Here is a 144,179-nt window from a genome sequence, read left to right as displayed (position 1 = left end):
GGAGATTCTGACTTAATCATACAACAGATGAAAGGTAATTTTGTAACCAATGACAATAGAATGAGAGCCTATAGGACTGCTGCCACTAATATACTCAATGCATTCACTGAATTCAAGCTTGACAAGATTTCCAGAAATCACAATATTCATGCGCACAGCCTAGCCACCTTTGCTAGTACATGCAAGCTTCCTTTTGACCCAGACCATCACTTCACAGCTGAAATAAAACATAGGCACGCTGTCCCAAATAACATCATAGATTGGCAGGTGTTCGAAAATGACGGCCAGATCAATAATTTTCTTACCCTTGAGCATGAGTTTTCAAATATCAACATTGACATGGATGCTATGAAAGACTCCCAACACCAAACATATGAAAATCAGCAAGATGTAACAGCTGCAACAGCCAAACAGATCCTGAAACCAACTATTTTTGACAAAGAAAACATAGAACAGCTGAAACAAATGCATTTGGAAGACATTGCCAAAGCAGAGGCAGAGATCATTGACTTAAAGGATAATTTTCTACCTGTTGGCCTAACCCCACTAGAAGATATGTTTGATGCTAATGACGTTCCTAGAAAGCCAAAATTGCAACCCATTAACACTGATATAGAGGAACACAACATTGAGACGGCAGAAAATCCAAAAATGATCAAACTGTCCAAAAAGCGACCACCTGATCAAAAGCCCAAATACATTGATTTGTTCAAAGAGTTCCAAGATGTATTTGCTTGGAGCTATGAGGATTTGAAATCCTATGACACCTTGGTGATCCAACACACAATCCCCTTAAAACTGAACCAGAAACCCTTCAAGCAGAAACTTAGAAGAATCAACCCTATGCTTCTTCCCCCAATTGAGAAGGAAGTAAAGAGGATGTTTGATGCAGGCATCATAGCACCCATCAGATTTTCTGAATGGGTGTCCAATCTTGTTCCTACAAGAAAAAGACAGGTGAAATCAGACTTTGTGTAGATCTCAGAAATTTAAACCAAGTCTCCCTAAACTACCATTACCCTTTGCCTAAAATGGACCACATCTTCCAGAGAGTAGTGGGGTCATCTAGAATCTCTTTGCTAGATAGTTTTTTAGGTTTCAACCAAATACTTGTTCACCTGGACGACCAAGACAAAACAGCTTTTACCACACCCTGGGGAACATTTAAGTATGTAAAGATGCCATTTGGTCTCAAAAATGCTGGTGCAAGTTTTCAACGAGCAATGGATATTGCATTCACTAAAGAAAGACATGATTTCCTAGTTGTCTACCTTGATGACTTAACCCCATTTTCCAAATCTGATGAAGAACACATCAAGCATCTTAGGCAATTTTTTATGACATGTAGGAAGTATGGCATTTCCTTGAACCCCAAGAAGTCTCTATTTGGCCTCGAAGAAGGCAAGTTACTTGGCCACATTATATCAAAAGATGGGATCAGAATTGACCCTGAAAGAATCCAAGCCATCCTCCAAATTCCATATCCAAGAAACATAAAAGAGCTACAAGCGTTCCTTGGGAAAATCAACTTCCTAAGAAGATTTATCCCAAATCTAGCTGAATTAATAAGACTATTGAGTAACATGTTAAAAAAGGATGCCAAGGTAAGATGGTCCCTGGAAACCAAGCAAGCATTCGAAAGTATCAAATCAACATTGACACAAACCCCTGTACTCACTAGCCCACAGTTTGACAAAGATTTTATCATATTTTCATTTGCATCTAATCACACAATAGCCGTTGTCCTTTTGCAAAAGGATGAACAGGGAGCTGAAAAGCCAATTTCTTTTTTCAGCCGAGCCTTAAGAGATGCCCCTTTGAAGTACCCAATCATGGAAAAATAGGCATATGCACTGGTTAAGGCCATCAAGGATTTCAAAGTGTACATTTTATGTTCACATGTGATTGCCTATGTCCCACACGTTGCTGTAAAAGACATATTGACCCAAGAGGGATTAGAAGGCAAAAGAGGCAAATGGATTGCAAGCATCCTTGAGTATGATATAGAAATAAAACCAACCAAGCTGATAAAGGGACAAGGTTTAGCTAAACTGATGTCCGAAACAAATTTTCAAGCCTTAGACATTAACCAGCTGGACAATGAACCGGAGCTGGCGACTCCACAGATCAGTGAAATATTTCTCCAATGCCCTTGGTACACTGATATTTGCTTTGTATTGTTAAACATATGTTCTCCCCCAAGATTATCCAGAACCAAGAAAATATTTTTGAAAATGAAGGCTTTAAAGTTTTGTGCTATAGATGGTGCATTATTTTGGAGAAATCATGAAGGTATATTGCTTAATTGTTTAACCATGAATGAAACTAACAAGGTCATGAAAGAATTCCATGCAGGTAACTGCAGAGGACATCTATATTGGAAGTCCACTGCTGATAAAATTCTAAGAGATGGTTTCTATTGGCCCTCTCTTTTTCCAGATGTAAAGAAGTTTGCCATGTCATGTCACAAATGCCAAATTTTTGAGGGCAAGAGAAAGTTGTTACCCCTGCCCCTTAAACCCATCTCAACCGAACAACCTTTTCAACAATGGGGTCTTGACTTCATTGGAGAAATCCATCTCTCTTCCTTAGGCCAGCACAAATGGATCCTAACAGCCACTGACTATTTCACTAAGTGGGTTGAAGCCATTCCCTGCAGACAACCCAATGAAACCATCATTATCCAATTCCTTGAGTGCAATATCCTGTCTAGATTTGGCTGCCCTAAGAAAATCATCACTGACAATGCCGCTGCCTTTAAGTCCAAAAAGATGATCAATTTTTGCCACAGATTTCATATTACTTTGGGCCACTCTATAGCCTATTACCCTCAAGGTAATGGCTTGGCCGAATCATCTAACAAAAGCCTCATCAACATCATAAAGAAAGTGCTAGAAGAAAACAAGAAGAACTGGTACAAAAAGCTGGTAAATGCCCTATGGGCAGACAGACTCTCGAGCAAAAATCCATTGGGATGAGCCCTTATGAGCTAGTATATGGCATGGAGGCTAGATTTCCTTCATCCTTGGGCATTCCTACTATCAAATTGTTACAAGAAATTCAGGCTGAACCAAATGACATTCAAAGAAGAATCAATTAGACCATTCATCTTCAGCAAACCAGAGAACAAGTTTATGACAGAGCTCAAATTTTGCAAGAAAAGCTCAAAAAGATGTTTGATAAAAGAGCCAAGGATGAGGATTTCAATATTGGTGACAAAGTTCTAAGATGGGACTCAAGAAGGGAAGACAAGGGCAAACATGCCAAGTTTGATTTTTTATGGAGAGGTCCATTGGTTATTTCTGTTGTTCAGGGAAATAACACATATTTTCTCAGGTCTATAGAGGACAACACTGCTGAAGAAGGCCTTGTCAATGGCCGTATGTTGAAACATTACCATGACCCCTTTTAAGGGACACAATGCAGTTTTGTATATATCTTTGTACAATCTTTTTTGTATATATCAGCACTCTGTTTTTATTTTTTGTATAAGCAGGCCGACTGTTTAAGGAAAAGCAGTAAATTTGTGAAAGACACAGTTTTTAAAGCTCTGTTTCCACACCAATTTTTAGCAAAGTATCAAGAGAAAACATTGTCACATTACAAGCAATTCATGGTAGAAAAGAACTATTTGCAGTCTTTGTGCATAATTATCAAGCACGCAGAAGAAAGCAGGCGATGCTGTACAGTTCACAGTAATTCAGTTGAGGAGGAGGTTGTTCATAGTTCAAAGTTTTACATTTTTTAGCAGCCAGAACAAATATTTCCAGTCTACAGCAACATACAGAAGATCAAGGCAGTCTGACTTGTTGTTCTTGACTTTTCACAAGCAAAAGCCATCCCCAAGTGGAGCCACTGTTAGCCTCCTGTTGCAACAGGGTTTCATTTTTCATGATTGACATTTTTACATGCCAAATATGTCATACTCTGCAGGCTGCAGTGTTCCATATTTCCACAGGATGCCATGAAGTGTGCTAGTTTAAAGGCACTGATGTATTCCAATTTTGATGAGTTGTTCCAATTTTGAAGAATTTTCATTTAAGGGAGGTCCAAACAGTCTAATCATGGTCTCCCTAGGTTTCAATTTCCTGTTTTAGAATATAGAGAATGCATCTGACCAAACAGTTTAATCTTGGCAGATCTGTAGATAGGTAGAGAATCAAAGGGACCCAACTGCTTAATCTGGGCCCTTGGAAGAAATAAGTGTAGATCTAGATAGGAAACATTCAAAAAGAAAAAATTGTAAATCTGGGTCTGCAAGTCTAACTGCACCCAAATCAAAAAGAAGAAAAAATGTTAGGTGAGTAGGCTGGGTAGGTAGTTGTGAGGTTGCAGAATGATGACTTATGATCAATTTTGTGTTACAAAGTGTTTTATCTTTTCAGATCACAGTGCAGACAGTTTTTCATCTGAAGGAGCTCAAGCTGGATATCACTAACTTCCCCTTCTACTAATTCCCCAATTCACTTACTAATTTCCCAAAAGAGGTCAAGATCTGCTTGATCCCTCTTAATTTCATCATTTTCCATGTCATTTGTCTTGGTGAAGATCTGCTTCACTCAAGGATTTCTCATCTATGAGTCACTTTTCCCTCGAAAATTAGCCTAAGGTCCCCCACCTTAGCACCTGCTTATCATTTCCATATTAACTACTAACTCTATTATATAACTCCCCATCAGTTTTTCCCCTTTCCCTACTAAAAAATTGTATAGAAAACTTCCCTATGTAAATATCCCCTCCCTGGCAATATAGCCATATTTCTTCTAAGTCCGGGGAAAAATAGTCCATCTGGGGCTATTTTTAGCCCATCCATGTCCTAACAGGGATTAATCTGACACCTGGTCATACTAATAACCTCTCCCCTAGCCCCAAAAAACCCATATTTCGCCCCTATCCCTAAGTCCCAAGTATAAATACATTAATCCGCGCGCATTAAACCCAAATAACCCACAAACTCCGTCGTTCCCTAAGTTTTCACCCACCGCCGCGCTTTATTAAATTCAGAATATTCCTTGTATATTCCTGCCCCTTATCCCTCTGTCGTATCGTCCTTCCCACCAGCTGTCCGATCATCCTACGCCCAGATCAACGATTGGCAGGCCTTCCTGTCCCCCAACGCGCCCGAAGGTTAGCATCTGGGAGATGGGCGGTATTATTGCCGTACTCCTGCCACGCGTCACCTTCTGGGTTGTGGCGGAGTCCCTTCCCCCAAAACCACCCAGGCGGTAAGGCGGTGCGCCCAAAACCATTTACCACTCCTGCGCAATGACGTCACCTGCCTGTGTCACCCCCCTGCCCAGTCACTATGACGCGTCATCCGCCTGCGTGGCCTCTTGCCACTGTACCGCCGAGTCACCCTGCCACCGTGTCACCTGCCGTACTGTCACATCACCTCCGTACCTGATGACGTCATCATGCTGACGTCATCCCACCATGTCATCTTGTTGACGTCATGCTAATGTCATCATCAATTTTTAGCGCGAAGGGCGAAAATCGCACTCCGGAGCCCCGGAATCAGTTTCTAAGGAAATTTTTGACTCATCGCTGGATAAAATAGGCCGAAATGGGGAATCTTTAGGGAATCTTTTCATCATGCAGCCCCCAGCAAGCCCGAAAGGCGCCAAATAACCCGTTTTTCTTCGCGAAGCATTCAGGAAGGAGCCAAAGACAGTTTTAAGGAAGACAGAGCCGAACAGTGGCCATTAAATGCTGATTTAATGCATAGCACATCAGAACAGCATCCCAATTTATTGTAAAGAGTATCAGAGAAGGAAGAAGAACCAAAGAGTATCAGTCAAGATTTTTTTAGGGGCTCGAAGCACCTGAGCATTGATGAACCCCCTCAGCAAAGTCAAATTAAGAGGCGTAAGCCCATCCTTGCCCTCAAATCACAGTTAAAGCTTTAAATGCAGATAGACAGCAAAGCAGCAGAAACCCATACACATTTATTACAGAAAACACTGTACCAAGCCACCGAGAACAACATAATTTATTCAATTTTGATACGGCCGCCCTCAGTGCAGCCCGAGATATTTTCATGCATTTATTTCTGATAGAATTAGGTCAATTAATCATTTTTTATAACATGTTTAGGTCAACATGTAATAAAATCAGGTGTAGAGAGTTTTTCCCCTATATATACCATCCTCTACACTGTATTAAGGGTTGGTCAATTGAGAATTTTCACTAGAGACTCGCATTGTATACCTGAGTTTTTCTATAATCAAAGATTGTTGAAAGCTTGGAGAGAAAACTGTTTGTTGTAAATGAATGTTTTGAAGACATGAAGATGGAATCCTGGTGCTGCAGCCTGAAACAATAAGTGCTTCTTACCTCTGTTTTGTTGTTTACCACTGTCTAAATAGCAGGAAGAAAGAATAGCTTAGAATTTGTTTAAATACACTCTATGCTCAATTTCTGCTATTTCTGTATGTTTTCCTCTCAATGAATTGGTTATGAATATGAATTCCTCCTGGCTCATATTTACCCCAATTCACCTGTGTTTGCCAATTATCTAGGGATTCTTTACTGCCCCTAGGTAGAGCTCTGTTACCTCCATATGTTAAGCTGATTGAGAGATTCTTAACTGCCTCTCATTACTTAGCATTCTTTCCATCATTAATACCTGAAACATTGTTTCATGCGCAGCTATCTTGCTCCATTTTTCCCTTATTATGACTGAAGAAATGCACCAGCAGTCCTCCTCCTCGACTCCACGCCCAATGATTTGAAACACTCAGACTGTGCTATGCCTCTCTACCTGAAACATCAATTTTCCCACCAAAATAGAACAAAAGCCCTTGAACTCAATAGCTAGCCTAAGATCAATTTCAACAAAGCTAAATCCCAAAGAGAGAACCCTCTCTGATTGCAGGTGGGCTAGAACCTGCAATCCAAAGTTGGTTTGTGGTTACCTCGACCGTATCCCTTACTCCAACCTGGGGACAACCTGAGTGATAACAGCTGGTATGATTATTCAACTAGACATTGCAAAAGCATATGATAAGGTGAATTGGACTTACATTAAAAAGGTCATTTATACTTTTGGATTTGATCATGATTGGATCAGATGGGTTATGGCTTTGGTTACTTCACCCAGTTTTTCAATTCTGGTAAATGGCTTGCCCTCAGAGATCTTCACTCCTACCAGGGGTCTTAGGCAGGGTGACCTACTTTCTCCCTTCCTCTTCATTCTCATGATGGAAGGATTGGGCCAAACCATCAAAAAGGATAAAGGTTTAGGGAAGATCATAGGTCTCCATTTAACGGAGAACGGCCAAGCCTTGACTCATCAGCAATTTGTGGATGACACCATGTTGTAGGGCATCCCCATAGTCAAGGAAGCTACTGCATACAAGAAAATCTTAAATGACTTTTCCTTGGCTTCAAGTATGGAAGTCAATCTCCCCAAATCAATTTTTTTTTTTCTTAAACACTAACATTGCTATCCAAAGGAACATATCTAGAATTCTAGGCTTCCAAAGTGAGGTCCTCTCGTCAAAATATTTGGGTTTACCCCTGATGGATAAACCAATGCACAAAAGTGTCTAGGAACCGGTGCTCAACAAGATGCAAGACAAGATCAAACGTTGGTCTTATAGGGCATTGAACCTGGCTGGCAGATTGATTCTAACGAAGACAGTTCTTCAAGCTATCCCTGTTTTCTTCTTATCAACCCTGCCAGCTCCCAAAGGGGTCTTATAGAAATTCAGGAACATTCAGAGAGACTTTCTCTGGGGCAAGGAGGAAACCAGAAAGAAATGGGCCTTTTTGGCATGGGATAAAATCTGCAAGCCCAAAAGTCATGAAGGCCTAGGCTTAGATGATCAGGAGATTCTAAGTAATGTTTTAGGAGCTAAACTTTGGTGGAGATGGGTTAAAGAACCAGGGGCATAATGGGCTAATACCTGGAAAGAGAAATATGCCAGCTCCTGGCAAATGAGTGAGCTCATCAGAATGTCAGGGAACATAAAAGGCTCTCACATCTGGAACAAAGCTTGGGAAAACAGAGGTATGGTTCAAAACAACAACTTCTGGGAAATCAGAGTAGGAGATCAGGCCCTCTTCTAGGAGGATAAATGGCAGCAAGAACCGATGTTGTTAAGAGAGGACTTTCTGGGCATTAAGTAAGAAACCGATCTCCAAGGGCTAACTAGAGTCAGGGATTTCTGGAATCCTCCTCAGGACACTAAGAAATGGAGAAATTGGAGAAAAATAGATTGCAGAGCGGACATCCCCATAAAAGAAAAAATTGATGAACTCATGAAAATATTGGAACAGAGGAAGATTCTGGTAAACAGATGGGTAGGACCAGTTAAGATGAGGCCAAAACAAAGAGCGAATCTTTAAAAGGATTTCTCTTAACCTAGGGCCCTGTGTTTTGGATAGGTCCTGGCAAAAGCTTCGGAATTACCAAGGATGGATGAAGATCAAATTGTTCATGTGGTTGGTTCATCACAAGAAAATACTTACTTGGGATAACATTCAGAAGAGGGGAATGATGGGGCCTTCTATATGCCGCCTATGTGAGGTTCAAAAGGAGATTATGGAGCATATCCTCAATAGTTGTACCTATACCTCCTGGTTATGGGATTCCTTCAAAAGCATTTTCTAGCGGATAGACAGAGATAAAGGTAGCATTATTAACACCCTGAACGAGTGGATAAAAGACTTTTCAAACAACAAGATCCTTAATTTAGCCTGGACCTTTACACCAAGCTTCATTATCTAGAATGCTTGAAAAGAAAGGAACAAGAGAATCTTCAAGGATGAAAAGACTACTCCGCTCTGCCTGATGGATTTAATCTTAAAGTAGATAAAGGAGATTGTGTCCACCACTCTGCATAGTTATCCCTCGAATCCTCCCACAGCACTTGAATTGAGATCTCTCAAGCAACTGGGATTGCATGAGATCATCCTCAATGGTATGAGGAAAAAAGAAAGAACAGCGGAAAGGGAAAAGGAGTTCTGGCATCCTCCACCTAATGGTTACCTAAAATGCAACATTGATGGGGCTTCCAAAAGCAACCCGGGGACTGCAAGTTAAGGAGCTGTCATGAGAGATGAAGAGGGAAAAATAATGTTTGCCTTCCACTATCATTTAGGACATGCTTCCAAAAACATGGCCGAATTGATGGCATTGAAACAATGTCTAGAGCTTCTTAAACTCAAGAACAACTCAAATGTTCTCATCGAAGCAGACTCCGAAATTGCTATAACTACACTCAAGAAAATCAGCCACGGTACATCTCCTGAAAGAGCCTCAAAACAATGGAGACTAATACAAGTGTACCAGAGAATTAAAAACACCTCCAAAGTCTTTGAATGGTTAGCTTCAACCATGTGAGGCGGAAAGCCAACAAACTTGCAGATTTTCTGGCCAACCTAGGAGTGACTAATCCAAATGGTAGAGTTGAAATGAAATTGCAGGAGATGCCTACAAGCAGGCTAAAAGCTCTCTGCGAGGCTCAAGCCAGAGAGGAAAAAGAAATTTTTGATTGTTGGGCACGAGGAGCAAACCAAGATTAATGCTCTTTTGCCTATTTCTTCTTCTCAGTTCGGTGGCAAACTCCATGATTTTGGGCTTTCTCTGCATTGGTGACTTCTTCCTATGGGGAATGGATCTTTTTCTCCTTCGTGCCTTGAGAGGTGACACTGGGTATAATATGCAGATCCAAAAGGTTTCGGCAGCTAGTTTCAATGTTGGGTTAAGCAAGTGGAAGGACGGGTCTGCGGGCTACACCAAGCGGGATTAAAATGTGCACAAAGAAAGGCATGACAGGGAAAGAGGTAAAGTGGAACATGACAAGGCCTTTTCTCAACACGGGGATTCAGAGCTTCCCAAATAGTAGAAAGTAGCCTCGAATTTTTTGCGTCATCTTAATTTATCAGTGATAGAAGGCAAAACCACCTTAGGGTGGTTTCAAAGCGTTCGTACGGCTTTCCTGTCAAAGGTGGTTTTTGAATTCTTGCAGCGATGCCACAGAAATATTGCCATGTGGAGGAGAGCCCGATCCCAAATCCACTTTCCCTCGGCCCTAAAGGTTGATGACCTTGGGCATGCGATTATCTGCTCAGCCGTCCGATGGTGCCTGGCTAATCAACGCTCAGGATCCATTGCGTAGTTTATTGGGGCCCATGGTCTTGGTCGGGTTGGCGGTTGGCGGTTTTGGTGGCGTTGACACCACTTTTAAGTTAAAAGTGGTTTTATTCATAATGGGAGCAACACCTTTATACTTACGACACGTGGCCAGCGCGGGAAGTGGAAACCACCCTCCATCGCGAGGTATGTTTCACACAGGTTTGTTGATGCGATATTTTGGAGCACCATCCGATTTCGTGGGGTGTTGTGAATTGTTGGATCTATTGATTCCTTTTAAGTGGGGCCCCATGTATTGACGGGCTTTTTGCTTGGGCTTCGTGGTTGGTTAATTTTCGTAGCTTAGGCTTTTGGGGGTTTGGTTTTTCATAAAGTTTGTTTTGATGGTTTTTAGTATTTTCTGTTGGCAGCAGAATGAAGCTCTTCTTTGGCTTCACACCCTTGGTTTCTCGGTCTCCTCTTGGAGTTCAGGGTTTATGTAAATTTTGTAATTTTTTCTCGATTTACTGAAATAGAAGGAACTACTCTTGCCTTAGCAAAAAAAATATAGGAGCTAAGCCATCAAATCCTATCGCACTCATCAACATACACAACTTGCTTTCCAGTGACTCTCAGATTGCCCCTAAATATCTATCCAATCAGGCACAAGCCATTGCACACTTTGAAGATATGCTTAGGCTACTTGGGGATGACTGTGTGCATGCATGCATGAGAAGATGGAACACCCTACCCGACATCTTGCAGATCATAGAGAATACCATTCTCCCATGAGGCTGAGGGAGGCATTGAAAAGAGTGCCAATGTAGAAGCACTACATGCAAAGGCTGAAGGTCACCTGGATTGGCCTCAAACTGAGTCCTCCACTCCTATTAGGCATGCTAGAAGGCAGAAGAGAAGAAGAATAGAAGGAGCAGTGGAAGGACATAGATAGAAAGGTGAGGTTTAATGGAGAACATGAGGAGACCACATCAGAAGCCTGGAATGCTAGGGAGGCCACCAGGGCCATAAAAGATGAAGAGATTCACTAGGTTTCTCAGAGGATGAGCAACACCTTCAGTAGGGGGGTGATGATGAGCCTCATAAATGGGTAATTATATGGGCTCATTTTACCTCCTAATCTAGTCAAATCAACCATTCTCTTAACTTATTGTATGATTTTTTGATTATATTTATTCTTATAGGGTGAGTTGAGTTAGTTATTATGCCATGTGGTCTAACATGTATTTAATGCATATTATTGATGGATTTCGAGGTAAAAATCAAGGATCTAGTGGTCAAACTACAGTAATAACTCGAAGTAGACAGAGGAGAGGACTTATAGGATGGAATCTCCCTCATTTATTTCTCCTCACTTTGAATTCCCCTTCGTTCATCTCGAAGTACAAGCAGTTGAATCATGCACTAGAAGGCAGTCAAGCAAGTGGAAGATGATTGATAGTTATCTCGAGTTTTTGGAGCCAAGCCTCCTTGATTTTAAGGAAGCTATTGGTAGCTTTAGATGTATAAGTACAGAGACCTAGGGCCTCACTATGGTCGAATTTTTTCCTATGAAAATTCTGCCCAAATTTCGAGCTTACTATTTTATGACAGTTTTATGTAATCTTGTTATTTTTTGATAATGAATATGGAATCATTTTTGGGCTAGAACTGAGTTACCTCAGAGGGCTAAATCTCTTGGGTTAGGGCCCAATCCAAGCAGCCAAGCTCCTCTTTACTTGTATTTTTATTCTTTACTTCAGTTGGTAGATTAGTTTGTTGTTAGATGTATTTCTCTTATGGTTAAGAATAGGTTGCTTTTGATGATTTATTAGTTTTCTTCCATTTGTGCTTTCTGTAGCAGGTTAAGCAGTGATAAGAGAATATTCAAAAGGCTAGAAATAGTTCCTTGGCCTCTCTTCCTCCTTGTGGGACCATGATTAGAGGCAAAGACTCTCTTGCTGCCCCAGAAACACAGATTTTCCTCATTCCTAGGACTTCTAGTGTTTGCAACTCTCTAGTAGGTTGATAGTCTAATTTTTCTTTGCTTTAGAACTTCTTTATCATGTTCACTTCTTGATTTACAATCCTCTTCTTGCATTTTTTCCTTTCTTACATAATTTCCCATCATTTCCTTCTATGCATCATAAGTTCAGGCCATTTTAATGTAAAACTCTATTTTCCGTAGGATGCACTCATTTCATTGATTTCTTGATTTTCTTGATTGACTGTTAGTTTCTATGTAGTAGATCTCTTCTAGTAGTAGGCCAGCTTACTAGAAATCACACCCTCCATCTAATCCATGCCCTGTAGCTCTCCCAAACCTCACCTCAATTCTACCCTAGTTTCCTTCATTTTTCATAGAACTTCTTCCTCTCTCCTTGAGAAAACCCAATCATATTCCTCTCTCCTGGTGATTCATGGTAGAACTTAAGAACCCTAACACCTCATTCCAACCTTCATCCACCTTTTCCACCCACTCTCACACCCTCAAAACAATGAAAATTTCTCTCAGCCTCCTCCTGTAGGCCTCCTGTAGTTTCCATGTTTTCCTCCTGTAGTTTTCCTATGTCCTCCTGTAGTTTTTCCTGTAGGCTTTCTTTTGAAGGCCAAGTGTGGGAAAAGCCTCCAGAAGTCCACCTAAGACCTCCTAGGACCCGTCCACACCATCCTACATCCTTCCAAGCTCCAAAACCGTCCTCTAACGCAACCTGTTCATTGCCACACTCACACATAATAAATTAGATGCATGTTAAATTCACATAAAAACACATAAAATTCCAAAAATATGTTTTTTTCTTATTTACTTCCAGAAATAGCATGGTTAGATGATTTTTATTTCCTTGAGAAGGTAATGGCATTTCTTTCATGGTTTTCATCGTGCTTTGGCAAAATTAGAATTAACTTATTAATTAGGGTTTCCTAGGTGTTGTTTTACATTCTAGTCTTCTCCTTTCTATAGTTAGAATAACATCTGTAGAGTAATCTTTCTTTCCTTTCATCACACATAGAGCTTCTTCTGAAATCTAAAGAAGTTGGCTTGTTAGCTCCTAGTGATCTCACACCGGATGACCAAGTGACAACTTGCAGTGAGAACTAGTACTTGTTCATATAGCACCGACGCTTCCAAGTTTGTTACGAACTACTGGGTTGATAAACGTAAATTTGGCAGCCTAGGAGTTGCAACATTCTTGCTACAATACGGGCACTCACCATCTGTGAAATTATGGGCTACCTTGGTAGGATCATCCTGCCTCGGCCGAATAGTGGGAAATTTCATACATAGTATATTATCAATTTCAAGCATTCCATGCCAAAAATTATCTAAAGTAAAAACTCCATAGCAGATAGGAAAATATGGCTAGATAGATATTTTGGCTTCCTTAAGGGATTTGGTTAAGCCATTGTGCATAGTTTGATATGAAACTTCTCGGGCTAGGAGCTTTTCAGGTACACAGAGAGGGAGGACATGAGGGGAAACTAGGCTTCCATAAATCCTAACATATGTGAATAATTCCTCTTCATACCATTTTCCTATAGCTATAAGGTCATCTAAAACTTCTCTTGAAAACCTAGGAAGTCTTTCATCAAAAATGACTTGCTACAAGGGCAACATCATTCCATGGAAGATTTTATAAAAATGGGGCTAGTAATTGAAATCCCAGAGGATTTTATTATAAATATGGATCGAGGTAGGGTCTTTAATGGATGGAAAGTCAGATCTGAAACACACTATGTCCAAAATATAAGCACTCATGTAGAATGGGGGCACGATCCTAGTAGTAATATTGTGCTTGCATTGGTAGGCTAGAAACTGGGATACTAGATTGTTGGATAGGATAGTGGCCCAATCCATAATATAGGCTTCATAGGCAAAATCCATTAGGGGAACCCATTCTATTGTGAATTTCTATGTATTAGGTTGCTCAAACAGTTTGCACATTATAGCAGCAATGTCACAATGAAGACCAGCAAGGGAGGCTAGAGAATACATACTCTTATCTTCATGTTTGTACTTTCTCGGCTCGCGCCTCCACTACTTTATCGAGTCTGATTGAACATCATTTTCTATAGCAAGCATCTGAAGAAACTGCGCATTATAAATTTTCAGTGGCTCTGTAAGATGAAACATCTTTCTTAAATCTTCAGCTTTAAGTGACCCAATTAGCATCCATGTCCTCAGGGTTATGAAGGTTCTATCTGCGATGTTCACATCATCAATAATCCATTTGACCAATTCAATGTATGGCATAATGCTTGGCTGAGCCGCAATTCAATGGAGATGGGAATTGGCAATGTATGCCCAAGTGGTTTTTTAAGTTGATGTAGAGTCATCTGGTGCTGTGACTTGTCTCGTAACTATTTTGGGTTCTTCTTCTTCAAATAGTTTATATATTTCATCCCAAGAAGAACACCTGGATTCTGTAGTGCATTTCATATTAGAGAACAATGGAGGCATCTTAGTAACCTCTGCAGTAGGTTGAGCCAGTTGTGGTGGCACTGTTGGTTTCTTGTTCTTCTTAGTGGCTCTCGACATTTCGCTTGAGTTATGTTTATTAAGACAAACATGTAACAAAGAGAACACAGAGAATAAGGAGAAAAACTTAGAATTAGAAACTTAATGTGAGAATGCCAAAATAGCATGAAAATGGGCATTTAACGCAAAATCTTGAAACACTAAATGTGATCAATAAAATCATTTACATTAAGAAGGACCACAAATGTCCTTATAACTAATCATAATTGAAAAAATCATGAGTTCACCTACTCTTGATATAGGTCAGTGCTCTATTGGCTTATGTTATGAAACCAGCTCAAGAAAAGATAGAAAAGATAGATCAACGCCTTAGAATTCAGCCTCTTCGAGGGGGAAACCTCCTTTACATTACATAAATGAACAATTCTTGGATGATTCAAATGAAAAAACCTCCTTTCTATATATAGGAGTCTAGGGAGTCACAATATAATCCATCCGACCTAACAATAATAATATAAAGCCACAAAAATAACAATAGAGGGATTCTATGGGGCACAGAAATAACAATATGGGGGTAATAGGGGCACAACAATATAAATAAGGGGTATAACTACAATAGTAATGGGGTAATCACTAGTATGATAGGGACCCAACATGCCCCTCTCCTTCAAAAAAGTGTTGTCCTCAACGCTTGAGTAGTTCTGGATACTTCTGCATAAAATTCTCATCCTCCCATGTGGAATCTTCAGCGGTTAAGTTCTTCCACTTGATAAGATACTCTGAAATTGATCGATTTCGTAGCTGTCGAGTTCTTGTTTCTGTGACTGCTTCTGGTTCCAATATAATTTTTCCTTCCTCGTCAAGTTCTGGCAATATTGTTTGAATTGGGAGCTTGTCACCTATAACCTTCTTTAAACATGAAACATGGAAAACTGGGTGCAATCGAGAAGCTGTAGGAAGCTCCAATTTGTATGCCATAGTACCAATCTTTTGCAACACCTTGTACGGACCATAATACTTTTGTGATAATTTATTATCCTTCTTAGCTTGCTTTAGGGACATTTGCTTATATGGTTGTAGCCGTAGGAATACCCAATCACCTACATCAAAACTTCTTTCACTGTGATGTTGATCTGCCTGTTGTTTCATTCTATTTTGTGCCAACACGAGGTTATCCTTTAAGAGTTGGAGGACTTGTTGTTGATGTTCGATGTGATGTTCCACTGCCTGAACCTTAGAATTTTCTCTTAAATATGATGTGATGGATGGTGGTTGATACCCATAAAGTGCCATAAATGGGGTCATTTTTGTTGCTGTATGGAAGGAAGTGTTATACCACCATTCAGCCAGAGGCAACCATTTGACCCATTGTGTCTGTTTATCAGATACAAAGCAACGAAGATATCCTTCCAAACATTTGTTTACTATCTCAGTTTGCCCATCAGATTGAGGATGATAAGATGAGCTATGAGCTAACTGAGTACCAAGACAAGAAAATAATTTTGTCCAAAAATTTCCAGTGAAAATGGGATCTCTGTCACTTACAATAATCTTTGGGTTTCCATGTAGCTTTTGAACTGTTTCCATAAATGCAGTAGAAATTGTACTGGCTTTAAGTGGATGTGATAATGCACAAAAGTGTGCATACTTGGTAAGTCTGTCAACTACCACCATGATGACACTCTTTCCCTCAGACTTGGGTAAACCGTTGATAAAATCCATTGAAACCTCCTCCCAACGTTGGCTTGTAATGGATAAAGGTTGTAATAGACCCGATGTCTTAATTGTTTCAACTTTATTTTGCTGGCACACCAAACATTCCGCCACAAACTTTTGAATATCTGATTTAAGGCCATCCCAAAAAAATTCCTTCTTAACCGTGTGGTAAGTTTTTAAAAATCCTGAGTGCCCTCCTAAGGGAGAAGTGTGCAATTCCATAAGAATCTTTTGTTTTAGCTGGGAATTCTTACAGAGGTATAAGCGATCTTTGTACCATAACGAATCATTTTTCCAGCTAAATGTATCAGAAGTACTGGAATCTTGTTGTAGCTTTCGAATAAGTGCCCACACTTCTTCGTCATTCTTCCATTCCTCCCTTGCTTCGTTTATCCAATCTGGTTGGATAATAGAAATGGCACACAACAATGCTTCCACATCCTCATCCTTTCTTGAGAGTGCATCTGCCACCACATTTTGCTTCCCTTTTTTGTAGATGATTTCAAAGTCATAACCCAACATCTTTGTGACCCACTTTTGTTTCTCTTCAGAGGATAATCTTTGTTCTAAAAAGTATTTAAGGCTATCATGATCCGTTTTTACCTTGAAGTGTCTTCCCATTAGGTAGGGTCGCCATTTCTTAAGTGCATGGAGTATTGCCAACATTTCCTTCTCATAAATAGCTTTGCTTAAAAACTTTCCCTTGATTGGACGACTTTCAAAAGCAATGGGTCTTTCATCTTGCATTAGAACAGCACCAATTCCATTTCCTGAAGCATCACATTCCACAATAAAGGTTTTTGTGAAGTCTGGTGTAGCTAAGACTGGTGCTTGGCACATTGCCTCTTTAAGATGTTCAAAGGCCTTTGTTGCTTCCGGAGTCCATGAAAATGAATGTTTCTTCAATAATGTTGTTAGAGGTGCTGCTATTCTCCCATAATTCTTAACAAACTTGCGATAATACCCTGTCAACCCAAGAAATCCTCGCAGATGCTTTATGGATGTGGGGATTTTCCATTCCTTAATGGCTTTAATTTTGCTAGGGTCTACCTTAACTCCTTCATGAGATACAATATGACCCAAATATTCCACCTCCTGGACTCCAAAGAAACATTTGGATCTTTTTGCATATAATTGTTTCTCCTCCAATAGTTGTAGCACCCTGTCAACATGTTCAACATGATCCTTCCAAGACTTGCTGTAGATTAGTATATCATCAAAAAATACTAACACAAATTTTCTAAGGAATGGTTTGAAAATTGAATTCATCAAACCTTGAAATGTTGAAGGTGCATTGGTAAGGCCAAAAGGCATGACCAAAAATTCATAATGACCCTCACGAGTTCTAAATGCCGTTTTCAGAATGTCTTCAACCTTCATTCTGATTTGATGATATCCCGAACGAAGATCCAACTTGGTGAAGTAAATTGATCCATGTAATTCATCGAGTAATTAATCAATAACACGAATGGGGAACTTATCTTTAATAGTGAGCTTGTTGAGCTCCCTATAATCCGGACACATGCGCCATGATCCATCCTTCTTGTGCACCAATACTACTGGAGCTGAGAAAGAACTTTGACTCGGTTGAATTATACCAGCCTCTAGCATTTCTGCAACCATACGTTCAATTTCACTTTTTTGGACATAGGGATATCTGTACGGCCTGATGTTTGGAGGAACACTTCCTGGAATCAGATGAATAGCATGATCATGATCACGCATAGGTGGGAGACCCTTGGGAGTCTCAAATACCTTGGAATGATTGTCCAAGACTTTTTGGAGATCTGGAGAAATAGATGATTCGAATGTGGAAACATCTAGCGAGCATAATTGTGCAATTACACCTCTTTGCTCCTTTTTTAGAAGCTTTGTCATACCATGAGAGCTGATTATCTTTCCTGGTTTCCCTGCAATACCCCTTAATTCAACTTCCTTTCCTTCCGTAGAAAATTTGATGAAAAGTTCTTGAAAATTAAAGGCTATTGTACCCAAGGATTGTAGCCATTGGACTCCTAGTACAACATCTGCACCTCCCATTGGAATGGAAAGCATTGGGCTAGTCAATACATATTCTCCCATGGATAGCTTGATATTATGGCACTTTCCAGAGCAATTTATTGTTCCTCCATTTGCAATCATTACTTGACACTCTGGTGCTGGATATAGGAAGCAATTCAATTTTTTTGCTACCCTACAATGAATAAAATTGTGGGTGCTTCCTGAATCAATCAACACTATTACCCTTTTCTTCTTGATTTGTCCTTCTATCTTGATGGTTTGAGGAGTGGTAATTCCCACCAATGCATTACAAGATATGGTCAGATTTATTTGTTCTTCATCTAGGCTTTGTTCCTGAAGTATATCTTCTTCTTTTGACCTTTCTTGCTCATTTTCTTCTTCCTCTTCACAATCTATGTAGAATAATTTCTTCTCAGCACATTTATGACCTTTAGTGTATTTTCTATCACAACTGTAACAAAGCCCTTTTGCTCTTTTTTCTTCCAATTGTTGTGGTGTCAACCTTATAGGTTGTGGAAGACTAGGGGCAACAAAACTTCCGTCTTTATAGTTGTGAGTGGTATGCTTCCTGGTTGCCATAATTTTGCTTTCCATTTTTCTTGCTAACCTGAATGCCTTCTCTAATGAATAAGGTTCCCAAAGGCAAACATCATGTTGGATATTATCCTTTAAAGACCCTATGAACACATCAATCCTATGCTCCTCTGGAATATCTTTTACCCTTATGTTCAATTTTTGGAACTCCTCAATGTGCTCCATTACTGAACCCTTTTGTTTGAGACTTATCAATTGGCTAAAAAAAGTGTTGCTTTTTGTATCTTCATAATGTGCTATCAATTCTTCCGTAAAAATTGCCCAAGTGATAAATTGTTTACGAGAGCAAAGCCATTGATACCATACAAACTGATTTGGTTCCAAATATACTGTTGCCATACGTACCTTTTGTGTGTTTTGCACATTATTGAGATCGAAGAATTGCTCCATCTGTAATATCCATGTGGCGGGATCCTTGCCATCAAACTTTCTCATATCGATTTTTGGAATATGGTGATTCTTCGATCCAACATTAGCATCTATGGAATCATGATTAACATTTCTTTTGTTCTCATCATGAGTTTCCTTTATTACCTTTTCACCATTAGTGACCCTTTCTTGTAGAAACTTCTTCAATTCTTCCATGTCTGTCTTCATATCTATCTTCAAATCTGCCATGTCTCTCTTCAAATCTGTCTTCAAATCATCCATCTTAGCTTCCATGCCCTTTATCTTAGATTCCACGCCATTTATCTTAGATTCCATGCCACTTATCTTAGCTTCTGTTAGCTTTTGTGAGCGTGACATTTGTTGCACTTGTTCTTGTAATTTTGATATATCATGTAGCATTTCTTCCTCTTCTTCATGGGTCATGCTAGAGCTTTCAGGTTCCTTACTAAGTGTTTGCATTTTCTTTCCTCGGAGCATCAGTTACCGATAATAATGATTTACTATGCCCTTTGAATTCCGTTAAACCAAGCTTACACAAAAATTAAAAATTAAAACTACACACTTTTTTTCACTTTATAGAAGCCTGATATTGAATTTGATGTATCTCTGTAATTTCGGATCACCCAATTCTGAAATTACTACCTGTAGTCGCCTTCTGTGTCCTCTTTCCAATGCCACAAGTCTGAGCCAAATTGGATTCTCCAAGGAAGAGTTATGTGAAATCTCCCACAGTGACCTGTTTTTAGATTGGTTCAGTAGAGCGAACTTGTACGACGTGCCACGAGTCATTGTTTCAACCTTTGAATCTGATACACACACACAAGAAACTTGAATCTGTCATCTTTCTGTACCTTCTTACGAAATTTCAATCTGATCCCCAGAGAGAAAGTTATGATGATTTTCCCCAGGTCACCTGTTTTGAATGTAATTCAGGAGTCTGCAAAAAGACCAACTTCCTCAGATCATATCTTTGCAAATATCGCGCGACAAGCTCTGAAATTCAGATTCAAGGTTCAGCAAGATTTCTTCTCAAATGGGTTTTTTTTGCAACTTTTGAAACATCACAGAAAAAAAGTTATAGCGAAAATTCCACGATGACCTGTTTGGAGCAGCGAAACCCTAGAATCCAAAGCTCTGATACCAAATGTTATGAAACCAGCTCAAGAAAAGATAGAAAAGATAGATCAACGCCTTAGAATTCAGCCTCTTCAAGGGGGAAACCTCCTTTACATTACATAAATGAACAATTCTTGGATGATTCAAATGACAAAACCTCCTTTCTATATATAGGAGTCTAGGGAGTCACAATATAATCCAGTCGACCTAACAATAATAATATAAAGCCACAAAAATAACAATAGAGGGATTCTATGGGGCATAGAAATAATAATATGGGGGTAATAGGGGCACAACAATATAAATAAGGGGTACAACTACAATAGTAATGGGGTAATCGCTAGTATTATAGGGACCCAACAACTTATTTCGCATCCCAATTTTATTTGGCACACACTTTTTCTAATTCGCGAAATCTTTGTTTTCTCGATATGCGATAGACTAACCCTTTAGATATGTGAAAAAAGGCTTCTAGTGGAAATTATTGCATCAAATGCTCCCTTGGAAAGACTTGTCTTGAGTTTTGTGATGCGATATGAGTATTGCGAAGCGAAAACTGCGATGGAGCACTTCTCACGATATCAGAGAAATTTTTATCTGGAGGTCAATTTGTGGTAACAAATGTAAAATGTCAATATAACTTATGCGTTGTTTTGTTTGCAATGATGACATGGCTTGTTGGTGGGGCCAATTTTGACCTTTGCACACATTGAGGTTTTTCTCTTTATTAAAGTTGTATAAGACCTATAATTAATTCATTGAGTCTTTGGAAAATCACATCGCACTTTTACTTAAAGGCTTACTTTTCTCTAACATATGTGATTGCCAATATGCGATATGTGAGAGGTCCTATTAACATCTTTATTTCTTTTTTGAAGATATTTTTAAAAGCCACTATCCTGGTTTGGTAGCTAGATGATGACAATGCCATTCATAGGTTGTAATAAAGTTGAACAAGCTAGCTCGTGATGAGACTCCTTGTCTTATGATTATATAACCATAAGCCATTATCCTGGTTTGGTGGCCAGTAGTGACAATGTCAACCTATTATTTTCCCATGATCATGGTAAGTAGGCTCTTGATGAGACCTCTTATCTTTTAAATTTATTATATTTTTGAATTACACTCTAAAAATATATGACTATTGGATGGGGAGGTTCATTCACTCCTTAAGAGTGTTGGATGACAATTGAAGTTTAAGGTGTTGAAACTCCAAATAGTCTTTACATTTTTTAAAGAAAACTTTTCTTGACTGATAACTAGATCAAATGTTTTATAAGTTCTTTAGGTCGAAAGAGGCTTCAACTTCAATGGAAAAATACTTTAGAGTTTTATAGTAATTAACCAATTCTACAAGTTCATAATTGTTTCCTAAACATTTTATACTTTCAGAAGTCAAAATCATAGAATGATTAGAGATAATGATAAAAAGTCATTTGTATGTTACTTAACATTATTTATACTACAAACATCGTATGCATATGTGAATATTTACATATTTACATTAGAACTGATGTTCCTTCAAGAAAATATTTTTTTGAGAATTAGCCTATTAACAGGAAGAGCATCCATCTTTCCTTATAAATCTTGTAGAATAAAATTTGATAGGCCTAATTGCTCAACAATTTGAAATGGTCCAAGCCACAATTTTTTAAATTTAGTGTGTTTTCCTTTTTCTTCATGTTCCTTGTGCCATTTCAGGACCAAGTCTCCAATTTGAAAAATTTTATTATCAACATAGCTTGTATCAAAGGAATATTTTACTAGTTCTTAATGGTGAGTATGTGTTTGTTTTGCTTTTTCCCCTTCTTCTTCTAATTTGAGTATTTGTTATACCCTTAATTGCAAAGAGGAAGAAGGTTTTTCTTAAATAAATTGTATTAGAGCTAATGAGGGAAGGACTAGCTTAGGAGGGAGAATAGCCTCCTTCCCATACACTAGATTAAAAGGAGAAGTACCAATAGAGGTCCTTTTAGTTATTCAATCAACCCATAGAGAAAAAATCAGAGATTTATGCCAATTATTTTGAATTTGATCAACAATTTGCTTAATAATCCTAATGAGGTTTTTATTAGTTGATTATGCTAAACCATTTCCCTAGGGATAATAATTAGTAGAGTATTTAAGTTTGAATCCTCTTTTTAAAGCAAACTTAGTCATAATGTTTCCTGAAAAGTAAGATGCATTATAAAAAATGAGTGCATTAGGTAGACCAAACTTGGTAATAATGTATTGATCAATGAATTCAATGAAATTGTTAGAATTGGCTACCTTAAGCAGTATCGCTTCAACCCAGTTTGTGAAATAATCTATATCAGTAAGGATAAACCTATGTTGCTTGGAAGAGTGAGGAATAATATGACCAATAATATACAATCCCCATTGCTCAAAGGGTTGTTCAATATTGACCGGTGATGAGGCTCATCAATGGGTAAGTTATATGGACCTTAATGCACCTCCATCTTATTAAAATAAACTTTTCTCATCATTCTTTACATGTTTTAATTATGTTTTCCTTAATGAGGAGAGTAAATATGAGATATCATGTCTAATGGTCTAATGTGCATTGATTGTAGGTTTTGGAGCAAATTTTGGCTAATTAAAGTGTAGAACTTGAATGAGGACAAGAAAGAGGGATTCTAGGAGACATGATCTCCCTCCTTAACTCCTCACTCACTCAAAGATTCCCCAATCAAATCTCATCATCTCGGAGTCATAAGAAGTTGAGTCATGAAGTTCATTGGCAACCAAGCCAATGATAGTTGAAGACCATGTTGGAATTTCTAATTCTAACCCATTATACATTCTTCCTGTACTATCTAGTTTATTTCTTCAAACTTGTTTAATTACTTAACAAGTTATTTACCATGTAAATACTGAAAATAAACACAAGTACAATATCAAAATCTACAAATCATCAACTAAAATAAAACAAGCACATAAGTGACACCATTATTTTTGGACCAATGTCCCCAGAAAAACCTAATGCAGGAAAACCGGTGCAACTATTCAGAGGGTTTTATTATTATGCAGTTTTCAAAATACAACTAGGGTGCCAGAAATGGCTTACCCAACAGAGAATTCCCTCGGAAATAGTACCTCTCCTCGAAGACAAATATTTTGGTTGATTAATCACCGGATGAATGATCCCACAACAACAATTGCAGCTTCCACTGCTCTGCATCACTATGATAGGGATTATGTCACCCTTCTTGGCTCACCAGCACCCAATCTGCCCCACGAAAATATCCCCAGCACTGTCTCTTGGCCTTGCATCAACTTCGATAGCCTTTGCGCCAGCTTCTGGAGCTTTTGTGTCAGCCCTTAGACCCTATGCATCACACACACTTGCCTCTCCTGGCTATACACGGATCTTAGCTACCTCTGTGTCAACCTCTCCTGGCTCTGTGCTATCTCTCTGGTACCAACTCTACCTCTTTGCTATGTATTCACTACCCCTCACTGCTGATCATTGATTCTATCTCTCTTAGAAAACCCCACTCTAGAGAATAGAATGACTGATCACTCTAGTGTATTCTCCAACTGACCCTCAAGCCTCTTCTTATACTTTTCTCATTGGTCCATCAAAGGCCGAGCTTAAATCTCTTATCAATGGCTCAGATTATATTTGGCTTGATCCATGACTTTTGGACCCTTCTAACCTAGTTTTATATTAATACCCATTAATATTTTAATTTTCCTAAGTTTAGAATTAGGAACTCCATTAAAATATTAATTATTTTAATATCTCCCAAACCAATTAGAATCTTTCCTAATCATTTATGGGTCTTTGAGATCTCATGTGCTTTAGCCTCTCCACCAATTTTCAGGGCTAGAGCACATCTGATGCTACCCCAAATCAACACTCCCTCTTACTGATGACTGTGCTCTAGTAATACTCCACACTGAGCATCACCTTGATTATCCAACATCGATCTTTGTGCTGATGCTAGGCCTCCCCGCCCAACATCCTCTGCACTAATGCATCCTATATTGCTGCCCATGGCCCTGCCACTACCACTAGTGCACCCGTATGGCAACTCCCTCTATATCCGTGCTGCTACTAGCCCATACATCAAGTACTGCATCACCTTCTCCTCATGCTGCATCGTGCTACTGCAATACAACCCAATTACTGAAAATTAAACAACTGATCCACCCAACTTTGACATCCCTGTCAGGCTAGAGACACTCCCGATGCTAAATCTCCCTCTTCTGCTAACAAGTTCTCCCTCTACTGACCTTTACATTGCTACAACAACTCCATGCATCTCGCACCATTGCACACCTATCTGTGCCATTCTGCACTAGTGCAACATTCTCGTGCTTCTCGCATTGTTGCATCTTGCTAGCCTTGTACTATCTTAGGACTCCTGCAATGTAGCACTTTCCACCACTTCATCCGCATCCATCTCTACCAACATCTACCAGTCCCACTACTCCTCTTCGGGGCCCCTGTAGCAAGGTATAATCCAAGAGGTTGGGTGCCTCAAGGATCGTGCCCCTCATCGCCTGCAGTCCATCTGACTATAGTTTTATGTCTCCCCACTTCTTCTCAAGTGGAACATGAGCACTCATGGCACAATCATCATCCTCCTCAACTTATTTCTCTACCCTTGTTGGCATTGCCTTGGTCTCAGAAGCCTCTCCCTTGCTCTTCTTCCCCGGACACTGGTTCACAAAATGACCTAGTTCCCCATAATGGAAGCACTTAACCTTGGAGAGGTCCTTCTTCTTCCGCTTCTCTTTCTTTCCTGTAGATGCTAGATCTGCATCCTCCTCTTCCTCCTAGATTTTGACCCCTTTACCACTACTCCCCACCTTGGTCAGCCGTCTGATCTCTTCTTGACAAAGAGCCACCCACAGTTCTTCCCAATTTGGAAGCTTCAACCTACCCAGTATGCTCTAGACAAATACTTCCCAATCCTCAAAAACTGCGTTCGATGCAGTCCTCACCAACATCTCCTCATCTGGTGTGGCCCCTATGGAAGTCAGCTAGTCCCGGATCTCCTTCAATCGACCGAGGAAGATGTCTATCTGCTCTCCCTTCTGCATCTGGTATGACCGTAGCTGATTTTCAAGTAACATCTTCCTTAGCACGAAAGTATGTTGGTGCAATTTCTTTAGGTACTCCCACATCTCATTTTTGGTATCCTTTCTGGCAATATGTGGCACCACATGATCCTTGACCCCATCAAGGATGATGCACTTCGCCCTAGCCATTGCCTCCTCATACTTCTCATTTTCAGCTAGGTCAATTAGGATCGTTATTGTTTTCAAGGCGAAGTCCTTGATGCAATATCTTTCTAGAATGGACAAGATCATGGCCTTCCAGACAACAAATTTGGATGTTCCATCCAGCCTATCCTAATCTCTCAGTCCATTCACGGCCATCTCTTTACTCTTCTTTAGACTCCTCTGAGTCTCTCTACTTCCCTCATAGAAGTCCTCTATTTGATTCCTACTGAGTCTCTCAACTTCTTGATTGGAATTTCTTGGTTCAACTCCCTCTGAGTCTCGATTTCCCTTCTAGAAATCCCTCTACCAATGTTAAGTTGCCCCACTCTGATTGTCTGTGTAGCTGCACCACTGATCTGGATTCCTTGGCTAGAAATCCACCTCGGCAGTAACTCCTTCCTCCTTGGTCTTACCCTGTTAGGTACTATTCTGACCACAGTACACCACCAGCTTTGCTCTACAAATTACCCATAGCCTCCTATGCCCTAGCAACTGAAAGACTGAGCCTCTAGGCTCTGCACAATCCCGGCACCAGAAAAATTTGCACCTCCTAGCCACAACGTCAATCCTTCCTGATTGAGAAAGATGACCAAGCACTGCGTAGGTCAGATATGCTCCTCTCTGCCTCTATGTTGATCCTCTTCCTAGCTCGAGCTAATGACGCAAGCCCTCTGCATTACCCCTTCCTCGCTGCTTTCTACTAGGAACAACTTATGTCACTTGGGACAACCCGTTATGCTGCTACTACTTGGCTAGTTGATGCCTTCAGTTATCCTATGATCTGCAACCACGCTCTGATACCATGTTGGAATTTCTATTTCTAACCAGTTAGAAATTCTTCCTATACTATCTGGTTTATTTCTTCCTACTTGTTTAATTACTTAACAAGTTATTTACCATGTAAATATGGAAAATAAATAAAAGTACAATATCAAAATCTACGGATCATCAACTGAAAGAAAACAAGAACACTAGTGACACCGTTATTTTTGGACCAATGTCCTCAGAAAAACCCAATGCGGGAAAATTGGTGCAGTTATTCAGAGGGTTTTATTATTATGCAGTTTTCATAATACAAATAGAGTGCTAGAAATGGCTCACCCAACAAAGAATGCCCTTGGAAATAGTACCTCTCCTCAGAGACAAATATTCAGGTTGATTAATCACCGGATGAACAATCCCACAGCAACAATTGCATCTTCCACTTCTCTACATCACTCTGATAGGGACTGCGTCACCCTTCCCAGCTCACCAGCACCCAGTTTGCCCCACAAAAATCTTCCCAGTGTTACCTCTTGGCCCTGCGTCAACTCTACTCACCTCTACATCTGCTTCTGGACCTTCTACGTCAGCCCTTAGACCCTCTACTTCACACACGCTGACCTCTCCTGGCTTTGCATGGCTCCTAGTTGCTTTGCGTGTTTCTGGGAAAACTAGTGTCTTTCCGAACAACTAGCCCTCTAGGTTTGGCAGCTACCCTAGAAACAACAGTTTAAAGCAATTCATGATTTCTTCAATGTATAATAGATAAGAGAAAGACAAAGGAACCAACCTGGAACTTCCGTTTAATCCCTTGCTTGATCTCTCTCCCCCTTGACAAAGCTTGCAACTCCTCCTCGTATTTATCCCGCTTGGAGAGTACCTATAGAAACATGATAACAAAGAACCGTCAAAGCATCTTGATCTATTATATCATAAACATTACAGAATCAAATATATAATGAACATACAATAGCATTCACAAATGACAACATTCATGATTGCACAATTATATGGAAGAAAACTCGAAGAACTTTATTAAATAGAATGGAGAATTACAACCCAGTTGTCTGGTCCATCCTCCCAACATCAATCTGTCTTCACCTCATGAAATAGCAAGATCACACCAACAATACAATGCTCTTTCCTCAAATACAAACTATCAACACTTCCTTGCATTTCACAATATTCCAGCCTCTAGATCTCTTAGATGTGTTGTGTTAAGTTCCAAAACATTGTTAGGTTCATTGAAATTTATTTTAGAGTTGATCTTGTTTAAAGTTTGCCTTTCAATGGTTCACTTCGTGATGTTGATTTGACATTCCTAAAATGCAATCTACAATGATAAACAATCATTGTTTATTTTGAGCAATGAAAATCCTAGCTACTAGGGAAAGAAGATTACAATTCTTTCAAACAAAGAGCAAAGAGCACACACTAGTGCATTTTCCTAAATCATTTTTCGCACACAAACTAAATGCAAATGCAAGTGCATGTATTTGTTTTCTGTTCTCCTTAATGTGAAAATGTCAAAAAGGAAAACTAAGTGCAGCAAAGATCTGAAATATTTTACTCAAAGCGACATTTTCGACAATTTCTTTTTCAAAATAGAAAGGAAGACTAAACGACACTTTTCAATTTTGAATAAAAAAAATGTTTTCGACACTTCGAATATCAACAAATCAAACCAAATACATGATGAAAATTTCAATCGACTATCCAGGGAAGGAACAATCCATGACACTTCTCTTTTTGACACAAAATGATAGTTACGACACTTTTTGTACCAAAGCGACAGATCGATTTAAGCAACTTTTCGATAAAGGATTATACATTATGAACAAATACATAAAACATTTACTAGGGGAGGCTGATCTATGTGATGTAAGGCGGTTTCATTATTGAGGCGTTGTTCATAAGCAGCAAAAACAACTAAACAAAACTGAAAACAAGGACAAAAGCCCCCAATTTTCTAGAATGGAAATAGGTTCAGTTAGTCATCGCACCTGGGCTTCATAGAAACAGGGATGCATCACACTTTACACACTCAGGAGGTGCGATGCATATTGATTTACAGTGACAGACAGTGCAATGGGCTAGAGAGTGCAACTGAAATGGGTTTTGGCTCAGATGTGTAATTGCTTTCAGAGAGTTAAGCTAAGCTATTCTAGACAATAAAGAGAAAAGTACAGAGGAATGTCTTGAGAGGTTACTGAGCTACCAAGAGGGAATCTAGAATGCTTGTAAGTCAAATGTTTAATTCATAAACTAAACCAGAGATTGACTGAAGCAACATTCATCTACCATGCAATTGCAAAGCAAGAGAAGTTCGAAGGCTACCTAGCTGACTTCAGGCTCTGTCTATAGTTTATAAAATAAACAAATAACAAAAAAACATCCATTCGCTCCCCAGTGGAGTCGCCAATTTGTTTATGGGAAAACTAGTGACTTTTCGAACGACTAGCCCTCTAGGTTTGGCAGCTACCCTAGAAACAACAATTTAAAGCAATTCACGATCTCTTCTATGTATAATAGATAAGAGAAAGACAAAGGAACCAACCTGGAACTTCTATTTAATCCCTTGCTTGATCTCTCTCCCCCTTGATAGAGCTTGCAACTCCTCCTCGTACTTATCCCACTTGGAGAGTACCTGTAGAAACATAGTAACAAAGAACCATCAAAGCATCTTGATCTATTATATCATAGACATTACAGAATCAGATATATAATGAACAAACAATAGCATTCAAAAATGACAACATTCACGATTGCATAATTATATGGAAGAAAACTCGAAGAACTTTATTAAATAGAAGGGATAATTATAACCCAGTTGTCTGATCCAGCATCATCCTCCCAGCATCAATCCCTCCTCACCTCATGAAATAGCAAGATCACAACAACAATACAATGTTCTTTCCTCAAATACAAACTATCAGCACTTCCTTGCAATTCACAATATTCCAGCCTTCCCAATCTCTTAGATGAGGGATCCATTTATAGATGTGTGCAAGGGTGTGAGTCATCTCTGGGTTTTTGATTAGTTTCATTCCACTTGTTGCAACTGGTTCCACTTGGAGATTTCTTGGATCTCTTACTCATCCCTGTGCAAATTCAGAGAGGAAAGTGTCATAGGAGAAGTTTCGAAAAGATTCCATGAGCATCCACTTAGCAAACTGTCTCGGAAATTTGTCCATCCTGGCCCATCGCATCCTATAGAAGGCCTAATCAGTATGCATCACACTTGAGTAGTGTATCACTCAATATGCATCGCACCTAGTCAGCATGGTTCAGTTTAGGCCATTTCTGGATGGTTTCGCATGTGGAACTTTTGGGGAATGATGTAAATAGATGACCATGTTCTTTTAGGGTATGAAACAACTCTTTTAGGGGTTGATGAGCCCTAGTTTATCGACATATACGTTTGGGGTTGAAGGGCCCAAATATGTCTATAACACTGTGTAGCACCCAGTTGCCTCTACGTCAACCTCTCCCAACACTATACTGTCTCTCTAGTACCAACTCTGCCTCTCTGCTATGTATTCATTGCCCCTCGCTGATGATCACTGATTCTATCTCTCTTAGCAAACCTCGCTCTAGACTATATTTGGCTTGATCATAACTTTTGGAAACTTCTAACCTAGTTTTATATTAATACCCATTAATATTTTATTTTTCCTAAGTCTGGACTTAGGAACTCCATTAAAAATATTAATTATTTTAATACCTCCCAAACAGGTTAAAATGTCCCCAAACCGATTTTGGGTCTTGGAGATCTAATGTGGTTTAGCCTCTCCACCAATTTTCATGGCTAGAGCACATCTGATGCTACCCCAAATAAACAAACCAGTTGATCCCGAGATTTGATCCAAGCCTCCCTAAATTTAAGGAAGTTGTTCGTAACTTCAGTTGTATAAATCAAGAGGCCTAGAGCCTCATTAGGATTCAGATTTTTTGTTCAAAATAGCTAAGCAATTTTCGAGTTGAATCATTGTAACCAAGCACTCTTATGTATTTCTGATTTTTTAATGAAAATGAGTAGCATTCCCTTGATCCAGCACTGAGTTGACTCAGAGGGCTGAAGCTCTTGGGTTAGGGCCCAACCCTAGCAACAAAGGTTCCTCTTGTTGTATATGTATGCTTAGGTTATACTCATAGTTAGTTTCTAAACTGATTTTGGTGTTGTTAATTTGCAAGTATTGGTAGATTTAATTAGTTTTCTTCCATTTGTGGATAGTTCTAACAATAGCATTATAGAGATAAGAATATATTCCAAAAGGGCTGACAACAAGTGGTTTTCACCTCATTTCTCCCTTTCAAGGATCATGGTTTGAGGAACACTTCCCACATAGCCCAAAAAGACAGAATTCTTACTTTTTGTGTAATCTAGGGATTTCCTGCTAATTAGGTCATTATATTTAATTTTCATAGGATAAGTTGCAATTGGTATTTATGATATCTTAGGTTTTTCATTGATTTCATCTCACTTTCATATTGGTTTCAAGCACTTCCATGCATTAAATTAGAAAGTAAATGCTGACAACTCTGTTTTCTTCTATTTGAATAAACCCCTCTTGTTTTTTTATGAATTTATGTATAAATGCAAAGAATGATGTGTGTTGTTGCAGGAGTTTCTAAATTGTAGGGAGACCTCATCTCATCAGCCCCAGCCAAGCCATATCCACCCATGATTGCCAAAAGTCACTAAGGTCTCCATTCGAATTCTTGTCTGATGAAGACAACATGTCATTTTTGTTGAGAAAATCCAACCATCTTAAAGCTTTGGCTTGAGTTTTGAGTAAGTTCCTACCACTCCCATGCCTTATTCCCTCCTTATTCACCTTTTCCAAGCTTCATCCCACCTTCTAGACCACTCTCTAAGATTTCGGCCTGTTCCTGTAGTAAAATAGGGGATCCTGTAAGTGAACTAGTACATCCTGTAGGAAAACTTGTAGGAGCCTTTTTTGAGCCCGAAATGAGAAAAATCATCACTAAAAGCAAGGATTAGGCCCCTAATTTCCCTCCAAGCCATCTGAACCATTGTACTCCTCTTCCTCCACACCTGCCTCCCTTGCCAAGGAACAAAGAAGGATTAACATTTACATTTCTCAAGAAAAAGGATAAAGAAAAAGAGTCCTTTTTTTATTTTATTCATGCACACAACAGTTATTACTTTCTAGATCAAATTTCATGCTTAGATTATTTAAAATCTCACATGTGTTAAAGTAGGTTTATTTTGAAAGCAAGGTATGTTGGCAAGTAGATAGAAGATTTTATGTTGTTTTGCAAGAATTTCTTTCAGTCTTTCATTCTTGCAATGGGAAGCATTTCTTTTCTCCCAATTAGGGTAAATCTCCCCTCTCCAAGTTGGTAATCAAACTTCTTTTAGTCAATATTAGACTGGTTTGAGAAACCCTAGTGGTCTATCACCCTAGCTCAGCAATGACAAAGAGTAGACAAATTACATCTATTTGTGTATACAACACTGTCACCTCCAAGTTTGTACGAACCCTGGGTTGATGAAGTAAAGTTGGTAACCCTAGGAGTTGTAGAATCCTTGATGCAACACTGGTGCTCATCACTTTTTGGTGTTGTTTCCAGGGAGGTTTCTAAGTATATGTGATTTCTACTTTATTTCTTCCTTTTCTTATCCCTTTCATTCTGCAATTAGTTCCATTCAGCAAATAGTTGCAATTTAGTTATGTTTTCTTTCAATTCTGCAAGTGGTTTAAAACTAAAAAAAAACAAAACACTCTTGTCATGCCCTGTAGGAATAGGGATAACTTAGGAAAAAGATTTCCAAATACCCCCACCACTTCAAATAGCCAATCTTCCCTCTTCTTTGGTGGCTATGAGCTAGAAGACCCCTTAGGCGAACAAACAGATATTTTTGAAGAGCCTATAGGGGAAGAAGAAAAAATCATTCCACCAATGACACAATGGCTGAAAATAGAAATGAAAGGGGAGACAGGGAAAGAGTTGAGGTTGCTTTTCCCATCAGAGAAACTAATGGCGATGCCAAGATGAAAAACATAAGCCCCTCTACTCTTCCTCACTTCCATGGCATGACCTCAGAAGATAAAGATACTTTTTTGCTTGAATTTGTTGTCATATGTAGAACTTATGATTACACCTATAATGATAAGAAGTTGAAATTATTCCCATCCACTCTCAAGGATGCAGCCCTATGTTGGTTCATGGGTTTACCTGGGGATAGTATCACCACTTGGGCTTAGATGCAACAAGCTTTCAACAAAAAGTAGAGGGACTACTACAGGTCCAAAGATACCAAAGAGGAAAATTTTAGAATTACTTTGGGACATGATGAGTCCTTAGAGGATTATGAGGAAATATTCCAACTCAACTACAAAAGGGCCAGGTGCATACCTGATCCTGAGTCACTTAAGTTAGTTCTTCTCAAGGGGATGAGGGAAGACCTTCTAGAAACCCTAAACCTATTATTAGGAGGGGACATGTACTAGTTACCCTATGATGATATCAAGACAATTTTCAAGAATCATTCTAGGGCAGCTAGAAAGAAGGGTAGGGCTAGTCAAGCGGGGGCTAGTTCATCCTTTTCCAATACATCCATAAAAAGTGAAATTGGTAACATGTTGGAATACTTTAAGATTGAAATGATGAAAACCCTTTCTTTACAAATAGACACTATGTAAATAAAAAATAAACAATAGGAACCAAAGAGAGAATTAGCCATCTTCTACCCTAGATGCACAAGGAGGCACCCTAGGAATGAATGTCCATTGAACCTTATAGAAATATTCTCGGTTTGTGAGGAAAACCACTCCACAAACAAGTGCCCTTCTCTGCCTGGATTAAAATTTGTGTATCAGGGAACCAAAGGGGTGATTGAACAACTCTGCTACATAAATCAAAGGAGGCCTCATGGACCTCGACCATACCAACAGGGCATGCAAGGGTCATCCTATTCATATTACAACCCTAATCAAAACACATCCATTCCCCCTTGGTGCCCCCCTTCTCATCCTTCCTGGTCTACACCTTCTCCTTGGTCTTTTTCACCTCAATACCATTCCCAATTGGCCAACCAACCATTTCAGCCATATACTCCTCCACAACCTTAGTGGAATGCACCATCCCAGGAGTGGATGCCCCCATACAACCAAGCTCTAGCTTTATTACCTTTACCTCCATCTCAACCACAACTCCTACACCCCACTCCACCAAAACAACCTTAGATTCTTGCCCAACCAAACCTAAACCTGAACAACAGACAAACATAGTAGGTCTACAGTGGAGAAACATCCTACCCTTCCTATGCTATGGAAATTCATGAAATTAACCTTAGGTCTAGGAGAGTGCTCCTGGATAACCAACCTCCATCTCCACCTAGGGAGAGTGAGGAGGAAAGAGAGGAAAGTGTGCCTAGAGTGAATCCACCCCCGTTTACTGAAAGGTTAATCCATCCAGTCCAGCACACCCCAAAAGAGACTAAAATTCTAGGTGAGTTGAAAAATTTGTGTGTCAAAATCCTGCTTCTCCAAGCTATCAAAGATGTCCCCATTTACAACAAGATGATCAAAGAGAATTGTTTCAATCATCCAGGGAGGCGAAAGAAAGACATCCTTACCATTAATGTCACTAGACAATTATCTAACTTAATGCTGGGAAAGGTAATTTTCCCAAAGTATTTAGATCCTAGGAGTCCTGTAGTAGATGTACACATCAATGTCACCATTTTTCCCCATATCTTGATTGATCTTGGGGCTGCCATCAATGTGATGACTAAGGACACTATGCTCAAGTTGAATCTCCAGAATCATTAAGGAAGACCATGATAGTTTTGTAGCTTGCATACCGATCCATAGTATCTCCTTAGGGGATTATTGAGGTTGTGATGGTCTCCATTGATTCCTGGGAATACCTTTCTGACTTCTTAGTTCCCCAGCCTAAGACCAAATTCAATGGTTATCCTCTCATCCTTGGGAGGCCTTTGTTAGCCATTGTTGATGCCTACATAAGCCGCAGGGCTAGAAATATGACCATAAAAAATGGGCATCTGTCCAAACAATTGGTCCTGTACCCTCCTTCTCAACCATCCCGAGAGAATGACTTACCTTTATGGCTAGAAGAGGGGGAACAAGATAAAGTCTACTCCTCCCAAATATATACCCTAGAAACTGCCATAGGAGGAGGACAGTCTGATGAAGATGATTTGATTGAACACATCCTCCAAAATCAAACTCCCAACACCATATCTCTATAGGAAGTAGTGAAGGAAGCAAAGGAAAACCATCGGATTGATATATTCTCATCCGACTCAAACCATACTCATGTCAAGACAATATAATTAGGCCCTGAAAGAGCATTGAAAATCAACCCCTCTCTCTGTACACCAAGAAGAGGAGTTATGTAACATGCTAAGAGAGAATTTGGATGCCTTTGCTTGGAATTACAAAGAAATGAAGGGATTTCACCCTTTAGTGTGTCCTCACCACATTTACATCAAGGAAGGTTGCAAGCCAGTCCACCAACCCCAAAGTAGAATGAATCCAACCCTCAATGATATAGTCAAAGAAGAACCATAGAAGTCATTGGATGCAGGATTCATTTACCCCATATCGGACAGTGAGTGGGTGTCTCCTCTGGTGGTTTTTCCAAATAATAATGGAAAGTGGAGGATCTTTGTGTATCACTGAGAGCTAAACAAAGCCCTAAAGAAATACCATTTTCCTCTACCTTTCATTGACCAAGTATTAGATGGTCTGGTAGGAAATAAGTTCTTCTCTTTCCTAGATGGATTCAACGGGTACAATCAAATCCAGATCATCCAATAGGACTAGGATAAAACCACCTTCACCTGTCCTTGGGGTACTTATAGGGTCCTTCCTTTTGGTTTATGCAATGCACCTGCCACTTTCCAGAGAGCAGTCCTAAGTATCTTAGTAGAGCTAGTCCATGATGTAGTAGAAATTTATATGGATGATTTCACACCCTATGGGTGTGATTTACAGGAGGCTCTCTCTAACCTCGGAAAGGTGTTAAACAAATGCATTGAGATGAACTTACCCCTTAGTCCCAAAAAATGTGAATTCTTGATGACTGTAGGGATTGTTCTGGGTCACTCAATATCCCAAGAAAGACTGCAAGTAGACCCAAATAAGATAGCCATCATCAAAAGGGTCCCTACTCCACAGAAGTAGAGGGATGTCAGAAGTTTCTTAGGGTTAGCTGGATACTATAGGAGATTTATAAAATATTTCAACAAGTTAGCTTCTCCCTCATTTGTATTGTTAGCCAAAGACTCCGAATTTTTATGGTCAGAAAGCTTCCAAGAGGCCCTGGAAACCCTAAAGGACAAGTTGACTACTGCACCTATTCTTTGAGGCCCAAATTGGGCTCTTCCTTTTCACATTCATGTCGATGCCTCTCACAAATCTATAGGAGCATCTCTAGGGTAGATAGATGACAAGCTACCTTATGTAATTTACTTCATCAGCAAGAATCTATCGAAAGCCGAGTTAAACTCCACAGTAACTAAAAAAGAGCTCCTAGTTGTTGTCCATTCAATGAAAAAATTTAGGCATTACATTACTGGTTACCAAACATTTTTACATACTGACCATGCTGCAACTATATTTGATGAACAAACTTGATGTAAATGCTCGGATTATTAGATGGTTACTTTTATTGCAACAATTTGATCTACCTATTATTAATAATCCTAGAAAAGACAATGTAGTTGCACATTTTTATCTAGATTGAATTTGCCTACAGGGGAGGAAGGAATGGTTGATGATCAGCTACTAGATGAACACTTATTCGCCATTTTAGTTCTCTCTCCATGGTGTTCTGACATAGAAAAATACTTGGTATCTGCACCGTTCCCTCCAAATTTGTCCACCAAGGAAAAGAGCAAAATCATAAGAAAAAGTGCCCCATTCACTTGGGTTGGGGGCAATCTCTTCAAGCTAGGTCTAGATCAAATTCTGAGAAGATGTGCCAAGGAGGAGAAAGTTTTTGACATCCTTCTGGCCTATCAGGATAGGCCTTGTGGAGGTCACTTTGTAGCCAAAAGAACAAGATTCAAGGTAATACAAGTTGGCTATTACTGGCCCACTCTCCACCAAGATGTAAAAAGGTATACTAGCCAGTGTGATTGGTGCCAAAGGATGGGGAAGCCTACCCCTAGGGATGAAATTCCTCTGCAACCTCAAGTGACTTTCAAGCCATTTGACAAGTGGGGCATGGATTTCATCGGGCCCATTGACCCTCCATCCAGATAGAAGAAGTAAATAATTGTGTGCACCAACTACTTAACAAAATGGGTTGAAGTCAAAGCTATCAAGGTAGCAACAGAAGAAAAGGTGGCTGAATTCTTGAGGGAGAATGTGTTTTATAAGTTTGGATACCCTAGAGAGTTGGTCACTGATCAAGGCAGTCAATTTACATCCCACATGATTGAATATCTATTAAGCCAGCATAATATCAAACACAAAAAATCCACTCCTTACCACCCACAGGCTAATGGGCAAGTGGAAGTCACCAACTAAGCCTTGGAAAGCATTATTACCAAGGTGATTAGTAGCAATAGAAAGGATTGGGTAGACAGATTGGTGGAGGCCACCTAAGCCTACAATACTACTTGGAAGACCACCACTGGGTTCAGTCCTTATGAGCTAGCCTATGGGAAGAAAGCCCTATTTTCCAATGAATTTGAATACAACACCTTAAGGATGGAAACACAAATGGATCTAGATGTCACAAGGGCACAACACGAAATATTGCTCCAACTGAATGGGTTAGATGAATTTAGGATGTAGGCCCTCCTATACACAGAAGTGACTCAAGTGCAAAGGAAAATTTGGCATGACAGAAATATCAAGGACAAATTGTTTCAAGAAGGGGACTGGGCCTTGTTGTATGACTCTCGGTACAAAGATTTCAAAGGCAAGTTAATGACCAGGTGCTTGGGACCATATGTGATAGAAAATTGCCATGATAATGGCACTGTTCAAATAAGAACCATTGATGCAGAGGGTATCCCTTTACTTTTCAATGGGTACAGGTTAAAGGTCTACATGAAGCCCTTATCAAAGTAGGAATTCATCAGTAGCATCAACAAAGAAGTGATGGTGATTGAAGAAGTCTCAGCTTCCACTTCACGAAGTTCTTAGAGGATAAAAAAAAGGGACCTAAGTGAAAACCTCCATAAGGCACCCGAGTCCAACTTTGGGTGGAAAACCTCTTGAGGCAGCCCAAGAGTATTAAAAAAAATAATAAAATACAATATATCTAAGTGAAACCTCTTTTGAGACACCTAGGGCAGGAAACAAGGATGAAAACCTCCTTTGAGGTAGCCTAGTTGTCTTTTCAAAAAAAAAATGAAAAAGAAAAGAAAAAGGAGAAAAAATACAAAAAATAACAATTCTATTTTTGCAGGTTTGTAAGAAGATGATGAGCATAGGGTACAGAGGACAGCAATCCCTACCACAAACTATTTTTTCCTTCATCCATCTCATCTCCTCCATAATCCCCATGTTCTTCCATCCATACTCAACTCCAGATTCCAATTCCAAGCAATTATGTGTTTTCTACAGGATTCCCTGTAATACTACAAGAGTTTCTTGTAAGTATTATAGGAGGCCTTGAAAAAGTACAAGAAGGGAAATCTAGTGGAAAAATGGTGACACAAGCCTGTTTTGGGATATGAAAAGAGCCATTGACCTCACCACACCTCAGCCAACACCCTCCATGACCATGTCACCCCTGTATCCATCATAAAAAAATCAAGTGACAAAATATAAAAAAAAAAAGAAAAAAAAACATCGAAAAGGGGCATGCCAATAGCAACATACCTCATCTGCCACTCCATAACCACATTGTCCACTCATTCCAGTACCCATTCAACTTCAGAGCAGAAAAGAGATGTGCAAGTTCAAGAAAAAGGCAGCGATAGGACATCCTGTAGCATCCTATTCCACAAAAAAGGCCACAACAACTCCAACCCACCTTCTACACAAGGATTACAGGAATTAGGAAGCTCCTTTAGAGCTTAGCAGCAGCAAAATCCAGCACCTGTACATCATTAAAGGAACAACTCATCAAAAAAAGAAGAAGAAAAAAACACAATTGAAGAATATGTAGCTAGGTCAAAGAACAATGAAGTGACACCACTTTCCATCATGCATCAGCAAAGAAAAGGTCCAATAGGTATGTCATCTCACCAATACTCCCTCATAGGTGTGAATATGATTAAATTGTAGGAATAATGCAGGAAGTTGATTTTATAAGCAAATGTGCCCAGTTAACTTGGACACCCTTATTCAGATAACAAGAAGAAAAATGGATAGTTAACTCCACACGTGGCAAGGTCACATTAAAAAAAAATGGGGAATTAATAAAAAAAGTGGTTAAGTTACGGAGAATAAAAGTGGGAGATGATTACGAGGAAAGGTGATATGATGAACTTGTAGTGGGACCAACGGTCCAAAAGGAGGTATTCGTACTTGGCCAACCAACACATCACCCAATGAAATCATCCACAAATAGAAATAATCACTGAATCCCATGTGAATTATTGGTTATTTCAAAAATCTAAAGGCAGAGGCAACTTCGAGGAGTCATTGAAGGAAAAAGTTACTCTCGACATCCCTGCAGTGACAACCTATAGGAAATAGTCACAACCTACAACAAACAAGAGCGCCTACAGGAAACTACACAAAAGCTATAGGATACAGGGAGAATTATCACACAGAGTTGTAAATGGACACTGAAGGTAATCAATTCAAGATTTCTCATCGCTAGATCATAGGAAAGGGAGGTAGGTGTGATACCTTCTGTGTTTCTCATTTAAAAATAAACAATCCTCATTTCTTTTGAGTATTTGCAGTATGCATAAAGGTAGAAAGAATTATGTGAAGGTCAATGAAGTATAAACTCTGAAACCTCATCACCTACCAAAGTTCTTAAATTATAGCCACCCAAACCTCACTCATACAAGAATTTCCAAAAAATATGATAGGAGGTTTCAACAAAAGGGAGCCCACCAACACATCGAGAATACACCAACATCCTCCTATGGCAGAAATCTTTACAAGGCCTCATTTGAGCTAAGGAGGGGATACAATGATGATGTGGCTAGAGAATTTGCAATGTCACTCATACCTCTCACTAGAGGCATTGCCACTACTGTAGTGAAGGGTTTGTCAGTAGCAATGACTCCTGAGAGTATTAGTAGGATAACTACACTCCCCCCCAGGGTTGAAATGGATAAAAGATGACAAGACTAACAACACTCTTGCAAGAATGGTTTTTTCTTGGAAGGAGAAGAACCAATCGAAGACAAAATAAGGGTTAGAAGGGAAAGAATTCCATATCCTTGGAATGAAGTAAGTTACCACATCATCAAGTATATTTCTTGTGTAGATACAATACAGTGTATGGGTACCACTTTAGACTCCTCCATGAACTAATATTTGGAGAGGAGACACCTCCCTATAACAGGCTTAGTGTACCTTGTTTTCTGTTACAATCAATAATAGACATGAGCATCAAGGTACAAGATGTAAAACATCAGTAGCTAGCACATCATGGGTTGATCAAACTCATATTGGAATATGCTCTAAACAATTTAAGAATCCCTATTGCATGGTCAACATTTGCATACATGCAAGAAGAAGGAGCAACTCGAGCCACTGAGTATGATAGAACCCTACTTCTAGTGAGGGAGAAGAAGAAATGGAGGATGAAAAAGAGGAAGAAAAAGAGGATGAAAAAGAAGAAGAAAAGGAGGATAAAGAAGAAGATGAAAGAGAGGATGAAAAAGAATATGAAGCATAGAAGGATGAAAAAAATTATGAAAAATAGAGCAGGTAAGAAGAAGAATCACCAAGGGTGTCTCTATAGCCCACAAAGAAGGAGGCAGTAGCTTCTCTAACAACCCTAATTATACTTGTCAAATTAAAGGGAAAGATACAGAGGAAAACTCCACTTTACTTCAGGATAAGGAAGATCACCCAGATTAAACAAGGGAGACCTCAAACCCCTACCAAGACTCCAATTATCATAGAGGACTCACCAAAACAACAAGAGAAAGTAGTCCCTCTAGGGAAGAAGGAAGAAGAAGGAACATCAAAACAAGCTTCTCCTAAGTCACCAATCACCTATGTTAGGAGACCTGTCACCAAGTCGGCCTCAAAAAAAGGGAAAGGTCTCCTATAGGAAACACAGTCATAACTATAGGAAGTAGAAATGGTCCTACAGGAAACCCTATCAAAACTACAGGAAACATAGAAAAAATATCAGGAAAGGCTGCAAGGGCAAAGGGAAGGAAAAGAGGCAGGAATTACTCAAGAAAAAATAGAGGAAGAAACCCAGGAGCTGAAGGAGCCTAGCCCACATCCAAAACTCAGTTCCTACTACAGATTCATTGAAGGAGGTAGGGTGATACCACAAAAATTTGGAATTCCCCTATTCTTTGAACTTGAAAAAGAGAGAGCAAGGACACATCAGTGAATGCAAATTTGTAAATCAAAAGGGTTGGAAGATGTAGGCCACATGGAAGAGAAGCTGCAAGAAATGGGAAAAGAATTAAGTAGTATAAGAGACAGGGAAAAAATGATGAAATATCAATTAGAGGCTAAGAACACGTGGCTAAGAAAGCAGCTACAGGAAATGGAAGGCCAATTGGAAACTATGGAAAGTTTATCCATGGAGACAATTCAATGCAGGATGCCAGGAAAGTCATAATATGCCTTATATCTAAAAGAACAATGGCTACAGTTTTAGATAAAAACCCTAGCACAAAGAGGAATTATGCCTTTCCAAGACCACAAGTAATTCAATGAACTCGGTGATCAAAGCACCCTAGAGGATAAGCAAAGATATCTGAGTTTTACCTACACAATTTAGCTCTGACAAATTTAAATGTGTGGGACCCCAATCCAAAGCTAGGGGACTTACAACTAATGTCCTTGGCATCTTGGATGAGTCATGATGAAGCCAAAGCAATAGAAATGAAAGGATTTTGGTAATATAAGAAGCAAAACCCCTTTTCATCATAGAAGAATAGTCTAACTCTAACTCAATAGCTACCATCAGCACTCACAACCTCATTGGAAATGATCCCAAGCTTGCACCATGATACCTTGCTGTACAATTACAAGAAGTCACTCATTTTGAAGACATGCTGATATTTCTAGGAGATGAGAGCCAACAAGCATGCTAAAGGAGATGGAACACCTTACCCTATAGCCTAAATATCAAAGAATATCATTCTCCTAATAGAATGAGGGATGCACTAGAAAGAGTCCCAATGTATAAGAAAACATTCCAGAGACTCAAAATCAACTAGATTGGATTGAAACACATCCCACCATTACTTTTAGGTATGTTAGAGGGGAGAAATGAAGAAGAAGAAAGAAAGAAGTGGGAGGATATAGAGAGGAATGTAGTGTTTTATCCATAAGAGGAGGAGACTACAACAGAAGCCTCGAATGTCAGGGAGGCCACCAAAGCAATGAAAGACATTTACATAGATTAAGTTGCTGAGAGGATGAGCAACATTTTCAGTAGGGGTTTATGATGAGGGTCATCAATGGGTAAATTATATGGACCTTAATGCACCTCCATCTTACTAAAATCAAATTTTCTTGTCATTCTTTACATGTTTTAATTATGTTTTGCTTAATGAGGAGACTAAAGATGAGATGTCATGTCTAGTGGTCTAATGTGCATTGATTGCAATTTTTGGAGAAAAATTTGGCTAATTAAAGTGCAGGACCTCGAATGGAGACAAGAAAGAGGGATTCTAGGAGACAGGATCTCCCTCCTTAACTCCTCACTCACTCGAATATTCCTTAATCAAATCTGATCAGCTCAGAGTTGCAAGTAGCCGAGTCATGAAGTTCATTAGATGCCAAGCCAGTGAAAGTTCAAGACCAGTTGATCTCGAGATTAGAGCCAAGCCTCCCTAAATTTAAAGAATTTGTTGGTAACTTCAATTGTATAAATCAAGAGGCCTAGAGCCTCATTAGGATTCATATTTTTTGTTTAAGATAGTTAAGAAGTTTTCAAGTTGAAGAATTTTAACTAGGCACTCATATGTATTTCTGATTTTTCAATGAAAATGAACAACATTCCCTTGATCCAGCGCTGAGTTGAATCAGAGGGCTGAAGATCTTGGGTTAGGGACCAAACCTAGTAGTAGAGGTTCCTCTTGTTGTATATGTATGCTTAGGTTATACTCATAGTTAGTTGCTACATTGATTTTGGTGTTGTTAATTTGCAAGTATTGGTAGATTTAATTAGTTTGCTTCCATTTGTGGATAGTTCCAATAGTAGAATTATAGTGATAAGAACATATTCCAACAAGGCTGATAGCAAGTGGTTTTCACCTCATTTCTCCTTTTTAGGGATCATGGCTTGAGGAACACTTCCTTACAGCCCACAAAGACAGAATTCTTACTTTTTGCGTAATCTAGGGTTTTCCTGTTAATTAGGTCATTATCTTTCAGTTTCATAGCATAAGTTGCAATTTGTATTTCTGATCTCTTAGGTTTTTCACTGATTTCAACTCGCTTTAATATTGGTTTCAATCACTTCCATGCATGAGATTAGCAAGTAAATGGTGACAACTCTGTCTTCTTCTATTTGAATAAACCCCTCTTGTTTTTTATGAATTTATGTATAAATTCCAAGAGTGATGTGTGTTGCTGAAGGAGTTTCTACATTGCACGAAGACCTCATCTCATCAGCCCCAGCCAAGCCATATCCACCCATGATTGGAAAAAGTCACTAAGGTCTCAATTCAAATTCTTTTCTTATGAGGAAAACTTACCATTTCCATTGAGAAAATCCAACCATATTAAAGCTTTGGCTTGAGTTCTGAATAAGTGCCTACCAATCCCATGCATTATTTGTTAGAAAATTATATATTATGGAGCAATGGAGCACATAAAATATTGCAGAAATATAAACACAGAAAGCGCATAAAACAAGAGAGACACGATATACGTGGTTCACCTAGTTTGGGCTATGTCCACCCCGAACAGCCAGTCCTTCCTTTCTATTATCCAGCAAAATGAAGAGAGACAACCTACAGCAGATCCACTGTAATATCTTCTGTTTTCTCTCACAGTCTCACCTCTCTATTTCCCGCTCACAGAATACACATCTATCACACAGCCTCAAATACAATGCCCTCATACAAAGAGAGGGATTGCCTTCTAGGGCAAAAAACCCTAAACTAAACATAAGTTCTACCGTCAGATCATCTGCCTAATGAACGGCCCAGATTGACTAGAAATTACTATACTTTTACAAGGCAATTTTACAGCTGTTTTTAGCTTCGGGCCCCCCCTGGACCCCCCTTGTAGCCAATATTTTACGGGCGGCGTTGTTGCCCCCATTTCAAACTGGGGTCCAATGTGGCGATACCTTTGAATATAGAAGATAATCAGGCTCCACACCCAACAATCTCCCACTTGGAGACTGATTGTAGCAACTCCACCGCTGCTCCATTTTCTGGACAATGACTCCTCTTTGGACCTGGTTGTTTCTCATCTTCATCGTCATCCTTGAAGACCAATTGAAACTGAGCATATTCTCAGTTTTTCCCTTGTTACAACTTTTGTTAGCATATCTGTAGGATTCTGGCTAGTGTGTATCTTTTCCAACTTCAACTCTCCATCTTCCAACACTGATCGTATGAAATGGTACTTGAGTTGTATGTGTTTAGTCTTGGAATGAAATGTTGAGTTCTTTGCAAGATGAATGGCACTTTGTCTATCACTGTATAACGTGCCCATATCATGCTCCTTACCCAATTCACCCATAAACCTTTGTAACCAAATCATTTCTTTACTAGCCTCTGTAGCAGCAACATACTCTGCTTCTGTTGTTGAAAGTGCGACAACACTTTGGATTTTTGAAACCCAACTGACAGTTGTTCCTCCAACAGTAAATACATATCCTATAGTGCTCCTCCTATTATCTCTGTCACCTGCCATATCTGCATCAACATATCCTTGTAGGGAGATGTTTGAACCACCAAAGCATAATGCTTGATTTGTGGTACCTTTCAAATATCTGAGAATCCATTTCACTGCCATCCAATGTTCCTTTCCTGGATTGTTCATGTACCTGCTTACAACTCCCACTGCATGTGCAATATCGAGCCTTGTGCAGATGATTGCATACATTAAGCTTCCAACTGCTGATGCATATGGAACTTTAGACATATAATCCATGTCTTCTTGGGTCTTTGGGTACATTTCCTTGCTAAGTTTGAAATGGCTAGCAAAAGGTGTACTAACTAGTTTTGCATTGTGCATGTTAAATCTTTTCAACACCTTTCGTATGTACTCATTCTGAGACAATGTTAATTTACGATTTTTCCTATATCTAGTTATTCTCATACCAAGGATTTGTTTTGCAGCTCCCAAATCCTTCATTGCAAATGAATTTGCCAATTTTCTTTTGAGCACATTTATTTCCTGCATGTTAGATCCTGCAACAAGCATGTCATCTACATACAATAACAATATAATATAGCTGCCATCATTTTGCTTTTTCAAATAAACACAATGATCAGAGTGACATCTAGTATAACCTTGTTCAGACATAAACTTGTCAAATTTTAGATACCACTGCCTTGGAGCCTGTTTTAAGCCATACAAGCTCTTCTTCAACCTGCACACTAGTTTCTCCTTCCCTTTCACCTCATATCCTTGTGGCTGCTGCATATATATCTCTTCCTCCAAATCCCCATGGAGAAAGGTTGTCTTTACATCTAACTGCTCAAGATGCAAATCTTCGGCTGCTACAAGACTTAAAATAGTTCTGATTGAAGTCATTTTAACAACAGGAGAAAATATTTCATCAAAATCAATACCTTTCTTCTATGCAAACCCCTTCACCACAAGTCTAGCTTTATACCTCTGTTTTCCTCCATATTCTTCCTTCAGCCTGTAAACCCATTTATTCTTCAATGTAGTTTTTCCTACAGGCAACCTGACTAAATCCCAAGTCTGGTTATGCATTAAGGAGTCCATCTCTTCTTCCATGGCTACCTCCCACTTCTTCTTGCTTTCAACCTGCATTACTTCTTCATAACATTCGAGTTCACCGGAATCAGTCAACAATAAATAATATAATGAAGGAGAGTATCGTTTAGGGGGTCTACTTATCCTGGTAGATCTTCTAACACCACTTTCAGGTGTTTGGGGTGCCTGTTGTTGTTGTGGTTGTTGATTATTATTATTTTCAGGCACCTTTACTTTTTCAGTGATTTCATCAAGAACTACATATTCCTTGTTTTCCTTTTCTTGTTTCTTTTCTCACAACTGATTCTTATACAAGACCTTTTCATTGAATATTATATCTCTGCTCCTAATGATTTTGTGATTTTCGTAATCATATAAGCGATAACCAAAATCATTAACACCATATCCAATAAAGGTACATTTCTTTGACTTTGCCTCAAGCTTTGTTCTATTTTCTTTATCAATATGGACAAAGGCCTCACAACCAAAAGGCTTTAAAATAAAGTAGTTTACCTTTTTACCTATCCATGATTCCTCTGGAACACCACCATCCAAGGAACATGAAGGCCCTCTGTTTATTAGATAAACAACAGTATCTACAGCATCTGCCCAAAACTGTAAAGGAAATCCTGCATGCAATCTCATGCACCTTGCACGCTCCATGATTGTTCTGTTCATCCTTTCTGACACACCATTTTCTTGTGGTGTTCTTGGAACTGTCTTCTCTCTGCGAATTCCATGCTCTGAACAATACCTATCAAACTCTTTGCTGCAATATTCACCTCCATTGTCTGATCTAAGACACTTCAATTTCTTTCCTGTCTCAATCTCAACCAAAGCTTTCCATTTCTTTAAAGTATCAAATACATCAGATTTATTCTTAATACAATAAATCCAAGTTTTTCTAGTTTCATCATCAATAAAAGTAACATAATAACGAGAGCCACCAAGAGATGATACCTGAGCAGGTCCCCATACATCTGTATGCACAAGCTCTAATTTTTCATTCTTCTTTTCTTTCCCAACTCTGAGAAATCTGACTCTCTTCTGTTTTACATAAATGCAATTCTCACAGAAGTCCAAATCAACATTCTTCAAACCCGGCAACAAATTCCTTGAGTGAAGAATCTTCATCCCCTTTTCACTCATGTGTCCGACCCTATGATGCCATAATGTTGCATCTGCTCCTTTGGAAGTTAAAGCATTAACAGAGTTAGAAATACCATTACATAAATACAATGTACCAACCTTTTCGCCTTTTGTTATTACTAAGGCTCCTTTGGTGACCTTCCAAGATTTATCTGTGAAAGTTGTCACACAACCTTCACCGCCTAACTTCCCTATTGAAATCAAAATTTTCTTTAGATCTAGAACATGCCTTACCTCCTTTAATAGACACTGGTTTCCATTTTGCTGTTTTACAAGAACCTTACCCATTCCAACGATTTTACAGGGTTTATCATCACCCAGATGAACTTGTCCAAAATCTCCTTGAACATAGTCATGAAAATATTTCTTATCAGGTGTGGCATGGAATGAAGCCCCTGAATCTACCACCCTGGAATCAGTAATATTTTCGAAAGAAAGAATCAAAGCATCTTGTAACACCTCACCTGTCACATTTGCTTCATGATTGTTTTCTTGCTATGCATATCCTTCTTTTCCCTTCCGAGATCTACAATATTTCTTTGGTGTCCTTTCTTTCCACATTTCCAGCACTCTATCCCCAATCTGGACTTGGATTTTCCTTTCCTTGATTTACTGCGATATCCTGAGCTCTTTCCTCTTTCCATTTTTCTTCCTCTAGAGTCTGCACTCAAAGCACTTCCCGATGTCTCACCGGAGCTTTTCCGCCACATTTCCTCGCTAAGGATAGCACCGACAACATCATCAAACTTTAAAGTACTAGATCCAAAAACGGAGTTACTAATGGCCATTACCAAACCATTCCAACTTTTTGGTAATGAGCACAAGAATAGAAGAGCTCTAACTTCATCATCAAAGTTTACCCCTACAGAACTTAACTGACTTGTAACTGTATTAAAATCATTTAAATGGTCTGCAACAGATCCACCTTCCGACATATTCATATTAAATAACCGTTTCATAAGAAATACCTTGTTTGAGGGCGAGGGTTTTTCATATAGTTTCGACAACGTCTGAATCAAACCCTCTGTCGTGGTTTCCTTCAAAATGTTGAAGGTGACTGACGCAGCAAGGCACAATCGTATTGTTTCGAGTGCCTTTCTATTGAGAAGGTTCCATTCTTCGTCTGTCATACCCGTCGGCATCTTTGATTTTTCGCCCAATGGTAGGTATAGATCTTTCTGATACAGATAATCTTCCATCTGCATCTTCCACAGCGAGAAGTTTTGGCCATTAAATTTCTCGACCCTAAACTTACCATCTTCCGCCATTGCTCCCACTCGAACCAGGAACCCTTCTTTCCTGCGAGTTTATCAGCCAAATAGACCTCCGGCTCTGATACCAGTTGTTAGAAAATTATATATTATGGAGCAATGGAACACATAAAATATTGTAGAAATATAAACACAGAAAGCGCATAAAACAAGAGAGACACAGATATACGTGGTTCACCTAGTTTGGGCTATGTCCACCCCGAACAGCTAGTCCTTCCTTTCTATTATCCAGCAAAATGAAGAGACACAACCTACAGCAGATCCACTGTAATATCCTCTGTTTTCTCTCACAGTCTCACCTCTCTATTTCCCGCTCATAGAATACACATCTATCACACAGCCTCAAATACAATGCCCTCATACAAAGAGAGGGATTGCCTTCTAGGGAAAAAAACCCTAAACTAAACATAAGTTCTACCGTCAGATCATCCGCCTAATGAACGACCCAGATTGACTAGAAATTACTATACTTTTACAAGGCAATTTTACAGCTGTTTTTAGCTTTGGGCCCCCCTGGACCCCCCTTGTAGCAAATATTTTACGGGCGGCGTTGCTGCCCCCATTTCGAGCTGGGGTCCAATGTGGCGATACCTTTGAATATAGAAGATAATCAGGCTCCACACCCAACATTATTCCCTCCTTATTCACCTTTTCCAAGCTTCATACCACCTTCTAGACCACTCCCTAAGATTTTGGCTTGTTCATGTAGTAAAATAGGAGATCCTAGAGGTGAACTAGTACATCCTATATGAAAACCTATAGCAACCTGTTTTGAGCCCGAATTGAGAAAAATCATCACTAAAAGCTAGGATTAGGGCCCTACTTTCCCTCTAATCCATCTGAACCATTGTACTCCTCTTCCTCCACACCTGTCTTCCATGCCAAAGAACAAAGAAGGATTACCATTTACATTTCTCAAGAAAAAAGATAAAGAAAAAGAGTCCTTTTTTATTTTATTCATGCACACAACATTTAGTACTCTCTAGATCAAATTCCATGCTTAGATTAGTTAAAACCTCACATGTGTTAAAGTAGGGTTATTTTGCAAGAAAGTTATGTTAGAAAATAGATAGAGGATTTCATGTTGTTTTGCAAGCATTTATTTCAGTCTGTCATTCTTGCAATGGGAAACATTTCTTTTCTCCCAATTAGGTTAAATCTCCCCTCTCCAAGTTGGTAATCAGACCTCTTCTAGTCAATAGAAGGTTGGTTTGAGAAACCCTAGTGGTCTATCACCCTAGCTCAGCAGTGACAAAAAGTAGACCAATTACATCTATTTTTGTATACAATATTGTCACCTCCAAGTTTTTACGAACCCCAAGTTGATGAAGTAAAGTTAGTATCCCCAAGATTTGCAGCATTTTTGATGTAATATTGGTGCTTATTAACTAGTTGAAGGGCTAAGGTTGGTTTTCTCTTTCTTCTTGCAGCAGTTTGGCAAATTTTACACTTTGTGACATAGGCATGTGTATCCTTGAAAAGGGTTATCCAATAATATCCAGCATGTAGGATTTTGTGAGTGGTGGTATCTCCAAATTTTCAACCAGTTGATCCACCACGCAATTCCTGCAAAATCCTTTGTGCTTCAGATTTTTCTAAGCACCTTAACAAAATCAAATCATAATATTTTCTAAATAACACATCATCAATGAGTTCATATTGATTGCTTTCAGCCTTAAAGCCCTTTTACTTTTGTAATTGAGTTTAGTTGGAGCATAACCATGTTGATATTGCAACAAGATGAAGGAGCTTAGTGAAAAGAGTTGCCTTCACTAAGTGGGCCCGCAGGCAAATTATGGCGCAAGTTATATTTTTGGATCACAGTAGGGATGATCATAGCAGGGATGATCATAGCAGGAGTGACCACAGCAGGGATGATCACAGTAGGAATGATCACAGCAGGAGTGATCAAAGTCTATTTTTAGACTGGCTTTCAAAAATGGAAACAGTCAAATATTATTATCCCTTAGTAATATTTGGACTCTAAACATTATCTTATTCTCTTGGAGCACTTCAGTTCGAGCTACAGATGTGGAACATGCAACTGAAAAAATGAATCACGTGGTTTCTTATGTGTTAGTTGAGCTATTGCATGGAGGAATTCAGTTAGAACTCATGCATGTGAGTTCTGTGGAGTTGATTGTGGAGTTGTGTTCAGTTTGACTTAGTTGAACTAGTTGTATTTAGTATAACTAAAGAATACACTAGTGATGAGTTGTGTGAATTGATTGTTAATTAATTCAATAATTATTAACTCATAAAGAAACTAAAGAATAAATCAATTAACTCAGTGCATGGACAGTTCAACAGAGACAGGTGTTAGAGGTAAGTGAAAGGGTGAGTTGTGACTATCAGTTGTGCATGAGATTTGAGTAATGCCAATGAGGACTGCGTAGTATGGGCAAATACCAAGGCAATTGTAGCTTGTGCTCACGTGATTTTCACTTTGGATTGTGGAGTGGAGGCAGGCAAAGCAGCGGAGAATATTTGAACCTGTGACTTGTTCGGATCTAAGCTAGTTTTGTGTATAACAGGTGGAGATAGTGTTGGATACTTGAGATAAGCATTTTACTTTGTAATGTTACATGTTCTCATTCATTAATATATAGATAGTGTGGGGTTTTCAGCTATAAGCTTTCCCCGGGTTACATACTGTGTTAATGTGTGCATGCTCTTGATGTTTTATTGTTATTGATGTTGCTAAATTGATGATCAATGTAGAGGAGCCTATGTATTGTGTATGTATTCCGCAATAGTACATGATCAGGATAATCTCCATTGAATATGTGTTAAATTATTCAAAATTTCTACATGGTATCAGAGCTGTTGATCATCAGATCTACTATTCAGGAAGTGTTTACATTCTATTTCTTCAGGCAGAGTTTATAATCGGGCCAGGTAGCCTCTGGATTCATCCTTCCTTTGGAAGGTGAGATATCCAGTGAATGCCCATACAGTCAATCTCTGTATGAGAAATATTGTGTTCTCACGAATCTTAGATCCGAGGCGGTTGAGTTTGGAGCTGGTGGAATTCGAATTTGCAGTAGTGTTTTCTTGGTGGCAACGCAACAATGTCTTTCAACGGATTGCGATTGGAGTATGCTCTTGAGGGTAGCTCAAACTATATTGCATGGAAGGATAGGATGGAGGCAGTATTGGATGAGAACGGGCTGAAGGAGTTCATAGAGATGGATGTCCCAAAGCCTACTGATGCTACTCAAGCTGATGCTTGGCAAAAGAAGACTGCAAAATGTCGAAGGATTCTGTTGGAGGGCGTGAAGGATCACATTGTGTCCATCCTGCATGGAAAGACTTCTCCATATCTGATGTGGAAGGCTTTAACATATCTATTCCAAAGAAAGAGTGATCAGAGGAAGCTGGCGCTCAAAGATAAACTCAGAAACATCAAAGACGGGAAGGGTGATAGTATGCCCAAGTATCTCATGAAGTTCACTCAGTGTCGAGATGAGCTGGGAAGTGTGGGGGTTACTGTTGATGATGAGGACTTGGTGAGCTTGTCTCTCCTTGGTCTTCTGAAGAGTTGGCATTCCTATCAGGACTTTGTCAATGGTCGGGAGAAATTGCCAGGATGGGAAAGACTGTGGTCAGATCTTGTGCAGGAGGAGATCAGGCGGAGTACCAGGGACGGATCTTCGTCAAAGGGAGCTGATGAAGAAAATTGTGCTTTGGCTGCCAAAGCAAAGAAAGGGAAGAGCAAGAAATCTTCTCAGTCTGGTGCTAAAGGCAAGAAGTAGGACATGTCCAAGGCGAAGTGTTTTCACTGTCACCAGCACGGACACTATGCCACTAATTGTCCGCAGAAGAACAAGAACAAGTAGGCTACTAGATCTACAGTAGGAGAGGCTTTAGCCTCATAGTTTGAGCTTGATTTTTCATTGATCGCATGCTTGGTTTCAAGTGTGATGGGATCGGTGTGGTTCTTGGACAGTGGTTCATCTTTTCACATGACAGGAGATAGAGATTTGTTTTCTGATCTGGAGGACAAAGATCTTGGAGTGCACATCGAGATGGGCGATGATGGTAGATACAGTGCGACCAGTATCGGTACCATTTCCTTTGAGAGGGAGTCTGGTAAACCCTTTGTATTGAAGGAAGTCATGCATGTTCCAGGATTGAAGAAGAATCTTATCTCTGTGGCGATGTTAGAAGACAAGGGGTATGATGTTGTTTTCAGCAAGGGAAAAGCTTTCCTGCACAGCAAGACAACTGGTGAGACCCGGAAGATAGGGGTTCAAGTGAGGAACCTTTATCAGTTGCATGTAGACGGATGCACAGCAATGGCAGGAAAGGCAAAAGGATTGGTGAGCCGGGATGATGGCGAGTTGTGGCATAGGAGATTGGGTCACCTTCACCATGGAGCCTTGAAGATACTGCAACAGATCACTACAGGGCTTCCTAAAGGCACTCTTGCGCAATCAGATCAGTGAAAGGGGTGTACTTTGGGGAAGTTCGTGAAAGCCACCTTTCACGAGAAGGATAGTCACACCACGACGATCCTTGAGAGAATTCACATAGATGTGTGTGGACCTTTCTCAGTTGCTTCGATAGAAAAACACAGGTATTATGTGATTTTTGTTGATGATTTCTCTCGTAAGTGTTGGATCTTCTTCATGTAGAAGAAGAGAGAGACATATTCAAAGTTCTATGAATTCAAAGAACTGGTCGAGAAGGAGTCGGGGAAGAAGGTGAAGGCTCTTAGGAGCGATAATGGTGGTGAATACATCTTGGATGAGTTCAAGGATTTCTGCAAGGCAGAAGGGATTCGAAGAGAGCTCATAGCTCCCCATAACCCACAATAGAACGGGGTAGTTGAGCGGAAGAACAGAACGATTGTGGGTGTTGCACGGGCAATGTTGCATGATCAAGGCCTACCCCTTTACTTGTGGGCGGAAGCATGCAATACAGCAGTTTATGTGCAGAATCGTTGTCCTCATAGGATACTTGGCATGAGTACACCCAAGGAGACTTATTCTGGTAAGAAGCCTGATCTTTCTCATTTGAGGATTTTTGGTGCTAACGTTTACATGCATGTGATGAAGGATGCCAGGAAGAAGTTGGAGCCGACCGCAGAGGTTGGGATATTTTTGGGGTACACTGATGCGCCCCACAACTATCATGTGTATTTGCCAGACAGTGGTAAAATTGTTGTACGATGGGATATAAAATTTCAGGAGGAAAAAGACATGAAGTTTTTGCTTGAGAGGGAGATACACTTGCATGTAGATGAGGAGCTATTAGTTCCTAAGGATGAGCTTCAGAACGTGGATCAGTCACAGGGCGAGGTTCATGGAGTGGAAGAGACCACTCATGCATCGCCAACCATCAGAGGGTGAAAGCGCTTGACAGAAGCTGAGCGACTAGCTCAATATGCAGAGAAAGTTGTAGGACCACCTACATCCCAACACAGGCAGAGACAGTCACCTGATCGATACACTAGATACATGGCTCTTATGAGCAAGTGTGTTGTGATTGAGCCATCCTCTTTCGAGGAAGCTGTGGAGGATCCTGCATGGGTAGACGCCATGGTGGAAGAGTATGATTCTATTGTCAGAAACAGTGCATGGGAGATTGTTCCTAGACCGGAAGGGAAATCAGTGGTCGGTTTGAGATGGATCTACAAAGTTAAGCAGGCAACTGACGGGAGTATGGAGAAGTACAAGGAAAGATTTGTTGCCCGAGGCTTTTCACAGATAGAGGGGATCGATTATGAGGAGACCTTTGCATCTGTCGCAAGTTATTCTTCCATACGGACGATTCTTGCTCTCTCAGCGCAGATGGGATGGCACATTCATTAGATGGATGTGAAGACTGCGTTCCTCAACAGAGTCATTGAGGAGGAGGTGTACATTGAGCAGCTCAAAGGCTTTGAGGTCTTCAGTAGCAAGTCGCATGTGTGAATGCTCAAGAGAGCGCTATATGGGTTGAAGCAAGCACCACGTGCTTGGTACACACGGATTGACGGCTATTTCACAGGACTTGGATTCTCCAAGAACGAAGTGGATCCTAACCTATACCAGATTGTGGTGGAGGGTAAGTTGCTTATCATTGTACTGTATGTTGATGATTTGATTCTAACTGGTGATGAGTTGTTGATACTTTCATGCAAGGATGATCTTGCTAAGGACTTTGAGATGAAGGACTTGGGCCTCCTTCACTATTTCCTAGGATTGGAAATATGACAGCACAGTGGTGGATTGTTTGTTTCTCAAGGCAAGTATGCTCGGGAGATACTGGAGAAGTTCAACATGCATGGCTGCAAGCCTGTTGATACTCCTCTTCCTGGAGGCTGGAGGAAGGAGGATTCCACTTCGGTAGAAGAAGTGGATGCCACTGTTTATCGACAGTTTGTGGGGTCGCTGATGTATTTGGTCAATACACGACCTGATATATGCTATGTAGTTAACTAGCTTTCACAAGCTATGGTTAAGCCTAGCAAGCTCTTCTGGAAGGCAGGCAAGCATGTATTGCGTTATTTGAGAGGCACATCAGGATATGGATTGTGGTACAGATAGGAGGATGAGGTGAAGCTATGTGGCTTCACGGATGCAGATTGGGCAGGGAGCCCAATGGACAGAAAGAGCACATCAGGAGGGGTCTTCAGTATTAGATCGAAAACAGTTTCTTGGTACAACAGGAAGCAGAGATTCGTGGCACTTAGTTCAGCAGAGGCCGAGTATATGGCAGCAAGTTTGGCTGCATGCGAGACTATATGGATGAGGAAGATCCTGGTTGGTTTGTTCAGTTCTCATTTGGATCCTACTGTGATTTACTGTGATAACCAGAGTTGCATTGAACTCTCATCTAATCCTATATTTCATGATAGATCTAAGCATATTGACATCAGGTACCATCATGTCAGAGATTGTGTGCAGCAGAGGATCATGTTGCTTTCATACTTTCCAATGGAGGATCAGGATGCTGATATTCTGACGAAGGCTTTCACCAGGAGCAAATTCGAATACCACCGAGGTAGGATAGGGGTTGCTGATAATCCATATCTTGTCGAGAGGGAGTGTTGAGATTGCAACAAGATGATGGAGCTTAGTGAAAAGAGTCGCCTTCACTAAGTGGGCCCGCAGGCAAATTATGGTGCAAGTTCTATTTTTGGATCACAACAGGGATGATCACAGCAGGAGTGACCACAGCAGGGATGATCATAGCAGGAGTGATCACAGTAGGAGTGATCATAGCAGGAGTGATCAAAGTCTATTTTTAGACTGGCTGTCAAAAATAGAAACAGTCAAATATTATTAGCCCTTAGTAATATTTGGACTCTAAACATTATCTTATTCTCTTGGAGCACTTCAGTTCGAGATACGGATGTGGCACATGCGGCTGAAAAAAGGAATCACGTGGTTTCTTATGTGTTAGTTGAGCTATTGCATGGAGGACTTCAGTTAGAACTCATGCATGTGAGTTCTGTGGAGTTGATGGAGTTGTGTTCAGTTTGACTTAGTTGAACTAGTTGTATTTAGTCTAACTAAAGAATACACTAGTGATGAGTTGTGTGAATTGATTGTTAATAAATTTACTAATTATTAGCTCATAAATAAACTAAAGAATACATCAGTTAACTCAGTGCATGGACAGTTCAACAGAGACAGGTGTTAGAGGTAAGTGAAAGGGTGAGTTGTGACTATTAGTTGTGCATGAGATTTGCACATGCATGGATTTGAGTAATTCCAATGGGGACTGTGCAGTGTGGGCCAATACCAAGGCAATTGTAGCTTGTTCTCACGTGATTTTCACTTTGGATTGTGCAGTGGAGGTAGGCAAAGCAGCAGAGAATATTTGAACCTATGACTTGTTCGGATCTGAGCTAGTTTTGTGTGTAACAGGTGGAGATAGTGCTGGATACTTGAGATAAGCATTGTACTTTGTAATGTTACATGTTCTCAATCATTAATATACAGATAGTGTGGGGTTTTCAGCTGTAAGCTTTCCCCGCGTTACATACTGTGTTACTGTGTGCATGCTCTTGATGTTTTATTGTTATTAATGCTGCTAAATTGATGATCAACGTAGAGGAGCTTATGTATTGTGTATGTATTCCACAATAGTACATGATCAGGATAATATCCATTGAATATGTGTTAAATTATTCAAAATTTCTACAAACCATTCTTTAAATAAAATATGAGATCAGTGTATTGAGATTCAATATCAGTAAGGCATACCTCAGATATCTGGACAATGTTACCTAATTCCTCATTAGCTGATATATTAGAAGCTCCAGTAATCAGTCTGAAAAAACCTTGACCTCTTACAATTTTAGTAGGTTTGACTTCAATGTCATATTCTTGCATAGTAGTGACCCAATTTTCTCTCTTTTCTCCCAATTCTTTTTGAACAAGAAATTGTCTTACTGTTGGGAATGGGACAATTACTTTAGTATGAGTTTTCAAAAGAAAATGCCTAAAGTATTTAATGGACTTAAAAACTACAAAGGCCTGCTTCTCCACTTTTGAATAGTTGAGCTCTTCTCCTTGTAAGTTGGAGCTGAAGAAGGAGATAGGGGCCTCTATTTTTTTATCATTGATCTATGTTAGAATTGCAGCATAGGATAACTCGGAAGAAAATGTATACAAAATGAATTGATCAAAAAATTTGGGAGTTATTAAAGAGGGAGAATCAATAATAGCTTTCTTGATTAACTCAAATGATTCTCTTTCATTATGTCCCCATTTAAAAACTGAGTTTTTCTTGATCATAACTTGTAGAGGCAAGACAATTTGAGAAAAATCTGGAACAAATATTTTCACAAAATTAATCTGTCCTAGGAAAGATTGCATTGATTTCTTATTATGAGGTAAAGGAATATCAGAAATTTCCTTAATTATGTCAGGATCTATGCAAATCCCTTCCTTGGATACAATAAATCCTAGAAGTTTCCCTTCACTAAGTGCAAAGTACTATTTGTTGGGGTTTAATGAAATCCCATATTTAATACACCTTTCAAGAATCTGTTTTAAATCATGATAATGATTGTTCCTTTTCTTGGAATATATGATCCAAGTAAACAAATTAGTTTTATTCATTAGACCTCTAAAGGAAATGTCCATAGCTCATTGGAAGGTTGCTCCTGCATTTATTAATCCAAAAGGCATTTTTTGATATGCATAAGTTCCCCATTTAGTCCTGAAAGTAGTCTTTAATCTGTCATCTGGATGAACAAGGATTTGGTTATACCCTGAGAATCCATCTAGAAAAGACATCAGTTTAGAACCTGCTACTGACTGCAAGATTTGTTCCATGGGTGGAAGTGGAAAGTTGTCTTTCTCACAAGCTTTATTTAAATTTCTAAATTCAATGCAAATGTGAATATCACCATTCTTTTTCCTGACAGGTACCAAATTTGAAACCCACTTAGAGTGCCTAACTAGAAAAATGATTTTGGCCTTGAGGCGTTTTTTCAGTTCGCTACTTATTTGACTTTCAAGATTGGATGGATTTTCCTTACCTTTCGTTGAACATGCTTAATATTAGGTACCAATGGAATAGTATGTCGAATGATAGAGGAATCATAAGTTTTCAAATCATTATAATTCCAAGAAAAAACATTTTTGTATTTCTTTAATAGATGAATAAAGGCCATTCTCTCATATGATGAAAGTCCTAGGATTAAATTAATGTTTTGAGGTTTCAGGTCAGATCCAAGGTTTATCAATTCAAAACTCAAATTTGAACTTTGTAGTTTGCAGTTAGTGACCTTTTTCAATTTTTCCTTTAAGTCATATAAGTCTTCAAGCTTGACTACAGACTTTTGCAAGGAATCTTCCTCAATTTATCGCTTCATCTATTTGTCATGTTCACCTTCATCTATTACCTTATTAGTATATGACCCTTTCGATGTTAAGAAATGTACAATGTCTTTGTCATCATTGAACACACGCCAATTAGTGATATTGTTAGGAACTAAAGGGCGAAAGATAAATTCAATGGAAAATCTATTTGGACTATAATCCTCTGATGGGATCAATCTAGATGCGACATTAGCTAGTAGGTTAGTACTAGCATTTTGAAGTCTTGGGATAGGATAAATATTGAATGAAAGAAAATGAGAATTGAGAGTTTGAATGAGCGATTGATAATGTTTCATGTGGATCGAGACACAATGTATGGTGTTTCTCACTTGTTTAATAACAATTTCAGAGTCTCCAAACACTTGAAGGTATTTGACATTAAGACTTATTGCTTTGTACAAACCTTGAACCAAAGATTCATATTCAGAAATGTTATTGGTGCATTCAAACTCTAATCTACATGCTATCATTGTTTTCTCTCCTTTTGGATTTATTAAAATACATCATGTTCCAACACCATCATTGGATCGAGAACCATCAAAATATAAAGTCCAAAACAAATATTTTAGTACTGGCTTATCTACGATATTTACAAATCTCTACGAATTTGTTTCTGAAAAAATTTCAACTTGAGAGGTGACAGAGTCAATCTCGAATGATAATTATCGTGCATTGAAACTACCCAAGAATGGTAGTTCCAAAGAATTTTATTGGTGAAGACCGCCGGTTCATTTTCCTCATCCAAGTCAGTTACTAAATATTTCATGTGCTTTTCTCGGTCAATGTGAATTTGATTAGGATTTCCATTGTAGGGAAGCCACATATGAGACCAGTCAGTAGAGAAATAACCATGTAACTTCTCTGACCAATCTCTTATAAGAATTAAATTGTAAAAAGTCAGGAATATGAGCAACTAGAACACCAATGATTTGACAAACTTTAGCATTAGAAGAAAGTCTAATGAGAACATAATTGATTTCCCCTAACACTTTGACTTTCATTCTATCGAGTTGAACAATATTGATAGCAGACTTCTGGAGTTCAATGTTCAGTTTAAGACAAACTAAATAAGGCAATACATTTAAAGCTTCCCGAGAGTCTACTAAGCAATGATGCACATTCTTATTGAATATTTCAAAGGTCAAAAGGAAAGGAGGAGTATGAGAGTTGGACCCATCTCCAATTAGGATGGCATCAGTGGGATCAATCTTATATGAAGAATCAATGGGGGGTTTAACTATTCCTTTAGAAGATTTAGAAGTAACAACAATGGGCAAATGGAATGCAGGAACTACATTTAATTCTTTAACTAGAAATTTATGTTGTTGCTTTAGTTTAGCTACTTCATAGAAGGAAATTCCAGCCTTGATCTTCTTCACATCCTTAATTATATTATATTATATGGTGTCAGAAACAACTAGAGTTTTAGATGTAGATGGAAAATCGGAAGAAGATGGAATTGAATTGGAAGATGTAGAAGTGGATTTCCTAAGTGCAACTTTATCCTTAGTACTAGGAGTATAATATTTCTGCTTTTGGATTGACTGCGATGAATCTGCAAGACCACTACTCTGTGTACTAACTAGAAACGATTCATGTTCTTATTCATTATCCGAAGTAGGAAGAATAAAGTACCATAATCCCTGAAGTTCGGTTGTTTCTTCATCTTGGAATTCATCGACAGATAATGTTGTTTCTTTTTCATCCTCCTCTACATCAGATTCAACATTTGATATAACATTAGGAGGCTGAGGATTTGATGTTTGGGTTGTCCTAAAAGATCTGAAAGGTTTTTTAGAAGCTCAGCTACCTGCTTTTGATTTCAAACATTTCATTCGACATCGATTTGAGAACCTTTCATAATCCTTCTAGATCAAAAGGATCATTGGCAGTTTTCTTCTTTGGCTCCTCTTTGAAGGTAACCTTCTTTCTAAGGAAAGAATATTTTTTTCTACAGATATTGTCTCTTTCATGTTATCTACTAAAGTGGCTCTATTATCCCTATATACAAAAATTGTGATATTGGAAGGAAGAGAAGAAATATACCACTCGATTTGGACATCAACACCAGGTTTCTAGGTATCTGGAATTTTGTTTAACAATTTATTAAACCTAGAATTGAAATCCTTGATTTTCTCATTAATATTGGCTTTAAGATTGGAGATATCATTGATTAGAGTAGAAGTTGAGTGATCATCACAAAAATTAATAAAAAAAAATTCTTCAAATATATCCCAGCTACTGATAAATGGTGGTGGTAAAGAGAAGTACCACAGAACTGCAGATCCTTCAAGGGTGTAGGGAAATAATCTCACTACGCAGTCTTCTTCTACTACTCCATTGAGATTAATGGCCAGCATAAAATTATGGAGATGTTCTTCAGCAGGGAGTCCATCGTCAGGATTAAACTTTGGTAACCATATTTCAAGATGCTTAGGTAGAGGATGGAGAGGTGCTGCCATTTGAACAACTCCAGGACTAGTCCATGGTCTAGCTGTTGGTGGGTTTTGTTGTCTACCTACCATTATGGGAACTTGAGTAGAAGGAGTTGTAATAGTAGAAGAGGTTGACTGTGTGGAAGAATAAGTAGCTCCTGTTCTAGTGTTGGTTGAATCAGCACCAGTTGATTGAGAAGGGATATAATGAAAGGGAGGATTAAGCGGAGGAGAGAAAAATGGTGATGAGGTATGAAATGAAGGTGTTTGAGGTGGATTCGATGGTAAAATCTCACTAGTGGATGATTGAACTTCAGATTTTTTCATCTTTATTCGGTGGGAAGGTAAGGGAAACTCAAATGGAGTAACCCCAAGTTTCTCACTTTGGGAACAAGTCAAAATATAAGTAGATTGAAAAGATGAGGAAACACTACTTTCAGACAACTCAGATTGTTGTGGCTTTTCTTCCGAAATAGAAATTCCTTCTAATTTCTAAATTAAAGTTTGAACTTCGGGTATCTCCTGAGAAGGAGGTTGATCAGATGACTTAGGTAGTGTGCTAGGAGACTTTGTGGTTATTTTCACAACTTTCGATCTAGGAGTAGGTGATTTGGAATGAGATCTGGAAGTTGGGGGAGATATTGAGGGGGAGTGACTCTTTAGATGGCCTTTTGATGTAGGATCAAACCTTTTTTCCATTCATAGTTGGGGCCCTCCTTCTAGCACCAAAAATGTTGAAGGCTCGAAATGTCACTGCCTCAACATTGGGGATAACCACTCGGTTGGGAACTTAAAAATCGTTCCTTTTTCGCTTGGAATAGCGGCTACGACTTGGGATAATGGGACAAATTTCCATTTGAGAGTATATAATGTAACTTGAAATATAATGTGGGTGAAAAGGTTCCGATGAATGGAAATTACATGAGTACAAATATATATATATATATATATATATATATATATATATATAGATATATATATATATATATATATATCGATATATATATATATGTATATATATATATATATATATATATATATATATATATATATATATATATATATATATATAGTACTAGATATCTATTTCCCGATATTTAACTTATCTTTATACGTGTGATTGAAAGATTCTCTAATATTCTAAGATTTTGTAGTTTCCACAACGCACTCAAAGATAACAACTTCATACTCTTCAATAGTGAATAAGTATTCAACTGCATATAAGATCATACATAGCAAAATAGTAAAGAATAGGTGTAGCTATTAATCATATATAAAAAAAGCAATAACACAAAGATAATAGTACTCGATATATCAGTGCTCTGCTCATAAGAAAAATATTCTTGGTTCAACTTTCCTGTTAATAAAATTCAAAAGGTACAAGAGTGCAACTCTCTTAAGTCTTCTTACAAAAATTTAGAACCCCTTTCTAAAAGACATGAAAGGGTATTTATAATAAAAGGATTAACTATAAAAATAGCAAATACTTGAAATTTTGAGGAGGTTCAAACAAACCATCCTTAAAATAAAACTAAAAGATAAAAATAGAGTTTGTTGGAACAAATCATCTAGAATGAGAAGCTTGTTGTCATTTTTCTTTCTCCCTGAATTCATAGATATATAGCATGGGATTTAATTCAAGAGGATGAGTTGGCTTTAATTGCATATGTCCCACATAAACTGCATCAGAGAGTGTTGGGAGAATATGGGCGGTTGTATTGGTTAAGCATCATAACATAAGCCATTGGCTATGTGGTTTGACCAAGTGTTGTCAATAATATTTAAAAGTTAACTTGGATAAATTTTTTATGTTATCTAACTTCATCTTAGACCAAGCCTTCTAGTGTTTCATTAGTGTTATGACATCTGGAAATACATCTATAGGTCATTCTTGAATCAAATTAGCATTGAAAATATTCTCACGAATGATTTCAGTGAGATTGTTTGTGACCTCCCTTACACTAAAGATGGCTACCTCTACGTGTTTCATTTTCATATCCCAGTCCCAAAAAAGTATTTCCTTCTACGAATCTTGAACCCTTGGAGGATTGGATGCTATGCCATCTGCTATGTCCTACTAGGAAATATAGTCAGAAATATTTTCTTCAATGTCATCAAAGTATGTCCTTAGATCGAAAAACTGATTCACCAGTGAATCACTTGTCTTACGTAGATCATTTACTGTTGTTAACTTCTGGCAGAAAACAACATGTTGTTGAAGAAGCAGCGTCAAGATCCCCTGCTTCTTTCTTGAAATATCTAGGCTTAGGTTATCTTTGAGTTAATCAATCCTGAGATGGAGTTGTTGCAATTGGTCATTCTTGCTTTTGATGTTAGCTTCATGTTGAAGCTTCATCTCATCAAATATTTTCTGCAGCTAGGTTACCTGTGCCTGCCATCCCTCATCAATACTTTTTGCATTGAATAATGCCTATTCTAATCGAAGGATCTTGTAATCCTTCACCTTGATCAATTGTTGTACTTCTGAGGCTTTATCCAAGGTGGTTGTATCATATTCTCCCGTGAACTGCGATAGCCTTATTAGATCATTTGTGGATCCTTCCAAGCAATATGCAATGGTATATTTCCTAGAACTAACACCTCAAACTATTCAGTTATTTTCGCCTTCCTCTCTTTGCTCATGACAGCCCTATGCTTTGGACTGTAAAATAAATCTACGGGAAGGATTTCTTCTATTTTGAGCACAACTTTGGATGTAGGGTGAGCCAGAATGATTTCCAGGTCATCAGTATTGACCACTTTATCTAAAGACTCAATAGTGAGTGGGACTTTCTTTGTAATCTCAGGAGTCTTAAGAGTTTCCTTTCGCGATGAGGTCTGTGTTTCCTTTGATGTTGTATTAACAATTTTATCAAATTGTTCCCATACCTTATCTAGCTTGTTGGTAGATGGTGACTCCTCATGTGCTTTCTTTATTTCCCTGATTGACTTCAGGATATTTTGAAACCTAGGCTGAAACATGTTCCTATTGTGAAACTGATTGCGAAATCCCTAATATATCAAGGGGGATATTCTCTAACCTTGAACTCCTGTACTCTTTGAACTTGATTAACTCTTTAGGGTTCAGGCGAGCTTTGGTTAACATTTCTACCTGTTGATAGTCTCAGGTTGTTTCAAATAGGTCATCGAAATCATCAAGCTCGTGCTGAAATTGCTAAACTTTGACTTGAGTTGTGAAATTCTGGGCTACCTTGGCTAGATCATACTGCCTGGGCTGAACAGTGGGAAATTTTATACATAGTATATTATCTAAAGTAAAAACTTCACAACGAATAGGAAAATATGGCTATATAGATTTTTTGGCTTCCTTAAGGGATTTGGTTAAGCCATTTCCCATAGTTTGATAGGCAATTTCTCGGGCTAGGAGCTTGTCAGGTACATAGAGAGGGAGGACATGACAGATATCTAGGCTTCCAAAAATCCTAACATAGGTGAATAATTCTTCTCCAAACCATTTTCCTATAGATGTAAGCTCATACAAATCTTCTCTTGAAAACCTAGGAGGTCTTTCATCAAAATTGACTTGGTACAAGGGTAACATCATTCCATGGTAGATTTTATAAAAATGGGGCCAGCAATTGGACTCCTAGAGAATTTTATGGTAAATATGGATTGAGGTAGGGTCTTCAAGGGTCCATTTCCATCCCATAGATGGAAATTCAGAGGTGAAACATATTGCACCCATAATATAAGCACTCATTTAGAATGGGGGCATGGTCTTGGTAGTAATATTGTGCTTGCTTAGGTAGGCTAGGATATGGGAGACTAGATTGTTGGATAGGATAGTGGCCAAATCCATAATATAAGCTTGAGAGGAGCCTCCATTAGGGGAACCCATTCTATTGTGAATTTTTGTGTATTATGTTGCTTGAACAATATACACATCATAGCAGCAATCTGACAATGACAACAAGTAAGGGAGGCTAGAGAATACATACCCTTGTCTTCATGTTTGTGCTTGCTCAGATCGTGCCTCCACTACCTTATTGGGTCTGATTGAAATTCATTTTCTGCAAAAAAATTCTAAAGAAACTATGAAATATAGATTTTTTGTGGCTCTAGAAGATGATACATCCTTCTTAAATCTTCAGCTTGAAATTACCCAAGTAGCATCCATGTCCTCAAAGTTATGAAGGTTATATGTGTGATGTTCACATTATCAATAATCCATTTGACCAAATCAATGTATGGAATAATGTTTGGCCGCACCGCAATTCAATGCAGATGGGAATTGGTGACGTCTACCTAGGTGGTTTCCAAAGTCGATGTAGTGTCATCTGGCACTGTGACTTGTCTCATAACTACTTTCAGTTCTTCTTCTTCAAATAGTTTATATATTTATTCCTAAGAACAACACCTGGATTCTATAGTGCATGTCATATCAGAGAACAACGGAGGCATCTCAGTAACCTCTGTAGTAGGTGGAGTTATCTTTGGCAGCACCATTGGTTTCTTCTTCTTCTTAGTGGCTCTCAACATTTTTCCTGAGTTATATTTATCGAGACTAGCCTGTAATAGAGAGAACGTAGAGAATAAAGAGAAAAACTTAGAATTAGAAACTTAAGGCGAGAATGGCGAAATAGCATGAAAATAGGCATTTAATGCAAAATCTTGAAACACTAAATGCGATCAATCAAATCATTTACATTACCAAGAACCATCAATACCGTTATAAAATCATAAATGAAAAAAATCATGGGTTCACGTGCTCTTGGTATAGGTTAGCGCTCTGTTGTCTTATTTCACATTGCAAGTTTCTTTACCATACACATTTTCTAATTCATGAAATCTTCATTTTGTCGATATGCGATGGACAAACCCTTTAGATATGTGGCAAAAGGCTTGTGGCGGGAATTATCACATCAGAAGTTCCCTTGGCAAGACTCATCTTGAGTTTTGCATTGCAATATGAGTATTGCAAAGCAAAAACTGTGATGGAAAAATTCTCACGATATCAGACAAAGTTTTATCAAGGGGTCAGAGTTGTGGTAAAAAAATGTAAAATGTTGATATAACTTATGCGGTGGTTTTTTTGTGATGATGGCATGTCTTACTGGCAGAACCGATTCTAACCTTTGCATGCATGGAGGGTTTTCTATTTATTAAAGTTGCATAAGACTTATCATTAATTCATTGAGTCTTGGGCAAATCACATCGTGCTTTACTTAAAGGCTTACCTTGCTCTAACCTATGTGATTTACGATATGCGATATGTGAGAGGTCCTATTAACTTTTTTCTTTATTCATTTGAATTCAAATAGATTCAAATCCTATGTGCGGATAGCATATTTTTTGGGGTTTTTAGGAATCTTGTTTTATTTAATTATTAAAAGACTTTATAATAAAAAATTTAAAGGGTCCCCAATATGGCTAAGTTAACTTATCTAATTATAATGGGGGTTTTTGAGTGACACAACATTCACCATACATGCATGAAAGTGTGTTAGCTATGGAATCTTTAATATATTAAGTTAAAGTTCCAAGATACACAATTAGAATGATGCATCACTAGCCCCAATAATGGAATATTGAAGCACCACTTGCTCCTCCAAAGAATGATATTCTCTCCTATGCCTAGCTTGAGAAGACAATGTCAAATTCCTTTACTTGAGGCATGAGGGCCTATTATAACAAATGGGGTGACCTTCACTTCCAATGTGACTCTTGACCTCTCTCATGACTCTTGAGCTCCCATATGACTTTTGAGTTCCTACATCACTATTGGAATTCCTAGTGGATTTTCACATTCCATGTGTGACCCTTGGGATTCCACACATTTTACAGTTTCCAATTTTAGAATTACATAATTACATTCCACCAATAATGTGACAAAGATACATAGAAAAAAATAACACTCTTTTTTTCACATTGTAGAGCTACAATTTGGCAACTATGACATGAGACTTCATAGTAATGTATCGACGCTAAGTTATTCTCTTTTCTTCTCTATCTTCAAGTCTTCATGATTGATTTGAGATGTGCTTTATCTTCACCCTCCAAAGGGTTTGGATAAGTATTGGAACCTTCTAAGTTAACATGAGTTTCCATCTCTTTTTCTTGGTCCAAGATTCTTTTACTCCTACATGATAGAACCTTTTGGTTTCATATCCACAAGTGTCTTCTTGAAACCTCTCCTTAATGACCTCCTTGAACATCATATTCCCATGTTAGGATGCTAGCATCTGTAAATGAATTTCACTTGTGAAATTACAATATCAGTCCCAAAATCACCTCTTCTATCTTGTTTTCTCATGTAAGATGTTGACTGTGATGGGATAGTGCCCAAGGCCTGAGAGAGAGGTCCTCTTGGGCATAGAGTGTAAAGCAAGAGGAAAATGGGTGGATTTCTGGGCACTAGGAGTGTACATTGTGCAATGGCAAGAGAGAGAGTAAAGGCTTGGACACAAATGGAAAGTCTAAGAGATATTGGCTAGGAACTTGAGGCCTGAAGATGCGTAGTGTGCAATGACCGAGAGAGAGGCTCTAGATTCAACACAGGTTTCCACTGCAAGTCACTTTGGGTGGCCTCACTTTCTACTAGGAGCATGCAATGCACAACAAAATTCAAGGTTGATTAAGGTTTTGCGTAGTGGGCAAGTGTAAGAAACATGGGTTGAGTGACTGTGTTGTAAACTTGTACAATGCGCTTGTGAAGGGACCGGACTTCAAGATGGCCATAGATTTAGGAGACAAGGGTATCAAACTAAAGCTTAGAGGTGCACAATGTGTTCATCACTTGCTTAAAAGTTGAATGTTCTTATGAATTTTGCGTGATGTCAAGTCAAGGAAGAACCCAAAAATTGATTATGTGAGATCAGTGGGAAGAAAGGCAGAGAATGAGAGCATACCGACATGTCTTGTGCAATGCCGATGCTAAGAAAAATTTGTACTTGATTGCTAATAGTATTGGTCTTTGTTGTACAATAAAATGATTACTAGTACGAAATTAGCCATATTTTCTACACAGTACGGATGCATGGTGTAGAATCATAGTCTTGCTAGAGCATTTCTCAATCCCAGAAAATCACAGAAATCGTTATCTTGAGAGAAAAACTAACGTTGTCACCTCCAAACATACAGTGATTTCAGACAACTATCTGCAATTTGCAATGTAGGCATCATTTTTGAAATGGTATTTGAACGTAATAGGGAAAGGGCGTTGGTGGGTGCTGGAGCGATATAAAATAATAGTTACATGCCCAACATTGAGAACACCTTCCTCTTTCCTTTTCTTTCCTATAAGGTGGATTTCTCTCTTACAACCAGACTAAAAGACAAGGAGGGAAGAGAACACATGGAAAACCTTCATGGATGAACTAATGAAAAAATTAAAGGGAAATGGGCCTCGAAATGGCCAATTTATTCCCACCTAGCTAACATGCCAAGTGAGACTAGAAATTCTCACTTGATGAAAATTAACAGGTTGAGTGTCATGAAGTAATTGCAATTACTACCTATTTTTAAACTGATATTTTAATATGTTCTATATTGATTTATTTTTTCATCATTATAATGTTTATTTCTTTACTCAATTTGTAGTGTTTTTTGGGTTATAATTAATTTACATTAAATTTCATGTGTATATTAATGTTGCTACTATGGTTCTCATTCACATTCATTGCTTCCTTTTTCATTCTTTGCATAAATGACAAACATGTGCATTGAAGTAGTTGCGGGACTGAAGTCTTAGGATGAAATGGTTGCACCACTCATTATTTTTCTACAGAACATGTCACTTGTTCAAGAGATTCGTTCTAATAAGAAATATAATCTCCAAATGTTGAATGATTGATAATATGTATGTGGAATGTTTTGTACTTTTATTCCTTTCATATCTACCAATAGGCCCAACTTTGAAAATAAACTCTGTCATAATCTTTGCTACGTCTCTTCATTTTTTGGCATCAATTAGAAAACAACAAAATATTAAACTTTGTGTAACGATCATGTTGATAAACTTGTCTTGTAGTCCTTTTAATGAAAATCTAGTAAGGGTTAGATTGAATTCCAATATTACTTATGTATGATAAGTGAACCACCGAGAATTGCAATGGAAAGAAACACATGATGTGTTTTCCCAAAAAAATTGCACAATGAGTTATAATGCTATCTGGTGAGTAGGGTTTCATATTGTTTGAAATAAGGGCTCTTCATGGAGAAATTTCCATGATCTAAATTTATCACGAGATGCATTACTCAATCAAGAGCGCTAACAATACTTTTTTAATTTTTATATTTCAAAACCTTTAATTGTTGTCTTAAGTATATCCACTTTTTTTTGTTTAAATATATATCTGTGTTTAGAGTTACCTATTTCAATGAAGGGGATTCAAGCTTGACTATCTTTAAATTCTATCTGTCACAAACTTATTCTTTAGAGAATTCCTTGTCCAGGAAAGTTTGTTGGGTGTTCTCCAAGTATGTGGAACCAATGTGTTTCTCATTGACAGTGTTCCCAACTTGGTTTTACTTCATCTAGACTGTGCCTCACTTGGATTATTGTTTTGATTATGTTATAGCTGTAGAAATCTTCTTCTTAATCCCAAACCCAAGTCACAACATGATGTCTGAAGATGTGGGCCTTCTTCTAGTGTTACTCTTCATGTAAAGGTAGTTTCAAGCATATGCCAACCGTTTCTGGAAATATGATTTGTCAATGCTGGTTAGAAAAAGTTCAGTGCTCATGTTGCCCGAAACTTCTAGGTGTCACATGTAATTTGGCCAAAATATATTTACAAATTGTTGTATTGTTTGGTGCATATCAAATATTCTATATTTCATTTTAGATGCTAATTGCAGGCTATTTTTCTAGTTATTAGGTTTTCATGTATCGTTGTGCTTAACTGTGATGTTCTAGAAGCCAAAGGTATAAACATTTTCCAAATCCAATTTAATAGAACTTAGATTGAGTGAAAATTTCCCTAGAAATCATTTTTTGGTCGAGATCTACTAATTGTAGTTAAAGTTTAAATCTTTAAATTACCTCTTGCCCCCATTTCTAATGGTTTACTTCATGTTGATTTTGTCTTATGGTTATGTAGTCACAATGAGCCTGTACTGTAAAGGCTTTGAATTCAGATTTCAAACCTAACATACAATCATTCTCTTGGATAGAAAATGGGTTTATTGAATTGTTAACATGTTTACTCATTACCATTTCTTGGTCATTATATCATTTTCTAGAAATTCATCTTGACAAAAAATTCAAATAGATTTTGATGTCATATGAGATATACCTGCTTACACTAGAAGTTGGATGTGGCCGTAGTTGGACTCTGTAATGCATGACAACATTCTAGCTATGTAATTCATTTCCTTTTTTCTCTATCTCTCTCTTGGTATTGATTATATGTGGAAATACTGAATGCAATGGTTGATTTATTCAATCCCTTTCGGAGTCTGCATGATTCCTTATTGAAACAAGTATATCTATGGAGATGGCTTAACTAGAATTCAATCAAATATAGAGATTTGATTATTAGGGCCCCTTATTTTCTCTTTCTTGGCCCACATTAGAGAAAGTAATTGACATCATGCAATCACTATAAACATGACAGCTCGGATTTGTGACTCATTTACTTGCTAACATTTTTTTGTTAGGGTCAAAGCTCATACATCTACCATTGTAGGGGTAACTCGTAAGGTCATTGTTATATGTTGTTGCCATTGGATGAAATTGTTTGTTAGGCATTTCTTCTGATTAGAAGTATGAAGTGCTGCAATATCTCATGGATAAAAGTTGTTGTGGGCTTTCCAACTAAGGAGCCACTATGTTTCCACAGACTTTGCATTGGAGCAGTTGGGAATGTCTACTGAGGAGGGATGTCCCTTGTGACAAATTCTTGGCCCACAAAACCACAACTTGCAGTAGTTGGTTCTTGCTATTTAGTTGGTCTTGTGTATGACAAGACACATTACGTTGCCAACCTGGGAGACTCACATGTTGTAATCGGAAGAGTGATAAGGTCTATTGGAGAAATATGTGTAGTTGTGAGTATAACACAATGCAAGTATAGAGGTTGTATGACAAGAGTTGTGGTCGTCACATCCAGATGAATCCAAGCTTGTAGTTATCAAGTATGAAGTTTGGCATGTAAAGGGGGCATAATTAGGTACACCTCTATATTTCCTTTCGTGATTGTTATTTTGAGGTCTTAATCATTACAGGTTCCCTTGTTGAGAGTAAAAACTCTCTAGAACTAAGATATCTTATAACAATTTTATGCATTAGAAAAAACACGTGAATTTCCTTTGTTGTCTCTTATGGTGGAATAACACCTCGAAATTTGAAATTATATCCACTAATAGGCAATTTCCACTGTTACTACTATAAGAAACCCATTGGTTCTTTAGTCATGTATAATGTAATATTTTTTGTTGTTGGTGTTGCTATCATCACACTTAACATAAGAACAAACTCACTATGTTATTTTTCAAATTTATAAAAGGTCACTTTTGTCTGAGATGAAGTTACTAAATACTTTCTAAACATTGATTATTGGTGTGAGTATTTTGACATCACATTATTGTAGTAGATACAATAGGGTATAGCACATCTTCTTGTTATATGTAGAGAAGGAAAAGTTTTCGGTCAGTGGATAGTTTGTGTTCTTTGAATATTGTCAGTTCATTGTCATGATTGTTTAAGCAATGCTCTTTCTTACAAATGTTATGTTAGAAAGAATGATAAAATTGAGATGGCTTGGGCATGATTCTCTTTCATTCAACATTAGTTGTTTTATTGTTTTCAATACGTCTTCTTTGGATAAAATCATCTAAATGTAGGTTTGATAATTTCATGCAGCTGTATAGCTTGTAAAATATCTTACTGGATCATATTTGGTATGTTGTTGTTCAAATAAAAGAGACTGAGGTAATTTTATAGACATATAGTTTATTCCATGTCTGTCTTGAAGATAATAGATGGTTGAATTTGTCTTGTTTTCAAGTGATGGATGATGAGGGTGAAATGGATGTTCTAAATCTTGCGATAAGAATGGAGGATAACAATATGAAATTTTTACGATTGGCTGGTTAATGGAAAGTTATTTTTATCTATCATGTCTCAACATTAATTTCTGTGGATGTTAATATTATACCAAGCTACCTTTTAGATATCCTAGTAGTAATTGTTGTTTGAGACAATATAGTTGTCAACAAATCTATATATATTTCAAATTACGAAATTATTACAAATGAAATTAGATTAGAAGATAGTCATTTTTAACCAACAAAGGCCTAGTATTGGAAGTCATAAATTAAGATTGATAATAATAATAAAAAAAAACTGGAAACCCCAATATTAAACCTTCCCATTTGATATTCAATTATTAGCTCTAGAGAAAGGAAGCAACGAATTTGTTGCACACTGTGATTAGGTCTTCCAACAAACATGTTACAGCCTTATAGTGTGTAATTCATTTTTTATGTAAAAATGTTTGTATAGTATATAAAGCTTTGTTCCCAAAGTAAGAGCAGCCAGATACATCCACAAAATTAGAGATTATGCATCTTGGAACCATGATAAATTGCATGAGCCTACTACATTTGTCAAAATAGTGAAATGGTTCAGAGCCTCAAACTATTGCTACTATAGAGCCAACCAAAGACAATGTTCCTTAAACCATAAGCATAAGATTATACAGCCTGTAAAGCAACATCCTGAAAATAAGACCAACATGTAGGAAGCTTAATCAGGTAACAGACATATAAGTATTCATAATCTGGCTCTTGCGCAGATGCAGATGCCTTTTTCCATTTGTGAGTCTCAAACTATGAAATCCAACCTAGTTTGTAACATAATTTTGCATGATATTTTCTACACTGACACTCATGTCATTAACCATATGGAATTTGGAGTTGGGGGGAGGATTTTGACTTCTCTAGGATTATTGAATTTAAGATGGATTGCACAGTACTCCACATGGAGTACCTGGGTGTCGGTTGTATGATATTCATCTTCATAAATGGGAGATGCTTTCTCATCATCCTTCCTTTTATGCATGAGATTCTCCTTATGACCATGGAATGGTGGGAAAAGTTTCATCCTACCTTTGGCTTATTAGATAAAGCTAAATTTCTTTGGTTAGGAATGAAGCGGAATGTGAAATATTTTTTGCTTGGTGAACAAATTGATTGGATTATTGACCAACTATATTATTTGCATATTTTCTTACATAAATGAAGTCCCACACTTCAAACCAATTCTTTTCCTAAATCAAGTAAAACATTTTTCTCTTCAAGTCCCAAGATTGACAAGAAATGATTTCGTCAGTAATGTTCCAAACCAGTTTGGAATCCTCTTCAAATTTCATACTTTTGGTACTTCTATCAAGATATTGTGTTATTTCCATCCTCATGGCATCACTTTCTGCTTGGTTGTTAGTGTTGGTGTCCAGGAAGTTCATGAGGATTCCTATGTTATTATGTCAATCATTTATAAAACCCCTTCCAACTCCAACCAAGCTTGGATTAACTTTGGAGGCTTTGTAAAAGTTGTATTTGATCAAGTCCTAGGAGTTAGGTCCCAAGTTTGAGTGCAAGATAACTTTCGAAACCCCATTTCCTTTATCTTGAAGAGGAATCAAAGGGGCAACCCATTTAAAGGATGACAAACTTTTTTGAATGATGTATGACCAAACCTTTTCTATTCACATCTATATTTAGTCATCTCCAATTTGGCTCCTTTGGATATTTCCCCAAAACTGCTATGCAGGGGCATGCTTTTCTTCAAAAATTTTATATTCCTTTCCCTCCATAAAAAACAAAAGGGAATCTCGTGAGATATATCATATCTTCTCTAATATTTTAGCTTTCCAAAGTGGCTTAGTATATTTTCTAAACAATTCTACACAACCAACCTAAAGGCGTGGCTATTCCTTTCTTTTTATAGAAACCAAAAGACAAAACGTGGTGACTAGGTGAAACATATACCATACATGCCTTAATATTTCAGCTTTCCAAAGTGACTTAGTATATACCATACCTAAAGGCATGGCTATCCACAATTTTTTCCTAGCTAGGTCCAAGATTCCTTTGGAGTAGAATAACTATAGAAGGATGAGATCTCATATCCTTTTCTTCAATCTTGCAACCACTACATTTGGAGGGACCAATTACTCCTCACTTTCCAAGTGCTAAATCAAAATATTGAGAGAAACTAAAATTTATGGCCGATTATATTAATTTTATTTAATTCATGTACTCTATCATTGATGTATGGTAGAATTAATCGATACTTTGTTGTCATTTCTTGTTGGTGCCCATTCAAGTGATACTAGGGAAAGAATTAACATCCTCAGACAAAATTCCACCATTTAGCTTCTTAATATCATCTTTACATTCTTTACATTATGCCATTTTGTACTTTTATGGTGCCTTCCTTTTGGGGTAATTGAGCTTCGGTCATTTATGGAGAGAGGTTGGAAAGTTCTACAGGTGAGGGAATTTACTAGCACAATGGGTACATGCCTAATCTCTATTGTAGATGTAGCAAGCAACATTGACTAGTTGTCTTGATTTCTATCCTAGTAGTGACTAGCAGCAAGGAAACTAGATCTGATCCCTTTTAGGTTGACAAAAATTGTTGGACAAACATGGTACTATGAGACAATAATTATGTCATTGTGAAACAACAATATATTACCCTTAAGGATTAAATAGACTACTTCGAGATCAAGATTTGTAGAGAGAGAGTGAGAGGCAGTTTTGTTGTATACAAGAAGTCCAAGTTAGATTTGTGGTGAGGATAAAACATAAAGTTTACAACATCTTCTTGTATGGATAGTGACACATAGCACTATGTTTTGTTTCATTACATCCACTAGCTAGAAAAAATTTATATGTATAGAAGGCCATAAGGGATGCATCTCCTCAAGATATGGGGTTGAGGTTTTTCAATGCATTACAAAATGTCTCTACACCTTGTGCCATTTTATGTTATTGGTGCACATGTATATTTTTACTTTTAAATCATATGTATTTTATATTTCGATGTTCTTCCTACAATGCATACACACATGTATTTTCTTTTCTACATAAAATTGTTAACATAATTTGTGCTTGAGATTATGTGCTTCTCCATGCTTATGCTTCATAATTTTCATCTGACTTTCATTCTCTAAATAATTCTACACAAATATTTGAATAAGATGTGATAGAAGAGCCTCCATCTATGGTGGATGTAGAAGTATTCCACTTTGAAGGGCCTTTTGCTGAGGCTACATCTCTAGGGTATGTCAAGATCAATTTTCTAAAATTTACTTCATAGGAACTAATTGATTTGTGGATTCCACTTTAGAGAAGACTACTAATCAAATTTTCACCTTAGAATATTTCTGACAAATACAAAGGGTCCTAATGTGGTTATTTAGTACACAAAGAAGATGGAAAAGGAAGGTAGAAAAAAACGTATTCATTATTCGACATTAAAATCTCGAGTGGATATATATGTTTTCTATTTCTTACGGTAAAGCTCACTATATTGTTCTATTTGCCTAGACATTATGAGAATGAGAAATAATTGTAGGAAAATTGCTCAACACTCACCTTAGACATATTCAACATTACATAAATTGTTTTCACTTCCAAGTGATGACATTCTAATTAATGATTTTTCAGGCTAATTGCAACAAAAATTCCTTTTCAGGTATCTATGCCTTAGATACATTTGTATGATTTGAGGCAAGCAACAAACTAAAACATAGAGGTCTCAAGTGAATTTATGTTTTTTAGGGTCACTTATTCTTATCTGTGAGGATGTTAGGTTTCTATGCAAATATCTTTGGACATAAAACCATTTTTTTGTGGGAAGATATAGAGGAAATAATGGAGATTCCTCCTTCCTTAGGATCAATATTGGCCCATATCTGTCCATCTTCTTTGCAAAGGCATAGGCCTTGATGCTAGCCATGGTCCAAAGTACACATATGTCAAAGGAAGACTCACGCTCCATTCTCAATCCTTTGTTTCATACAATGTTTCATGACGTGCACATTACCTTTTTTTTTCTCATCATAGCAACCATATATTGTCCTCTGCCACTTGTAAAAATGGAAAAAGTAATATCAAACCAATAAAATAGGATATATTTGCATGAATTCCAATAAAGAAAATTGAAAAGAAAGAGTGGATGTGCATGGATTTGAGACAAAATACTTTGGTATTTTAAACAAAAGTTAAAATATCTTTCTTGCCTCATCCTTGAGAAACTATGATTTATATTTCAAACATGAAAATCATGGCATTATGGAGGAATAGGGCTTTAAACATTGAGTAGAAGATGGAAATAGTAGAGGATGGAGAACCAATAGATTTAGAGGATCCCCAAAACAATTTTTATGGATACTTTTTTGTGTCAAGGAAGCCATCATGACAAAGGTCCATTCACAAACTTTACCTTTTAGTGTAAGAATCTCAATTCATAATATATTTCCTTATTTTTCATTCCTACCAAGTTATTGTTATTATTTGTACATTGTTTTGGACAAACTCTTGTGTCAATGGTTTAGTTTGGTAATAGCATGTTGATATAATAAAAATGCAACTCAGTAGCCTGTGGGAAGTAGATCTTACTAACTCAATCATTACTTGTTTCTCAAAAATACATCCCTACTAAAATTGTTTATGAAATTCTTAATGATAGGTCGAGTCACTAATGAAATTATAATGAGGATCATTCAGATAAGGATATAACGGAGAATTATGGTTGTATGAAATATGGAACCAAAACAAGGGAAATTTACAAACCAAAATTATACCATACAAAATATAATTTTCATTGCTACGTTTCTAAATTTTATTTCTTCCTTAGGGAGGAGATGCCCAAGGCACTCCTCTAGTCTAATTTTGCTAATGCTATTTGTTGTATTCTGGTCCTTGGTGGACATAATTTAATGATACACTTTCCCTAGGAGACAAAACCTTCATCACTAATAAATCATTGCTTATTGCACAAGGAATAAGCATATTCATGATGTTTGTTCTCTCTCTGAAGGACATTTCCAAGGGTGACCTTGGCAAATTTGTGGTTGTGGATGATGATGGATCCTCTTCCGATTCAAATTCTAGCAAGTGTGTTGATGGATAGATCTTGGAAAGGTCTATGGGTGAGGAAATTTATTGTCATAATGGGTACATTCCCAATCCCTAGTGTAGATGCAACAAGTAGTGATGACTATAGTTTTCTTGATTTATGTCCTAGTAGTGACTAGCAAAAAGGAAACTAGTTTGATCCTATCATGAGGTTGATAGAAATTGTTGTACAAACATGGTACTACAATACAAGCATTATTTCATTGTGAAACAACAATATATTACCCTTGAGGATTTAAGAAACTACTCTGAGATCAAGATTTGTAGAGAGTAAGGGAGAGGCAGTTTTGTTGTATACAAGATGCCTAGGTTAGATTTGTGTTGAGGATAAACATACAAATTACACCATATTCTTGTACGGATAGTGACACATAGCACTTTGTTTTGTTTTGTTACAACAGCTAGCTCAAGAGGAAAATTATATATGTAGAAGCCCACAAGGGACACATCTCCTCATGATATGGAGTTGAGGTTTTTCAATGCATTACATAATGTCTCTACACCTATGCCATTTTATGTCATTGGTGAACATGTATATTTTTTCTTTTAAATCATATGTATTTTATATTTGGATGTTCTTCCTACAATCCACACGTGTGTGTGTGTGTGTGTGTGTGTTTTTGTGCAGAAAATTGTTAACATAATTTGTGCTTGATATTATGTGCTTCTCCATGCTTCTGTTTCATGATTTCCAATCTGACTTTCATTCTCCAAATAATTCTACATAAATATTTGAATATGATGCAATAGAAGAGCCTCCATTTGTGGTGGATGTAGAAGTCTTTGACTTAAATGGGCATTTTTCTAGGGCTATATCTCTTAGGTATGTCAAGATCAATTTTCTAAAGTTTACTTCATAAGAGTTAACTGATTTGTTAAAATTTACTTCATAGGAACTAACTGGTAAGGAGATAATCAATATTGACATGAGTCTTAAAGGGGATAAGACCATATGCAAATCCCGGTGATTTTGGTGTAACAAAAACTCAAACCAAGGAAGCCTAATCCTAAGGAATTCCATTGTTTGTAGCACAACTCTTGGGGAAGGTGCTTGAAAACATTAACCTTCATTGTGAAGAAGATGAAAATGGAAAGGTAGCGGTGAATTTCTTCAACTAGAGCAAAACTTATGATCATTTGTTCATGGAAAAAGAAACGGTTGTCCTGGATGGACATGCAGTAAATAATTTTAATTTGTTGGATACATAGGTTTGTTTCATTTTGGCTACTTGTAAGTTTTTCATTTAATCATCTCGCTTCTCATATGTGAAATGGTTATCATTGATGGAGATGAGGTAATAAGTTTTAATCCATGACATGAGGTAAATAAGTTTTAATTCATTGGACACATAGATTTGTTTCATTTTGGTTGATTGTAAGTTTTTTGTTTAAGCATCTCGCTTCTCATATGATGCAATACTTTTTATTGTGTGTTCACATTTTGATTCATTCTTACTGTAGAAAATATTTGCTTTTATGTCAAGCTACAAGACAACTGAGATAAATGGGAGCTAAGACACCAATCATTTCACTCATTAGAAATGCTTTACACTCTAATAAAAACCTCTTCCTTGATAGCTAGAGTGAAATGCAAGATTTGAGCATCTTTTGGTATAATAAATGGTCCTCATTTGCAATCTCTTAATGGATACTGTTGGTTATGATTTGTCTCGCTTATCTAACCACATTGTGGTAAGAGGAGGCTGGTTCAATTTCTCTCTCCGAGATATAGGTAAAGGGAAAATTTGTCAAAATATGTCATAGAAATCATCCTTATCAAACTTCCTTTTCAGAATATTAGGTCATGCTTGTTGACTAGCTTAGGAAAACATAATTAAACTCATTGTATCTTGGTCAAACTTGATAAGATTTGACTAGGTTTGGCCCAAACTCAAACAAATTAGACATATTTAGAAACAAATTTGGGAATTCTTGTTTTAATGTTGGAGAGCAAGCATAGAGTGTAGCACAAAATGCCAATGACATACATAGAGGATTTATTCTAGAAGACCATAGAGAAGAGGCTTAGATTTTCTTCCTTTTTACTAAAGAAGTAAATGCCATTTTATCAAGTGCATAATCAATCATGTTGGGTTATTTTTTTTCCTCTAATATTTGAGTACATGTGAACACATGTTCAAATTAGTAGATTTTGTTCCTGGCTATTTTTTTGTTTATCATATTTATTTTCCCCACTCTAATCCTATTCTCTATGTATATGTGTGTTATTCCCCTATATCTATTCCATAAAGCTAGAGGGGGGATGAAGTGTATTTTTGTATTGTGTAGTTATTTTTGCTTTCAGATTCTTGTCTTCACACCCCTTTGCTAGTTGAAGTTCTTATGGAAGGGCATGGTTATCATTGACAAGTAGAGAGTGTTTTCCTTGTAGCCATGCAATTACATTTTTGGATATTCATGTTTCGAGTGGATTTGGAAGTGTTTGAATGCCTTTTTGGATATTTTTTTGGTGTAATGGATATTAGCCAAACTTTGTAATTACAATTTTAACTTTTGTTTAGCAGTTACATTTTAGGATCATTGTAATTTATTGTTGTATTTTGATATCTTGAATTAACTAATAACGAGAAGCATTCCCAATTAGATTTCTAGGCCCCATAACCAGTAGGGTTCAAGAATGTAGTTCATTATTGATTATTGCATAATATATACTCTCTCTTTTTTAACTTTTGGCATGCAAATCAATCTTTTAGATGTAGATTTTTATGTTGTCACAACAAATTTACATGATTCACAAACTAGGAAATCAATCTTTGGTGTAATTACAGATTTTTAGGTTTGATATTTATAGTTCATTTATAGGCTATAAATGTCTTCAAATTTTCATTTCTAATTGAGCATTCAACTTAACATATTGAGTATCTTATACATAACTATTTTTCCTTCCACCCACTTTTCATAAATTCCATAAACATTAGGTAGGGACCTGCAACTTCGATGTTAGTTTTCTCGTTTAAAAAAAGATTTTCTAAGACCAAGTTTTATAGTTTATTGAAAGTTGTAGAATTTACAATTTATAAAGTTTCAAGTTATAATTTTTTAAAGTATAATTCTTTAAAGGGTGCTAGCTCAATGGAAGAGCACCTTCTTTACAAGTAGGAGGTTGGTGGTTTGATTCCATCATGCCCTGATATTCATATGGAATGACAATGATTGATTTTTGGTGACAAAGGCTCTTTTAAGCATCAGCAATGAGCTTATGATGACAATCTTTTACTCACTAAAACATGAAATGGTGACAATAAATGAATGCCACCATATATATATATATATATATATATATATATATATATATATATATATATATATATATATATATATATATATATATATATATATATATATATATATATATATATATATATATATATATATATATATATATATATATATATATATATTAACGGCCATGAAAGGTCCATCACCATAAATCGTTGTTGTTCATATGAATTGTTGACAATCAATGAATGCCACCACATATATACATCAATAGTGATGACCATGAAAGTTCCATCACAATAAATATTTGTTGTTCATATGAAATGGTAATGGTCACTATCTGTCACTATAATAATTATTTTTTACGAACATTGAATGTCACCACAACACCTATACTTTGGTGACGCCATGATCTGAAATGGGGCACTAAAGGCTTCTTGTCAAACTTACAAGAACCTATCCCACTCTGAATCTTATATATTCCCAAGATCTAGGCTTATATTGATAAATGCAGAATTAAGAGAACTTGAAGTATGTGTATGCTTGTGTTTGTACTTTAACTATTAAGTGCTCTAAGTTTATTTGCTTGTACTGATATAAAACATATAATAGCAAATGCAATGCAGCAATAAGCAATCGCACATAACAGCAATATAATATGAAGTTCACCCAAACCTCTTGGGCTACATCTCCTTGAGCTCTAATAAACTCGATTAGACTCTTTGGGATTATGGCTGAATTCTTTTACAAGTTCCACACTCAACTCCAATAGGTTACGACTGAACCAATGGGCTTATAATACCATTTTTATCCCTGGCTGTTTGGCTCTCTGGCTCTCTGCTCTTGGCTCTGGCTCTCATCTTTGGCTCTTGCTCTTTCTCTGCCTCTCGGCTCTGGCTCTGGCTCTTGGCTCTCACTCTACCTTTGGCTCTTGGCTCTAGCTCTAGCTCTGGCTCTAGCTCTGGCTCTGGGTCTAGCTCTGGCTCTGGCTCTAGCTCTAACTCTTGGCTCTGGCTCTCGCTCTAGGTCTGGCTCTTGCTCTGGCTCTGGCTCTGGCTTTGGCTCTCACTCTGGCTTTGTCTCTTATCTCTCACTCTCGGCTTTGGCTCTCGCTCTGGCTCTGGCTCTCGACTTTGGCTCTAGCTCTCTAAGCTTCTCGTTTCGCTAGACCTCCAAGCAACCCCTTCCCAATTGTGTTCTCTGTGTTATCTCTTGGCCTCTGCGAATGCCTGCTAATTGTGTTCTCTGTGTTTTTATAACACATTTGTTTTCACCTCCCAAAAGCATGGAAGATCGACCGTTTGATCAAAGAATCCTTTTTCCAATTGAAAGGAACAGCAACACCGGCTAACCCAATCGTTTTGCCTTCCTCCTTCAGAAATCCCGAATTTGAACACGTAATGGCAATACATAGGAAAACTCAAGAAAACACATCATGAGTCTTTAAGCCAAATCTCAAATTATATGAAATCGCGTTTATAATCCCATCGGGTCCGCCTTTGTTCGCAATATCACAATCGCACAGGCGTAAAGCCAAGAAACCTAAATACACAGAAATACAAAGAAAATCCACAAATCCGGATTTCAAATTATATGAAATCATGTTTATAAACCTCATTGGGTTCATGCGTCGATCGCATATCGCGATCACAACAGGCGTATGTCAACGGCCCTTTATATCGTTACGATCCTGATCGCCGATATCAACACATCGCACATCGCTATATCAATGGCCCCGGGGGTCTTCCCTTTGACTGTGCTGACCTAATACATATCACCGATATTGATCTACTAATCTGATCATTGCAATCGTAGGTCACCCATTGCAATCACTGATCAGCTCATCACTTTAATCGCAATCGCAATCAGCTTTGCCCAGGGTTCTGATATCGTATGCAGGCATTCTTCCGATGCAATATATTGGAGATCGCTAATCAGGGGTCCTTACAGCCTTTTGTCTAATTCCTCCCTAGGAACCTTTCCGATGTAACATTTCCTTAAGGAACACATATTCTCCATTAAGTCCCATTTATAAGAAATTGCCTCCTTTTCAAAGGACAATGGGAAAATTTCTTTTTACAATAACTCCTTCATCTGAAGTCCGTTTTCACCCATTCAAATTGTGTTAGATTCAGAATGAAGAGATCTCAGCAATGGGACTATTACCAATGTCATCATTTGACTTTCATTTTTCTCTGTGAGAAAGAATTTTAGACTTAGAAGTCTATTCTAGGTCCATTTTGGATCACGCCTTCCCACTAAAAATCTTTTGGACTTCAAAAGACTGATATATTGATCTAAATAGTAAATGAGAGTACCTCATCCTCTTCTTTCAACCTCCATACACTTGCCTTACATAGTGCCTCTTAACCAATGCCTTTGAACACTTCCTTCCTGGATGTGCTTGTCCTCCTGGGAAGAACTATTTTCCTCCTTGACTTCATGCAAAACTCCTGCTGAGAAGGTTATAGAAGGTAGTTTGAACTTCTCTTCCTTGATCATTGATCCAAGGTGGCTCAAACCAATGTGAAGTTACCTCTGCTTCACAAAATTTTAATTTGTACCTATTTGACATACTGTCAACAACAATTGTTAACAACAACAGGATTACAAACAACTGGATGGCCTAAACTCCTGCTTCAACAAAAGAAATAGATTTCACATCTTGTGATCACCTCCATGTCTTTACTTTTGCATACAAATGATTGACTAGATAACAAGCCAACAAAACATGCCTTTAAAACAATTGACCCTTCAATTCAAGCATGTAGAAAAAGAATTCTAAAGTTCTTTTTCAAAGATGAAACACTTCATCATTATCTCCATCTTGGAGACCAAAGCAACTTTTCCCAAGTCAATATTACATTACATGCATGTTTATAACAAAGTAATCAACCCTTCAAGTTAATCACACATACATGTTCAAATACAAGGAAATCATCAACATCCCTGTGTTCATGCATATCAAGCTTATGCATGCATTTCATCTTTCAACTTTCTCTTAAGCACACTGTACTTTCGAAGATGAAATGAAATATAATGTTGTAGCAATAAAGTGAGTCTCCTACTCAACTTTTCCAATCACCTTCTTGGTAGAATCCTACAACTTGCATCTCATTAACAAAGAAATGAAAATAGATGTGATACATTTCTGTTCACATCAAAAGATATGCAACTTTAATTGGATAAGAACTCTAACCATTTTTTACCAATCCATTTCAAAGGTCTTTCCTTTGTCTACACATCAGAATCAACATGTGAACCATCCTAAAACACATCAATCATGGAATCTTCCTTTCCATTCCTGCCATTTTCTCTTTCCACCCTCTTCAAGTTTCATGGAAGCATTGTTGGATTCAGAGTCCAACACTTTTCAGCAATGTGTCCTTGCTTATGGCAGTAAGTGCAACACATGTGCATCTTCTTGACAGCATGATTTTCCTTGTTCGAGGGACCTTTTTCTTGTTGCTTCTTTTCCTTCCAAAGTTTCCTTTCTTTTTCACCTTTATTGCCTTCATGAGGAGGTGAATTGAATGAAGAAGTAGCTCCCTTTGGAACACCATCAATCTCTTCTAGGCTGTCAGAGTTTCCACAATTCTCTGGTTCAAGTGCATGCTTATGAACACCTACATCCTACAAATGATGTTTCAAGCTATTGCATTCTCCATGAATACAATCTTTACACTCTTGAGGTAGAAGACCTTAAATGTAACTCCTTCTTAGAACTGTTTCAATTGTCTTCATGGTAGCTTTGGAACTTTCACCATAAGATTGTCCATAGCCAAGACCCAAATACTTAGGCCTTTCCTCAACTATTATTGGCTCAACAATACCTTGTGCATCTTTTCCCAAGCCTTTTCCCTCATAGCCCATCTTGGACATTAACTTGGAACCTATGCCTCTGGTATGTTTTTCAAAAGAACCAACATAAACATTCTTAGAAGAATTTGAAGACAAACAGGAATTGTTTACCTCTTCTTCAAGCTTATAATTTACTAAGGCTTCTTTGGCAACAAGGAGTTGTGTGTCCAACTCATGCATCCTTTCCAGGTTCATATTTACAATATAAAGTTGTCGCTTAATTTCCTACAATTTGTCAGAAAGCAATTGATTCTCTTCCTTCATGGAATTCAACTGCTCTTGTAGTATGATGCTCTTCCTTCCATCCTCATACATTTCTCTCACCATATCCATCATGATGAATAAGTCTTGGTTCATATCTTCATCAAAGAATCTTGTGAAGAAAGAAGAATTTGAGGACTCACTTGTAGAAGTTGTCATTATCAGAATGAACAAAAGAACTTCAAACAAGATTAACAAAGAGCTTATTCAAGCAATCTTTTTCAAAAAGCCTCTTGTGCTTCAAGAATTGCTTTAAGGTCCTTTGGGATAAGAAGGATGCCTTCAACCCTTCTTCCTTCATGTCCTCTCCTAGACTTAGCTATTAATAGCTTTCACCTCTGCAAACTCAAACAATAGTCAGTTTACAAACAATCAAACATCTAAATTCTTTCTACTATTTGAACACCTTTCAAGTCAAACAAGCATATAGATTGCTCTGTCAATCAAGCATCCTGATCTGATATCACCTGCATCATGATATAACTTGATCTCGTATAACTTAACTCCAATATCACCTTCTTTGAAGGTGGGGTTAATCAACCTAATGCTCCGATACCACCTGATCTGAAATGGGGCACTAAAGGCTTCTTGTCAAACTTACAAGAACCTATCCCACTCCAAAGCTTATATATTCCCAAGATCTAGGCTTATATTGACAAATGCGGAATTAAGAGAACTTGAAGTAGGTGTATGTTTGTGTTTGTACTTTAATTGTTAAGTGCTTTAAGTTTATTTGCTTGAACTGATATAAAACATATAACAGCAAATACCATGCAGCAATAAGTAATCGCACATAACAGCAATATAATATGGAGTTCACCCAAACCTCTTGGGCTACATCTCCTTGAGCTCTAAACAACTTGATTAGACTCTTTGGGATTATGTTTGAATTCTTTTACGAGTTCCACACTCAACTCCAATAGGTTACGACTGAACCAATGGGCTTAGAATACCATTTTTATCCCTGGCTCTTTAGCTCTTTGGCTCTTGCTCTCGACTCTGGCTCTTCCTCTAGCTCTGGCTCTTGGCTCTGGATCTAGATCTTGGCTCTCTCTCTGGCTCTAGCTCTCGGCTCTAGCCCTGGCTCTAGATCTGGCTCTCACTCTGGCTCTCTCTCTCTCATTGTCGGCTCTTGGCTCTAGCTCTTGGCTCTGGCTCCGGCTCTAGCTCTTGGATCTGGCTCTGCCTCCGGCTCTGGCTTTGGCTCTGGCTCTAGCTCTAGCTCTCGACTCTGGCTCTCACTCTTGGCTCTCATTCTCGCTCGACCTCCAAGCGACCCCTTCCTAATAGTGCTCTTTGCGTTATCTCTCAGCCTCTGCGAATGCCTGCTAATTGTGTTCTCTATGTTTTTATAACACATTTGTTTTTTCCTCCCAAAAGCATGGAAGACCTATCGTTTGATCAAAGAATCTGTTTTCCAATTGAAAGGAACGGTAACAAGGGATAACCCAATCGTTTTGCCTTCCTCCTGCAGAAATCCCGAATTCGAACATGTAATGGAAATACATAGGAAAACTCATGAAAGAAATCATGAGTCTTTAAGCCAGATCTCAAATTGTATGAAATCACGCCTATAATCCCATCGGGTCCACCTTTGGTTGCAATATCACAATCGCACAAGTGTAAGGCCAAGAAACCCAAATACACAGAAATACAAAGAAAATCCGCAAATCTGGATTTCAATTTATATATAGTCATGTTTATAAACCTCATCATGTCCATGCCTCAATCGCATATCACGATTGTAATAGGCATATGTCAACGACCCTTTATATGGTTGCGATCCTGATCGTCGATCGCCGATCACCGATCACCGATATCGGCGCATCGCATATCGCTATTGCAACGACCTCGGGGGTCTTCCCTTTGACTGTGCCGACCCGATATATATCACCGATGCTAATTCGCTAATCAGATCATTGCAATAGCAGGTCACCCATCGCAATCATTGATTGGCTCATCGTTTTAATCGGAATCGCAATTAGCTCTGCCGGGGTTTTGATATCGCATGTAGGCCTTCCTCAGATGCGATATATTAGAGATTGCTAATCGAGGGTCCTTACGACCTTTGGTATAAGTCCTCCCTTGGAACCTTTCTGATGTGAAATTTCCTTAAGGAATGCATATTCTCCATTAAGTCACATTTATAAGAAATTGCCTCCTTTTCAAAGGACAATGGGCAAATTTTGTTTTACAATAACTCCTTCATCCAAAGTTCATTTTTGCCCATTCAAATTGTGTTAGATTCAGAATGAAGAGATCTCTACAATGAGACTATTTCCAAGGGCATCCTTTGACTTTCATTTTTCTCTGTGAGAAATATTTTTAGACTTAGAAGTCTATTCTAGATCGATTTTGGATCATGCCACCTTTGGTGACATTCAATTTTTTGTTGAGACAAGCTAAGGTTCATCACCATTTTTCATATGAAATGGTGATAGTCACTATTGTTACACAGCATTTTGTCACTGTCCCTATACTCCCCATTCCTTGATCCTAGAGGACCTCTACAGTGAACCCCACATGCTTTGCCTTCATGGAGAAACTCCCATTATGTCCCTCTTCATGAGCATATCATTTCCCTTTTGCACCATTTTCCCTGAAACTTCTGTTTTTCCTAGTTTACAAGGCCGACACTAATGACCTTTGTCTCCCCTGCACCGATGTGTAGATATTAGCACTATTCCCCGTGTCGACCGATGCGACTGAGCTATGTTCCAGTCACACTGGTCCTATTATGGAAATTTGTTTAAATTAGAGTTGAAGCTTCCAGATCTAGAAGCTTCGTAACATAAGTCTGGTAAATGGTTTGGCCGGATGGGGTCGAGGATGACAGTTTGGGCTCCTCTACCCTAAAATGATGGAACTACCTCAAGGGATAATTCCTTCTCCCATCCATATTTCCTATATAAACCTCCCTTCTTCACAATCACAAACTAGTCACAGTGAGAGTGTTGGCTGAGTGTGAGTATACTATTTTGATTAGAAAAGCAAGCTATTACTAGTTGTAGCCATCTAGTCATGTGAGGGAGAAGTGTGTTTGGTTTGGAGTGAAGCCTAAAGGGAAGAGCCTATAAACTATTGTTGTTTGAAGTCATCATGGAGTGCAAGCAGAAGTGTGTGGGAACCCGGTCTTGTCAGAGGAAGACTGCAACGTCAAGATGAATGGTTGTAATCTCTCTTTGATATTAATATATGCAATTATCGATTGATTTCCTACATGTTTTGTAATATTACATATTCATGTATTAATGCTTCTTGACTCATTAAGTAGGTTGAATTGCAATTTGTCTACTATTATGTTTGTGTGATGTTGTTGTTTACTTGTTTCAGGAGCTTGAAGAAGGAAGCAAGAGATTGTTGGAGCGAGCAAGCGAGGACATCATCAAGCAGGATAAGTGACCAAGAGGTAGGCCCTCTTGATTGATTCTAACCTAAGGAAATCTTCCATAGAATGTATCTGTTGTGGCTAGACCCATTATCGGCTAGAGGAATTCGTTCGTGTCCGCACTTATAATTTTACTTCACAACAAATTGGTGACTTCGTTGGGGAACCCAATCCTTTTGTTTGTTTTGGATTTCATGATTTCGTGAGAACTTTTTTAGTTTCACATTTTCCCTTTGGTTCTGCTCCTTTTCTCCTATTTACTGCTCTAAGTCTAAAATTCATAGTAGCAAATATGGTCCCTATTTTGAATTTACTTTTATTTTTCCTTAGTTGCCTCAGCCAACGCGTTTAATTCACTAACATTTGCACTGACCAACATGAATTGCGGAGGAACAGTCGTGCTGACCAGCCTCTGGCACTTATTGTCAGTTAGGTAGTCACGTCGATGCCTGTAAGTGAAGATTAGGGCCTGACCCCAATCTTGGCCAGTGTGTTCTCCTCTTGTGATTTTGACCCCGTAAGCCTTTTGGACCATCTTCTCCCTAACTAGAAAGCTTCATTTAGCTTTCTTTGTGTGCTTTCTTGGTTTATCCCTCCCTCTAATGTGTTAAGTCTGGTCCTATGTGAAGTACCCTCCATCGACGCTACTTTTGACCCAAAAGTCGCTTCAGTCTTAGGGGTAAGAAAAAATCAGAATTTCTCCCATTCCAGTGCCAGTGTGTCTTGACCCTCAGAGTCTTTTCTTCCTCCCAGAAGTGACTAGGATGCTTTGTCTTCAGTTGAATGAGTGAAAGAGTCTTATTTTTTTTCTCATTTCGAGTGTCTCTTTTCTCTTTCCAAGCATATATTACATTGCTTGGTTTGTTGATTAAAGCTTTTATGTGTTTGGTTTTGTTCGATTCAGGGAAGAAGTTTCTTTTAGTTTCATTTATCATGCTTTGGATTTGATTGATGCTTGTTTGTTCGGAACTGTAAAACTTTAATTTAAAGTTCTTTATGTGAAATATTCATTTTTCATTTTATGGAAAGAAGAACATCATTCTAGTTTACTTAAGCGAAAATATTGCATTAGCAGCATCATTAAGAAGCTAGAATTACATCAGCATAGGCATGAAAAATGAAATGAATTTTTTTTTTTTGTTAAGGGAAGATTAAGTGAATTTAGGACATGCATAAGTGAAAGCTTTCATTCTTTGATTGTTGCATTGGTTGTGTGCTCTCTATCTCTCAATTAGTGACAAATTTCATCGAAGACAAAGATCTCTTTTCTCATATAGCGGCGTATAGGAGTTTTCAGATAACAGCAGTAGGGCCTTGTAATTAAAACCTAATTCAAGATCAACCATTAAAATTGATTGAATTAACCCAAGGAAGCATTTAAATTAACGCTCACATTTAGTGGTCTAGGCTAGAGACGTGTTCCGACATCTTTAAATCTAGCAATTGTTGTTTGCTTGGGCACTAGACAGTGCTAGTATAGATTTTTGATCACTGTATCATCGAGTATATAATGGGAGACCCCTCTAGGCTGCAATCCTTTATCCATAAGAAGCTGAGTCATCCACCTTGCAAATGTGATACACCGAACACAACATTCGGGGAGATTTCCTTCCCATACTTCTCGATTCGTCGGGAGGTATTCTGCAGTTCACGGTTGCCTGGTAATCATTTTTACCTAGATCATCTAGAGAAGCCATTGTTTATCTTTACTGACTCATTAAAATTAAAGTATCATTTGATTTCTTGTCCTTTCGAGCTCATTTCCAATCGAAAGTGATAGTCACCTTTCGTCATTTTCTTGACTCTTAAAATATGAAAAGGCAAATTTTTGTTTCAGTGTCTCAAAATTAACTGCCCACAAAATATTCTTGGTTAAATTTATCTTCCTTAGTGATTCTTTAAGGTCGATTCCAATGGAAACATTCCTAGAGTCTACCAGTCAAGGGTTCCCCTCGGATGGGAATCCCATTCCTTTTCTTTCTTTTAGAAATGTTGGTGCTCCTCATATGGCGATGTTGTCCCTCCCTGGGTTAACCATTGGTTTACCTATCTAGTTATTTTTGACCTCCGTGGTCCCAAGTGTCCTGACTCCTGTGCAAACATCTCCTTCATTTGAATCACATCACAATGATTCTAAGGTTGACCCCTCGCCTTCTTCCCCCCTTTATTCACCGTCCTCTTCTACTTCTCTTGGTGAAAGTTTTAAATCCAATAACTAGGAGGCTAAGAAGAATAAGAAGAACACGAAGAAGAAGAAGTCAAATAAGCAAGAGGCCAACCGTGCAACTATTACTCCAAATTCACCCCCCGTCGACAAACCTTTTGATCCTTCGCAGAAGGTAAAATTCCCTTGCAGGCTACGTAAGGCTAACCATCTCATTTGAGACTGTCTTGGTATTCCCAAAGTCTTAGAGGTATGGTCTCAAAATCTGGATCGACCATCCCCATCAACCTCTAGAGATGACATCGATGCTGCACCCTTGGTTAGCGATGGTAAGAAGAAAGGGAAGATTAGATTCCCCTGTAAGTTATGTGTAGGAGAGCATATTTTTCACCTTTGTCCTCTTATGGATAAAGCTTCCAAAGTTTTGGAAAACCTTGCAGCTCCTCAACCCCAACTTCCTGTTGGTTATCAGAGGCTTTCTTCTGACCCTCTCCCAGTTGCTTAATAGATTGACTTAGGCACATCTCTTGGCCATTATGCTCTTCCTGAGCGAGACTCTCTTGTGTCTGTTCCCAACCAACCATTGGTCAAAAAGAGTGTCGACTTGGCTCTGCCTTCAATTGCTCACTCTGTTCTCAAAGAGAGTAGTGATGATCATACTGCTCATGTACTTCTCATCTCCTCATATTCTCATGAATCGAAGAGTGACCCTCCCGTCCCAGTTGTTCAGGAGAGTCCTTCTCCTATTCCTGTATAGCATGGGGGCAGTCATATGATACCCCCACCAAGTAGTTCTATCGTTTCTTTCTATTGGAGTTTTTTATTGAATTTAGTGTGTCCTAAATTGCTACATAAGTTATCAATCGGGGAGTCATAAACTGATGAAGTGTAGTGCACTGTATGTGCTAGACAACCCTTTTCTTATCTCACTACTTTCAATTTTTATCTTGTTTTGGGGTTTTGTTCTTGTTGGTCTCCTAAAGTGTTTAATGCAAATGGAAATCCTAGTCTAAAGTTTTAAGAATACTTTTAAATATCAAGTGTGGATGTAGAATTGAAGACAAGGTTTATGCTTCTTATGGTAATTTCCAAACTTAGAACTTCAAAGATCTCAAAACATGATATCTACAAAATCAGAACTTGAATAAGAGTGTAAACATGCAGCTACATAAATCAAGCTAAAAATGAAGTATTGAAAATGAGGTTACTATCTCTGCTGTCCATCCTAATTACAGAATTGAAATCTAATAAACTGCTGCACTCAAAACTAAAAAGTAAAGAAACTGGAAACTAGTCAATGATTTCACCCATAATCACAATATTTCATCAATTAACTTCTAAAACAGGGTTAAGCTAAAGACTCTGGAAATATCATCATATAGTATGAAAGAACTGACATCTAAACTATCTACTTGCAGACTAATGAAAGAAAAATCAATTACTTCACCTATAATCACAATAGATCGCCAATTAACTCCTAAAACGGGGTTAAGCTAAAGGCTCCGAAGATATCATCATATAGCATGAAGAACTGATATCTAAACTATCTTAAGCAGTAAACAAATCTCACTAAATAAAAGCATAACAATTGGAATTGAAAACTAAAGTTCAGCAGAGGAAGCAAGTCTCAGATCACCACTTGATGCAAAAACTACATTAAAAAGCTCGAGCATAACCAGACTTAAAGACCTATTCTGAAGTGCATTGATCAGTGTTAGTAGAAAATGTAACAAGCTGCAAAAACATGTACAGGATTAGAATGATTAAAACCATAAGCAAAACATGAGAAATTTACAGCTCAAATAAGAGAAAATATACATGAAAAACTATACAAAACAAAAGAAGGGACCTCAGCTACGTAGGGGCCCTCTGCACAGCTTTGGACTAACACGCTGTCACTTCAAACCATGCTTAAACAACCATGTGGGAAACAGCATTTTGTATTATGAAACAAAGGAATATGTCTCTCAGTTACACAACAGCAAAATAATGCTACATCAACAGTATCAAGAACTAACTATCTGCGTTGCAAATGCTTATATTTATAGAGGAAATAGATAACTATATCTTAGAGGAATTTCTTCAGCAATGGACACGTGAATAGGTCAGAATCCGAGGATTCAGCCTCTCAGTTTCCATGAGTAGTAAATCTACGCAAGGTGGATGTTGGACTGTGTTATGGAGATGGCCTACAGGTAGGAAAAAAGGATCCATGAGTTCAGGAAGGGCTTCGGGCTTCGTTTACGTGCAGGAACAGAGTCCTAGTTGACGTAGAACTCTCTGTTGACCACCCTTTGATCGGTACCTTTCCTCATGAGTTTGGATAAGAAAATAGGACCTCATCCATGTGTGGATCATTCCTAAGTTGCCCATGTGTCTCATTCCTCCTACTGACACCTGTAACCTACATAACAATGAAAACGGCTGTAGAATTGCAAGTTAGCTGCGAAAAGTGGCTACATTCCATCGCTAATAAAGAAAACCTAGGTCAAATAGCACACACAATGATATAATTTGAAAATAACTCAAACACACTCTTGAAATCAACATGTAACAACTTTTAATAGCTTATGAGGCACTGATTTGGGAAAATAGAAGAGAAAAGGTTTAAGAAAATGTGTAGAAGAGAGGTAGTTTTGGGGCTCAACAGGAGTCACTTGACTGCTTTCCGCCTCCCATCTTATGTGCCTTTCCAGATGATAGTACAAGCCTATAATATGGTAGTACCTAGCACTATATTAGACAAAGATGCATCTGTTAGCATCATGTATTCTACTACTTGGAAAGCTTTGGGTTCCCCACAGCTTGTGCCTATCACCCAAAATCTGTTAGCTTTCAACGGAGGAACCAGTCAACCCTTAGGGATCCTTCTGAAGTTCCTTATCACTTTGGGAGGAAAGACTGTCTATATAGATGTGATGGTAGTCCAAGGACCCTTAGATTTCAATATTCTCCTTGGACGTGACTATGTTTATGTCATGGGAGCTCTTGTTTCTTCGTTTTTTCGTGTGGTTTGTTTTTCACACAAGGGAGAATTGTGACTATTGATCAACTATCGTTCATTGTTCACCAGACGCCTCCTTTGCAACCATCATCCCCTATCAGTTCTTGTTTACAAGTAGCATCTTTTTCGGCATAGGTCAATTATGTGGTTACCTATTTTGTCTCCACATCTGTTGATGATCACACAGATGGTATAGTACATTATGTACTAGGTGCATTGGAACCTGATCTGTCTATGGTACCAAATGACATGTATTCTTCCCAGAGCATGGTTCTTCCATATATTGAATATATCTTGGGAGCCATGTTCTCGTATTATCCATGAATAGATGTGAGGATAGTTCCTATTCTTCTATCAACCTCATTAAAAAATGAAACAAGGGATGGGCATACTTCTTTGTCTTGCGGCAAGCTCGTTAAAAAATCAATCAAGATGTACGAGGATAGTTATTTTTCTATGTCAACCTCATTAAAAAATGAAATGGAGGATGAGGATAGTTCTTTTACTGTGTCAACCTTGTTAAAAAAAGAAGCAACTCCCTTTTCCAAATTGAGTCTTTGATTAAGATCTCGTAAAATCCCATCCAAGATCTCAAACTTGAACCTTCATTCCATCCACATGGTTGATTGAAATGAAGCTTCGGGGGCTTGTATGTCGATTGAGTCATTATGCTGGGGGCTTGTGAACTTATTCAAGCATAGTTTTTCATTTCGAGCTTGCGTAAAAATGAAACCAAACCCAAGCAAAGTTCTCCATGGTTCAAGCTTGTGTAAAAATGAACACATGCCTAATTTACATCTCGTGATTGTCGTTTTTATCAGCTAATATATGGTAGATGAGCCTTGGTGTTTCATTCCATCGCCACCATCTCTTTGGCTGATCATATGCTTTCACTTGGTTGTTTTTCCTTTCCTGAGGTGCCGCAGCAATGAGTGGTTTTGTTAGCTAGCCTCTTAACCATTACATGTTTTGAGCAGTTCCTCCATTACCAGAACCAGTTGCTACCCTTAACACCACTCGTTCCTCCAGGATGAGTCACCTTTAAGCTCTTTTCTGACTCGTAAAAAATGAAAATATTGCCGAGTGTTTTTCCCTTTTGACTCGTAAAAGAGAATAAAATGGGGGGTTCGCTTTCAAGCTCTTTTCCGACCCTTTAAAAGTGAAAAGTTGGTTTAGTCCTTGTCATTTCAAACTCGTTAATGGATGCTAAATGTCATGCGCCCAATATAAGTTTACCCCTTTTTTGGGCTAGGAGGCACTATTTACGAAAAAGGTACTCCTTGATTGAAATGGTCAAGAGGTTCTCTCAAGATTGTTTTCTACCTTTTCGGGCTTGAGAGACACAAATGTACAAAAAGGGACTGTTAGAGCCTAGATCAACCTCAAGCTAAAGGGAGGAAATCCTAGGGTAACTACAAACCACGCTTAACCTGGTAGCTAACCCTACCAGGTCAGGAGAGGGCTCTCTCCTTGTCACTCTCAGTTAGGATGGTTGCAATTATGACTTGAGATGACTGAATATAATGTAGATTTTAGGCTAGGTATAGTAGTTTAGGGTTTCTGGTTTGATTTTAGAGGTTTTGGTTGCTGGATCAATTGGAGAAGGCAGATTGGGGCGAGGTAGACAAGGATTTATGTACTAGAAAAGGATTGAGATGGTAGTTTAATATAGCTGAGGAGTTGAGGAGGGAATAAAGAAACTAGGAGTCCTCTTCAAACAGTTGAAAACATTGAAAACCAAATGCATTCCTAAGACAAAGCAAAGCAGTTTATTTTGTCCATTCACCTTGATTCATTTAGTTTTAAAAGAGAAAGATAGATTTGGATACATATAAAACATAAGAAAAACTCATTACAAAGAAGAAACAATACATAAACTCACTGTGACAAAAATCCCACAAAAATAGTTGTGAAACCTGGTTCTATTCCTTTGCCAAACTGCTGTAGAGATATACAATAGAGTTTAGAGCTTCCACAAGAGTTCAACCTTTACAAATGATTGAAAAAATGCATAATATAGGCAACCAAACAACTCATGCTATCTATAAGGGGTCAAAACCATGAGAAGAGGAGTGGTTTCAACCATATCTAAACTAGGAACACAAAAAGTAGGCAGTGGAACAACTTGCCTCTAAAACTTAGGAAACCAATTCATTCATCATCAAAACCACTTGAAAGTGATGTATCTACCCTATGAGGTGTTTTTCATCCATATTTACATCGAATACATCATTTACCATGCTCACATTTACCAAGAAATAAGTAAAAAGTCAATTTCCAAGAAAACTAGGAAAAATCTGGAAATTTAAGCAAAACTGGCAAAAAAAGTTTGATGCGTAGTGCCAAAAAATTTAATGCGTAGCTCCATTTCAGGTCCAGTTTCGGAGGCCTTCCTGGTGTCCAAATAAGGTGCAAGTTGGCTTGTTGGAAAGACCTACCTATCTGGTTTCTGGAACAATTTGATTTTTCTGATTTGGAGCTCATTTGCCCCTCCAAAATTTGATTCTCGCAAGACTACTTCCTGTGTGGCAAAGAAGTGGCAGAGGGGGCACTTTTGGGTGTTTTTTTGCCCTTTTGGTGACCAAGACCTTGTCCAAATCTTCTCAATATTTCTGGGTTTACTTACTTTTCCATGCTGATTCCAAATGTGTAGGCCATTTTGCAAATAGAGGTCCCCATCAAAAGCGCAGTGCCAATGGCGCTATGCACCTATTGGAAAACCTGTTTTTCAAATTACAAAATTAAAAAATGACAAAAATTGCTCAAAATTTCCTGAAATTTGGCATGAGGAATCCTTATTAGGTGCTTTGTTGAGCCAATGATGCTTTAGCCAAGATCTTGAGTTTATCTTGCTCTTTCTTGTTCCTCAAAACTCTTCTTAGTTTGGCTTTTAGCCTCTTCATCCTTGCAATACAAATCTTGTTCCGGGATAGGTAGTGGTAGGCCATGTGGCGAAGCATCTTTTTCTTTGTCTTTGCCTTCTCCAACAACCTCTCCAAGTGCATATTCAACTTCTCCAACAAATACTCTCGGTCATTCTCTATTTCTTGTTCAATGGAGGTCAACTTAACCTTTTCCCTCTTGGACCTTTGCCAGTTTTCTTTGATGATTTGTAGCTCCATGAGGTCTTGTTTGTCGGTAAGCTGCTTGTTTTCTTGCTCAAGGTATCTAATGACCCATTTAGCTCTCTCAAGGTTAACTGATAAGGCTCGTATTTTAGCTTCCTTCTCTTTGATAATCATGTCCTTGATTCTTGAGCCTTGAGAGCCCAAGTCAGTGACATCCTCCTCCATCAAAATAAAATCCTTGTCTTTCCCTTCAGTAGGGCCCTCCTCATGCATCTTCTGTTTACCTTTGTCTCTACTCTTGGACTGCTGGCCAACCTGTATAGTTGGAGAAGAAGGCAAATCCCCTTCAAGTTCGAGAATAGAATCCAAAACAATCTACAAAGGAGACATATATTTACAGAAATTGAGGAATCTTTATTCATGAAATTCAAAACTCAAGTATTACAAAGTTGCTTTCAAGCAATACCAAGTTACTTCTCCAGCAAAAAGGTTCTCTAAATTTCTAAAAACTCGAATGCCTCTCTTCCCTAGTATTCATCTATTTATAGATCCTCCCAGTTCTGGGTTTGGTGATACCTCCATATCAAATATGAGATAATCTTACTTTACATCAAAATCAAATCCTTACATCAAATATGAGAGAATCCTCCTTTCGGGTAACCCGGAGGACATCCACACAGTATCTTACTTTACATCAAAATCAAAGCCTTGCATTAGATATGAGAGACCACCGGTGAAGATAGCATTTGCCTGTGATCTGGTGAAGAAGGTGAGACCCCTTCCACGCCTGGTGGAGATAGTACTCACCTGGCAGCAGCAAAAAGACTCCTTGTGCCTCTCTCATAGGTGACAAATACTGGCACACCTGTAGTCTCAATCTCATGGGCACCTGGCTATCTTGATGGTCCTCCTTCCTCTTGAGGCACTGATGAAACCTGAGGGCCTTTGAACATCTCATGGGCAATAAAGGTATCCCATGGTATGTTCTGTAAGTTTAACTGGTGCAAGACAACAATATTAATCAATGAGAAGTGGTAAATGCTGCTAAGTTGCTGAGGAAAAGGTTTTCTTTGAACATAGTGGGCCATCTTCTCAATGTTCCTATATATAAAGTAAGGGAGGTTCATCATCCTTACCCTAGTAAAGTGCATCAACAACCTGATGATATGCATACAAGCGGGAAAACCTTCCTTCACAGGTGAAATATTTGATGATAAGCTTCATGAGAGGGGCAAAACTGTTCTCCAAGTATTTGAAAGGAAATACTCTACTGATTTTGTTGTGATATCTAGCCTTAATGTAAGGCTCATAATGTTCTCTATCCACATACTACCCTTTATTCCATTGCTCACCCACATTAGGGATGTATGTTGCTTCTGAAATAGTGGTAGTTGACAAGGTGAAGTAGACACTAGCAAGGTTCACTTGGTCGTTATCTATATGGGTGATAAACAACTCGGCAAGCTCATGATGAAACTTTACCCTCTCCACCATTTCACAAAACTCATAGCAAGACTGATGTCTAAAATTAGATATAGCAAGAGGACAAGCAAGCAATTCTGTGAGACTGATAGGTTCCTCCCGGATGTGCTTTCCCCCTTTGTGGGGCTTTCTTGGCACATGTGCTTCTCTGGAAGTGTCACTGAAAGTTTCCTCCTCCCTCTCATAGTCTATGTCTCCCTCCATGGATTTTTGATAATGTGATAGGTGATGTAAGATGAAGGATTGTAGTGGGACCAAGATGAGTATGAAGAGATTTTAAAATATAAGGTAAGTGAGATGTATGGGGATGTGAATGCTTGAAGGAATGTTGGGGTTTTAGGGAATGAGGGGAATGAGGGGAGTGAGTAGGTTTAGAATGTGGAATAAAGGTTTGATAATGAAGTAGGTGTAGTGAAGATGTAGGATTTGGGAGTTAGGGTTTGGGAATAGTGTAATAGGGCTAGGGTTTGATAAGGAGAGTGGGGTTTTGGGGAGTGAACTTTGATGACTGAGGGATAGGGAATGGGACTTGGAAAACTCAGTATGAATGGAGTAAAAGAGAACAACAAATAACCTTTGATAGCTTGTGAGAGGTAGTTTAGCAATTAGTTAGGGTTTGTGTTAAAGGAAGCCAAACACACTCGAGCAACCAAGCACAACTCTTTTTAGCAAGGAGGAATGATATACTTACTTGAAACAGGCATCAAATGGTTTTTTAGGAAGTTTGGAGGTGATTTGAGGCAATTCTGGCTTCCCCAACAGGTGCGCAGTGCTTGCTAACAGGTGCGTAGCACCATTTTAATGCGCAACACCCATGTAAATTAACACAGCAGGAGCTCAATAGGTGTGTAGCGCCATTTTAATGTGCAACTCTAAAGAAATAATGCGTAGCACCCGTGAACTTCAGTAGAATTTCCTTGTTTTCTTCCCTTGGCTAAAAATCGCATTTTTCAATTTTCCTTAGCTCTCCAATTCAACAAGGAATCAATAAAACATATGAATTGGCCTTTTATACTTTTCCTCTTTTGATTTTTCATAAACCAAAACCCACTTTTCTATTGTTTTGATAGCTTTTTCAAAATACTTTGTTTTGCTAATATCTGACTTTTTGCCTTTTTGCAGGTGGACTGATACTAATCACATTGAGTTTTTGTAGTGGCAGGAGCTAGCATTGTTGCCAGGTCACCAGGAACATACTTATTACATATAGGAACAGTAAAATTACATAAAATTACATCAAATGAACTCATTAAATACAAATGCTCTGTTTCACCTCAAAACAGAGTTTTGAGGTGAAAGAGCTTTATTCAACATATCAGAAGTAAAATCATGACCATATGAACCTTTTTATCCTCCTCATGTGCCTGCTGACCCTTTTATTCAATTCTGAATGACCATGATGACAAACCCTAAGACCTAATGAAACTAAACCCTAAGACTAGTTTTTATAAATGAAATGAACTGGAATGACTATGAATGACTGAAAAGATGTTTGAACAAGTCAGCAGGTATATGACATGAGGGAAACTGAAATGAAACCACTGCCATCAGTTGATCCATGACCTAATGGAATGCAGCTGATTGAATGAGACACCTAATATGCATGCAAAAGAGAAATTTGATCACTGATGGAAGTGTGAAGACACTGACACTAACAGGGACCATGTCGAGTTTTCTTATATGTGTCTTTTTCAAACTCTCTAAACATGAAAAATATACTGAGTTAGACCTTTATCGAACTAGTTAAACGATTAAATGACATTAGATTTGTCACCATGATGAACACGAGCTTCTCCTTCCTAGGGCTCGTTAAACTTACTTGGTTGGATTCGTCCGAAGGATGAACTTGCAGTGCAAGCATATGTTATCCCCTTCAAGTTTGCAATTAAAAAATAATTGGTGTACTCGCCAAAAATGGTGGGGGAAAATTTGGAAATCTATCAATCATGTCGGTAGCTCACTCTTGAACATGACACACTTTGCTTCGTGTCAGGTTGGGACATCCTCCTTTGTATTGTTGACCTTCCAGGGTTTGGGCCATTCATTTTTGCCTTCCATCTAATCTCTGCCACATTGTCATGACCACCAATCCTATGGATACAAAAGCTATCAAACTTCCAGTTGTGTCACTGATATGTTCAAGAGTTGTCCTTCTGCAGTTACACTTACCTATGATTCTCTATATCATCCAAAATAATTTACATCCTCTCGTCTCGCATAAATGATGTGGGATTCATTATGGCCCTCCTTCGACACGGTCACTTCCCATCGTCTTCAACTCATTATCCGGGAAGTTGACTGAGAGACTCCCTTCCAGTACCTTAGAGATTTCATGCCCTAATGGAAAGTTCTTCACACTCGACGACAAGTTCACATCATTGGCTTTCGATTGAGTGATTTCACAGGTGTACCTTGAGGACCATTGTCATTATTGGTGGTTTCTCTTGCGCTTGTTAATAGTTTACATCATTGACTAGTAATCAAGTGACTTTCTAGCATGTCTGATTTCAACACATCTATTCACATGTTAGAATCTATACTTTGGTCGGATCGTGTTGGAGCACAATACCCTGGACTCAGATCACAAAAGTCTAGGTTGTGAAGTGGTGTGACATGGTTATGATGATATGCATGTCTCTTTCATATGGTTGGTTGCGACAAAACCAAGAGTTATCATATGTGATCCTTCTCATTATTGGATGGTTGCGACCATACCTTGGCTTCATTATAATCCTCTTTGACGAATGGATGCACCCATACCTGGATCGATTTACATGATCATTCTCTGGATGGCTGCATCCATGCCATGATTCATGTATCATTTGATAGAGATCTCAGTTTATGTATATGTATCTGTACTTGCTTGCAGGTTTTCCGATGGCAGACTGGTTCCCCGCACTAATTTATAAAGCATTTCATCCCTCACTCCAACTCGGCCTTCATGCTTTATGGGGCATTTGTTACACAATATTTTTTCACTGTCCCTATACTCCCCATTCCTTGATCCTGGAGGACCTCTATAGTGAACCCCGCATGCTTTGCCTTCATGGAGAAACTCCCATTATGTCCCTCTTCATGAGCATATCATTTCCCTTTTGCACCATTTCCCCTGAAACTTTTGTTTTGCCCAGTTTACAAGGATGGTGCTAATGACCTTTGTCTCCCCCGCACCAATGTGCCGAGATTAGAACTATTCCCCGCGTCGACTGGTACGACTGAGCTGTGTTCCTGTCACGTCAGTCCTGTTATGGAAAGTTTTTTAAATTAGAGCTGAAGCTTCCAACTCTAGAAGCTTTGTAACGGAAGTATGGTAAATGGTTTGGCTAGATGGCGTCGAGGTTGATAGTTTTTTCTCCTTTCCCCTATAATGATGGAAATACCTCAAGCGATAATTCCTTCTCTCATGAGAAGAGGATCCATCTCCCATCCATATTTCCTATCTAAACCTCCTTCTTCCCAAGCACAAACTAGTCACAGTGAGAGTGTTGGCTGAGTGTGAGTATACTATTTTGATTAAACAAGCAAGCTATTACTAATTGTAGCCATCTAGTTGTGTGAGGGAGAAGTGTGTTTGGTTTGGAGTGAAGCCTAAAGGGAAGAGCCTTTAAACTATTTTTGTTTGAAGCCATCATGGATTGCTAGCAGAAGTGTGTGGGAACCCGATCTTATCAGAGGAAGACTATGATGTCAAGATGAATGGTTGTAATATCTCTTTGATATTAATATATGCAACTATCGATTGATTTCCTACATGTTTTTTAATATTACATATTTGTGTATTAATGCTTCTTGACTCATTAAGTAGGTTGAATTGCAATTTGTCTATTATTATGTTTGTGTGTTTTTTTTGTTTACTTGTTTTGGGAGCTTGAAGAAGGAAGTGAGAGATTGCTGGAGCGAGCAAGCAAGGACATCATCAAGTAGGATAAGCGACCAAGAGGTAGGCCCTTTTGATTGATTCTAACCTAAGGAAATATTGCATAAAATGTGTTTGTTGTGGCTAGACCCATTATCAGGCTAGAGGAATTCATTCGTGTCTGCGCTTATAATTTTACTTCACCACACTATCCATCATTATAAATCATTATTGGGGACTTTGAATTTCACCACAAAACCTATAATTTTGGTGATGCCACTTTTGGTGACGGAGGCTCTTTTGACTGTCACCAATGAGCTTATGGTGACATTTTTTGACTCTCGCCAATGTCCTCTTTTCTTATAGTGTGAATATGATAACACACACATAACCAAATGCAAGACAACAATATAAGAAATATCCAAAAATAACATGTATACTTGAAAGAGACACTTATTTTCCAAGTACAAAAATTAGGATGCACGACTTTACGAAACAAGTGTCGACTGCAATCAGGAAGTGCATTATGCCACAGAAGTGTGTTCAATGCATGTTCTTCTGATAGATAGCATTAACTAAAGGAAAATAGTGTGCTACAACCACCTCTAAAAGGTGTGCCAAGGTTCTCTTAACAAGATATATGAAAGAAAGCAAAAGAAACACATGCAAGAGTGAAAATGAATAAAATTGACACTTGAAAAAGAAAGATTAAGCAAAAATGACAAATGAAAAATAAAAAGTGACACATGTGAAAGTAAAAGAAAGCAAAAAAAGCAGTTGAGAAACTTATCTAAAGAGTGGTGCATGGCTCTAAAGAAAATGATGAATGTGAAAATGAGTTCTGAGTTTGAATCCTTATATAGGAATAGCACACATGCAATTAGGGTTAGGGTGTGTAAGTGCACAGAGTGAATTCGAAAAAGATATGTGTTAGAAAATTATATATTACATAGAAATGGAACACATAAAAGATATTGCAGGAATATAAACACAAAAAACACATAGAAACAAGAGAGACACAGATATACATGGTTCAGCCAATTTGGGCTACGTCCATGGAGAAACAACCAATCCTTCCTTTTATATTATCTAGCAAACTGAAGAGATAGAACCTACAACAGATCCGATGTAATTCCCTCTTTTCTATGACACAATATCATCTCTCTTTCTCACTCAGAATACAGATCTACATAGACGAAATACAATTCCCTCATGTATATCAAAGGGTTGCCTTCTAGGGCAAAAAACCCTAAATTAAACATAAATTCTACCGTCAGATCTCGGCCTAATTAACAGCCCAGATTTACTACGAAATTAAAACATTTTACAAGGCAATTTTACATATATTTTTAGCTTCGGGGGCGCTGCCCCCGATCCCCTGCCACGGGGGGCTCCAAATAATCATCATTAGCCCCCTTGAATCCCCTGGCAGTGCACATTTTTGGGTGGTGTTGCCATCACATTATGAACTGGGGTCCCATGTGGCGATACCTTTGAATAAAGAAGATAATCATTATCCACACCCAACACTAGGAGATAAGAGTGAGATGATTGTCACTAAGGAGTGCGATAATGCTGACTTAAGGAAGTGCACTCTCACTCTCAACAAGAATTATGTATCGATTGTCAACAAGGGGTGAAAAATAATTATCTCTGAGAACTATGCAATGTCTGCCTTTGGGATCTGTGCAATATATATTAGCAATAGGTGCACTTTCTTGAGTTCTAAGAGTGTTCACTGACTTTCAACAGGGAGAGCATTAGGCTTGTTTAGAATAAGTGCAAGATGAAAGAATCATGAGCTTATCATGTGAAATCAAGTAGCTTTGACACTTATATTCCCTAATTGAAGACTTGAACAATTAGAGAAATGTGACCACACAATAATTTGGTGACTCAAAACGAAATTTCGCATGACATTATGGGGGCTCTAAAACTTCAATGGAGGAAAAAATTTTGAGGGCATTATATTAGCTACAACATGTTCTTATTGAAGATCCTTCATGTGCCTATGATTCATTGGTTAACCTATACACCACAAAGGAAAATAGAGTTATACGCATTAGTTAATAATAATTAGGAGAAACTTATATGTTAATTAGAAAACAAGCATACCACATACCACATAACAAATACAAAATTACAAATATACCACATACTTGACTACTTGACTATTTTCATTAAATTATACCATCAGGATCACTTCTAATACTAATGATGTCCATTAAATTCTCTTATTCATGATCAAGTATGAAGTATCATACCTTTGATGAGTTCTTGCTTGGCATTATTTGTAGTTGGAGAATTGTACCAACAACTAGTTTTATAAAGTGGTATGTAAAATTACCTAATTTTTAATCTTCAAACATAAACCCCTTTCTCTTCCATGTTCTTTCACTTTGTGTTAGATATTATCTTTTTTTAACCATTGACCCAATCTGAAAGTCAATGCCTTCATACTCTATTAATGCAATACTAAGGGTTTATTTCCCCCTACACAACATGTCAGCCAATAGTATTTTCCCCATTCTCTAACTTTTGGGGTAACCACTGCATATATGTGCCCTCCAAAAAATTGGAGTTCCAACATGAAATTCTACGAAATAAACAAAGCATACTATGGTTATCCTAGTTAATAAAAATTAATAAATTATTTATCGAACCTGGGTGTACAAGATCTAAGATGTGATCATATTCTACCGAAATACTTGATTGGTCCTCCTCCAACTGTGCTAATTCTACAATATGCATTGACCAATAAAGAGTGATGTACAATCCCAACTATCAATCCCTTCTGTGGATTCAAAAATGTCCCATTAAATACTAACACATTATAGTTTTCTTGTCTATATTTCAAGTATAACATTGTCTAATGTTTGGATTGAATCAAATCCATGAGTTCATTGGATTTTTTTCATTCTACATCAACTACCTCCCAAAAAAATATATGCACCAATGATTTCTTGGTTGATTTCTATTCACGCATTCTTTCTCCCTCCCTCATACTAAAGAACATTGATCAACAATGGATTTTTCATCTCTAATTATGGAAGTAGTAAGGAAATTCTTTTCTTCCCTTTGCAATGTAGTTTTAATGTGCGCACCTGCTCCATCATTCTCCCCTTTTATGTGACAATTCTCAAAACAGCTTCAATTATGTGGTACGAAGTGTTTTTTGTGCAACATAGATAACCATTGAAATAAACGTGATATTGAATTGGCTAGTGCAACCATCTGACCAAATTAAATGTTGATCCATCTTTATATTATTCTCCTTCAAGTGATTTAAGAACATTTTAATGTGATGTTGTACATAAGCTAAGTCATGGAACCTATCATCACGTATGTGGAAGTGATACTCCTTCAATATAACCATGTTGTCTTTACTAGTATTTGGCCCATGTATAAATGTGATATGGACCATTACGCTTCCCTACTTTGAGTGATTATGTTTCCATTGAATCCATTTTGTGATTAAAGGGTGTAATTCCCTGAAAATACATCACTGAAAATATAGTACCAATGGGAAACATATCTCAATATAATGGAAAATGTTTTTCCTACAATCAAGCCACATGGTCATTGGCGAGCACCAGTATTTCAGAAATAATTCTGCAACTCCTAGGCTTCCTACTTTACTTTTATCAACCCAGTAGTTCGTAAAAAACTTGGAAGCGACGGTGCTATATGCACAAGTACTAGTTCTTACTACAGGCTGCCACTTGGTCAGCTGGCGCAAGATCACTAGGAGCTCAAGCCAACTTCTATGGATTCTAGAAGAAGCTCCATATGTGATGAAAGAAAAGAAAGCCTCCTCTACAGAGGCTACTCTACTTGCAGAAAGGAGAAGAAGACTGAAATGTAAGGTAAACCTAGCAAACCCTAATTAACCAACTAATCCTACTTTTGCTAAAAGAGAGATACAAACCATGAAATGAATTCCATTACTTAATCTAGGAAGTAAACAACATCTACTCAAGCTATTTCAAGAAGGAAATGAGGAAAAAACATCTTTTTGGATTTTTATGTATTTTTAGGTTAAATTGTCATGCATGTAATTTATTTGTTTGTGAATGTGGTAGTGATTAGGTGGTGATGGAGGGGGACTTTAGAGTTTGCAGATGTAGGAAGGTGTGGATGGGCCCTAAGAGGTCCCAGGTGGCCTTGTGGAGGTTTTTCCTGCAATCGGACTTCAAAAAGACACCTACAGGAGGTTGCAGGGGATCTACACGAGGTCTATAGGAGGATGCCGAGAGCAGTTTTGAAGGTTTTGAAGGTGGGAAAGTGGGTGGAAAGCATAGCTGAAGGCTAGGGTGATGTGTTAAGGTGTCTAGGGTTCATCAAGAAGGATCAGGAAAGAGAAAGATGGCTGGACTTGTTCAAGGAAAGAGAGGAAAGTTGACGAGAAAAGTGCAGAAAACTAAGGTAGATTTGGGAGGGACTTTGGGTGACCTGTGGAACATAGATCAAAGAGAAATGGTGCTATCTGATTGGCTGACTTATTGTGAGAGGAGGATTTCTGCAAGAGAACTGAAACTCACATCATGAGATTAGGCAAGTAAGGAAACTAGCTACATCAAAAAAACGGAACTTTGCATCAAGCTAGTCTAAATTCTAATCTAGGAAAGTAAATGCTACATGGAAAGAAAGCATGGAAGGAAATTTATTGCAAAGACAAAAATGAGCATGGTGAAATAGATCTACAACAAAAGCATTAACCTTGTAACAAACTGCAACACTAGAAATCCTATGGAAAAGAGAAATCAATGTTTTTTTTGTGGCAGCAAGAGGGTCTTGGCCTCAGTTCATGGTCCCAAAGGGAGGAAAGGAGGCCAAGGATCTGTTGATGGCCTTTTTGTATCTTTTTCCTATCACTGTTCAACCTGCTACAACTAATTGAAATGGAAACAACCTTTTAAATCACCAAAAGCAACCTATTCTTAACTAAGGAAGAATCTATCTAACAGCAACTAATTCATAAACTGAAACAAAGCATATAAATACAAAACAAGAGGAGCTTGGCTACTTGGATTGAGCCCTAACCCAAGAGCTTTAGCCATCTGAGGTAACTCAGTGCTAGCTTGAACAAGATCTCATCTTCATTATCAAAATAATAATAAGATTACATGAAACTGTCAACAAAAGTAAGCTCGAAGTTGAGACGAGCAAAGCTGCAACAAAAATTTGAAAATTTGACTAACTTCCAACAACCTAATGAGGCCCTAGGCCTCTCTACTTATACAACTGAAGCTCCCAATAGCTTCTTTAAAATTAGGGAGGTTTTGCTCCCAAAACTTGACATAAATATAATTTATCCACCACTTGCTCAACGGCCTCTTTGGTGCATTGATGTGGTTGCTTATGCTTCAAGCTGCATGATGGAGAATTGGAAGTGGGGAGTCATAAATGATGGGGATACCCTCCTATAAATCCTCTCCCTTGTATTCTTCGAATATTTTCTGCCAAATTTCCATTAAATCTTTGACTTTGTCTCCAAAATTGACCAAAAATCTGCATTAAGCACACATTAGACTCCATGGCATAATGACCAACCCAACTCACTCTATTAGCATAAATATAATCATAAAACATGCAATAAACTAATGATAATGGTGGATTAAGCTAAATTAGGAGGCAAAATGAGCCCATATAATTACCCATTTATGGGGCTCATCATCACCCCCCTACTGAATGTGTTGCTCATCATATGAGCAGCTAGTCCATCTCCACATCTTTGATTGCCATTGTTATCAAAAAACCTTCTCCTGACAGGCTGCTGATCAAAAAGACCTTAGGTAACTATTTCAAACCAACTTTTGGCTGAGGCTTAGCCTCCCCAACCTGAGAGGGCTCTCTCACTAGGTTAAATATTTTAGTAAAAGATTAGATGTCTAACTCTATGAAACAAGTAAAGGAGTATGAATGGTTGAAACACAGTCAATAAACATACATTGGGCTTATGGAGTCAGAAAATGTTTAGTATGACAACAATATTAGCTTATCATGGAAGTCAGGGCATCAAGAGTTCAATATATCAGTAACACATAAGAACATGTAGGAAACACAGTCTACAAATGCATGAAGGAAGTTAGAGCATTGCCAATGAGTTCTAAGTAACATACATTCATACCACTGCAAATGAGGAAATGAGGACAATCATAAGACAATCAAGCATTGAACTCTCTTCTGAATCCTGAGTAGAAAAGTCAAACTCTGTATTACATAAAAAACATAGTCTTCTACAATGACACAATATGAGTGTTTTTCTCCAAAATTTTCAACCCCTGGTGCATTACATCTCTTGTCATATATAGAATTCATTACAAGCTTGGATTCCTTCCTCCAGCATGAGGGGAATTTGAATTTCAATTGACTTGACACCTATTGATCCTTAAACAAACTATTTAGTACAACTAGTTGTTAACTAGCAGTCCTAGAGACCTAATACAACTAGGAGGGTAACTCCATATTATGCTAGCAACAAACTTAACTATGAAATAAACTCATTCTTTGATAGCTGTCACTATTCATCTTTGGCTTGAGTGATGAATTTAAACTCCATGTTGGCCTTTGATTGCTTGTCTTTTGACTATTCCTAGATATTAGGAAATTGCTCTTGTATTTCTGCTTTGGTCTCCAAGAAGGTTCTTCGAAGTTTGCTAACCCTATTGTCTCCTTTAATCACATGTGATGCATTGAATTAATCCCCATATCCTACTCATGGACTCCTGTTAAGACAAAAACTTCTTGAGTGCTGCCTGAAGCCTGACAAACTGTCTGAGCTATGAAATGACTGCTATTTTCATAGCGCAAGGTTTGGAGTCTCCATATGTTCCTCATCTCTTGAATTTTCCTTTGCTTAAGGTTCAAAACTTCTAAAGTGGTCTTTTTATGTCTCTGCGGTAGCATAATTTCATAATCATCCCCATTTCATTTCAAGATTGATCCATAAAAACAAAACTGGCAGTTTCAACAGTTTTGTGGCGTGCTACAAAACTGCTATGCATTAGATTTCACGTTTAGCAGTTTCCTAGCGCGCTACGAAACTGTTGTGTGAGTCAAAAACACTGTTTTTGTCATTCTTGGGATTTTTAATGGATTCTCCATATGCTAATGGGCCAAACAAAACTGACATTGTCTATACAAAAATAATCTTCAATCTTCAAAAAGTAAGTTTCGCAACAAAATTGTGTCAAAATTTCTTCACTTACTGTCAGGTTCATTTATGTTGAGACTGTTCTTCTGGTTCATTCAGTTGAATCTTCAAATCTTCAATCTATATTTTCATCATTCGAATTTTAGTTCTTAATTTTTCATTGACCCTTTTGACATATCTTGCCTCTTTTATTGCAGGGATGATCCTGTTAGGAACTAAATCTGCCCTAGGTTGAAGGGAGGCAAAATTTAGGGTAACCACAAACCACGCTCAGTCTGGTAGCTAGCCCTACCAGAACAGGAGAGGGCTCTCTCTGAGTCACACTCAGTGAAGGATAAACTAAACAATCTGAGATGACTTATAGTGAAATATTTATCTTAGGCTAGAAAGTGAATATGGATACAAGAGACAATTTTTATGAATGAATGAGCTTCTGGGATGTTATGGGACCAACGGACAACAATGAACAAAGAATTTAATACAAAAGCATAGATTACTCCGTGAGGCAAGACAAGCAGAATGTGTAGCAATTTAGTTCGAAATAACGCAGAATCAAGAGCTTTCTTAGGAGAGTGAAAAGGGCATAAGTACGTGAATCCTTTTCAACAGAAGAAGAACACTGAACATGAAATTTTCCCACAGGCAGAGCAATAAAATTGAATTCTACCTTATCTAACTCAGAAAATTTCACTGGAAATGAATATGAATTGAACTATGAACATTAAAAAATACATATGAAACATAAGAGACACATTTACTACACTCACAACCACATGAATCTCATGAAACAGAGTCGTTTCCTTTCATTAATTCTCTGTCAAAAATATACAGTGAAGAAACAGAGTTTCTTTTCCACAGTCTCCCAAAAGTTACAAGCCAACCAACCCTTTGCAAATAGTTTTCATACAATATATAGAATGTTCTATGAAGAGATAGAACGCCCAAGGGTTGGGGAGTTACTCGAATCATTACAAAATGGAGGTGAAGAGCCAACCATCAGCTACAGGTGCAGTGTTACAAACATGACAAATGGCTTGGGTGACTGTTTGCCTTCCTTCGCCACTTGGATAGAAGCTAATATGGAGAGAAAATACTTTAAATTCCACCTTAAGTGCCAAAAAACCGAAATGTAGATGAGCAGGCCCACTTGGAGAAGTCGCGAATCGAAATTTCGCGAAACGGAAGCAAATTTGGAAATTTTTCCTGTGTGCGTCGCGCCATTTTCTCTGTGCATCGCGCTACTTTGGAGCCTGATTTTAGGCACTTGTGGGTGTCCAAAATGTGCCCAAGTGTGCTTGTTGGAAATCCTGTCCTGTCTACTTTCTAACCCAACTAGAATTTCTAAATTTGGTGCTCCTTTGCCCCTCCAAATCTTCATTCTCCCAACACTGCTTCCTGTGTGTCAAAATAGGGGCAGAGAGGTCATTTTTTGTGTTTTTGACCTCCTGGAGACTCAGATCTTGCCCAAATTTCTTGTCAAAGCACCATTAGTCGTGATTTTTCATGTTGAATCCAAAAATGCAAACCATTCTTCATTTGGAGCTCCCAATTTTTAGCGTCGCGCGCACAGGGAGAAAAAAACCTGTGTTTTGCCCAAAAATTTGTCATGTGACTAAAATTTCCCCAAATTTTTTGAAATTTGGGCTGGAGGTTCTCTAAGAATTGCTATGTTGTGCCAAGGAAGCTTCAGCCAAGATTCGAAGCCGATCTTGCTCTTTTGCCTCTTTTTCCTCTTTTGTTGCTTTGCTCAATTTTGCCTTCAAGCTCCTTATTCGGGCCTTTGCACTCATACCTCACAACTGAAGTACTTCATGATCAATTTCATGAGTGAAGCATACTCATCTTTCAAATATCTTAATGGAAATAATCTTGTTAGCTGACTCAAGAATCTGGCCTTAATGTAAGGCTCATAGTGTCGCCTATCCACCTTCTTCTTCTTATGCCACTGTTCTCCAACATTTGGTATGCCTGTTGCCACTGAGATAGTTTTGGGTGTCAATGTGAAGGTGACCTTGGCCAAGATAGGCCGACCTCCATGTAGGTGAAGCAAAAAAAGATGGGCCAACTCATGATGGACGCTAACATTAGCCACCCTTTGAAAAAATTCAAAAATGCTAGGTGCTGGAAACATGACATGGAAAGAGGACATGCTTGTAATTCAATGAGGGTAGTGGGCTCATCCCTAACATGTTTGCCACTCTTGTGATGTCTCCTAGGAGCCTACTCTTCCAAGGATGTGTCACTTTGTGTCTCCATCTCATACTCTGATGAATGATGTGATGCCATGACTGCTGTGTGTACTGTATTTAGGCTGCCCTTTGATGATGGTGTGAAGCTAGGTGTTGTTTGTGATATCTGCCACCAAGGGGAACAATGAGAAAAGGGAGTGTTAGGAGGGGGATAATATGATGGGAATAGGGCTCATGGGGAGAATTTTTTTTTAGGGATATATAGGAGGGTTTGGGGATTTGATAGGGTATGGCTTTGGGGTTTATATTTGACAAATAAGAGGAGGGGAAAGAGAATAGGGTTTAGTAGTGTTTTAGGGTAGGGATAGTAGGAAAAATGAGAAAGGCAGGATAGGGAAATATGGAGAGGAGGGAAAAGATGAGAGTTGAAAGAGGAGCCTTGGCATCAACACCACAATTTTGCAACCCTAGCAACAATGGCTTTGGTGTTTTTAGGTGGTAGGGTTTAAGAGTTTCGTGTGACCATAAGCCGCCATGAACTATCATCATACTAACATAAAAATGGATGAAACACTGAGAGATTGACCCCACCTGGAAAATTCAAGGGATTGAAGGAAATTGGTTACAAATTTTGAGCAAAATCAGCCTTGGCAGCTCTATGCGCCGCGCCTTCCATGTGCGTCGCGCCAGTGTAAATTTACACTGGAAATTTACTCCCAGTGCGCCGCGCTCTCTATTTGCATCACGCCCTTTTCTAGGTGACTTTGGGAGGCCTTCGCGGTATCCAAATTGAGCACAATATAGCTCTTTGGAAATTTATTTGAGTCTACTTTCCAACCCAACCATAATTTTTCAATTTGGGGTTCATTTGTCCTGTCAAAAATCAAATCTCCCAAGACTGGTCAAAATGTGCCAAATGAGGCTGCCTAAAGGCAGAGTGCTGTTACAGTCAGCTTTTGAATCCCTTCCTCAACTCCAAATTGAGCTCGTGATAGCTCATTGGAAATATATTTGTGTCTAGTTATCATTTGGCTCATCAAAAAAGTCATTTGGCCAACCGAGCTAATAGCAAACTTGATTTTCCCAAGGTCACTTCAGAGGTGCATCAATTCTCCCGAGGCGATTGTATTTTTGACATTTCTCGAAAACCATGACACCTGTGTAAAAAGTGGAGAGTTTTCTTCCTTGGCATGTTTTGGACAAAAACTTCTCTCCGTTTTCAAAAATTCATCTTTTATTGCTCATAAACATCATTTGAGGGAAACCTATCCTGATGTGTGGAACAAGGGATTTGTCGAAATGAAGCGAAATGAAGGGGATAAGCGGCTTCTAAATTCTTGGGAAAATTCTTGGAAGTAGGGAGGGATATTAAGAAAAAGGGGAAAGTGGAATTTCAAAGATGGAGTGAGGGAAAGGGGTCCAAAAAGGCAAAACACAGGTCCAACCTAGAAAATTGCCAGGTTGTAGCAAGAAAATAGGGTTTGTGTGAAAATGAGGAATTTGGGGGATCTTAGTGATGGGAAGTGTTTTATAAGGTACTTTAAGGATAGGGGAAGGTGTATGAACTTCAGGATACAATTTTTGCCAATGATTTTACCATCCAAGAGAAATTTCCTTCAAAACCCTAGGAGAGGGAAATGACCTTACCTAGGCGCAACTGAAGCATGAACAAGGTGTAAAATGACCCATTGAAACCTGGATGATGATGAAAACCCTTTGAATGATGGTAGACTCAGCTAAACAGTGACATGGACTGACATTTGGACAACTTTGACTGGAGTAAAAGCAAACCCTAGACCTAATGCCTAGTGACCAAATTTTACTTGAAGACTCACTGAAATGATAAAATTTGACTTTGACACCTTAAAATCACTTTGTAAGAGCATGTTTGATCACTAGAGGAAGGATGTAAAGACTGACACTAACATTGGCTCCAATGGGGGATGGTAGCTCCTTGGAGGTGCCAAGAACTACAGATCTTTGGAAGAGCAGACAGTGCCTTTGTCCATTGGGCTATGGAGTCTATTATTTCGAAAAACCAACATGACTCAATTTATTGATTGAAACTTGACTCAAACTGACTCAATGCAAACTGACATGACTGAAAAAACTTGACTCTAACAAACTAACTCAAAATACCAAGAACTGAACTTAAAACTTAAAGCTTGGTGGTAGTACATGACCACCTGCATTTCTTACAAGACTATATATCATCAAACTATATCAAACTGCCAATGTAACCAATCAAGAAGATGGCTTCTTGACTGATTCTTCCGATCAGATATTCTGGTCAACAATTGATACTGGTAACTGGGCCTCCTAAAACATAATTGACCATGATCTCCTTCATCACTGAATACTGCAATAATGACCTTCACTGCTGACTGTAAAAGATTTTCCATTGGATCATGAAAAACATGAATATTTACCTCTTGTTGAGGAAACAAGATGTCTTTTTCTTTTGATTCTGATCTTCCTTCATAATGTACTTCAGAAAAAGTATGTTCTTGGTCCTCAAAAAATTCTGAACAAATAGGTGAGCAGATTTCCTCTTCAAAGAACATTTCAAAACATGAGACATATGAGGAAGAGTCTGAAAGGGAATCCTGAATGGTTTGCTCTTCGGTAGCTTGAATGTATTGTAGGTCACCTTCATATGATATGATAGCCAGATTTTCTTTGCATTCATCAATCATGAGAAAAGAAACTTCGAATGATTCTTGAAACCCAAGCATGACATTTCTATCATCTACCAACGATTCATCAGAGGAACCTTTTTCACTTACATGAAAAAAATTCTCAGCTTGCTGTTCATGAACTGACGGGATTACCTCTTCATGAAGACTGTGTTCTGATGACATGAGAACATTTGGATCCAAAACTCTATCTTCTTCATCCCAAATGATTTCAGCAGCAGAGTTCTCTTTCATGGGACTTAGTACAAGGTTTTCTTGGTCACCGTAATCTAAATCTAGATCTGAAAGGGTTGACTTAACGTTATCACATTCTGAAAGTAGAACTGGACTTCCCTGCATGCTGTCTTCTTCTATGGATAGATCCAAAATGACACTTTTTCTTTCATCACTTTTAGCCATATCGAATTCTTCAACCTGCTGATCTATAAAGTTGTTCACCGGACTGTCATCCTTTTCAAAAGAGGAAGAAGTTTCACCAACACTTTCTTAACCATGTGTGCACTGCAAATCCGCTTTAGCTTGAGCTGGAACATAACCGTGCAAGAGTTGACCTATATCATCTTCAGACAAAGGAGATAAGACCTTTTACTTCCTTTCGCTCAAACAGTGATTGTCTTCATTAATTTCAAGTGAAGGTGTATATAAATATTCCTCATACTGCTGATCCATTTCATGTAATTCTTGTTGACTGTCAAGATGAAAAATTCTTTCCTCTTCCACCGTACTACAATCTTGATCATGCTGCAAATTTTCATGATCGTCTTTACGCTGCTGAAAGGGATTTTCATCCCCGACTTCCATGATCTCATCATCCATAAAATTATCATCCTCATAGTATTTTTCAAGGCTTTCAATAAAAGTAGAAGCATGTTTGCAACAGTCATGAACTAGATTTAATGATGAATAAGAATCTTTATATCTTTCAATGAACATGGCATGAAAATCCTTTAAACATTAAATACAAGGAGGTGGCAAACTTTCATACCAAGATTGGGCTTCACCTTCTAGAGTGGCCATGAATATCTTCATTAAGCAATATTCATGAAACTCAACCTTCAACTAGTGAATATGCATGTGAAATTGAACTAGATGTAAAACAGCGTTCTTCTTACCATCATCTTTAAACGTAGGCAAATTCCTTGACCAATCTACGTTCAGAATCTTATTTGGAAAGCCTGGAATGTGATCTTGGCTCATGGGAGTGTATCTTCTTGCAACGTGCTCCAATTTGAAAATCTCAAAGCTACTGATCTCTCTGTAGTGGAGTCATCATGAAGGATTGATTGCTGGATTCTTCAGTGAATGAAGTCACCAGGTGAATGATTTCAGCTGTCTTCTTATGTCTGATCATTGTTTAGCATCAACAATCAGCTCTGAACTTGATAGATGTACTGGGGCAAGACAATCTTCAAGCAAACCATTTTCTTCCCCAGTATGGTCGCCACTATGTTAGCACCTAAATCTGCCCTAGGCTGAAGGAAGGGAAAATTCAGGGTAACCACAAACCACGCTCAATTTGGTAGCTAGCCCTACCAGAACATGAGAGGGCTCTCTCTGAGTCACGCTCAGTGAATGGATAAACAAAATGGTCTGAGATGACTTACAGTGAAATATTTATCTTAGGCTAGTAAGTGAATATGGATACAAGAAACAATTTTTATGAATGACTGAGCTTCTGGGATGTTATGGGACCAACAGACAACAATGAACAAAGAATTTAATACAAAGGCATAGATTACTCTGTGAGGCAAGACAAGCAGAATGTGTAGCAATTTAGTTTGAAATAACGCAGAATCAAGAGATTTCTTAGGAGAGTGAAAAGGGCATAAGTACATGAATCCTTTTCAACAGAAGAAGAACACTGAACATGAAATTTTCCCACAGGCAGAGCAATAAAATTGAATTCTACCTTATCTAACTCAGAAAATTTCACTGAAAATGAATATGAATTGAACTATGAACATTAAAAAATACATATGAAACATAAGAGACACATTTACTACACTCACAACCACATGAATTACATGAAACAGAGCTGGTTCCTTTCATTAATTCTCTATCAAAAATATACAATGAAGAAACAGAGTTTCTTTTCCACAGTCTCCCAAAAGTTACAAGCCAACCAACCCTTTGCAAATAGTTTGCATACAATATATAGAATGTGCTATGAAGAGATAGAATGCCCAAGGGTTGGGGAGTTACTCGAATCATTACAAAATGGAGGTGAAGAGCCAACCATAAGCTACAGGTGCAGCGTTACAAACATGCAAATGGCTTGGGTGACCGTTTGCCTTCCTTCGCCACTTGGATAGAAGCCAATATGGAGAGAAAATACTTTAAATTCTGCCTTAGGTGCCAAAAAACCAAAATGTAGATGAGCGGACCCACTTGGAGAAGTCGCGAATCTAAATTTCGCGAAACTGAAGCAAATTTGGCAATTTTTCGTGTGCGCCGCACCATTTTCTCTGTGGGCCGTGCTACTTTGGAGCCTGATTTGAGGTAATTGCAGGTGTCCAAAATGTGCCAAGTGTGCTTGTTGGAAAGCTTGTCCTGTCTACTTTCTAACCCAACTAGAATTTCTAAATTTGGTGCTCATTTGCCACTCCAAATCTTCATTCTCCCAAGACTACTTCCTAAGTGTCAAAATAGGGGAAGAGAGGTCATTTTTTGAGTGTTTTTGACCTCCTGGAGACTCAGATCTTGCCCAAATTTCTTGTCCAAGCACCAGTGGTCGTGATTTTTCATGCTGAATCCAAAAATGCAAACCATTCTTCATTTGGAGCTCCCAATTTTTAGTGCCACGCGCACAGGGAGAAAAAACCTGTGTTTTGCCCAAAAATTTGTCATATGACCAAACTTTCCCCAAATTTATTGAAATTTGGGCTGGAGGTTCTCTAAGAAGTGCTATGTTGTGCCAAGGAAGCTTCAGCCAAGATTCGAAGTTGATCTTGCTCTTTTTCCTCTTTTGCCTCTTTTGTTGTTTTGCTCAATTTTTCCTTCAAGCTCCTTATCTGGGCCTTTGCACTCATACCTCACAACTAAAGTACTTCATGATCAATTTCATGAGTGAAGCATACTCATATTTCAAGTATCTTAATGGAAAGACTCTTGTTAGATAACTCAAGAATTTTGCCTTAATGTAAGGTTCATAGTGTCGCCTATCCACCTTCTTCTTCTTATGCCACTGTTCTCCAACATTTGGTATGCCTGTTGCCACTGAGATAGTTTCGGGTGTCAATGTGAAGGTGATCCCAGCCAAGATAGACCGACCTCCATGTAGGTGAAGCACAAAAATATGGGCCAACTCATGATGGACTCTAACATTAGCCACCCCTTGACAAAATTCAAAACATGCTAGGTGCTGGAAACATGACATGGCAAGAGGGCATGCTTGTAATTTAGTGAGGGTAGTGGGCTCATCCCTAATATGTTTGCCACTCTTGTGATGTCTCCTGGGAGCCTGCTCTTCCAAGGATGAGTCACTTTGTGTCTCCATCTCATACTCTGATGAATGTTGTGATGCCATGATTGCTGTGTGTATTGTATTTACGCTGCCCTTTGATGATGGTGTGAAGCTAGGTGTTGTTTGTGATATCTGCCACCAAGGGGAACACTGAAAAAATGGACTGTTAGGAGGGGGATAATATGATGGGAATTGGGATCATGGGGAGAATTTTTGTTTAGGGATATATAGGAGGGTTTGGGGATTTGATAGGGTATGGTTTTGGGGTTTATATTTGACAAATAAGAGGAGGGGAAAGAGAATAGGGTTTGGTAGTGTTTTAGGGTAGGGATAATAGGAAAAATGAGAAAGGGAGGATAGGGAAAAATGGAGAGGAGGGAAAAGATGAGAGGTGAAAGAGGAGCCTCCGCATCAACACCACAATTTTGCAACCCTAGCAACAATGTCTTTGGTGTTTTTAGGTGGTAGGGTTTAACAGTTTCGTGTGACCATAAGCTGCCATGAACTATCATCATACTAACATAAAAATGGATGAAACACTGAGAGATTGACCCCACCTGGAAAATTCAAGGGATTGAAGGCAATTGGTTGCAAATTTTGAGAAAAATCAGCCTTGGAAGCTCTATGCGTCGCGCCTTCCATGTGCGCCACGCCAGTGTAAATTTACACTGGAAATTTTCTCCTAGTGCGCCGCGCTCTCTGTGCATCGCGCCCTTTTCCAGGTGACTTTGGGAGGCCTGCCCGGTGTTCAAATTGGGCGCAAGATAGCTCGTTGGAAAGGTATTTGCGTCTAACTTCCAACCCAACAAGAATTTTTCAATTTGGAGCTCATTTGCCTTGTAAAAAATCAAATCTCCCAAGACTGGTAAAAATGTGCCAAATGAGGCTACCTAAAGGCAAAGTGTTGTTGCTGTCAACTTTTTAATGTCTTCCTCAACTCCAAATTGAGCTCATGATAGCTCATTGGAAAGCGCTTTGTGTCTAGTTATCATTTGGCTCATCAAGAAAGTCATTTGGCCAACCGAGCTAGGCAAAAACCGGAAAATTCTTGGAAGTAGGGAGGGATGTTAAGAAGAAGGGGAAAGTGGAATTTCAAAGATTGAGTGAGGGCAAGGGGTCCAAAAAGGCAAAACACAAGTCCAACCTAGAAAATTGCCAAGTTGTAGCAAGAAACTAGGGTTTGTGCGAAAATGAAGAATTTGGGGGACCTCAGTGCTGGGAAGTGTTTTATAAGGTACTTTAAGGATAGGGGAAGGTGTATGAACTTCAGGATACAATTTTTGCCGAGGATTTTACCGTCCAAGAGAAATTGCCTTCAAAACCCTAGGAGAAGGAAATGACCTTACCTAGGCACAACTGAAGCATGAACAAGGTGTAAAATGACCCATTGAAACCTGGATGATGATGACAACCCTCTAAATCATGGTAGACTCAGCCGAATGGTGACATGGACTGACATTTGAACAACTTTGACTGGAGTAAAAGCAAACCCTAGACCTAATGCCTAGTGACCAAATTTTACTTGAAGACTCACTGAAATGATAAAATTTTACCTTGACACCTTAAAATCACTTTGTAAGAGCATGTTTGATCACTGGAGGAAGGCTGCAAAGAATGAAACTAACATTAGCTCCAATGGGGGATGGTAGCTCCTTGGAGGTGCCAAGAACTGCAGATCTTTGGGAGAGCAGACAGTGCCTTTGTCCATTGGGCTATGGAGTCCATTATTTCGAAAAACCAACATGACTCAATTTATTGACTGAAAATTGACTCAAACTGACTCAATGCAAACTGACATGACTGAAAAAACTTGACTCTAACAAACTAACTCAAAATTCTAAGAACTGAACTTAAAACTTAAAGCTTGGTGGTAGTACATGACCACCTGCATTTCTTACAAGACTATATATCATCAAACTATATCAAACTGCCAATGTAACCAATGAAGAAGATGGCTTCTTGACTGATTCTTCCAATCAGATCTTCTGGTCAACAATTGATACTGGTAACTAGGCCCCCAAAAACATAATTGACCATGATCTCCTTCATAACTGGATACTGCAATAATGACCTTCACTATTGACTATAACAGAGTTTCCATTGGATCATGAAAAACATGAATATTTACCTCCTGCTGAGGAAACAAGATGTCTTTTTCTTTTGATTCTGATCTTCCTTCATAATGTACTTCAGAAAAAGTATGTTCCTGGTCCTCAAAACATTATGAACAAATAGGTGAGCAGATTTCCTCTTCAAAGAACATTTCAAAACATGAGACATATGAGGAAGAGTCTGAAAGGGAATCCTGAATGGTTTGCTCTTCGATAGCTTGAATGTATTGTAGGTCACCTTCATATGATATGATAGCCAGATTTTCTTTGCATTCATCAATCATGAGAAATGAAACTTCGAATGATTCTTGAAACCCAAGCATGACATTTCTATCATCTACCAACGATTCATCCAAGGAACCTTTTTCACTTACATGAAAAAAATTCTCAGCTTGCTGTTCATTAACTGACTGGATTACCTCTTCATGAAGACTGTGTTCTGATGACATGAGAACATTTGGATCCAAAACTCTATCTTCTTCATCCCAAATGATTTCAGCAGCAGAGTTCTCTTTCATGGGACTTAGTACAAGGTTTTCTTGGTCACTGTAATCTAAATCTAGACCTGAAAGGGTTGACTTAACGTTATCACATTCTGAAAGTAGAACTGGACTTCCCTGCATGTTGTCTTCTTCTATGGATAGATCCAAAATGACACTTTTTCTTTCATCACTTTTAGCCATATCGAATTCTTCAACCTGCTGATCTATAAAGTTGTTCACCGGACTGTCATCCTTTTCAAAAGAGGAAGAAGTTTCACCAACACTTTCTTGACCATGTGTGCACTACAAATCCGCTTTCGCTTGAGCTGGAACATAACCGTGCAAGAGTTGACCTATATCATCTTCAGACAAAGGAGATAAGACCTTTTGCTTCCTTTCGCTCAAACAGTGATTGTCTTCATTAATTTCAAGTGAAGGTGTATATAAATATTCCTCATACTGCTGATCCATTTCATGTAATTCCTGTTGATTGTCAAGATGAAAAATTCTTTCCTCTTCCACCGTACTACAATCTTGATCATGCTGCAAATTTTCATGATCGTCTTTATGCTGCTGAAAGGGATTTTCATCCCCGACTTACATGATCTCATCATCCATAAAATTATCATCCTCATATTATTTTTCAAGGCTTTCAATAAAAGTAGAAGCATGTTTGCAACAGTCATGAACTAGATTTAATGATCGATAAGAGTCTTTATATCTTTCAATGAACATGGCATGAAAATCCTTTAAACAGTAAATACAAGCAGGTGGCAAACTTTCATACCAAGATTGGGCTTCACCTTCTAGAGTGGCCATGAATATCTTCATCAAGCAATCTTCATGAAACTCAACCTTCAACTTGTGAATATGCATGTGAAATCGAACTAGATGTAAAACAGCATCCTTCTTACCATCATCTTTAAACGTAGGCAAATTCCTTGACCAATCTACTTTCAGAATCTTATTCGAAAAGCTTTGACACTTATATTCCCTAATTGAAGACTTGAAAAATTAGAGAAATGTGACCACACAATAATTTGGTGACTCAAAACGAAATTTTGCATGACATTATGGGGGCTGTAAAACTTCAATGGAGGAAAAATATTTGAGGGCATTATATTAGCTACAACATGTTCTTATTGAAGAGCCTTCATGTGCCTATGATTCATTGGTTAACCTATACACCACAAAGGAAAATAGAGTTATACGCATTAGTTAATAATAATTAGGAGAAATTTATATGTTAATTAGAAAACAAACATACCACATACCACATAACAAATACAAAATTACAAATATACCACATACTTGACTACTTGACTATTTTCATTAAATTATACCATCAGGATCACTTCTAATACTAATGATGTCCATTAAATTCTCTTATTCATTATCAAGTAGGAAGTATCATACCTTTGATGAGTTCTTGCTTGGCATTATTTGTAGTTGGAGAATTGTACCAACAACTAGTTTTATAAAGTGGTATGTAAAATTACCTAATTTTTAATCTTCAAACATAAACCCCTTTCTCTTCCATGTTCTTTCACTTTGTGTTAGATATTATCTTTTTTTAACCATTGACCCAATATGAAAATCAATGCCTTCATACTCTATTAAAGCAACACTAAGGGTTTATTTCCCCCTACACAACATGTCAACCAATAGTATTTTCCCCATTCTCTAACTTTTGGGGTAACCACTGCATATATGTGCCCTCCAAAAAAATTATGGAGTTCCAACATGAAATTCTACCAAATAAACAAAGCATACTATGGTTATCCTAGTTAATAAAAATTAATAAATTATTTATCGAACCTGGGTGTACAAGATCTAAGATGTGATCATATTCTACCGAAATACTTGATTGGTCCTCCTCCAACTGTGCTAATTCTACAATATGCATTGACCAATAAAGAGTGATGTACAATCCCAACTATTAATCCCTTCTGTGGATTCAAAAATGTCCCATTAAATACTAACACATTATAGTTTTCTTGTCTATATTTCAAGTATAACATTGTCTAATGTTTGGATTGAATCAAATCCATGAGTTCATTGGATTTTTTTCTTTCATATAATTTTTTTCATTCTACATCAACTACCTCCCAAAAAAATATATGCACCAATGATTTCTTGGTTGATTTCTATTCATGCATTCTTTCTCCCTCCCTCATACTAAAGAACATTGATCAACAATGGATTTTTCATCTCTAATTATGGAAGTAGTAAGGAAATTTTTTTCTTCCCTTTGCAATGTAGTTTTAATGTGCGCACCTGCTCCATCATTCTCCCCTTTTATGTGACAATTCTCAAAACAGCTTCAATTATGTGGTACGAAGTGTTTTTTGTGCAACATAGATAACCATTGAAATAAACGCGATATTGAATTGGCGAGTGCAACCATCTGAACAAATTAAATGTTGATCCATCTTTATATTATTCTCCTTCAAGTGATTTAAGAACATTTTAATGTGATGTTGTACATAAGCTAAGTCATGGAACATATCATCACGTATGTGGAAGTGATACTCCTTCAATATAACCATGTTGTCTTTACTACTATTTGGCCCATGTCTAAATGTGATATGGACCATTACGCTTCCCTACTTTGAGTGATTATGTTTCCATTGAATCCATTTTGTGATTAAAGGGTGTAATTCCCTGAAAATACATCACTGAAAATATAGTACCAATGGGAAACATATCTCAATATAATGGAAAATGCTTTTCCTACAATCAAGCCACATGGACATTGGCGAGCACCAGTATTTCAGAAATAATTCTGCAACTCCTAGGCTTCCTACTTTACTTTTATCAACCCAGTAGTTCGTAAAAAACTTGGAAGCGACAGTGCTATATGCACAAGTACTAGTTCTTACTACAGGCTGCCACTTGGTGAGCTGGCGCAAGATCACTAGGAGCTCAAGCCAACTTCTATGGATTCTAGAAGAAGCTCCATATGTGATGAAAGAAAGGAAAGCTTACTCTATAGAGGCTACTCTACTTGCAGAAAGGAGAAGAAGACTGAAATGTAAGGTAAACCTAGCAAACCCTAATTAACCAACTAATCCTACTTTTGCTAAAAGAGAGATACAAACCATGAAATGAATTCCATTACTTAATCTAGGAAGTAAACAACATCTACTCAAGCTATTGCTAGAAGGAAATGAGGAAAAAACATCTTTTTGGATTTTTATGTATTTTTAGGTTAAATTGTCATGCATGTAATTTATTTGTTTGTGAATGGGGTAGTGATTAGGTGGTGATGGAGGGGGGCTTTAGAGTTTGCAGATGTAGGAAGGTGTGGATGGGCCCTAAGAGGTCCCAGGTGGCCTTGTGGAGGTTTTTCCTGCAATCGGACTTCAAAAAGACACCTACAGGAGGCTGCAGGGGATCTACAGGAGGTCTATAGGAGGATGCCGAGAGCAGTTTTGGAGGTTTTGAAGGTGGACAAGTGGGTGAAAAGCATAGCTGAAGGCTAGGGTGATGTGTTAAGGTGTCTAGGGTTCATCAAGAAGGATCAGGAAAGAGAAATATGGCTGGACTTGTTCAAGGAAAGAGAGGAAAGTTGACGAGAAAAGTGCAGAAAACTAAGGTAGATTTGGGAGGGACTTTGGGTGACCTGTGGAACATAGATCAAAGAGAAATGGTGCTAGCTGATTGGCTGACTTATTGTGAGAGGAGGATTTCTGCAAGAGAACTGAAACTCACATCATGAGATTAGGCAAGTAAGGAAACTAGCTACATCAAAAAAACAGAACTTTCCATCAAGCTAGTCTAAATTCTAATCTAGGAAAGTAAATGCTACATGGAAAGAAAGCATGGAAGGAAATTTATTGCAAAGACAAAAATGAGCATTGTGAAATAGATCTACAACAAAAGCATTAACCTTGTAACAAACTGCAACACTAGAAATCCTATGGAAAAGAGAAATCAATGTTTTTTTTGTGGCAGCAAGAGGGTCTTGGCCTCAGTTCATGGTCCCAAAGGGAGGAAAGGAGGCCAAGGATCTGTTGATGGCCTTTTTGCATCTTTTTCCTATCACTGTTCAACCTGCTACAACAAATTGAAATGGAAACAACCTTTTAAATCACCAAAAGCAACCTATTCTTAACTAAGGAAGAAATCTATCTAACAGCAACTAATTCATAAACTGAAACAAAGCATATAAATGCAAAACAAGAGGAGCTTGGCTGCTTGGATTGAGCCCTAACCCAAGAGCTTTAGCCCTCTGAGGTAACTCAGTGCTAGCTTGAACAAGATCTCATCTTCATTATCAAAATAATAATAAGATTACATGAAACTGTCAACAAAAGTAAGCTCGAAGTTGAGACGAGCAAAGCTGCAACAAAAATTCAAAAATTTGACTAACTTCCAACAACCTAATGAGGCCCTAGGCGTCTCTACTTATACAACTGAAGCTCCCAATAGCTTCTTTAAAATTAGGGAGTCTTTGCTCCCAAAACTTGAGATAAATATAAGTTATCCACCACTTGCTCAACTGCCTCTTTGGTGCATTGATGTGGTTGCTTATGCTTCGAGCTGCATGATGGAGAATTCGAAGTGGGGAGTCATAAATGATGGGGATAGCCTCCTATAAATCCTCTCCCTTGTATTCTTCGAATATTTTCTGCCAAATTTCCATTAAATATTTGACTTTGTCTCCAAAATTGACCAAAAATCTACATTAAACACACATTAGACTCCATGGAATAATGACCAACCCAACTCACTCTATTAGCATAAATATAATCATAAAACATGCAATAAACTAATGATACTGGTGGATTAAGCTAAGTTAGGAGGAAAAATGAGCCCATATAATTACCCATTTATGGGGCTCATCATCACCCCCCTACTGACTGTGTTGCTCATCCTATGAGCAGCTAGTCCATCTCCGCATCTTTGATTGCCCTTGTTATCACAAAACCTTCTCCTAACAGGCTACTGATCAAGAAGACCTTAGGTAACTATTTCAAACCAAGTTTTGGCTGAGGCTTAGCCTCCCCAACCTGAGATGGCTCTCTCACTAGGTTAAATATTTTAGTAAAAGATTAGATGGCTAACTCTATGAAACAAGTAAAGGAGTATGAATGGTTGAAACACAGTCAATAAACATCCATTGGGCTTATGGAGTCATAAAATGTTTAGTATGACAACAATATTAGCTTATCATGGAAGTCAGGGCATCAAGAGTTCAATATATCAGTAACACATAAGAACATGTAGGAAACATAGTCTACAAATGCATGAAGGAAGTTAGAGCATTGCCAATGAGTTTTAAGTAACATACATTCATACCACTGCAAATGAGGAAATGAGGACAATCATAACACAATCAAGCATTGAACTCTCTTCTGAATCCTGAGTAGAAAAGCCAAACTCTATATTACATAAAAAACATAGTCTTCTACAATGACACAATATGAGTGTTTTTCTCCAAATTTTCAACCCCTCGTGCATTACATCTCTTGTCATATATAGAATTCATTACAAGCTTGGATTCCTTCCTCCAGCATGAGGGGAATTTGAATTTCACTTGACCTGACACCTATTTATCCTTAAACAAACTATTTAGTACAACTAGTTGTTAACTAGCAGTCCTAGAGACCTAATACAACTAGGAGTGTAACTCCTTATTATGCTAGCAACAAACTTAACTATGAAATAAACTCATTATTTGACAGCTGTCACTATTCATCTTTGGCTTGAGTGATGAATTTAAACTCCATGTTGGCCTTTGATTGCTTGTCTTTTGACTATTCCTAGATATTAGGAAATTGCCCTTGTATTTCTGCTTTGGTCTCCAAGAAGGTTCTTCGAAGTCTGCTAACCCTATTGTCTCCTTTAATCACATGTGATGCATTGAATTAATCCCCATATCCTACTCATGGACTCCTGTTAAGACAAAAACTTCTTGAGTGTTGCCTAAAACCTGACAAACTGTCTGAGCTATGAAATGACTGCTATTTTCATAGCGCAAGGTTTGGAGTCTCCATATGTTCCTCATCTCTTGAATTTTCCTTTGCTTAAGGTTCAAAACTTCTAAAGTGGTATTTTTATGTCTCTGAGGCAAGATACTTTCATAATCGTCCCCATTTCATTTCAAGATTGATCCATAAAAACAAAACTGGCAGTTTCAACAGTTTTGTGGCGTGCTACAAAACTGTTGTGCATTAGATATCACCTTTAGCAGTTTCGTAGCGCGCTACGAAACTGCTGCGTGAGTCAAAAACACTGTTTTTGTCATTCTTGGGATTTTTAATGGCTTCTCCATATGCTAATGGGCCAAACAAAACTGACATTGTCCATCCAAAAATAATCTTCAATCTTCAAAAAGTAAGTTTCGCAACAAAATTGTGGCAAAATTTCTTCACTTACTGTCAGGTTCATTTATGTTGAGACTGTTCTTCTGGTTCATTTAGTTGAATCTTCAAATCTTCAATCTATATTTTCATCATTCAAATTTTAGTTCTTAATTTTTCATTGACCCTTTTGACATATCTTGCCTCTTTCATTGCAGGGATGATCCTGTTAGCAACTAAATCTGCCCTAGGCTGAAGGAAGGCAAAATTCAAGGTAACCACAAACCACGCTCAGTCTGGTAGCTAGCCCTACCAAAACAGGGGAGGGCTCTCTCCGAGTCACGCTCAGTGAATGGATAAACTAAACAGTCTGAGATGACTTACATTGAAATATTTATCTTAGGCTAGAAAGTGAATATGGATACAAGAAACAATTTTTATGAATGACTGAGCTTCTGGGATGTTATGGGACCAACAGACAGCAATGAACAGAGAATTTAATACAAAGGCACAGATTACTCCGTGAGGCAAGATAGGCGGAAAGTGTAGCAATTTAGTTCGAAATAACATGGAATGGAGAGATTTCTTAGGAGAGTGAAAAGGGCATAAGTACATGAATCCTTTTCAACAGAAGAAGAACACTGAACATGAAATTTTCCCACAGGCAGAGCAATAAAATTGAATTCTACCTTATCTAACTCAGAAAATTTCACTGGAAATGAATATGAATTGAACTATGAACATTAAAAAATACATATGAAACATAAGAGACACATTTACTACACTCACAACCACATGAATCTCATGAAACAGAGTCGTTGCCTTTCATTAATTCTCTGTCAAAAATATACAGTGAAGAAATAGAGTTTCTTTCCCACAGTCTCCCAGAAGTTACAAGCCAACCAACCCTTTGCAAATAGTTTGCATAAAATATATAGAATGTGCTATGAAGAGATAGAACGCCCAAGGGTTGGGGAGTTACTCGAATCATTACAAAATGGAGGTGAAGAGCCAACCATCAGCTACAGGTGCAGTGTTACAAACATGACAAATGGCTTGGGTGACCGTTTGCCTTCCTTTGCCATTTGGATAGAAGCTAATATGGAGAGAAAATACTTTAAATTCCACCTTAAGTGCCAAAAAACCGAAATGTAGATGAGCGAGCCCACTTGGAGAAGTCGCGAATCGAAATTTCGTGAAACGGAAGCAAATTTGGCAATTTTTCTTGTGTGCGCCGCGCCATTTTCTCCGTGTGTACTGCTAATTTGGAGCCTAATTTTAGGCACTTGCAGGTGTCCAAAATGTGCCCAAATGTGCTTGTTGGAAATCCTATCTTGCCTACTTTCTAACCCAAATAGAATTTCTAAATTTGGTGCTCCTTTGCCCCTGCAAATCTTCATTCTCCCAACACTGCTTCCTGTGTGTCAAAATAGGGGTAGAGAGGTCATTTTTTGGGTGTTTTTGACCTCCTGGAGACTCATATCTTGCCCAAATTTCTTTTCAAAGCACAATTAGTCGTGATTTTTTCATGATGAATCCAAAAATGCAAACCATTCTTCATTTGGAGCTCCCAATTTTTAGCGTCGCGCGAACAGGGAGAAAAAAACCTGTGTTTTGCCCAAAAATTTGTCATGTGACCAAAATTTCCCCAAATTTTTTGAAATTTGGCCTGGAGGTTCTCTAAGAAGTGCTATGTTGTGCCAAGGAAGCTTCAGACAAGATTCGAAGCCGATCTTGCTCTTTTGCCTCTTTTTCCTCTTTTGTTGCTTTGCTCAATTTTGCCTTCAAGCTCCTTATCCGGGCCTTTGCACTCATACCTCACAACTGAAGTACTTCATGATAAATTTCATGAGTGAAGCATACTCATATTTCAAATATCTTAATGGAAAGACTCTTGTTAGCTGACTCAAGAATCTGGCCTCAATGTAAGGCTCATAGTGTCGCCTATCCACCTTCTTCTTCTTATGCCACTGTTCTCCAACATTTTGTATGCCTGTTGCCACTGAGATAGTTTCGGGTGTCAATGTGAAGGTGACGTCAGCCAAGATAGGCTGACCTCCATGTAGGTGAAGCAAGAAAAGATGGGCCAACTCATGATGGACTCTAACATTAGCCACCCTTTGAAAAAATTCAAAAATGCTAGGTGCTGGAAACATGACATGGCAAGAGGGCATGCTTGTAATTCAGTGAGGGTAGTGGGCTCATCCCTAACATGTTTGCCACTCTTGTGATGTCTCCTAGGAGCCTACTCTTCCAAGGATGAGTCACTTTGTGTCTCCATCTCATACTCTGATGAATGTTGTGATGCCATGACTGTTGTGTGTACTGTATTTAGGCTGCCGTTTGATGATGGTGTGAAGCTAGGTGTTGTTTGTGATATCTGCCACCAAGGGGAACAATGAAAAAAGGGAGTGTTAGGAGGGGGATAATATGATGGGAATAGGGCTCATGGGGAGAATTTTTGTTTAGGGATATATAGGAGGGTTTGGGGATTTGATAGGGTATGGTTTTGGGGTTTATATTTGACAAATAAGAGGAGGGGAAAGAGAATAGGGTTTGGTAGTGTTTTAGGGTAGGGATAATAGGAAAAATGAGAAAGGCAAGATAGGGAAATATGGAGAGGAGGGAAAAGATGAGAGTTGAAAGAGGAGCCTCCACATCAACACCACAATTTTGCAACCCTAGCAACAATGGCTTTGGTGTTTTTATGTGGTATGGTTTAAGAGTTTCGTGCGACCATAAGCCGCCATGAACTATCATCATACTAACATAAAAATGGATGAAACACTGAGAGATTGACCCCACCTGGAAAATTCAAGGGATTGAAGGCAATTGGTTGCAAATTCTACGAAAAAACAGCCTTGGAAGCTCTATGCATCGCGCCTTCCATGTGCGCCACGCCAGTGTAAATTTACACTGGAAATTTTCTCCCAGTGTGCCGCGCTCTCTGTGTGCATCGCGCCCTTTTCTAGGTGACTTTGGGAGGTCTTCCCGGTGTTCAAATTGGGCGCAAGATAGCTCGTTGGAAAGGTATTTGTGTCTAACTTCCAACCCAACAAGAATTTGTCAATTTGGAGCTCATTTTCCTTGTAAAAAATCAAATCTCCCAAGACTGGTAAAAATGTGCCAAATGAGGCTACCTAAAGGCAAAGTGTTGTTGCTGTCAACTTTTTAATGTCTTCCTCAACTCCAAATTGAGCTCATGATAGCTCATTGGAAAGCGCTTTGTGTCTAGTTATCATTTGGCTCATCAAGAAATTCATTTGGCCAACCGAGCTAGGCGAAAACTGGAAAATTCTTGGAAGTAGGGAGGGATGTTAAAAGAAGGGGAAAGTGGAATTTCAAAGATTGAGTGAGGGGAAGGGGTCCAAAAAGGCAAAACACAGGTCCAACCTAGAAAATTGCCAGGTTGTAGCAAGAAACTAGGGTTTGTGTGAAAATGAGGAATTTGGGGGATCTCCGTGATGGGAAGTGTTTTATAAGGTACTTTAAGGATAGGGGAAGGTGTATGAACTTCAAGATACAATTTTTGCCGATGATTTTACCGTCCAAGAGAAATTGCCTTCAAAACCCTAGGAGAAGGAAATGACCTTACCTAGGCGCAACTGAAGCATGAACAAGGTGTAAAATGACCCATTGAAACCTGGATGATGATGACAACCCTATGAATCATGGTAGACTCAGCTGAATGGTGACATGGACTGACATTTGGAAAACTTTGACTGGAGTAAAAGCAAACCCTAGACCTAATGCCTAGTGACCAAATTTTACTTGAAGACTCACTGAAATGATAAAATTTGACCTTGACACCTTAAAATCACTTTGTAAGAGCATGTTTGATCACTGGAGGAAGGCTGCAAAGACTGACGCTAACATTGGCTCCAATGGGGGATGGTAGCTCGTTGGAGGTACCAAGAACTACAGATCTTTGGGAGAGCAGACAGTGCCTTCGTCCATTGGGCTATGGAGTCCATTATTCCAAAAACCCAACATGACTCAATTTATTGACTGAAACTTGACTCAAACTGACTCAATGCAAACTGACATGACTGAAAAAACTTGACTCTAACAAACTAACTCAAAATTCTAAGAATTGAACTTAAAACTTAAAGCTTGGTGGTAGTACATGACCACCTGCATTTCTTACAAGACTATATATCATCAAACTATATCAAACTACCAATGTAACCAATCAAGAAGATGGCTTCTTGACTGATTCTTTCGATCAGATCTTCTGGTCAACAATTGATACTGGTAACTAGGCCTCCAAAAACATAATTGACCATGATCTCCTTCATCACTGAATACTGCAATAATGACCTTCACTGTTGACTATAACAGAGTTTCCATGGGATCATGAAAAACATGAAGATTTACCTCCTGCTGAGGAAACAAGATGTGTTTTTCTTTTGATTCTGATCTTCCTTCATAATGTACTTCAGAAAAATTATGTTCCTGGTCCTCAAAAAATTCTGAACAAATAGGTGAGGAGATTTCCTCTTCAAAGAACATTTCAAAACATGAGACATATGAGGAAGAGTCTGAAAGGGAATCCTGAATGGTATGCTCTTCGGTAGCCTGAATGTATTGTAGGTCACCTTCATATGATATGACAGCTAGATTGTCTTTTCATTCATAAATCATGAGAAAAGAAACTTCGAATGATTCTTGAAACCCAAGCATGACATTTCTATCATCTACCAACGATTCATCCAAGGAACCTTTTTCACTTGAACAAAATTCTCATCTTTTTGTTCATGAACAGACTGGATTACCTCTTTATGAAGACTGTGTTCTGATGACATGAGAACATTTGGATCCAAAACTCTGTCTTCTTCATCCCAGATGATTTCAGCAGCAGAGTTCTCTTTCATGGGACTTAGTACAAGATTTTCTTGGTCACCATAATCTGAATCTGGATCTGAAAGGGTTGACTTAACGTTATCACATTCTGAAAGTAGAACTAAACTTCCCTGCATGCTATCTTGTTCTATGGACAGTTCCGAAATGACACTTTTTCTTTCATCACTTTCAGCCATATGGAATTCTTCAACCTGCTGATCTATAAAGCTGTTCACCAGACTGTCATCCTTTTCAAAAGAGGAAGAAGTTTCACCAACACTTTCTTGACCATGTGTGCACTGCAAATCCGCTTTAGCTTGAGCTGGAACATAACCGTGCAAGAGTTGACCTATCTCGTCTTCAGACAAAGGAGATAAGACTTTTTGTTTCCTTTCGCTCACACAGTGATTGTCTTCATTAATTTCAAGTGAAGGTGTATATAAATATTCCTCATACTGTTGATCCATTTCATGTAATTCCTTTTTATAGATGCAAAATTCTTTCCTCTTCCACCGTACTACAATCTTGATCATGCTGCAAATTTTCATGATCATCTTTACGCTGCTGAAAGGGATTTTCATCCAGGACTTCCATGATCTCATCATCCATAAAATTATCATCGTCATAGTATTTTTCAAGGCTTTCAATAAAAGTAGAGGCATGTTTGCAATAGTCATGAACTAGATTTAATGATCGATAAGAGTCTTTATATCTTTCAATGAACATGGCATGAAAATCCTTTAAACAGTAAATACAAGCAGGCGGCAAACTTTCATACCAAGATTGGGCTTCACCTTCTAGAGTGGGCCATGAATATCTTCATTAAGCAATCTTCATGAAACTAAACCTTCAACTTGTGAATATGCATGTGAAATCGAACTAGATGTAAAACAGTGTCCTTCTTACCATCATCTTTAAACGTAGGCAAATTCCTTGACCAATCTACTTGCGAAATCTTATTCGGAAAGCCCTGAATGTGATCTCGGCTCATGGGAGCATATCTTCTTGCAACACACTCCATTTTGAAAATATCAAAGCTACTGATCTCTCTGCTATGGAGTCACCATGAAGGATTGATTGCTGGATTCTTCAGTGAATGGAGTCAGCAGGTGAATGATTTCAGCCGTCTTCTTATGTCTGAACGTTGTTCACCATCAACAATCAGCTCTGAACTTGATAGATGTACTGGGGCAAGACAATCTTCAAGCAAACCATTTTCTTCCTCAGTATGGTCACCACTATGTTAGCACCTAAATCTGCCCTAGGCTAAAGGAAGGAAAAGTTCAGGGTAACCACAAACCACGCTCAGTCTGGTAGCTAGCCCTACCAGAACAGGAGAGGGCTCTCTCCGAGTCACGTTCAGTGAGTGGATAAACGAAATGGTCTGAGATGACTTACAGTGAAATATTTATCTTAGGCTAGTAAGTGAATATGGATACAAGAGACAATTTTTATGAATGACTGAGCTTCTGGGATGTTATGGGACCAACGAATAGCAATGAACAGATACAAAGGCATAGATTACTCCATGAGGTAAGACAAGCAAAAAGTGTAGCAATTTAGTTTGAAATAACATGGAATGGAGAGATTGCTTAGGAGAGTGAAAAGCGCATAAGTACATGAATCCTTTTCAACAGAAGAAGAACACTGAACATGAAATTTTCCCATAGGCAAAGCAATAAAATTTAATTCTACCTTATCTAACTCAGAAAATTTCACTCGAAATGAATATGAATTGAACTATGAACATTACAAAATACATATGAAACATAAGAGACACATTTACTACACTCACAACCACATGAATCCCATGAAACAGAGCCACTGCCTTTCATTAATTCTCTGTCAAAAATATATAGTGAAGAAACAGAGTTTTTTTCCACAGTCTCCCAGAAGTTACAAGCCAACCAACCCTTTGCAAATAGTTTGCATACAATATATAGAATGTGCTATGAAGAGATAGAACGCCCAAGGATTGGGGAGTTACTCGAATCATTACAAAATGGAGGTGAAGAGCCAACCATCAGCTAGAGGTGCAGTGTTACAAACATGACAAATGGCTTGGGTGACCATTTTCCTTCCTTCGCCACTTGGATAGAAGCCAATATGGAGAGAAAATACTTTAAATGCCACCTTAGGTGCCAAAAAACTGAAATGTAGATGAGTGGGCCCACTTGGAGAAGTCGCGAATCGAAATTTCACGAAATGGAAGAAAATTTGGCAATTTTTCCTGTGTGTGCCACGCCATTTTCTCTGTGCGCTGCGCTACTTTGGAGACTGATTTGAGGCACTTGTACGTGTCCAAAATGTTCCCAACTGTGCTTTTTGGAAAGCCGATCCTGTCTAATTTCTAACCCAACTGGAATTTCTGAATTTGGTGCTCATTTGCCCCTCCAAATCTTCATTCTCCCAACATTGTTTCCTGTGTGTCAAAATAGGGGCAGAGAGGTCATTTTTTGGGTGTTTTTTTACCTCTTGGAGACTCAGATCTTGCCATAATTTCTTTTCCAAGCACCATTAGTCATGATTTTTCATGCCGAATCCAAAAATGCAAACCATTCTTCATTTGGAGCTCCCAATTTTTAGCGGGAGAAAAAACCTGTGTTTTGCCCAAAAATTTGTCATGTGACCAAAAATTCCCCAAATTTCTTGAAATTTGGGCTGGAGGTTCTCTAAGAAGTGCTATGCTATGCCAAGGAAGCTTTAGCCAATATTCAAAGCCGATCTTTCTCTTTTTCCTCTTTTGCCTCTTTTGCCTCTTTTGTTGCTTTGCTAAATATTGCCTTCAAGCTCCTTATCCGAGCCTTTGCACTCATACCTCACAACTGAAGTACTTCATGATCAATTTCATGAGTGGAGCATACTCATCTTTCAAATATCTGAATGGAAAGACTCTTGTTAGCTGACTCAAGAATCTGGCCTTAATGTAAGGCTCATAGTGTCGCCTATCCACCTTCTTCTTCTTATGCCACTGTTCTCCAACATTTGGTATGCCTGTTGCCACTGAGATAGTTTCAGGTGTCAATGTGAAGGTGAACCCGGCCAAGATAGACCGACCTCCATGTAGGTGAAGCACAAAAAGACGGGCCAACTCATGATGGACTCTAACATTAGCCACCCTTTGACAAAATTCAAAACATGCTAGGTGCTGGAAACATGACATGGCAAGAGGGCATGCTTGTAATTAGTGAGGGTAGTGGGCTCATCCCTAACATGCTTGCCACTCTTGTGATGTCTCCTGGGAGCCTGATCTTCCAAGGATGAGTCACGTTGTGTCTTCATCTCATACTCTGATGAATGTTTTGATGCCATGACTGTTGTGTGTACTGTATTTAGGCTGCCCTTTGATGATTGTGTGAAGCTAGGTGTTGTTTGTGATATCTGCCACCAAGGGGAACAATGAAAAAAGGGAGTGTTAGGAGGGGGATAATATGATGGGAATAGGGGTCATGGGGAGAATTTTTTTTTAGGGATATATAGGATGGTGTGGGGATTTGATAGGGTAGGGTTTTGGGGTTTATATTTGACAAATAAGAGGAGGGGAAAGAGAATAGGGTTTGGTAGTGTTTTAGGGTAGGGATAATAGGAAAAATGAGAAAGGGAAGATAGGGAAAAATGGAGAGGAGGGAAAATATGAGAGGTGAAAGAGTAGCCTTGGCATCAACACCACAATTTTGCAACCCTAGCAACAATGGCTTTGGTGTTCTTAGGTGGTAGGGTTTAAGAGTTTCGTGCGACCATAAGCCGCCATGAACTATCATCATACTAACATAAAAATGGATGAAACACTGAGAGATTGAACCCACCTAGAAAATTCAAGGGATTGAAGGCAATTGGTTGCAAATTCTTAGCAAAATCAGCCTTGGCAGCTCTATGCACTGCGCCTTCCATGTGCGCCGCGCCAGTGTAAATTTACACTAGAAATTTTCTCCCAGTGCGCCGCGCTCTCTATGTGCATCATGCCCTTTTCCAGGTGACTTTGGGAGGCCTTCCCAGTGTCCAAATTGGGTGAAAGATAGCTCGTTGGGAAGGTATTTGAGTCTAATTTCCAACCCAACCAGAAATTTTCAATTGAATGTTCATTTTCCCTGCAAAAATTCAAATCTCCCAAGACTGGTCAAAATGTGCCAAATGAGGCTGCCTAAAGGTAGAGTGCTGTTACAGTCAACTTTTGAATGCCTTCCTCAACTCCAAATTGAGCTCATGATAGCTCATTGGAAATATATTTGTGTCTAGTTATCATTTGGCTCATCAAGAAAGTCATTTGGCCAACCGAGCTAGGAGAAAAATTGATTTTCCCAAGGTCACTTCAGAGGTGCATCAATTCTCCCGAGGCGATTGTATTTTTGACATTTCTCCAAAACCATGACACCTGTGTAAAAAGTGAAGGAGGTTTTTATTCCTTGGCATGTTTTGGACAAAAAAATCTCTCAGTTTTCAAAAATTCATCTTTTATTTCTCAGAAACATCATTTGAGTGAAACCTATCCCGATGTGTGGAACAAGGGATTTGTCGAAATGAAGCGAAATGAAGGGGATAAGCAGCTTCTAAATTCTTGGGAAAATTCTTGGAAGTAGGGAGGGATGTTAAGAAGTAGGGGAAAGTGGAATTTAAAATATTGAGTGAGGGGAAGGGGTCCAAAAAAGAAAAACACAGGTCCAACCTAGAAAATTGCCAAGTTGTAGCAAGAAACTAGGGTTTGTGCGAAAATGAGGAATTTGGGGGATCTCACTGATGGCAAGTGTTCTATAAGGTACTTTAAGGATAGGGGAAGGTGTATGAACTTCAGGATACAAGTTTTGCCAATGATTTGACCGTCCAAGAGAAATTTCCTTCAAAACCCTAGGAGAGGGAAATGACCTTACCTAGGCGCAACTGAAGCATGAACAAGGTGTTAAATGACCCATTGAAACCTGGATGATGATGAAAACCCTATGAATGATGGTAGAATCAGCTGAACTGTGACATGGACTGACATTTGGACAACTTCGACTGGAGTAAAAGCAAACCCTAGACCTAATGCCTAGTGACCAAATTTTACTTGAAGACTCACTGAAATGATAAAATTTGACCTTGACATCTTAAAATCACTTTGTAAGAACATGTTTGATCACTGTAGGAAGGCTGCAAAGACTGACACTAACAGCTCCAAGTGAAATATTGAGCATGACTGCCCACTACTTCATATCTTGTAGCTTTTCCACATTCCCAACTAGATTTTACTCTTTTGAAATTTTCCCTTTCAACTTCATATTTCCTTGCCCTTTCCTTCAATTGGGAAATCTCAATATTGGCAAGCACCAATTTCTTTTTGACCTCCTCAAAGCTACATTCTTCCTCATGAGTGATAATTGCCTTGCCTCTGTCATCTTCGTGCACTAGTGATGATTGTATTGATGGAACCACAGGCTCTTCAAGGAATTCTGCTACCTCCCTTGTCTTGCTTGCTTCTGGCTCTGCCTCTTGTAAACTTTTTAAATGTCTAGTCACAGGTATTCTTGGCTTGAAGACAAACTCTGAGACCTGGTCATCAAATTGAAGCTTTTTATAAGATTTAACTCTTTTTGTTTTGCTCTTATCTGCTGCAAGTAAATATACTTGGACCAAAGGGGTCTCTTCTATGTCGATAGCCTGGAGGAGATCATTCAAACTTCCCTTTGACACTGGGCTTTCATCAGCAATCACTGTCTTCCCCTTTTCCTTGGCTAATTGACTTCTGGTTACTCTTCTTTGGATGATTTTATCAACAGAATGCTCTTGTACCACCTCCTTGATCTGAACTTTCTTCTTCTGTGACTATTGAAGGGTATCTTGAACTATTAGTGGTGTCACAGGCTCCTTCACCTACTTTCTGGCTTTCAATTTCACAAACCTACTTGATCTTGCTTCCTCCTAATGACTTACTGCTGGTGAAGATATTTCCTTAGCCTTAGGGCTAAGTCCTGTTTCAGTTCTAAAGCTTGTCATAAACAAGAAAGCAGACCATTCTCTTCCAATCTTCTGAATCTCATGTAAAATAATTAACTTGATCAACCCATGATGGAACAACGAGGTTTCACAAGCTTCTTTCTTCAATTGAACCTTATCAGACATTTTGCCTAAGCTACAAAATAGATAAAAAGGCAATTTTAGAGATATTTTTCCAGTGAAATGTAATGGAAGTTTAAAATGGTAAGAGTACACCTTATGGTATCTCCCTTCATAGGTAAAATATCTTTGGAAGCATGATAGCAAGTTGGAATATGAATCTTTCACATAGCTTATGGGCACTGATTGTTGGAAATAATACTGAGAGGGGGGGTGAATCAGTATTATCAAGTTCTTTTAATAAATCTTCCTTATTTATACTTTGAATTATTTTTGCATGTCAGTACCATAAAATAATGATCATGAACAAGAAAAATAGATAGTCACACCAAAGAACACCAGATATAAGGTGGAAACCCAATGTGGGTGAAAACCACCTGCTGCAATATGTCTCTATCTTCTTTCAAATTAGAAACTCCTTTTACAATGGTTTTTTACTGGTGCAGTCCTTTACTAGTACGCAGGCTGCAACTTGCAGAGAGCTACAACTCTCTCTCGTTTTCCAATCTCTCCTGGAAGGGAGCTACAACCCCCTACTTCTTTTCTTTCAAGGACCACTTTTCATAAATTTTCAAACTGGATCCAAGAATATCAAATAATCATCAAGTACATGCAAATTACCCAAACTTCTTATACAATCAACCAAGAGTCACCCAACTTCTCAGAATGCTGTAAACAGAAAGACAGTACCAGAAATATAAACCCAGAACTCTGCAGCAATAGATAAAAGATAATCAACAAATTTTTTTAAGACAGATCCGCAGTTTTTCTTTATCTGGCCTGCGTGGCTACGCACTTCACCTTCTGCTCCCCTGCGTATACCCGTAGAGAGCCTTCTGCTGCACCGCGTACCCACGCACTGTTTCTTCAATCACGCTACATACTGCTACTGTAGCCACGCACCCACAGATGCTATCGCGCCGCGTACTGCTACTGTAGCCACGCAACCACCGATGCTATCACGCTACGTACCTACGCACCTGCGCCTTCTGAAGCGCCTCGTACTTTTACTGTGCCTCCGCACCTGAACCTTTGTCGCACTGCGTACCCACAAACTGCGCCTTCTTCTGCTCTACGTACCCATGCACTGTGCCTTCTTCTGCTGTACGTACCCACGCACTTTCACTGTTAATCACCTGCGTACCTCTGATTAGGGTCGAATTGGCAGTCCCCCAGTCTGCCACAGATAGTCAGATGCCCAGATCTGATCATGCGCCTGAGAGATCACACTTCATAGATTCGCTTTCAACTTCACTTTTATATAGATCAAGCTTTTAAACCGATAATCCAATATTTCAGATCTTAAGATATTCAATTTGCAAAAGATGCCTTAGCCAAGAGATCTGCTTCCCTATTTATAGTCAAGCCCTTATTCACACATGGGGCAAAACCATCAATAACCAATACAAGGGATCCAAACCGGGGCTAAATTATATCCTATACCATGGGCCAAAACCATAGAATCAAGAACGACGGGCTAAATACCACAAGCCAAACATAAGAAACCCCACGTGAGCGCGCTTCTCTGCCTTGAAGTAAGTGAACTGGGGGTATGCACCTTCTGAACGGGTGACCTGCGTGTATGGTCGTAGCCCCTTCACAGTGTACCTGCGGGTACGCACGCTCTTCACAGAGCACATGCGGACCTCTTAATTTTTATCATTTTGAGAGCCTAATAAGAGTTTTGCCACCTAAATGAGTTGCCATCAAGTACAACACATGAATCATAGAGCCATACTAGAATCATAATGCCAACAATCTCCCCCTTTGGACTTGATGGAAACCTCAAAATCTTCAACGTCATTCTCCCCCTTTGTCATCAAGGGCAAACAGTTATGCTCCCCCTAAGAACATGCTCCCCCTGACTATAAACTAGATCTGCAAAGAAGAACCATAATCCACCAAACACCATAAATGACCATGAAAGAGATAGAGACATATTGCAGCAATATTCAGACCAGCATCCATGATGTACTTCCTCCATAATGCCAAAAATGCATTATATGCTCCCCCTGAACCTGCGCCATTCGATATTCCACCAAACACCATAAATGTACGCATATACCCCAGATGAACCTTGCGTACAACCATCAATCAAAAGAGATTCAACAACATGATGATGCATCAACAACCCCCAGCTTTTTCCTGAGGTATTCAAAGGTCTCCCTGGGCAATGGTTTGGTGAGTATATCAGCAACTTGTTCCTTAGAAGGAACATACTCCAACTTGACCTTTTGTTCAAGTACTTGTTCCCAGAGAAAATGATACTTGATCGGTATGTGCATGGTCTTTGAATGCATGACTGGGTTCTTTGAAATGCTGATTGCACTTGTGTTATCACATAAGATGTAGATAGGTGGTGTACAAGTGATTTGAAAATCCTGCAAGGTCTGCATCATCCAAAGGAGTTGAGTGCAGCAAGATGCAGCAGCAACATATTCTGCTTCAGCTGTAGATAAGGAAATCGAACTCTATTTCTTGCTGAACAAAGATACTAATCTGGAACCCATAAAGAATGCACCACCACTTGTGCTCTTCCTGTCATCCATGCTTCCTGCCCAATCTGCATCCGTATAAGCATGAAGTGTGAGATCTGTATCTCTAGGATACCATAAGCCATAATTTTGAGTCCCTTGAAGATATTTAAAGATTCTCTTCACTGCCTGAAGATGAGTTTCCTTTGGATTTGCTTGAAATCTTCCAACTATTCCCACTGCATGCATGATGTCTGGTTGGGTACCTGTCAAATAAAGTAGACTTCCAATCATAGATCTGTAGGTTGCTTGATGCACTGCTGCTGATTCATCATTTGCACTGAGGCTACATCCTGTGACCATGGGTGTACATACTGGTTTTGCATCTTCCATGCCATATTTCTTCAAAATCTGCTTGAGATACTTGGTCTGAGACAAAAGGATCCCTCCTTCTTTTTGTTGGATTTGCAAACCAAGAAAATATGTCAGTTCTCCCAGCAAGGACATTTCGAATTCTTTCTGCATTACCAAGGCAAAGCTTTGACTCATAGCTTCTTCATTGCTGCCAAAGATAATGTCATCTACATACACAACAAGAATTAGCAATTTGTCGTTTTCAACTTTTATATAAAGATTGCTATCTGCTGATCCTTTTGAAAAACCTTGTTGATGAAGATATTTGTCCAAACGATAGTACCAAGCCCTTGGAGCTTGTTTGAGACCATAGAGAGCCTTTTTCAATCTGCATACAAGATTTGGATCATTTCCAAGAATGAAACCATCTGGCTGCTCAATGTATACTTCTTCTTCCAAGTCTCCATTCAGAAAGGCTGATTTCACGTCCATTTGAAATACTTTGAAGTTTTGAAAGCTTGAGAGAGCAAGGAACATTCAGATGGCCTCAAGTCTTGCAACAGGAGCAAAGGTTTCTTCAAAATCTATTCCTTCTTGCTGCGCATACCCTTTACAAACAAGTCTAGCCTTGTTTCTAATTACTTCTCCATTTTCATTCAATTTATTTTTGAAGACCCATTTTGTCCCTATAACATTCTTATCCTTTGGTCTAGGAACCAGCTCCCAAGTGTTGTTCTTTTCGATCTACTCAAGTTCTTCATCCATTGCTTTGACCCAACATTCATATTTGCATGCCTCTTTCACATTTTGTGGTTCAGTGGAAGAGAGTAATGCCAAATAGCTTGAAGCTTCTGCAACTGTTCTTCTTATTTGTACACCTGCTTCTTTCTGTCCCAAAATCTGAGATTTTGGATGATTCTTCTGAACATATCTGGATGGAGTCTTCTCTTCTATCATTATCTACTCCTCTAGTTCTTCTTGTGGTTCTTCTTCTTCATCATTCTGTCTTTGAGGGTAGTCTTCATCTTCTTCGATATATTCATGATTTACTTGCCTAGGAATGTATCCCTTCTCATCAACCACTACATCAATGCTGTCAACAATTCTTCCAAGTCTTTTATTGTAGCACTTGTATGCTTTGTTGTGTGGAGAATAACCAAGAAGAATGCCTTCATCTGCTCTAGGTTCAAGTTTGCCAAGTTGCTCATCATTATTCTTAATATAGCATTTGCTCCCAAAGATTTTGAAGTGCTTTACCGAAGGAGTCTCACCATACCAGAGCTCATGAAGGGTTTGAGTGCTGTTCACCCGAACATTTGTTTTGTTGAGAATAACAACCACAGCATATGCAGCTTCACCCCAGAAAGTTGCGGGAGTTCCAGACTCATCAAGCATAGCACGAGCCATTTGTTGCACTATTCTGTTCATTCTTTCCACCACTCCATTTTGCTGAGGAGTTCTAGCTGTAGAGAATTCTCTTCTTATCCCATGTTCTTCACAGAAATCGAAAAAATCATTTGAGGTAAACTCCCCACCTCTGTCGAATCTGAGGCACTTAATTTTGTATCCTGATTCATTTTCAACCAAAGCTTTAAAGGATTTGAATTTTTTGAATGCTTCATCTTTGTGCTTCATAAGTCCTAACCAGACAAACCTGGAGAAATCGTCAATGAATAATATCAAGTATTCTTCTCCTCGAGGTGTCCTTTTTCTGAATGGACCACATACATCTGTATGTACTAGCTCAAGAGGCATGCTAGCTGATCCTTCCTTCTCCAAAAAGTTAGTTCTAGTTTGCTTTCCAAACTGACATGATTTGCATATGGTGTTGTCTGGAATTTTGATATCTGGAAGACCGCGAACTGCCTGATATTTGCATGCTTTCCTTATTTGTGAAAAGCTTAGATGCCCCAACCTCCGGTGCCATAACCAGTGTTCATCATCCTTGCTTAGATAGCATTGTTGTTGTCCTTCTTCAAATATGTATAGATTATTTGGAGTTCTTTCACCTTTGATCATTGTTTTACCTATATCAAGATCACGAACAAGACATCCATTTGATCTAAATATCACCTCGGTTCCTTGATCACACATCTGGCTGACACTCAGAAGATTATGCTTCAATCCATCAACATACAAACCTTTTCTTTTAACTGAGCAGTGCCTTTTCCTTTTATAGCTACAGGAGTATCATTTCCAAAAGAAACTTTCTTTCCCTTTTCTAAAGCAGAATATGATTCAAGTTTTTCTTTATCACCTTTCATATGCTTCAAACATCCACTGTCAATGTACCATAGATTTTCTTGTCCCTCTTCATAAAATGCTATCCCACATCTTTATGTTTGTGGTTCCTTTATTCTCCATGTTTTGGTGCTTGAGGCTTGTTCCTTTGTCTGCTGAAACCTGCTCCTGCATTCAGAATCTTCATGACCAAAGTTATTGCAAATAGAACATTCAACTTCATTTTCAAGAGCCGAAAAGTTGTTATAGGTCCTTTTTGTAATCCCGGTCATACTTCTTTGTTTTTGAGCTTCTCTAGTCATGATTGTTTTATATGCAACACATTGAGCTGCTTTGTGACCAAAGTTATGGCAAGAGAAGCATTGTCCATTGAAGAAACTTTTGCGGTTATCAAATCTTCCGGCCAAATGATTGTAATTTCTATTGTCATCCATTCTTGAATCAAATTGAGAGGATTTTACCTGTGGCTAGTTGTAGCTTTTATTCATCCTTAAGACGGATTGCCCCTGGTTTACCTGATAGTCTTTGTTTGTTCTTGATGTAATTCGTCCCTGCTTTACCTGGTGATCTCCATTGTGATTTTTCTCATTCCTTCTTGCTGCATCAAGATAACTCTTTGAGGTGGATGCTTGAGAAGTTTCTCCATTATACCCCAGACCTGTCTTGTTTAGTGGAGAACGTTGTACATTGATGATCTCATCCAGAGTTTTAGATCCTTTGAAAAACTTAAGATTAATAGCCTTTGTTTTCTCAATCTCTTTTCTAATACCAACAATTTCACCTTCTAACTTTTCAAGATATTTTTCTTTTTCATCAATTTGAAATTGTAGAGTATCAATGATCATATTCTTTTCTTCTATACATGTCTTGAGTCTAGAAATTTCTTCATGAAAGCTATCCACATCTATAGCATCCATGTAATCATCATCTTCAAATGCCATTAAAATTTTATAGTCATTACCTCGTTCATCTTCATCACTATTTGATAGACCATCATTATCTTCATGAGTGTAGTAGCTTTTCTTATTTGCATTCTGTTTCTTGCTCCATCTAGTAGGTTCCTTTCCTTTGTCAATCTTATCCTTATGAGGACATTTCGCAGCATAATGACCTACTCTTCCACAAGCAAAACATTTAAAAGGTAACTCACCTCTGAACCTTCCAGTACCCCGTTGAATATTTCTGACAAAATTTGATTCTTCTTCTTCTTCTGGTGCGTGACTTGCTTCATAGTAGTCTCCTTTGCCTGAAGCCTTGAAAGCAGCTTCTCTCCTGTCTGATGGACCTCCTTTTCTCATTTCATAAGCAGTTAGAATTCCGTGTAGCTGAGACATAGTAAGAATTCGTAGATTTTCCTTTTCTTCTATTGCGGACACTTTAGATTCAAACTTGGGGGACAATGATCTTAAAACTTTTTCAACCACAATAGCCTCTTTTATTTCTTCACCCAAGTTTTTCATGCAATTAACAATCTCGTCTACCCGAAGAAAATAGTTAGCCACACTTTCATCATTATACATTCTGAGATTCTCATACTGAATCCTGAGGGTTTGAAGTTTAGCACGCTTTACCTGTTCATCTCCTTCGTAGCTCAAGACAATCTTGTCCCATATTTCCTTTGCGGATTTATATTGCATAACCTTTACGAATTCTGTTTGAGATAAGCATCCCAGCATAGTATTGACTGCTTTAGCATTTGTTTCATATTTCTTCTTCTCGGCCGAATCTGTAGGAGTAGCTGAAGGAAAAGTGTAGCCTGTATCTATGATATCCCAAACTTCTGTACCAAGAGATTGAAGATAGGCAGTAACTCTTACCTTCCAATAATTGAAATTTGTCCCATCAAAAATTGGTGGCCTGATTGATGCTTCCCTCTCGTAATTGCTCATGATGAATGATCTTCCTTCAAGTGATCAAGCTTCTCTGAAGAACCTGGCTCTGATACCAATTGTTGGAAATAATACTGGGAGGGGGGGTGAATCAGTATTATTTATTTCTTTTAATAAATCTTCCTTATTTATACTTTGAATTTTTTTTGCATGTCAGTACCATAAAATAATGATCATGAACAAGAAAAACAGATAGTCACACCAAAGAACACCAGATATAAGGTGGAAACCCAATGTGGGTGAAAACCACCTGCTGCAATATGTCTCTATCTTCTTTCAAATTAGAAACTCCTTTTACAATGGTTTTGTACTGGTGCAGTCCTTTACCAGTACGCAGGCTGCAACCTGCAGAGAGCTACAACTCTCTCTCGTTTTCCAGTCTCTCCTGGAAGGGAGCTACAACCCCCTACTTCTTTTCTTTCAAGGACCACTTTTCATAAATTTTCAAACTGGATCCAAGAATATCAAATAATCATCAAGTACATGCAAATTACCCAAACTTCTTATACAATCAACAAGGAGTCACCCAACTTCTCAGAATGTTGTAAACAGAAAGACAGTACCAGAAATATAAACCCAGAACTCTGCAGCAATAGATAAAAGATAATCAACAAATGTTTTTAAGACAGATCCGCAGTTTTTCTTTATCTGGCCTACGTAGCTACGCACTTCACCTTCTGCTCCCCTGCGTATACCCGCAGAGAGCCTTCTGCTACACCGCGTACCTACGCACTATTTCTTCAATCACGCCGCTTACTGCTACTGTAGCCACGCACCCACCGATGCTATCGCACTGCGTACCTACGCACCTGCGGCTTATGAAGCGCCGCGTACTTTTATTGTGCCTCCGCACCTGAACCTTTGTCACGCTGCATACCCACGCACTGCGCCTTCTTCTGCTCTGCATACCCACGCACTGCGCCTTCTTCTGTTGTGCGTACCCATGCACTTTCACTGTTAATCACCTGCGTACCTCTTATTAGGGCCGAATTGGCAGTCCCCCAGTGTGCCACAGATAGTCAAATGCCCAGATCTGATCATGCGCCTGAGAGATCACACTTCATAGATTCGCTTTCAACTTCACTTTTATATAGATCAAGCTTTTAAACCGATAACCCAATATTTCAGATCTTAAGATATTCAATTTGCAAAAGATGCCTTAGCCAAGAGATCTCCTTCCCTATTTATAGTCAAGCCCTTATTCACACCATGGGGCAAAACCATCAATAACCAATACAAGGGATCCAAACCGGGGCTAAATTAGATCCTATACCACGGGCCAAAACCATAGAATCAAGAACGGCGGGCTAAATACCACGGGCCAAACATAAGAAACCCCACGTGAGCGCGCTTCTCTGC

Source organism: Pinus tabuliformis, chromosome 7 (assembly GCF_031772625.1).
Source record: "Pinus tabuliformis cultivar Carrire ecotype Pingquan chromosome 7, CPIR1, whole genome shotgun sequence".
In the NCBI taxonomy this organism is placed as follows: Eukaryota; Viridiplantae; Streptophyta; class Pinopsida; order Pinales; family Pinaceae; genus Pinus; species Pinus tabuliformis.
The sequence above is the reverse complement of the archived record's forward strand: the minus strand, read 5'-3'. Positions refer to the sequence as shown.